At 39.2% G+C, this 144,179-nt stretch overlaps 8 protein-coding genes and 1 pseudogene across 15 annotated transcripts in view; 5 read left to right on the plus strand and 4 right to left on the minus strand.

Annotated features, from left to right (window-relative positions):
* The first annotated feature begins 5,727 nt into the window (after positions 1-5,727).
* Positions 5,728-10,362, plus strand: LOC103721005 (uricase / urate oxidase / nodulin 35). Its single transcript, XM_008811017.4, has 8 exons — positions 5,728-5,978; positions 6,099-6,191; positions 6,301-6,376; positions 7,041-7,150; positions 8,944-9,035; positions 9,537-9,710; positions 9,815-9,908; positions 10,089-10,362. The coding sequence occupies exons 1-8, from the start codon at positions 5,775-5,777 to the stop codon at positions 10,170-10,172; spliced, it is 927 nt and encodes a 308-aa protein (XP_008809239.3). The 5' UTR covers positions 5,728-5,774; the 3' UTR covers positions 10,173-10,362.
* A 931-nt stretch (positions 10,363-11,293) lies between these two features.
* LOC103721004 (nudix hydrolase 26, chloroplastic-like) lies at positions 11,294-18,804 on the minus strand. Of its 5 annotated transcripts, none has more exons than XM_026809986.3 (6): positions 18,575-18,795; positions 18,421-18,471; positions 17,611-17,703; positions 15,067-15,161; positions 11,720-11,834; positions 11,294-11,616 (listed from the first exon to the last, which is right to left on the minus strand). In XM_026809986.3, exons 1-6 carry the CDS (start codon positions 18,761-18,763, stop codon positions 11,530-11,532), a joined length of 630 nt encoding a protein of 209 aa, XP_026665787.3. In that variant the 5' UTR covers positions 18,764-18,795; the 3' UTR covers positions 11,294-11,529. The 5 variants fall into 5 exon arrangements, with proteins under 5 accessions (XP_026665787.3, XP_008809233.4, XP_088571323.1 ...); XM_008811011.5 differs by having other exon boundaries at positions 18,542-18,794; XM_088715197.1 differs by having other exon boundaries at positions 18,421-18,480; positions 18,542-18,679.
* A 3,578-nt stretch (positions 18,805-22,382) lies between these two features.
* LOC148714540 (uncharacterized) lies at positions 22,383-24,640 on the plus strand. Its single transcript, XM_088715198.2, has one exon. The coding sequence runs from the start codon at positions 23,310-23,312 to the stop codon at positions 24,108-24,110; it is 801 nt and encodes a 266-aa protein (XP_088571324.1). The 5' UTR covers positions 22,383-23,309; the 3' UTR covers positions 24,111-24,640.
* Positions 24,641-32,307: 7,667 nt separating this feature from the next.
* LOC103721009 (uncharacterized) lies at positions 32,308-41,365 on the minus strand (annotated as a pseudogene).
* A 4,657-nt stretch (positions 41,366-46,022) lies between these two features.
* On the plus strand, positions 46,023-55,838 carry LOC103721003 (BI1-like protein). Its single transcript, XM_008811010.3, has 4 exons — positions 46,023-46,561; positions 52,746-52,859; positions 52,965-53,122; positions 55,330-55,838. The coding sequence occupies exons 1-4, from the start codon at positions 46,312-46,314 to the stop codon at positions 55,540-55,542; spliced, it is 735 nt and encodes a 244-aa protein (XP_008809232.3). The 5' UTR covers positions 46,023-46,311; the 3' UTR covers positions 55,543-55,838.
* Positions 55,839-78,642: 22,804 nt separating this feature from the next.
* LOC103721002 (RNA demethylase ALKBH10B-like) lies at positions 78,643-86,454 on the plus strand. Its single transcript, XM_008811007.4, has 7 exons — positions 78,643-79,503; positions 81,228-81,358; positions 81,506-81,623; positions 84,282-84,383; positions 84,989-85,104; positions 85,191-85,345; positions 85,595-86,454. The coding sequence occupies exons 1-7, from the start codon at positions 78,999-79,001 to the stop codon at positions 86,049-86,051; spliced, it is 1,584 nt and encodes a 527-aa protein (XP_008809229.3). The 5' UTR covers positions 78,643-78,998; the 3' UTR covers positions 86,052-86,454.
* A 9,114-nt stretch (positions 86,455-95,568) lies between these two features.
* On the minus strand, positions 95,569-97,462 carry LOC103721001 (BSD domain-containing protein). Its single transcript, XM_039132356.2, has one exon. It carries the CDS (start codon positions 97,204-97,206, stop codon positions 95,755-95,757), a length of 1,452 nt encoding a protein of 483 aa, XP_038988284.2. The 5' UTR covers positions 97,207-97,462; the 3' UTR covers positions 95,569-95,754.
* A 4,567-nt stretch (positions 97,463-102,029) lies between these two features.
* Positions 102,030-134,572, plus strand: LOC103721000 (Mitochondrial inner membrane translocase complex, subunit Tim44-related protein). Of its 3 annotated transcripts, XM_039132368.2 has the most exons (12): positions 102,030-102,289; positions 102,381-102,421; positions 102,564-102,658; positions 102,746-102,820; positions 105,996-106,078; positions 109,517-109,568; positions 118,460-118,552; positions 125,721-125,789; positions 125,948-126,049; positions 126,303-126,371; positions 129,308-129,364; positions 134,072-134,572. In XM_039132368.2, the coding sequence occupies exons 1-12, from the start codon at positions 102,219-102,221 to the stop codon at positions 134,156-134,158; spliced, it is 894 nt and encodes a 297-aa protein (XP_038988296.2). In that variant the 5' UTR covers positions 102,030-102,218; the 3' UTR covers positions 134,159-134,572. The 3 variants fall into 3 exon arrangements, with proteins under 3 accessions (XP_038988296.2, XP_038988302.2, XP_088571325.1); XM_039132374.2 differs by lacking the exon at positions 125,721-125,789 and having other exon boundaries at positions 102,074-102,289; XM_088715199.2 differs by lacking the exons at positions 125,721-125,789; positions 125,948-126,049 and having other exon boundaries at positions 102,074-102,289; positions 134,072-134,290.
* Positions 134,573-137,069: 2,497 nt separating this feature from the next.
* LOC103698380 (Mo25 family protein) overlaps positions 137,070-144,179 on the minus strand; it is a 16,666-nt gene continuing 9,556 nt past the window's right edge. The window contains exons 5-11 of one of the 2 annotated variants that reach the window (XM_039132365.2): positions 142,766-142,859; positions 142,621-142,680; positions 142,373-142,438; positions 142,196-142,294; positions 140,960-141,004; positions 139,087-139,189; positions 137,070-137,387 (exon numbers count right to left, since the gene is read on the minus strand). In XM_039132365.2, coding sequence (XP_038988293.1) covers positions 137,302-137,387; positions 139,087-139,189; positions 140,960-141,004; positions 142,196-142,294; positions 142,373-142,438; positions 142,621-142,680; positions 142,766-142,859 — 553 coding nt within the window. In that variant the 3' untranslated portion in view covers positions 137,070-137,301. Of the gene's footprint in view, positions 137,388-139,086; positions 139,190-140,959; positions 141,005-142,195; positions 142,295-142,372; positions 142,454-142,620; positions 142,681-142,765; positions 142,860-144,179 lie in introns of both variants that reach the window. The other variant, XM_039132361.2, reaches the window with a different exon arrangement.

Here is a 144,179-nt window from a genome sequence, read left to right on the forward strand (position 1 = left end):
GGGTGGACTCTTCGGGCGGGGCGGATTCTTAGCTCGTCGCGGAGACGGGCTTCTGGGCCGGCCGCGCTCCTCGCGGCGTCTTTTCTTGGGGTTCTGCTCGGTCCCACCCCGCCTAGCTGCCACGGCCTCTTCTGCCTTGGCATACTTCCGCGCCCGAGCGAACATTTCGGTGAGGTCCGTGGGGAAATTCTTCTCGATCGAGAAGAGGAATCTGTAGGACCGGGCTCCAGTCTTCAATGCCGACATGGCGATTGACTGGTCAAGCTCTCGGACCTCCCATGTTGCGGCGGTGAACCGGTCCAAATACTCCTTGAAGGATTCTCCCTCCGTTTGTTTGATATCAAGGAGGGAGTCGGATGTCCGCCACTGGGGCTGGCTGGCGGCAAAGTTGCCAGCAAATTGTCTGCCGAGCTGCTCAAAGGAAGAAACAGTACTCGGCTTCAGCCCGGTGAACCAAAGCCGGGCTGGTCCTCGGAGTGTCGCCGGGAAAGCTTTGCACATCATGGCCTCCGAGGCTCCTTGTAGGGCCATTAAGGCCCGATAACTCTCCAGGTGGTCAAGGGGATCGGCCTTGCCGTTGTAGGGCTCCACCTGGGGCATCTTGAACCGTAGTGGGACTGGTTCATCTTCGATCTCCGGGGAGAAGGGTGACTTCGTAGTGAACTCGAAGTCGTTATCACGTCCTGATTTTCTCCCATGGAGTGCCTGGATTTGGCGCTCCAGCTTCTCGACCTTCTTGTCGAGTTCATCATTCTGGGGGATCGCTGCAGCGGTTCGTTCGAGCGCAGGTTGCCCTGGAACCGACTCAGCTTCTGAAGGCTGTGGCCAGCCTCCGTAGCCTCTGGCTGGGTGCTCTCTCCAGAGGGAGGCCTGGACTTGGGAGTCCTGACCTCGAAGGGGAAGTCCGCTTGTAGGAGGCTCCGGTTGAGCTGGAGCCGGAGGAGGCGGTGCCGTTGGGATGCCCCTGGGTTGCAAGCTTTGGACAGCGGTAGCCAAGGCTTGCACTTGTTGCACCAGGGCATCAAACTGCTCCGGCCGAACTTGAGGGGTTGACTCGGCCGGAGGTGGTGAGTTCCGGACGGAATGCTCAGGACTGGGTGGAGGACGTCGAGAGGCGTTGGAAGCCCCTTTGCTTCTTAGCTTCATGGCAGCGAACTCGGTCCCTTCCTCTAGCGCCAACTGTTGCTGGAAATTGGACCCGGGGGCTACCGCGAAGCCGGGGAAGGAGGAGCTTCGCTGCAGGAACGGTGGTCGGCGGCGCTCCGACTGGTGACGTCCTCCTGGAGGGGTGTAAGTCCTGCAAAAAGCCGGTGGCCGGGCTCCCCGGCGCCGGCCCTCCGATGCTTAAGTCAGAGGGGGGCAGATATGTGTAGAGAGCAAGGAAGAGAGTATATGGAGAAGACAGCAGGAATATTTGGATAAGATGAAGAAGATGAAGAGGGTGATATCCTCTATTGTGTCTGTGCTGTTTGCTTCTTTTCACCCGGTCCAGGAGGGTTCTGTCCGGGGGGCCACCTCCTTTTCCCCCCAGGTTTCCTTTTATAGAAGGATTTTTGTTACCTGGGAGGTGACAGGAGGTTTGTCCTCTTTTGTAATAATTGGGCACGATTTGGCCCATTAATGGCGTAGTGGAGAACGGGACCGAATCGGACCGGAATCAGGGAGTTGTCACGGTCGATCGGACCTGTTGGAGTGGTTGAACCGCCGGCTGTGGTGGGCCTGGGGTCCGTGGATGGTAAGTGCATTTATTACCGAATGAACCGGCGGTCAGGGAGAGCCATACGCTCTGATGGTTCAGTGATCCGGAGATCGTCTTGGGCCGTGCTCATTAAATGACTGGGTGCATCGGAGACTTGAGGGAGTCTCATGCATTAATGGCAGGTCGTGCCGAATACCTGCAGAGATCTTATGCCTTGATGGCTTGGAGATAGTGGCAGGCTATAGTAGAGTCGCGTGTATAGCCGCCGGACCTTTCGAGAAAGCTTGGCGGGGAGGAGTATTAGTTAAGGCATCGGCTCGGCAAGGGTGCCGAGCCGAGCTGGTCGCCCAGAGGGGCGCCCTGTGGTGGGGTTGCTTCGAGTACTCCTGGTCGGCACCCTTTGGGCGAGCACCTTCTCTGGTCGGCGTTCTTCTGATCGGCTCTTTCTAGCCGAGCATCCCTACTTGGGACGTGTTGGTTGGTCCGAGCACCTCTTGGCGCTCCGGTCGGCACTCTTGGACCGAGCATCTTTTCGGATTGGCGCTCTCTAGCCGAGCACCCCTCTGGTTGGTGTTCTCTGGTCGGCACTCTTTGGTCGAGCACCTTTCCGGTCGGCGCTTTTCGGCCGAGCGCCTCCGTGGTGGTATGACTTGGGGTTTTTCCCCCAACATAACCAACTTACAATATTCATAGATTTATTATCATACTCAAAGTCTATTATAGAATTGTTATCATACTCAAAGTCTGTTATAGTTAAGCTTATATATACATTCTGTACATACTATGGCAAGCAGGTAATTTATATACAAATCAGAGGATTTTATTTTCTTCCTCCCTTGTTTTCCTTCTTCTTTCATCTTCTTCTTTTATCACACTATTATAGAGTTTCTTTTTTAAACCACCTCCAAGTTGAGACTATTTGCATTACATGGAGATAGTGTTCTTGTTGTGTACATAACATGAACCACAAATATATTTCTATAATAGAAAGAAAAGTGTTTTGTTTAACATATGAGATAGACAAGTTGGTCACGCACCGTGTTTTTCCAACAAATAAACGTAGTCTAATGATAAAAGAAGTTTGATCAAGAATTCTCTGCAATGTGTGGTTTGCACTATAAAGTGTTGTGCAACACTGGATGATCATCATCAGAAGATGGACGACTATCAACAACAATATGTCGTATATGGCACAGTACTTTTCAGTGCAAACCACGCACCATAGTAGATCCTTGCTCCAAAGGTTTTGACCACTAATGGTGGTCCCAGTCTGGACATCAGCAAGCCACCAACTCCACTCGTTGTTAGGTCTGTTATTTTTGTCATTTTATGCCATGCTACTTTTGTTTTTTTGAAGGGGGGCATATAGTGACAAACATTTAGACAATAAAGCTAACAAAGATGACATTGCTATCGAAAATAACCTATTCAGTTTCTGTAATTCAAGATAGAGGATGGAAGAGAAGGATTTAGATCCTATTGAGATTTCACCTCCTAATTATACTTTATTAGAGTTTGATAATGAGATGTTGCTTAGACCAATTACTGATATTAAGATTGACAACACTTTGCGATCTATATTAGATGATCGAGCTCCAAGCCCTGATGGTTTCTCTCTGTATTTTTTTAAACATTTTTGGCCAATTATTTACAAAGATGTGTGCCTTGAAGTTGAGCAATATTTGAGTCAAATGTTATGCCTGCCTGAAGAAAACACTCTCTTATTACTCTTGTCTCTAAGAGGTCAAATGCATCGCTACCATCTCATTATCATCCTATCAGTTTATGTACTGCCCTCTGCAAAATTATTGCTAAACTGATGGCTAAAAGAATGCTGCATATATTACATCACTTGATAAGTTTGGAGCAGGATGCTTTTATCAAAGGCATAAGTATTTCTGATAATATTCTTATTGCCCAGAAAATTATGTATGATTTGTATAGAGCTTTGACCAGACGTAGTTATATGACAATCAAAATGGATATGAAGAGGGCGTATGATAGAGTTCGATAGGATTTTCTTTCTATTCTCTCAGCAATTTGGATTCTATGATGTATAGATTTATTGGATTCATCTGTTTCTTTTGCTATTCTAATTAATGGGTCTCCCTGTAATTCTTTTCAATCTACAATTGGTGTGAGATAAGGTTGCCCACTACCACCCTACTTATTTATTATATATGCGAATGCTCTATTGAGATGAGATAAGGTTGCCCACTACCACCCTATTATTTATTCTAATGTTAGATGATGTATTGGTAATAGTATATCTATTGATGTCTTGCATGATCCATGGATTTCATTTGTTTCTATAGCTAGATGGCCTGCTCCTATGCTACTATTGCATTACAAGATGTTTTGGTTAAGGATACGATGATTTCTGTAGAAAAGATAAGGAATTAGCCACTTGTTATGCAAATTTTTTAGAAGAGCTAGCAGCTAAAATATTATCTATTCCCATTTCGGTGGGCAATTGTGATGATTGGGATGGGTTCTATAATTATTTTATACTTACTCCTCAACCAAATTGGCATTGCTTGAGTTTGGAAAATGCATGTTCATCCCAGGATTGCATTGTTTATGTGAAAAATTGCCTGGTATCGTCTACTATGTAAGGGAATTTTGTTTCAACATAGATTTCATATTTCAAGTAATTGTGATTTATGTTATGAGGCACAGGAGTTTATTCAATATGTTGTACTCTAATGTCATATGGCAGTTCAGGGCTAGGGAATGGCCCCAATTTTGGACTCATTGACATTTCCTTCTTTATCTTTGAATGAATTCTTTTAGATTATTAGAGAAAGAGATCTTCTTCTCTTGTGAGATACTCTGAAGCAGTTTTTATTTATTATATTGCTTGTTACATATAGCTTGCAAGGAATAAATGTATATTGTAAGGTTTGAAATAGAATACTTGATTGATTTTGCTAAATGCTTCCTTATAGGCTCATGAATTCCTCCATAATACTTTGTCGGAGGATACTTTGATGGTAGGAGCAACCTATATCTCTTTTCAAGCAGTTTCTGCGTCCTCACAAGTCTCTTATTTTATTTGGGAGCTACCACCCCTCTATTTTCTTCAAAGTAAACTTTGATCCTAGTGTTCAAGAGAGAGGTGTTTATGGTGGAGCATATTTTATTATTAGATGTGTTGGTGATGGCTGTAGGTGGTGCTAGAATCTATCACAAACGTTCCAATGGCAAAATTGCAAGCAACATGGGAAGAGTTGTTTTATGCTGCTCAAATATTGAAGGTGACTAATATTTATTTGGAGTCGAATTCTCAGACAACTATTAGATGACTTTCTGATCTATTATCGGCCAAAATCAAACTTCATCCTATTCTCTTAGATTGCTGGCGATTGCTGCATTCGTTATTTTTATTTAAAATTTTTTATGTATATAAAAAAATAGTACGGCGAATTGGATAGTGTCTTATGTGGCTAATCACATAAGAACAACGCTATAGAATTCTAGGACACATCTTCCTATCTTATGATTAAATATTTTATTTGCGATGTACTTATACTCATTTAGTTTAATTTATCTAATTTACGAAAAATAGCTGACAATTTTCCTTATTTGGAAGGGAAACAATTGTGGTGGGTCCCATTGCCCTTCTCATGGAAAAATAGCAATTACCTGCCACATCTCTCCAAAAATTATTGCTCGTACAGTGTTAAACCATGCACGCATCTGGATGCACTATTATAAAAACCAATGGACCTGATCATGCACTGTAGGTAATAATTTTCTCGTATCCTTCGGCGTTTTATCATTATTTATCCTACGTACAGGGCCAAGCTAATCCACAGGCTAATCCGATGAAATAGCCATTCTGTACGAGTAACCTCATAATTAAATTTATGCGGAGCATCGGATCTGCTGTCCAGTTTCCATCTAAGTTACAGAGTCCGGCAATCACTGACCTACGAGTGAGTAGACGCAAGTTTTATAGTCCGCATATAATTCTCCATGCAGAACCCAGCTCGCTCTATATAAAGCTAGCCCTTGAGATGGTCCTTACAAAAACTTTTTAGAGCAGAGCGAAAGAAGGGAAGAAATTTTGGCCATGGCCGAGGGTTTCAAGCTCGATCAGAAGCACGGTAAGGGAAGGGTTAGGGTTTCTCGGGTTTGGAGGAGGGTCGCCGGCGCCGGCAGTGGCGATGTCATCGTCGAATGGAGCGTCAGCGTCAGCCTCGCCTCCGACTGCCATCCCGCCTACACCGCGGACGACAACTCCGCCATCGTCGCCACCGATACCATGAAGAACACCGTAATCTTCCACCCCTTCTTGTCGATCGATATCTCATCGTCAGGGCTCGATTCGATGAGCATATTTCGGAATTTTCTATGTCTAATCGTGTAAAAATGTTTGGTTGGTGCGGGATGGAAGGTTTATGCCAAGGCGAAGGAGTGCTCCGAGGTCGTCTCGATGGAGAGCTTCGCTGTTCTTCTCGCAAGGCATTTCACGGCGTTCTATCCACAGGTGATTAGCTTTTCTTCTTCTGTTTCCCCTTTGTTTTTTCTTTGGTTGGATGTCGCTTTTACGACGAAATGAGTGATTTTTTTTTCTTCTAATCTGTTGTTGATATTAGGTCACGGCTGCGACCGTCAATATCGTTGAGAAGCCTTGGGAACGTGTGGTGGTGGACGGACAACCCCATTCACATGGTCTCCGCCTAAATAACACTCTTTTGCTAATTTTTGGTTTTGCAATGGCTTCATAATTTTTGGCTTATTAGATCCCTTTTTTCGAGGAAGATCCCTTCCATGTTGGGGAATCAAGTAGAAGATGATGCTTATATAATGGTGATAAACATGAAGCCATAAGTAAATCTGATATGGGTATAATTAAGAGGTTTGATTTTAAGTTGGCAAGAATGCATTTTTGTAGCACAAATGTGAAAATACTAGATCAAATCTGTCCTTCTTTCTTATAATTATATTTGGTCTTTCTCTGCCCATAGCCGAGAAGTAGGGTTTTCTGTCTCCAAATCTGTTTAAGGATCCTCTGTCATTGAATGCACGAGCGGTGGAACAGAGAATGTTATCTAGAAGATTGAGAAGATTGAATCTTGTTCCTACTTTTGCATACTTAATAGCTTGTATTTTATGCCTGGCCAGCTAACGTTAGTTGCTTTCACATGCATGGCAGCTGGCAGAAGTTATATCATCTCGAGTCTTTGTTTAAAAATATTCAGGCTAATATTTTGCTTCCAGATTTCCCTGTTCTCCATTATTTGCAGTGCCAATCCATAGCCGTTTGTTTAATTTTGCTAACACAAAGTGTGGTCAAAGTGCTCTTTCAAATTTATTATTGGTTGCTCACTTACAGGATTTAAACTTGGGTCTGAGAAGCACACGACTGAAGTAACAGTGAGCAAGCTTGGTGCTTTGAGCATAACCTCGGGTGTTCAAGAATTGGCCCTGCTAAAAACAACGAAGGTAGTATGCTACTGATGTACCTTTTTTAAATTTTTTAATGTCGCTATAATATGCGTTGGCCAGTGGATTAGCTTTCTTGTGACGAAAAGAAAAGCTGACAGCTACCATCAATGTCATGCTTCTAGATAATTGAGTTATCTAAGCATCTGAGTAGGCAATGTAATCACTTTACCTAATTATCACATCCTGAAAATTAAATTTCTGAAAGTGTGTGCTAGCTAATTTTCAGAAATAAAGAGATACGACTTTCAGAAATGGAATTAAATTTTAGAAAGGGTAGAAAGAAATTTTTGCTTTCTTGTATCCAACCCAGACCTGGCAGTCTTTTTCTCTTCTTGTTTATTTTGGTGGACACAATTCTGCGTTCTTATCAGTTATCTTGTTCTTTGGTCATTAATATAACTCAACTTTGACACCTCTTTGGATTATCCAGATGTTTTTGTTAATTAACAACAAAGGTTGTATTTGTTGAATGCAATCAAGTAGCATTTTTCTAAAAGCATATGGAGCTTCGATATGATCAAATATGATTGTATTCCAAGTTAGTAGTTTTTTTAAAGGGCTGGGAACTAATCTCAGCTTCCATGCGTATCTTAATTTGGCCTAGGCAGTTTGCCAAATGATTATATTTCTATTTCAGTTAATGCACACTTGTAGGATTTTTTTACCGAGCCTTAACAAGCTGCAACATCAAATTGCTCACACTCAATCAGCACTGAAGGAAAGAAGTGCTAAGCTCAATCTGCTATAAGTTCTTTGTGGTTTCATTATCCAGATAGTTGGTCAGGTCTTGGTTGTATCAAAATTGGTTAGGGCTGGGTCTCAATCAATTCTTGGGTGATCAAATTTATTCAGTCCTCCATCTGTAGAATTTCAATAGGTTTTGGTTAATCTGACTTTGGTCATGTAAAGGAAGTTTGTGTGCATGATTAGTGTTGTATCTACTCTGCATTCCTTGTTTCTATCTATTGGCAATTAACTTCCTTTAACTTTCCTCTGTATACCTATCGCAAGAACGAAAATGGGATCTGTATTTATCCACCATGCAACATGAGAATTAGTGTTTGAGTATGACATGCTTTATAAACAGTCTTATTTTGCTTTATCTAGTTATAGTTATCACCAAGTTTTACACTATCAAGATTCCTTCACTAGTACTCTTCTGAAACCTCTTCTTTTCTCTTTCTTTCTTTCTTTTCCCCTTCTTTGTTGTTTTCTTTCTTTGGTGATCATTTCATGGAAATGGCCCAAGGTTTGGATGTGGAACCTCCTCCCAGAGGAAGAGGCTGTGTAACCATTGGATCATATTCCTTTTTGTCACTCTTTAGAAGCATTCTTGCCCGTTGTCAGTTGCTTCCTAGTGTACAATCACAATAAAATGCTGTGGTTTATTAGTTCATACTTGTAGAAAATATGGGAAATCTTTCCTGGAACGATGTCAAATATGGATTTGCTTCTTGGTACTGGATTCTCTGAAAGAATTGGTGAACATCCACTTCGATACAGAAATTGGCAAGGCAAGACAATATATGTCTTGGAAAGGGGTCTAAAGACCTGCTCAATGTGTGGGCCTTCCCCTTGGAATGGGTCTTACTGGTACTACATACAGATGTTCCCTCGGTACCTTCTTTTTTGTTTTAAAACTTTTCCAATTCAATCTTGTACAAGATACCTCTGAATATTCTGCATGAATATGACACGTCTATAAATGTGTATAGAAATTTATGGGATGTAAACTTTTTCTGAAAACATATCACCAAATTTGTTAATTGTTTTCCTTTATTTACATGCAGTCAGGTTTTGAGGGGTTTGTAAGGGACCGTTACACACTTCTCCCAGAGACAAGGGAAAGAATGGTAGCAACAGAAGTCACTGCTTTTTGGAGGTCTTATCTTAGCCTTTTAAGATGCATCTATCCAAGTTAGAGGTCCTAGTTTTTTCTTGTTGGTCTATTTATTGTCTTGGGGTTGTTAGTTTGGTTGTTTATGTTAGCAAAATGCTCAGCCAAGGATATATTCTTGCTTTTCTGTGCCAGTGTATTGTATGGCTTCTGAAATGGCATTGCAAGATTTTCAATGTCAGAAAAGACAACTTTCTTTTGTGTGCATTAGAAAGAAACGTGTTTCATAGAATTTGCTACCAACACGATAAAAGAGTATTGTTCATGAAATTAATGAGACGAAAGGAGTCAACAAAACCTATCCAGTCATTAGACATATTTTACCAAGAGTCAGCGAAAGCGGGCATGTGAAACCACTAATTGACTCATTAAACCCTGCCTTTAGGTTTTTCTAGTTCCATATTATTTTTATAATTCTTGCTTACTCTGAGAGCTGCTTATCCTAAGGGTGACAAAATTTTGCAATTTTCCTTATTATTCATGCAGGTATCCTTTTGAACATGTTTCTGATATTCCGGCCAAGCCGTTCTGTTTCACAGAGAGATATGAAGGTGTGAAGAAAGTTCTGGTTGATACCTTCTTCGGTCCACCGGATGTGGGAGTTTACAGTCCATCCGTTCAGAACACACTCTTCCTCATGGCAAAAGCTGTTCTGAATAGGTTCATCTCTTATTGTTCCCAACCCCATCAATTGTTACGTTTAATAATGTAGGATTTTAGCCAAATTGTTTCCAGCTTAAGCTTTCGTGTCATAATTTTTTCAGGTTCCTAGATATAGCATCAATTCAACTCAGTATGCCAAACCTCCACTTTTTACCAGTCAATTTATCTAGCAAGGAAAACCCAGACATGGTGAAGGTGAGATATACAGCATCACTTTTTTGACTTCCACAAAACCATGATGTCAAAATTTTAAAACTATAAAAAGCTATGACATTTTGGTGTTCTCTTTCTTTTTCTTTTTTTTTGTGAAAAGGAAAAAATAAAGTAGTGGTGGAAGGATGACAATTTTTAACATTCTTTTCTTATACCCTGCAGTTTGCTGATGATGTCTATATGCCAATTGCTGAGCCACACGGTACCATAGAAGCTACACTGAGCCGCACCATGTCCAAGATGTAGACATTGTTGGGTCTATATAGAACAATAAATTGTTAAATAAGTGCCATTGTATGGCCATCTGCTTCCCTTTGGGGTTATTATCATCTTGGTTGCATCAAGAGAGACGTCTATTTGCTGTAATCTGTACTTTACATCTGCTCATGCATGTACAAGGTAGCATTTGAAATAATATGGCTCAAGTGATTTGATAGGATTAGGTATATAAAATATGTGATGCATTTGATGTAAGATTGCATTGACCAAATAATACTTTATATTGAAGGGTGAGGTCATCCATGTTCTACGAAAGCAATACCAGGGACCAAACCCAGAAAACCATACATAGATTTGGATAAAATAACGTCACTCTAAATGGGCGATGGCCGCTATTTACTCTTAAGTCTATGTGATCCCTAATAAACAATAAGTTTTCTTTTATTTAGATAAGCATTGCAATATTGAACTATATGGTTTTTGTCCAAGTCAATACGATGATGGCATACGGCTCATACTTGTCGTTGGTGCCAGGTCAGCGCTTCACGCACGCCACCATCAAAATTTATGGTTTATTTTCAAAAAATATTAGCCGTGGAAAGCCTGCCATTCCCTTTCCGATGCTGTCATCCTCACCCAGTCATTTGGTCTGCCTCCATTATTATTGTTTTTTTATATAATGGTATTATGATCGTTTTAAAACAGTTATAATATTATTATAACTATTTTAGACAAGAGATTCGCAATCTCTGCCCGTTAGCACGGTCACTAGCACGGTATGATATAGAATTTTTTCGCCATACCGAATATCAGTACATTATTTGTACCAAATATCGGTACCAAATCGATATGGTATGCTATATTTTATACCATCCGATTTTGGTACAGTAAATCATAATTTTAAACAATAGTTTTAAATAATGATATTTAGCAGAGGATAACTGTCATGCTTGGATGCCAGAAACATAACCGAACTGGGCAGCAGAATTTTTATCATACGAGGAAATACAACACAACTGGTAGAGCATAATTAATGAGAGATTTAAAGCTGGTGTTAAAAATTACAAATTAACTTATTATACTTTTGGACTATGAAACCAAAAATACTGGTATCTTAGTAGCATTCCGAGTAACTTCTCAACCCAGAGTTATTAAGTGATGCAATAGTTTATGATGAAAAAATTTAGCTGTGCCAAGCAGTTCGACATAATTCTCGAGATGGAGAATTTAATCCATAAGTAACCACCACATCAAGCGACATCAAAGAGTAAATGATAAGCAATACAGACCATTGGATTCTTGGTTATGGCTGAATTGATGTGCAGGTGCTGGTCTATGTCCACTCAGTTTTCTTAAAGGCAGGCAGTTGAATAAGAGAAATCATCTATACTTGTGCAGCTGAATCTGGCTGTAAATGGGGGCTGAAAAACTTCAGAACATCCTCATAGATGGGCTTCTTAAAATCCACCGCCTGCTCAAAATTTTTGGAGGTGTGATGTATCAGATCATAACTCCTCTATCTTTTCCTTTTCTCAGGAAATGAGAACAGCAATAAAAGGGTCAGGTTTACCCACGAGTTCAATTACTTGTTGCGGTGTCATCCATGACCATTCTGCAAATTCTGGCTTTTCAGATCCATCACCAGATAGATTTATCTCTTCCTCTTTTCCAGTAAATCGAAATAAAAACCTACATATCAATACAGGAATCAGCTAAATCAACAGTGAGGAGTATCACCGAGTCTTGAACAGTCAGTTTGATTATCAGTATCTGTAGTACCTATACTTTCAATATATACCAAACTTAAATATCATGAGATATGAACAGGATGATTGAAGCTTCAAATTTTTTATTCTTGAAGACATTGGTCTGTCAATGTGTATGCTTAAAAACAAACCCAAGAGAGCAGACAAAGCAGTCTGAAGGAAATAGAAACAAATTAAACATTCAGATGCCAGTTGTACATTTTTCAGTAAAAGAGTTCCCGTTTAACATAGATATCCTTCTTAGAAATTTGGTACAATTTACTGGTAAGTATTCCCTTGTATTACCCATGGCCTTATTTCTACTCAAATATGTACAATGGGAGGAACTAATGGTATTCAGATAAATTTGCACTCTGCTTCCCTAACAAGGATTGTCATAAAAACTAGTTGTAGTGACTTAATTTACAGCCTCTACTCTTAAGTAAAAAAATTTCAAAGAGCTTCTTTTTTTTATTTTAATGCTTTGGACAAAGATGACTTTTTCCTTTTTCCCCTTTAATTTGAGTCCAACCTCCATCCTGGTTGAATCCTGACACTCAGGGCACACCAGGAATGTCAATACAGACCGGAACACAATTATCCTCTATTTTTCTTTTCCTCTTGGTTGTTTCAGTATGTTCCGAAACAATGTCAGATCATCCTCAAAGCAAACTAGGATGGGGCCCAGTATCAAGACTTACACCCTTAGGTGATTTATTTATTGTAAGCAAGAACACAAACCTTGTCATGTTTATTGGACTCATATACGTATACCAATACATATTTGGACCTCAAATTATACCACTTGCATCCTGGCACTCGGGACACACCGGGATTGTTGGGATGGACCAGGATGCAAATATCTTTGTTTTTTTTCTTCTTATTGTTGTTAACAGTATGTCCAGAACCAATACCATATCACCCCAGAAGTAAACCAGGATGGGGCCTAGTACCGAGGTTTAAACACTTAGGTGATTTAATTCCTGTAAGCAAGGAGGACAAATTGGGTCCATAGAGTGATCAAAAAAAGTCAGCAGTCGAAGAGTGTTTTTGCTTTATTTGGTTTAAGAATTGTTTGAGTTGGATTAAGTATTTTATTAATTGACGTGTTTTAGGAAGGAACCTAATTGATGTGTTTTACAATTAGCATGATCTCTTAGGAGTCCTAGTAAAAGAGATTTCAAGAGGATTTTTCTTTCTACAATTATTGGAGACTAGATGAATCCAACTAGGAAATTTCTAGATGGTAGAGTCTATAGAATCCATAAGGGCTCTATCTATCTATCTATCTATCTATCTATCTATCTATCTATCTATATGTATATATATATATATGTATGTATGTATATATGTATGTATGTATGTATATATGTTTATATTTATATATTGTACACTAAATTTTATGAAGGAATAGATAAACCCTTTTGGCCAAGATTCGGTTGTCTCCTCTTCTCTTCCCTCCCTCGTATTCTTCTCCCACATCTTTCTTATTACTCTCTCTTCTTCCTCTTCTATTTCTATTTTATTATTCTTTCTTCTATTTATTGTTGACCATCGATGTTGCTTAATTTTATATCTCAACAAATTGAGCATCTCCATATTATGATATTTGATTAGTATATCAATCAGTTTATTCTAAGATCTATATTGATTCCTCTCTTGCTGTTTTATTGCATTCTACAAATTCCTGTACTCAATATTTATTATAATCTGGTTTAAAATCTACAGCAGACCTTTCAATTAAGCTCTTAATTCCTTCTGTTCCTTTTCCTACCAGCTCCTCATTCAAAAACCCTAGACAGAATGTTTTGTAACGTCACTTGCTGATAAATTCAGTGCTATCATTTGTTGTCCTGTTCTTAGGACTTTGGCGACAAGCATTAGAACTGCTTTACACCCTAAACTATCCTATGTCTAGAGTGTTCTTACACAATGCAGGCCAACCCTAAGCGGTCCTGCATCACCATGTCATGTTTATTGGACCTCAAACTATAATCATAAGAAGGAAAAAAAACTTGCCAAGATCAACTGTGAGTATTTACTGATTTAGATGAAAATTTTAAATTTTTGGGTAGATTCAAAAAAAATATACTTTTTATACCTTGATCAAATTCACAACTAGATAATATGACTTTTCTTCGCATCCCTGAAAAGTTTCACTTGATTTGTGAAAACTCTCGTCTATGTTCTCAATTGACATAAATACGGACTTCAAGAAATACAAATGAACTGTACATATTAGATGTATGCCAATTGATCAGAAATCTGCCTTTAAATATTTCTTTTTTCACACAGAAGGCTATACTTGTCTAGACTATGCTCAACTTCACTAGAGACATGCTTGATCGCCTACCTGTAGGACATTGATGTAGTTAGCTATCACTCTTGCAAGCAAAACACTAATAAACAGATATAGATTGAAAATACTACACAAACAGACGTCAAGAGCAATATGACTGTTATAGTTCAACTAAATTGCTGCTAAAATAGTTTGCATGATCAATAGATCTTTACATGAACAAGAAGTACTCTAACTAATTCTTCTTATGTATTATAGAACCCTTCATAAATTCTCCTCAGGAGTTGCATGCTATCACCCAACTCTCCATGACAAGAATGAATTTTACAAATGGATTTGTTTGGATTACCTCTTTGATTTGGCCATCGTGACTACTTAATAGCATTTAACATGATTTGATGGAAAGATTGGAATAGTATTTAACATGGTAATCCCTCTAACCTAGTTTTGAAACACAAGGATGGTCAAGAAAATTCTAAATAAAAATTCTAAACCACCTAAGTGAGCTAATCAAGCAAATTTTGATATAGCAAAGCTTTTAGCAAAAGTTGCTGAGCTTGTGTTATGATATAATGAAAGAAGTAACTTCAAGTTCAAGTTGGCTGGTGGGAGGGGAAAAATCAAGAAGAAAAAGAAGAAGAAAATGGTGCGTGTAACCATAATGCTCATGCAGGAAAGTAACCTATAAGCAGTTAGCCACGATCTTACACATTCATGATAAAAAATTGCCATTGCGAGTATAGGACGATTAGCAATGAACTTATTAAACTAATATAGATTATACAAGGCTTGCTGAGTGTGGTTGCTGTTAATGTTTCCTTCCAACTGAATATTTGATAAGTGCTTATGAACAATGAGGGCAGACCAACATGCTCACCACTTTTGTGCCTGACCTTTCCAATCCGTTCCCCATTGTTTGTTTAGTTTTTCTCTTACTTCCGGAGGGAAATCATAGGTTAACCAATAAGGAACCTGCATCAAAAGTTAAGACAATAAAGTAACCAATTACCACCCATGAGAGAGAAAGTAGTGACTCAAATAATGATAGTTTTTTGGTGTAATTTCATATATTCTAACAATATAAATTTTTAAAACTAAAGCTAATAGGTATTGCGTATTATAAGTCGAACTGAGAAATGAGAAAAACAATTGTAGTGATATATGATGTGATTAAACCTAGCAAAGAGAAGAAACGAATTGATTAACACACATGGGACAACAAGTGGCAATTCATTAACCTTATCTTGCTATAAGTGAAAAAGAGCACAGAAAAGTTTCTTTTGGGGGAAAAGAGGACAAAAAATGTTTCAACAAAAAAAATATATATTTTTTCTAGAGATATTGTTTAACTCACTCTATATTAAGTAAGACTATAACAGGAAAAGGAAAACTTTTACTAGGAATATAATGTATATTTTATGTTGGTAACATGTTTATTATAAGATTTGGCAAATATTATGTTAAATTTTTCAATGTTCTCATGTCTAATTATTATAGATTGTTATGTTAAATGTCCTATAACCCCCTTTCTATTACCTGGACTCTAGTGTCCACCTCGAAAAATATGTCAGATAAGTATCCGCAAATCAGATATGCTTCAGAATCTCACATGCTTATGAAATTCTTTAGTTGCAATTTTTTACATGTCAATTGAGAATTGGTCCTTCGAACTACTAGCCTACCCCACCACGATGATATTTAAAGATTTTGTAATTTCTAAAATTTCATTGTGTTATTCTTGCAATTTGGTTAAGGATGTACGTATTAAAATAACTATAAAAAAATGTCATGTTTCTTGCATCTTTGAGCTAAGATTTTAGATGAAAAATATATACAGTATAACACCTTATCAAGCAATATATAGTATTTTCTACAATGAAATATCTAACAAACATTGATTGCATAAAATTTGGCTTTTTTCTCTTTTTATCAACCTATCTCTGTCTCTCTCTCTTTTTTTCCCTTTTTGCCAGGTCAAACATTCGATACATGTTTGAATCCAATTTTCATGCCTGTGTCCATGCAAATTTGAACTCCTGTCTCCACTTTTGCTCCATGTGCACAGATTACACAGATATTATGCCACAAGAATTCATAGCACACTTCTAATCAGTTGCATAGGAAAAACTAGCCCCCACACTTTCTTCACAGTTGACATTTCTAAGTATAATGTAATTTTTTGTTTTCTAAAAATAGCTCTCCTGTACACATTCATACAGATACCATACATAGGTCTCCTATACACATTCATTACACAAACCACTTGATAAGGCCTATGATTTTACTTAGCTATATACGTTTAACTATCTTCATTCCTCACTAAGTTTTTCACCGAGTTAAGATATACTCGTCAAACCTTAATAACGATTCATAACAAACAATTAATTCCTTTAGACTACCGAATCCTAATATATCCTTTCCGTTATTTACAATACTAATTCTTGAATGGATAAGTGTTTTAGCAAACCTATGCATGCTTGAAACTTCTCTGGACGATTTTTTACATATTAAGTTTTGCTCCTGCCCTTTGAGGAAAACTTATTAGAACATTTGTTAGAACACAGAGAGGCTAACCAAACATAAAATATTCAAATCAACTGTTTGTCAAATATCATATGGAACCTTTTACTGCTCTAGCAGTAGCACTCAGTCATGGACCTCAAACTTTCTTACTATAAAACTAAGTTAAATACGTTGACGACATCATTTTTTTTAACAAGGATGCTAGAAAGTTATCAATGAGTTTGCTACAAATTAAATTTAAATGCATCCGTAGCACCAGATAATTTACATATTTTGTTGCTAATCTTATGCAGCGTCATACAAAGAGCGCGACCAACATACTTGAGTACCACCAAAAGGCTTTTCATTCTCTAAAGCTCAAAAGTTTGATACAGAGGTAAGGACATGAAAAACAATCGGAAAAGCCTAGAAAACGGACATCAATGTTCAGAAAAACACAAGAGAAAGTATTTGTTTAATGTGAATAAGAAATCACCCAAGCATTTGTATTTTGGAACCTATCGTAGTAATAGGTTTACCTTCATGCAAATGAAAGTACATCAAAAAGTTCTTTAGGAGATCAATGCACTTATACATTCCCTCAACTTAGCATAAGAGTTTCTAAGACAATCTGAGCGATCAGAATCATTATTCTCATTAAGCATAAAAAGTTGCATCTTGCAACATGGCGGCTTAATATATTTCGGTTTCACAGACAATTAGATGAAGATAATAAAGGCAAGATTATAGAAGCTTTTCTACAAGCTATTACTATATGCAGAGTATCTAAATATTTTACCCACGAACTCGTGCATCCATGCCTGCCCGCAGAGATGCATGAGCATGTACATAAATCAAACTCAAAACCCCTTTGTGCAAGATACAAGAAAAAAAAGAAAAATCAAACACAAAATCAAACCTCTGCAAGAATCTCTGCTGATGTAACTCCAGTTTCTTCCCTTAGCTCTCTAATAGCAGCAATTCGAGGATCTTCTCCTTGATCCACACCACCCTGCAGCAAACTAGTTAATGTAAATACATCCAATAGATCATAGTATGGCTTCCACAATCAACAACCTATCTTATGCAGTGCCCTAATTGTCACTATCGTCCAAGTTGCATAAGATTTTCCTGGAAAGTAATTATTTTTCAAAGCACATCAAAGGATTCTGCATGATATATTTAATCAGAGATACCATCTTCATTAAGATGGCTGTTTCCTTCAATTATTCAATGAACAATTATCCAGGCCCATAAGCAAGGCATCTGAGGACTTTATGGATTTCTTTGGCTTCATATCACTTCGCGCCAAAGCCAAGCACAACCCAAATTTTGTACTTCAGAAGAATCAACAAGAACAACCACCCCGATAGATCCATACATATAAAGTTACGGCACTCAAACATCTACTAGCCTACAAATTATAAATTAACCCCCAACACATCTCAAGATCCATATTAACCAATTCCTCAGCCAATCACGACGATGATGAATCACCTCCAACCACTCACTATGCAACCATCCAACCACCAAATTATGTTCTTCTCCTATTCGAAAAATCAAATAAAATCCTAAAGCACGACTGATTAAAAAGATATATAGAAATGCATCATTATTATACTGATTCGCATCACCAAAATCAAATGGGGAAGGATAAAATTACTAACATCCCAATAATAACCACACCAAGATAAATATGAGCCATTTGGCATCAAGATCAACGAATTACCTGAGGCATCTGCCATGCGCCCGGGATATCGAGCCTCGAAGCCGAAAAGATCTACCAAAACTAAGCAAATTCCAGATCAGAATTCGCCAAAAAAAAAAAAAAGAAAAAGTAGAAACAAGACCTTATTAGAAGAATTAATGAGGCAGATGCCGACGTTTCTTCGGTAGCCCTGGGGAGGGGCGTCCATGGAGGCGGCGATGAGCTTCGGGGGGCGCGGGAGTGGCAGGTCCGAAAATCTGAGGAAGGAGGAAGGGCAGAAGGGGGAGAGGGCGTGATATTTAGGAAGAACGGAATAAACGTGGGAGACGGAGAGGCGGACGGGTCGGCACAGAGATGAAACCATCCCTTCGCGTCCAGAAAGAAGCCAAGGTTGGAGAGGCATCTGCCAGGGGCGTGGCTCAGGGCAAGCGGGTCGGGTTGTGAACATCGGATTGGGTCAGGTTGGGTAAAACGGATTCGGGCCAATTTTTTTCCCTCTATAGACCTACCAGCGTTCCATCATCTTGGAGTGGGACTCCACTACTGTCATCAGTTGGATCCGAAGGGGCAACCGTTGCATCCACCGCTTGCTCCGAGATATCTAAACAATAATAAGGGATGGAGAGGCTTTTTAGGCCAAGCACATATTTCGTAAAGTTAATGGGGTTGCGGATTGGCTGGCTGCTCATGTAGCCAGTCACTCCGGTAGTACCATGTAGGATGGTGATAGAAAGTTGCCTCTAGCACTTCGAAATATTTCGTTTTTTTATTTTATTGGGTGCATCCATACTCGTCAGATATAATCCACCCATCTTAGTAAAAAATAATAATAAATAATAATAAATAAATAGACCTATGAGCTTATGGTTGCAGGGTATCTTATTTAGTTTTGTTATATTTTAGCTGAATTTTTTCAATTTTAAGATATTATTTATAGCACATCATAATCTATAGCGGAAGTCCAAAAGCAGTAGTAGTGCCAGGAATTGAGTATTAATGAGAAGCTTTTATCTCGGCCTTCAGGTTTGATTTAATAAGATGAGCTCGAAGGCTGGTAATTGGATTTAGTATTGGGTATCACTACTTACATCATTTTTTTTCAGCAAAGACATAAAGATTGGCTAAATAATGCCATGTGATTAAGATTAAGGAAGGGCGAAAGATAGTTAAAGAATAGATTAGGAAAAGACTCTATAGACTGATCAAGTCACCATGTTTCACATAAGACATGCTGAGTGACATTTAAAGGAACTGGTTGAACCAAACTATATGATTACTTGAGGCATAGGCAGAGTCCCAAAAGATGAGTTGAGTATAGGCCGATGATGAATATAGTCGATTTAAGAGATTAGGTGTTGAATGAAAGGCCAGTTATATTCTGTTGTTAGTAAAACTAAGGATGATTACCAAAAACTAGGATGTGAAAAGTTGAGCTTGATGCAGAGACTAAAACTAACTGCAACAACGATCAAAGACAAAATAATCGAAGTGGTGGTAACCAGAAAGAATAGGTACCAGCACTAAAGAAAGATAGCTATCTAATAGTTAAAAGAAGATGTATAAATATTAAATTATAGTTATTAAAATAGACCCTTTGCAAATCAATGGTAAGAATTTCTATTTTATCTTTCAATTATTTTTTGTTATTTTTGTTTTTCTTTTAGTTCTTAATCCTTAGCCCCAATAGTGCAGCACCATAGTTATCGTGCTTTACCAAGAAGGTAGTATCTAGTGGCGAAAGTCCTTCAAGATTAGGGCAGTAGAATCCATTACTATCTATCCTTTCCAGTTCAAACATCAGTAGCAAGCCCATGCATTGATCCAACCCAATCATTGGTGGTTTTTACCTTTCCACAAGGAAAACACCTATGTTTTATGGTATATCCCTTGTTTATTTTCTTATTGGCAAATGGAAGAATAATTAAATAAAGGTTTGCTAAATTTTCAAGTATACTAACTTCTCTCTATTAAACTGAAATTTTGCATGCATATCCCCCGAATCCAATTTTGGTGGAGACGTTGTTGAAGATATGATGGAGGATCATATAAGCAAGGATACGTCAGATGTACCAACTTTTCAGGATCAAGTTTGGACATTTAGTTAGGGTATATATGTTTATAATAACATTGATATTAGCTAGTAATGAACTTCCTACAAAATTAGGATTGATGCGTTTAATCGAACAATTGTTATTTACTTTAGTTGCACTTATAAATTTCTAGAATAAAGCATTGGTTATTACATCAAATCATTGTAATAGGAGATGGTGGATATTTGAAGAAATAATATTTGTTATATATTATTGACCACTGATAGCATCATTTGATTTTCACTGGTCTTGAGATGGACTATTATTTTCCAACTAGCTTAGAGGCTGAATAAAAGAACTGTTTTAACTTGATGAACAATGAGAAAAATAGTATAACAATTGTTACTTTTGTTATATAATAATCATTAGAATATATGATGAAAAAATTGCACAATTATATGCACTGCATGTAACATATAAATAATATAAGAAGGTTCAATCTCTACTGAAAAAACAAGATATTAATTTTCCTTTTGAACCACTAAACAATAACTTATAGTGCTATAAAGCTACAGTTTTCATTTGCAATGACATATAGGGATTGAAAGAGTAAAACTCTGATTCTAAAACAAAAAAAAAAAAGCCAAAAGGTAAAACTTAATATATTAATTTAGATAAAAATAAATATTTTATTTAAAATATATGCATGCAATCTGAGAGGTATATACTAACATAATAACAAACCACCAAATCTATACTATACATTAAAGGAGAGTCCAGAACTTTCCAGCGCAACCAAGTATCAAGCTCAGAAAGCAACAATACTATATTTTTTCTTATTTTTCTCCATTTTTGCTTCAAATTTGTCTATTGAGTGGACCATCCCTATTTTCCTTCCGAGCTTTGCTAGCACCCATCAGAGTGCGCCAAGCATTAGCCCCAGAGCACTCCGAGTTTCAGCCCTCAAAACGCACCAAGTATGGGCCGTCAACCTATCCCAGGACTCTCCGGAGCGTGCCAAGTGTCAATCCTAAAGTATGCCAAATGTCGGTCATCAACGTACCATAGAGCCCTTTCTTCACTTCTTTTGCATGGCGTGCACGGCATGGCGGAGAGGATGGATGTCCCTCCCCACCTAATTGACCTCGGTTGTACTTGTACATCTCTTCCATTCCTTTTCCTCCCTTTGTACTCCTTCCCCATTCATCCCATTTGCCTCTCATCATCCCCACCCCCTCTCCTTCTCCCCATCCCTTGTGGGTTAGGGTTAGGGTTAGTATTACGACCGTAAGGAGAGGAAGGCAATTCTTCTCTCAGCAACAACCCCACACGGCTAGGGTTTCTTTCCACCCTTTTTTGCATGTTTGTGTTTTCTTCTCTCCTCATCCTGGATTTTAGTTGCTTTATCTTTCTTTTTCTCTCCCCCACTGTCGAGTTTCTCTCTCCTCCGATTGGAGATCTTGGTCGCTCACTTGTGTTCCCTCTCTCTTTGGACCAGTGGGGGAAGAAGGCTAGCCTCCCCCTAGCAGCAACCCTCTGAATTAGAGGCAATAGTGGTAGCGAAGAAGATCTTCGTTGGGTTGGGAAGGGGGACCAAAAATGTTTCCTATTCCACCTATTTCGTCGGCCAAGATTTGACTTGGTTTTGGTTTTTTTTTCTAATTTTTTTATTAGGAAAAAGGGGCAAGTGATTCTAGAAGAGGGTGAGGCGGAGGGTGCCTCCATAAGCTTGAGGACGAGGTAGACGCTGTCCTCTGCCACTGCCTATCCTGCTTCACCCTACGATGGTCGTGGTCGGACTATACATCGGCGACCTAAAGCCTCTCTTTTCTTTCTCTGTCTCTTTTCCCTCTCCTCCTCCCTTTGCTTTTCTCGGTCTCACTACAGCACAACAAATCTACCATGCTCAACAAAAGTAAGTGCCTTCTTATCTCATCCTTCCTCCCAATTAATACAAGTTTTCAAATCTTTACCATCATGATATGAAATCTGGATGTTTTATTAACCTTTACAAGCATGATTTTTGGAATATTTATTATGACGATGGGTTGGTGACCCTGTAACAAAAAGTGAAAGGATTCGAGCAAGGATGCATAAAGATTTTGGCACTGAATTATACAGGCTTAATATTAGTTAAGAGTTTGTCATTAACAATCTCTAATTAGATGGTCAATCATATACTAATTTTCTTCAGAACTGTTTTTGTCTCAGTTTTCTGCTCAAAGGTATGAGCTAGTGTCTTTAAAAACTTGTGATTTCATTCTAATAGGGGAGAATCTCCAAGTCTTCGATTCTTCATTATTATTGATGAAGGCGTAATGAGAGATTCTGAGAAGTTTTAAAAATTTCACAAAAGCAGTAAGACATTCAAATTCTCTTGATACCTTAGCAGAGACCATAGAGGATTATAGTACAATGTAATTGATAGAGATGTACTCTTTATGTTGTGAAGATTGTTAAGGAAGGAAACCTGTATGGTGCAAGAAAAATAAGTTGTCATTTGCTTCATGCGATCATTTTTTTCACTCTATTTATTCTGGTTTTACTTGAAATGGCAATTCAAATAAAAAGGGCAAGTTCGGAAACCCGGGACAGAACTAGATTTTCTGGCTGTGACTTATTTCCCAAGCAATCTACCATCCTAAGAAATTATCTAATTATGTACCAAACAAAGAAAATATCCCATCTACCCAAAATATCCCCAACTGCTTCAGGAAAATTACCCAATCCTCCACCGCCAAACCCTCCTTTTTATAAGGCTCTCGGCCCCCTCGATCCCTTTCCCCTCAAAACCCTATCTCGCCTTGGCGATCCAGATGTCCCTTCTCTTCCCTGACGCGCCGGAATCGTGCCGGAGTTCGCTGCCACCTCGCGGGTGAGATGATGGAGCTGCCGGCCGCCGCCGCCTCCTTCCCCGTCGTGTTCTTCGACGGGGAGCGGGAGATCGACATCGGCACCGTCGCGGTCCATCCCGCCCTTGGCTTCAAGAAGTTCCAGGCCGTCATCAGCCAGAAGATCGGGATCGCTCCTCACCAGATCTCCTTCTCCCTCGTCCGCCGCAAGAAGGCCCGCGCCTCGCCGGAGGTCCGCCGCAAGGTCCCCATCGACGAGTCCTCCGACTTCGCTGCCATCGCTCGCGAGCGCGACTGCTTTGTCCTCGCCGTCCTACGCCGCTCGCGCCGCGAGAGGCGGGGCCGCTCCCGCCGGGGCCAGCGGCACGACGCCGCCGCCGCGGCGGGGGAGGCAGAAGCCGGTCAGAGGAAGGCCGTCGCCGCATCTACCGTGCCGGAGAAGACGATCCTGAGGAGGAACCCTGCGGGATCCGGCGGCGGCGTGGATCCGGCGATCGCGGCGCTGATGCCGGAGGCGGTCGGACTGGGGCTGTGGGACTACGAGAGCCAGCTGCGGGACCTCCAGCGGCAGAGGGAGAGGTACCTCCTGTCCACGGCAGCGTACTACCCGTACTCGGCGGCGGATGGGGCATTCGCGTGGGACGCCGCCGCGATGAGGTCGGCGGCGCCAGAGCGGCCGGCCATGTGCGAGGAGTGCGAGAGAGCCAAGGAGGAGGGGCGCCCGCCGGGGTTCCATTGGTGCGTCTACGACGCGGTCACCGTCGGGTTCCGCTCGCCGGTGGGGCCTATCCAGCGGCCGCCAAAGAAGCATGTCGAAGCTTCCGCTTAGATGAAGATGGACGGATGAGATTCGATGGACCTCTTTTTCCTTTTATTTTATTTTATATTAATTAATTATCAAGGTTAAAAAAAAAAAAAAGAAAGAGGGAGGGGAGAAGACTTTGCGTGGGTGGGTTGGTTTCATGCATACGGTGGTACTCATAAAATTTTGGGTGCGGGTATTGAAATCGATACGGCATCTTGGGGTACGATGCCGGAGGAGCCCAACGCCCTTTTGTCGAGCGGTGTGTCTCTTTGGGTTGGCACATTAATTGATGATGATAGCATTTTTTTTTTTTTTTTCAAAGGGTTTGGGTATTGGTGATTACCCAAGGGGTGAAGCAACAAGTGGAGGCGTCCAAAGGATGTTGAGGGGGGAGTGATTGGGGACATTTTGACTTGGTCTTTGCTTTGCAAGGTATGGCAATGGTTTGGCTTGTTTGCACTTAAAGCGTGTAAAAGTGAGCAAATAGGAATGCCATTTTCCCATGAGTTTGTTCGTAAGAAATGCGTCTCATATGTTCTGATTCTTCTCCTTCCTTTTATTTTCTAATAAAAAGGATACAATGAAAAATCTAATTGGGTGATTGCTTCAGTGAAGCAAGAATATGATTCATGTGGATCCAATTGATATGAAATACTTATAATGTATTAATTGGTTTTCATCACATCGTGTCTGATGAATGTGGATGGTAGATTCATTAGTAGCAAGTCTCCGAAGGTTATCCAATATAGATCGATTATTGTGGATGTTCGGAAAGGATATCCTAAAACCCTAACTCTTGCCTCGGCTGTTGTCGTCGTCTGCTCGGCCTTCACCAACATCATCCTGATCATCATGTGACTATCATCTTCTCCTCAACCTCCATTGCTACCACTGTTGTTCAAGGATGTTAGATCAAGAGAAAGCAAAGCAAATAAAAAAAGATAGATAGATAGATAGAGAGAGAGAGAGAACATAGAGATTTCTAGGGTTTGATGTATGGCCAATAAGCACTAACGATAGGAGAAAGCTTGGTTGAGTACAAAAAAGAGAACCCTAATATACAAGGTTCCAATCTCACAATCGCTTGAAAGTCAAGATAAGAAGGTATCATTCCAAATGCCCTAGGATAGGTGAAATCTGTTCATGTATTTTTCCAGAAGCCGTATTACATCTCACAAAATTCTCATGGGGTTTGGACACACTACGTAGGCCTCTGGCTCATGCAATGGGCCTTAGCACTGAGCTAAGGGCCCCAGTGGAGGCCTTTTAGAAGTCTATCCTATATTACAACACACACCATAACAATCACTGCTGCCGCTACCAAACCATATCACCACAATCTTCTCTTAACACGTCCACCACCAGCACCAGCACAACCATCAATACAATCATCACTATGACCGCTACCTTCTCCACCACCACTTGATCAAGGGAACATTTCTCAAAGATGATAGCTTCCCTTTTCTTAAAAGAAAATCTCTTTAATTTCTGGATTTTCTAGCATTGAAATTCTTTTAGACTAATCATTCTTGGAATTCCATACCTATTTGTTTGTAGGAATATATTGAGGATATCTAAATGATTTCTATTTTTGTATGTTGGAATGTATTAAGATATTCTAAAAAAGAGAGAGAGAATCATAATTCAAAGCTCTATTTAAAGCAAGAAGTAAATCATGGTACTCTAAGATATTCAGAAAAAGAGATAAAAAGTATCTTATATTGAGAATCCAAATGATCACGAACGCTCTCTAGTTAACATAAGTGTATGCTCGTTCATACTCATAATACAATGACCTAAATACAAATATGAGAAAATAAGAAAGTCAATTAAGACGTATGAATATTGAATATTTCTAAACAAAAATTATTCAAAAAATAAATACATACTTACTTTCTCACTAGAGCTCCTATAAATGATAAATGGTTCAAATAAGTAGCATAATGCCCATAAGATAAGTAATATAAGAACGAATATGTAAATGTAGAAATAGTATCAAAAACACAACCATCATTCACCATAGTTAATCTCATTCAAAGATAAATTTCAAATACATTCCAACACAAATATTTTTAACGCAGTTTCATAAACTAATAAGTAGAATAGTTCATGTAATGAAATGATATCATGTGCCAATCTTCAATGCTCCAATCATCCTGCAATAAAAATGATGATATTAGTATAATAGTTTTAACATATATAAACAAAAACAATAAACTATTTTTTTAAAACTACGTATCATATTCATTTACCTTATTATAGTATATAAATTGATGTTCATTTGTTTGAATCTTCAACGGAGATAGAATAGCTATCCGACACAGCAGGAGAATCAAGATCATGAACAATAGATGCAATAGTACCTAAAACAAAATAAAAAAAAGCTAGTAAAGTACTATAAATAAGTTAAATTTTATAAAAATATTATATAAAATATAAAAAAATATCTTTTTTCTCATATTTTAGCCAATCTGGAAGATAAATCATAGCTTCAACAATATCAGAATCTAATAAACTTCGGAATGCATCTATCACTTATCCACCTATGCTAAATGCTGATTCAGATGCTATTGTAGATACTAGAATTGCCAATATATCTCTTGCAATCCGAGCTAAGATATGATATTTTGGGCTATTAGATTTTCACCAGCCAAAATATCAAAGATATCACCTTTAACTCATGGCCATACAAGTTCCTCCACACACACACACACACACACACACACACATATATATATATATATATATCAAAATATATTTTAACTTATTGCTGCCATACATTTTCCTTCATAAATTGTACGAACCTTCTTTTTCTTCCTTCCAACTCATCAAACTCATTAGAAATATATCCACTATCTCTTGATAAACCAATATCATGGATAAGTGGAATGAAAGAGGAAGAAAATTTTCTCACTATTAAAGCCTCTGAATGATATTATGAACATCACCGATCTCTTTTTCTCTATTCTAAGGATATATCCATGAGTAATAAAATTCCAACATCTTCATTTTATAGCGAGGATCTAAGAATGAACCCATTGCTAGCACAAGATTAGATTCCTACCAATATTTGTCAAACTTCTTCTTCATAGATAATGCCACAGAGAGAAAAGATTGATCCTTAGGATTTGTGCACTATTCAACAATTTGCTGCTGAATTTCACAAAATTCTTGAAAAAGAAGATTTGCAGTTAGATATGTTGTGCCTGAAAGAAGTTTGGTGATATTATAGAAATTTTTAAAGCTTGACAAAATACTTTTATCTATTTTTATTAATCATTTGTTGGACACCTATCAAATTTATAAGATCAAAGCACTCTAATCTTTTGAAGGCCTCCTTATAGTAACAAACATCTCTAAGCATCCTATACATAGAGTTCCACTATGTAAGGACATCAAGAGACAAAACTTTATATGTCTCCAAATTATATTCTTTAGCCCTTTTCTCAAACTCCTCAAATTGTAGTGGAGAGTTTCAAACGATCTTCACCATTTTTTGGATATTTTCAATTGCTATATTAATTTTTTTAGTCCATCTTGTACAACTAAATTAATAATGTGTGCAACACATCTCACATGAAAGAATTGGCCATTATATACAAGTATTTCTTGAAGCCTTTTTACAATTTCTCTAATACAAACATCATTGGCATGATCATCGTCCAAGGTTAATACAAATAACTTACGATCAATGTTCCAATCAATCATATTTTTGATGAATGTGTTGCACAAATTGACTTCCGTATGTCTTCCTCCCATATACATAAAATTAATTATTTTATTTTTCAAAATTCAATCATCATCAATAAAATGTGTTGTCACACATAAATATGACTTATGTTGTCTAGAAGTGAATGGTTGCACTTATCCATCAAGATAATGGACCAAACATATCATAGACGTTTTTTTCTCCTCTAAATATGCCTCCACAATCCCCTTTCTAAGAGTCATGTGACTCTTTAATTCAAAAGATGGCCACAAAGATTTAATAAAATCCATAAATCCTTTATGCTCAACCATAGAAAATGGATATTCATGCATAACAAACATATGTACAAGCTTCTTTCGGCAAACCTCTTCATCATTTTTATATGTGTCCAAAGAACAACTATCGTCCTCTTTTTAATAATGATATTTGCAATATTTGTTGGCCTTTAGCATTAACATTCTTCAAAAATCGATGATAACTAGCAAGATAATTTTTCAAATGTGTTGTTCCTAAAGTACTTGCTCCATTAAATGTTCTTTTATAATAATCACATCTTGCTTCTTCTCTTTTAATAGTTTTTCCATCTACTTCCTTTTCTACTTCATACTTTGTAAAATCATCCCAAATTTTAGATGTTAGCTTTTTCTTTTTTGTTCTTCCCCTATGTTTGATTTGTAGGCTCAACTGATTTGCTATTTGCATCTTCAACCGCCCCACTAGAAGACATGATTAATAACAACTGCATTCAAATTAAAAGAAATAAAATATATGATAACCAAAAATATATTTACTGATATACAAAATAGTATAATGATGCAAGAACTTTTAACAAACATAATTGTTCCATAGGACAAAAATAATGAAAACTCAACCATCATTGTTGCGATCTAATTTACATTTTCGGAAATATATGCTAAGTTATCTTCTTTTTTTTTTTAATCAGCGGAATACTAGATCTTGTTTTCTTAGAGCATATTATCCATATTTAGATGACATGGCAGAATTGCATGCAGATGCGAATATAAGCTAGAATGGAGAAATTCTGAGGCCAAAGGCATGTCAAAGGGAGCAAAATGGACGGAACAAAAAGAAACTATTGAGCTTCAAGATGCTATCAGTAATTGAATCATAGGAATGGAGAAAGGGAACGTATTGGGAAGTAGATATGGCCAAGATTTAAAGCACTTGATATAAATTGATGTAAAAAGTTGAAATTTTATCTACTTGACTCTTTAAATAGAATCAGAAACATGAACTTAGATGATAGTTTCCCTGTTGGTTAGAGGCATGGAGATTGAGAGAGCACCCAGCCAGAATCTTGGATGGTAGGCAGGAAACAGAGATTACACTCTACATTTAACCTCAACCTTTTCTGTAAGATTGAGCAACCTGATGATTTACAAATTCTCCCTGGTCCTTAAAAACATAAAAACCAAGAACAAATTAGAACAAAATTAAAAGAAACTAGGCATACTTATGGATGCTTTAGCATGCGAGATAAACTAACATCTAAAGGTGCTCATCATATTAAATCTTAGTTTCCTTGCAATCAATAAATCATATTCCATTAATACATACATCAAGGCAAAACATGCAAGAAAACCCAGGATCATCTGCCCTCTAGCACATCCATAACAACAGGATGATTACTAATACTATTTCTCATTAGAAAGAGGTTGAAAATGTGACTTCTAAAGAATAAGCAGTGAAATGTGCAACCATTTGCTAAGAAATTGGTCCCATGAATTTAAAACATAGACAACCTTGTGAATCAAAACAATTGCCAATTTACTCCAACAGGGTGTATACATAAAGTTCTGTATCACCAAGTCAATTCAAGTGCCTAAAACATGAAAACCAGATGATTAAAAATTGAGCTCAGTTCAGTTGATTAGAGAAAACTCAGATGCGAAAACCGTGACAAATTAAAGCCAAACTAATGACCAAAATCTGGTTCCATGGCACCTCCATTGAAATCTGACGGTTGTTGTTGGCGGCCAGTTGCAATTGCCAGGCTTCATTGAGTCCTTCCGAACCCTAGTTGCTCGAAGACTAAGATTTGAAGATAACGAAGAGGTAAAAGGTGAAGGGGGATCAGTTGAGTCAAAGATTTAAAGCACTTGATGTAAATTGTTGTAAAAGGTTGGATATTTATCTACCTGACTATTTAAATAGACTCAGAAATATGAACTTAGATGATAGTTTCCCTGTTGGTTAGAGGCATGGACATTGAGAGAGCACCCAATCAGAACCTTGGATGGTAGGCAAGAAACAGAGATTACACTCTACCTTTAACTTCAACCTTTTCTATAAGATCGGGCAACATGATGATTTACAAAATCTCCCTAGCCCTTGAAAACACAAAAACCAAGATCAAATTAGAACAAAATCAAAAGATTTGGGCGAATAATTTCTCTACTTAGTTTGTAAATAGTTTCTCGAAATTAATAAGATTTGGGTGAATCACTACTAATGATGACACCCCCCTCTTCCATCAAAAAAAATCCAAGTATATCTTAAAATGGATACAAATTTGAGCATTAGATTAATATCCTTATTTGTCAAAAAAAATTGATATAGATATGGATGGTTAACTATGCTATCCGTGTCCAAAAGACTGTTTCCATTAATAATATTGTTTAGTTTGATATAGTATTCATGATTTTTTAAGAAAAATAAATGATCATATTGTCATATTATTGACTTAATTTACCTTCTATTCAGTAATATATCTGATTTTATGGTTGCAAGAATTTAACTATACAACTTATATCATTTTCATATCCATATTTTTAATATCCGATATTCATGTTTAAAATAAATATAGATAGAAATTTTTGCATTCGATTAACATCCATAACTATATATGTATTTTTCGAATATAAATGGATACAGATATTAATATCCATAGTTGATCTATTTGTAGCACTACAGTACGTCCCTAACATAATTTTATTAGAGAGAGAGATTACAAAGAGAAATCCCTCTCAAGCCATATTTGGCAACATCTGTTGCCACTAGCAGATCCCACCCCTTCTCCCATGGCTTCAAATCACCTAGTCACTGCCTACAGATACAAGCACCAAGTTGGAGTAATTGCTGCAGTTCAGCTGCTTCCTCCTACCCCAGATAAAGAGTTGTCCTCTCTCCTCTGTTATATAGTCTGAAACCAGACTATTTTGTTGTTCAGCTAGTTAAAATAGCTTAGGAAACAATTGACATAAGGGCTACTTCCCCAGCCAACAGCCCTACGAGAACAAAGTATTTTGTGGCACCTCCTACCATGATTTTTATACTTCTGAAAAAGGACACTTCAGCTTTCAAAACACTCCTCGATTGGATTTTTTATGCCATTGGATTAGGCACTACAATGGATGAGATTAGGCAAGACATTTATTCCCCATAGGAGTCCTGCAGCTACTATAATGTAAAAGATTAATGGCATAACATTCTCCTTCATGTGATCTAAACCATTACATCAGACTACTCAATTTATTGCTGAACTTGCTTAAGAGGCTTGTTCTTCTAGTGATATATATGGAACGTTCTTCTTATGTAACAAGTTTGCAAGTGACCATTTGGTGGGCTTGGAACCTAGGATCCTATGCGAACTTGTGTTTTTGTGAAAACCATGAATATCTGATCCGATGCTCCAATTCGACCTGAAGGTTTTTGGGATGCCTAAATTTTGAATCAACTGACTGTTCTCGCATGCTGAAATCATGACTGCTTTCTGAAAGTTCTAGTTCTATTGGAAGTGTTTTTTTTGTGTGGAAGTAATGGTATAGTTCTTTTTCTATATCGCTCGTCTAGTGACAAAATTAGAGCATATAGAATTCATTTCATTCTACTTTGTAATGCTTCAGTAAATTTATCTTTGCTTTGTTTATCCTTTCTCCATACTGCTCCTGGATACTCATCAACGTAATTCAAATTCAGAATTATTTCTTCTTCCTAATGAAAGTATCAGGCTAATGAGTTTTGGCCATCTCTCTCTCTCTCTCTCTCTCTCTCTCTCTCTCTCTCTCTCTCTCTCTCTCTCTCTCTCTCTCTCTCTCTCTCTCTCTCTCTCTCTCTCTCTCTCTCTCTCCGTGATTCCATTCTTTCACTCTCTTTTACTATAACCGGCCTGCAGTGAACTAATAGTCGTGCTACCAATTCCACATAATAATTGTATCCTTCGGGGCAAAAACTAATATGATAATTGTTTAGCCACATTAGAACATTACAGTCTAGCTAGCTAATGGAACTCAGGGTTGATGTTAAAATGCAAACATTTGATAAAAAAATTCGCTTAGAGTGAAACTTCCATTTATATGGAAAAACAATATATGCGGAGATTTATTACTAATACTTTGTAGCCACAATTAGAACATAAACAACAAACTCGCAGCTCAAGTCTTAAAGAAGTTCAACACTAGGAAATAGGTTTACAACATCAAACGCTGCAACTTGACAATCATTAGAGGCAAGATGCCTTTACCTTCCACTTGAGCTTCACCAGATCTTCTTCTAATGAGCTCGAGTCCCAAGGTAGGCATCCCTAATTACATGCATGGTGGTGGCAACATCACTCATGTTCAATCTTTCTCTCACTGACTCATTTGAGCAAGAATGGCCAATTTTGGCCACGGATACCAAGCATTCACGAGCTTTACTCTCATCCTCTGCGAGCACCATTAGCGATCCACAATCGCCATGATTCTTTCAGGAAAGCTATCTCGACAAACTTTCGAAGGCTTAGGCCATCTTTGAACATATCATCAACAGGTCTCTTTTCAGTAAGCGTTTCCAAGAGAAGGATTCCATAGCTATATGTTGTCGGCGCCCCGCACCGGAACCCACTCACACCAGCGCCGCCACCGACGTCGGACAAGCAAGAGAGATACAAACGGATAAGCACTCTCTCGCTCCCTCGACTCCGGACTCAAGGATCACCTCTTCGCTCCGCCTACGAAGGGCAAAAGATTACCCCGTGGTATCAGTAGGATAAAACACTTGAGCACCGCAACGGATTATCAAAGATCAAAGGAAGAAGAAGGAAGAAAATAGCAAAGCAAACACAAAAATGTAACGAGGTTCGGCTACAAATAGCCTACGTCCTCCACCGCTCCAAATCTCAATAAGAATGAACTGATTACAGAGATAGCACACACCCGAACGATCACAAGCGATCGATCTACAAGAGATTCACACAGAATTCCCTTTGCACAAGAAGTAGGATCCCAATCCTCTTCTTCTCTAGAACCCTAGCCTCACAAACAAGAGTCTCTCTCAAATATACGGCCAATAATCTTACCCTAGGGCTCTCATGAGTCCTATATATAGTCTCAAGACCTTCAGATGATCATAGCCGTCGAAACGCCACCAAAAACACCAAAAGAAAATCGTCCGTACGATTTTTCGCGAGCCCGAGTCGACTCGGCTGAAGTCCGAGTCGACTCTGGCACGTCTGAACAACTTCCAGTTTAACTGGCACGATCTCGAGTCGACTCCACTGTATCTCGAGTCGACTCGACGATGCTCCGAGTCGACTCGACTGTAGTTCGAGTCGACTCTGACAGTCCAGACAGAAACATGGTTTTTTTTTGCGGCTTTCTCCTCTCGGGTCGACTCGACAGACCTCGAGTCGACTCGACTGTTCCCGAGTCGACTCGACTGAAGCTCGAGTCGACTCCGACAGTCCGCCAGACAGAAAACTATGCAGAATTGATTTTCCTTCAATTCTCTTCATCACCAAAGGTCTCCACATACCCCAACAATCTCCCACTTGGAGACCTTGGGTATATCCTCTTGTTACTTGGCTCTCCTCTGTGCTCCCACTGAAACTAAATCATCCTAGTGAAATAGGTACGATGCCTCCTCAACGTCTTCAAGCATGAAGACCAGCAGAAGCTGAACAACTCCTCAGCTTCTCCACCGTGACGACCTTCGTCAACATATCTGCAGGATTCTGACTTGTATGAATCTTCTCCAACTTGACGAGTCCCTGCTCGAGCAATGACCTCACGAAGTGGTACCGTATGTCAATATGCTTCGTCCTTGAATGGAAAGCTGAATTCTTTGCCAGATGAATTGCACTTTGACTATCTGAATATAACATGCAATCCTTCTGTTCCTTCCCAAGCTCCTTCATCAAGACTTGAAGCCATATTAGTTCCTTGCACGCCTCTGTGGCTGCCACATACTCCGCCTCCGTAGTCGACAATGCAACAACTGGTTGCAACCTGGAAATCCAACTGACGGCTCCACTGCCCAAGGTGAACAAGTACTCTGTCGTGCTTCTCCTGCCGTCCAAGTCCCCTGCCATGTCTGAGTCCACATAGCCCTGTAACCGGATCTCAGAACCTTCATAGCACAATGACATGTGCTCAGTGCCTTTCAGATACCTCAGTATCCATTTGACTGCGCGCCAATGCTCCAAGCCTGGGCAGCTCATGAAGCGACTCACAACTCCCACTGCTTGAGCAATGTCTGGTCTCGTACACACCATAGCGTACATCAAGCTCCCCACTGCCGATGCATACGGGATTTTTGACATATTGAGCTCCTCCACCCGCGTCTTCGGACTTTGCCCTTTTGAGAGCTTAAAATGGGCACCCAGCGGTGTGCCAACAGGTTTGGCACCCTCCATGCAGAATCTCCTGAGTACTCGGCTGATGTACTCCGCCTGAGATAGTCTGAGGATATGTTTAGACCTATCTCTACTGATCCGCATCCCAAGGATCTGTTTTGCTGCTCCTAGATCCTTCATTGCAAATTTTCTTGACAGCTTCAGCTTCAATTTTGCAATCTCATGCATGCTAGCTCCTGCAACTGACATGTCATCAACATACAATAGCAAGATAATGTAAGATGTACCGAAGTCCCGGAAGTAGCAACAGTGATCCTCCTGACATCTCCTGTATCCTATCTCAAGCATGTAACTATCGAACTTGAGATACCATTGTCTGGGTGCCTGTTTCAAACCATAGAGGCTTTTCTTTAGTTTGCAGACTAAGTCACCCGTGCCAGCTGCAATGTATCCCTCCGGCTGCTGCATATATAACTCCTCATCGAGATCTCCGTGGAGAAAGGCCGTTTTCACATCAAGCTGCTCTAAGTGAAGATCCTCTACTGCCACCATGCTCAGCACCGCTCGAATAGTACTCATCTTGATTACAGGAGAAAAAATATCTGTGAAGTCGATACCTGCTCTCTGCTGAAATCCTTTTACAACCAGCCTGGCCTTGTATCGCTTCTTCCCGCCTTGCTCTTCCTTCAGCCTGTAAACCCATTTGTTTGACAGTGCTTTCTTCCCCTTGGGCAGATCCACCAAATCCCATGTTTGATTCTGCTCCAATGACTTCATCTCATCATCCATGGCCAACTCCCACTCCTTCCTGGTATCAACCTCCAATGCCTCCGTGAAGCATTCAGGTTCGCCATTATCTGTGAGCAGCAAATAACTAAGAGTCCCATCATACCTTTGAGGAGGCTTCCCATGAGTACTACGAGTGGACCTTCTTAGTTGTGGAGGGGGTGCCAATGCTTCAGGTTCTTGCTCTGACTGAGTCTTCTGACCAGAATTTGTAGACTCCTCTTCAGGATCCACAAAACACGGCTCAACAGGTTTTGTTTCTGATTCAGTGCTCTGCTGCATTTTCTCATTGAATACCACATCATTACTACGAATGATCTTCTTGTGTTCGGGATCCCAAAGCCGGTACCCAAACTGTTGACCTCCGTATCCAACGAAAATACACTTCTTTGATTTGGCGTCTAGTTTGCTTCTTTGACTGGAATCAACATGGACATAACTGGTACAACCGAATACTCGTAAGTGCGCCAAATCAATCTTCTTCGCTGTCCATGCTTCCTCAGGAATCCCAAATTCAAGTTTCTTTGATGGCCCTCTGTTGATCAAGTAGGCAGCAGTGTTAACTGCTTCCGCCCAAAACTGCTGTGGCAATCCAGCATGTATCCTCATACTCCTGGCACGCTCATTAATTGTTCTGTTCATCCTTTCAGCAACTCCATTTTGTTGTGGTGTTCCTGGAACTGTCCTTTGCCTGACGATCCCAGCATCTGCACAGTAGTCCTCAAACTCCCTGCTACAATACTCACCACCGTTGTCCGATCTCAGGCATTTCAACCTCTTTCCTGTCTCGAGTTCTACCATCACCTGCCATCTCCTGAAGACCCCAAATACCTCTGACTTGTGCTTCAAGAAGAACACCCAAAGCTTCCTGGTAGCATCATCAATAAAAGTAACATAGTACTGAGATCCACCAATGGAAGAAACTGGTGCAGGCCCCCACACGTCCGTGTGCACGAGATCTAGCTTTTCTTGCTTCCGAGGTTTACCTTCTTTGTTGAATGAAACACGCTTCTGCTTTCCGAGAACACAATCCTCACAGAAGTCCATCTCAACACTCCTGAGACCCTGCAGCTTTTCCAACTGGTGCATCACCTCCAGTCCCTGATAACTCATGTGCCCAAGTCTACAATGCCATAACTTGGTGTCCACATCTGCTGCAACAACTCCAATAGAGTTCTCCGTGCCGTTGGTGACATAAAGTGTCCCAACCTTCTTGCCACTAGCCACCGTCAACGAACCTCTGGATATCTTCCACTGATCAGCTGTGAAAGTAGCCTTGTACCCCTGGCTCGCCAACTGTCCAACAGAAATCAGATTCCTCTGCAGTTGAGGTACGTGCCGTACGTCCTCAAGCTCAAGTGAAGATCCAGAAACCAACTTCACTTCCGCGCTTCCCCTTCCTTGTATGGTGCAAGGCTCTCCATCCCCTAGGTAGACTTTGCCAAAGTCTCCCTTCTCATATCCTTCAAGAAGCTTCCGTTGGGATGTAGCATGGAAAGACGCGCCCGAGTCTATCACCCAAGACTCGTCACAGGTAGACAAAGATAGAACGAGGGCATCCATATCACCGTCTTCAGCAAGATTTGCCAGATCCTTGCTGACTCCTTCGGTGTGGTCGCCTTGCTTCCTTTTAGGAGATTTGCAATCCCTCCTAAAGTGCCCCGTCTTCCCGCAGTTCCAGCACTTCGCTCCCTTGTTCTGAGGTGCTCGAGACCTGCTGGATCTCGACTTCGAGTCGCTTCGAAATCGACCGTCCTTCTTTTGTCTTCCCCGGTCAGAGGTGTTTAGTGCACTTCCAGACGACTCCGTAGCTCCAGAAGATTTCCTTCTTGCTTCTTCACTCAGAAGCACTCCCACAACGTCATCAAAAATCAACTTCCCCGTTACCGAAGAGTTGCTCACCGCCATCACCAGGCCCTCCCAGCTATCAGGCAATCCGGAGAGGATTAGCAATGCCCGAATCTCATCGTCAAAACTAATCTCCACTGACTCCAACTGGGCCGTGAGTCCATTGAACTCGTTGAGGTATTCTGCTATGCTGCCGCCATTTTTCATACGAAGATTAAACAACCTCTTCATGAGAAATACCTTGTTTGATGCTGAGGGTTTCTCGTACATCCGCGACAATGTTGCCATCAACTCCATCGTCGTCTTCTCGTTTTTGATGTTGAATGCCACTTGGGATGCAAGTGACAATCTGATGGTGCCGAGCGTCTTCCGATCGAGGACCTCCCAGTCTTCATCGGACATCTTCTCTGGTTTCTTTGCTCTACCTCCAAGAGGTCAATAGAGATCCTTCTGGTAAAGGTAATCTTCTATTTGCATCTTCCAAAACCCGAAATTCGTGCCATTGAACTTCTCAATTCGCAACTTCCCTTCATCCGCCATTGCAGAATAACCAATAGCTCTGATAGCAATTGTTGTCGGCGCCCCGCACCGGAACCCACTCACACCAGCGCCGCCACCGACGTCGGACAAGCAAGAGAGATACAAACGGATAAGCACTCTCTCGCTCCCTCGACTCCGGACTCAAGGATCACCTCTTCGCTCCGCCTACGAAGGGCAAAAGATTACCCCGTGGTATCAGTAGGATAAAACACTTGAGCACCGCAACGGATTATCAAAGATCAAAGAAAGAAGAAGGAAGAAAATAGCAAAGCAAACACAAAAATGTAACGAGGTTCGGCTACAAATAGCCTACGTCCTCCACCGCTCCAAATCTCAATAAGGATGAACTGATTACAGAGATAGCACACACCCGAACGATCACAAGCGATCGATCTACAAGAGATTCACACAGAATTCCCTTTGCACAAGAAGTAGGATCCCAATCCTCTTCTTCTCTAGAACCCTAGCCTCACAAACAAGAGTCTCTCTCAAATATACGGCCAATAATCTTACCCTAGGGCTCTCATGAGTCCTATATATAGTCTCAAGACCTTCAGATGATCATAGCCGTCGAAACGCCACCAAAAACACCAAAAGAAAATCGTCCGTACGATTTTTCGCGAGCCCGAGTCGACTCGGCTGAAGTCCGAGTCGACTCTGGCACGTCTGAACAACTTCCAGTTTAACTGGCACGATCTCGAGTCGACTCCACTGTATCTCGAGTCGACTCGACGATGCTCCGAGTCGACTCGACTGTAGTTCGAGTCGACTCTGACAGTCCAGACAGAAACATGGTTTTTTTTTGCGGCTTTCTCCTCTCGGGTCGACTCGACAGACCTCGAGTCGACTCGACTGTTCCCGAGTCGACTCGACTGAAGCTCGAGTCGACTCCGACAGTCCGCCAGACAGAAAACTATGCAGAATTGATTTTCCTTCAATTCTCTTCATCACCAAAGGTCTCCACATACCCCAACACTATAAACATCGCCAGAAGTAGACACCTGACCAGTTGCACCATATTCCGCAATACATACATTTAAATGCTTGAGCAAAATGTATTTATTCAACAATTATCTTTAACATCATAAAAAAGGAACAAGAAAAGAAGGTTTAGCATGGACATCTTAAATCGAACAACTATTGAGTCAAGAAGAAGACCTAGGCGAAAACAGAAAGTACCTGGAGCTATATATCCAAGGGATCCTCTTATCCAGATTGAGCTACTCTTGTCTGCTAAGGAGTTTGCTGCAGCTTTAGACATGAACCTCGCCAGACCAAAGTCCCCCAGATGAGCAATCATCTCATTATCAAGCAGTACATTACTAGGCTTTAAATCACAATGAACAATAGGCGGCTGGCAATTGTTGTGAAGGTAGTCTATTGCATCAGCCACACCAATCGCTATGTTTAACCTTTGAAGCAGGCTTAGACTTTTCGAATGATGATGCCCATCTAATTCTGGATGTAACCATTTATCTAGGCTTCCATTAGGGATGAACTCAAAAACCAGAGCTTTGAAGTCATGGCCTCTGACATCGATCATCGAGCAGGAAGTCATGACCTTGACGAGATTTCAATGCCGAGCACTTCTCAGCACCTCACATTCGGCTAGAAAGCTCTTCGAAGCTTAGCTTGGTGAGGACCCAGGATGCCTTTATAGACAGAACCATACCCTCCATTGGTTGCTCTAACCAGTTCAGTGTAGGAAACTCTGGGGAAATGGTCTTCCAATGGATGTACAATGGGAGCATTATCTTTCAGCTTTCGTTTCTGTCGAAGGATGAAAAAGGAAAATAGAAGGATCATACACGAGGCTGCACCAGCTACTGGAATCACTGTTTTCAGCAGTAGAGGCCTCTTTCTCGTTTTGTATGATCTTCCTTGGCATGCAGGCATGTGCAATTCTGGAGCACCCCCACAAAGTCGATTATTTCCTTCAACAGAAACCTGAGTAGCATTTTTGAAGACCCCCTTCACTGGCACTTCACCTTCGAGATGATTGAAAGACAAATCCAACATTTCCAATTGATTCAAGTCCTCTAGAAACGCTGGAATAGACCCTGTTAAATCATTATGTGAGAGATCTAGTTCTCGAAGGCCTCTTATGTTGCTCAAGAACTGGGGAATTGTCCCTTGGAACAAGTTGTTGCTCAGATATAAGTTCTCCAAGATCTCACAGTCACCAAGTTCGCTGGAAATATTACCAGATAGCATGTTCCTAGAAATATCTAGAGTTTGTAGATTCTCTAATCTCCCAACCTCCAGAGGAAGAGATCCAACCAATGAATTGTCAGATAAATTTAGATCAAGGGACAAGGTGGGAAGGCTGAAAATCTCTTTGGGTATGGTTCCAGTAAGATGATTGGTAGAGAGGTCCAAGCGAGATAGGTATCGCAGGTTTCCAAGACTCGGAGGTATGGGGCCTTGCAGGTTACTCTGGCCCAAATAGAGGTCCGTCAATAACGTGAGATTGCCTAGAGAGAATGGAATCTGCCCTGCAAAACTGTTCAAAAACAAGCACAGAATCTGTAGCCTCGCAAGCTTGCCGATGCTTTCTGGAATAGCACCAGTGAAAAGGTTATCGGAGAAAGAAAGCTTGATGAGGTTGGCCAGGTTTTCAATTCGATGAAGGATTCTCCCTGACATATAGTGGTTGTATCCAAGATTCAATACTCGGAGCTGTGAAGAGAGGTTGACTATTGAGTTGGGCAACATGCCTCCTAGCATATTGTGAGACAGTGACAGCACCTTTAACTGGCAACAGTTTGTGAGAGAGTCGAGAAATTCCCACCCCTTGGCATCTCCTGCTTCTAGCTGATTCCATTTTACATTAAGAAGGTAAAGGACCGGTAGCCTTCCCAGCTCAGATGGCACCCTTCCGCTAAAATGGTTATCTGGAATGACAATGCGTTCAAGTCCCGAGGCATTTGCCAACGTAGTTGGAATGGGTCCATGAAACTGGTTACTATACAATGCGAGGTGTTGAAGCCTTGGAAGCGTGATGCCTATATCAGATGGAATGCTTCCTTGCAGCTTATTATCCGGCACAGAGAACACTTGCAGTGATGAGATGTTGTAAAGCTTGCTAGGGATTTTACCTGTAAGATTGTTGCCAGCCGCTTGAAAATGTTCCAAAATCGCGAGGCGGCCGATATCATCCGGAATGCTTCCGCCCAGAAGATTGAATTCGAGGAAGAGTCGTGCGAGTGATGATAGGTTACCGATGGAAGGTGGAATACCCCCGGTCAATGTGTTACTCCTGAGACGTAGCACACCAAGCTTCATGAGGGAGGCCATATCCGCTGGAATCTTGCCCATGAGCTGGTTGCAAGCCAAGTTGAGAAATATTTTAAGCTCGGAGCAGTAGGTCAAGTTGGAGGGGATGCCTCCTTGGAATGAATTGAAACGAAGGTCGAGATATTTCAGCCGGCGCAAGTGGCCCAACTCCGGTGAGATCTCACCGAAGAAAATATTGCTTCCGAGGTTGAGCCAGTGAAGAAAGGTGAGGTTTCCAATGGAGGGGGAGAGAGAGCCCGCCAATACCCGAGAGCCGAGGTCCAAGGTGACGACCCTCCGCTGGTGCTTCCTGCTGCATGTAACACCCTTCTAGTTGCAGAATTGGATGGTGTTGTTCCATGAGCTTAGAGCGTTCGAGGGATCGTGAGTTATTTGATCTTTGAAAGCAAGCAGTGATAGATAGTCAGTGTGGTTTCCGAGCCGAATCGCTCCCGTGGCATCAACCATGGATGGCACCAGTAAGCATGAGGAGGACCAGAAGAAGAACAAGATCGACCCTGTCTTCAGTATCTGTTCGAGTTCCATGCTTTCCCGTGGAAGAGAAACCGTGCAGCCTCCTACTCTGCAAATATCGCCAAGAGGTTGCAGAAGGCGCGTTGGGTCTCAAGTTTGGGACATATCTCGCTCCCTATCGTTGAGTTCACGTTATCCATCCGAGAGATGAGTTATTGTTATTCATCTCTCAAGTCAACGCAAATAGCGTAGCAAATGAGACGGTCGAGACCTGGGCAACGCCGGTCCATCTCTTACATTTATGAGTTGTTCCATTTTCTGTGCAAAAACGCGTACCCTTGGGGCTTGAACATAACATGGACTGACCTTTCAACAAGAGCCCCCCTCCCTCCTTCCTTCCTTTCAATGGCCTCCTTCCTTGAATTCACTCAATCACTGTAGCAAAGCATCCTTTAAGGTAGATACCATCCGCACCCATACTAGCCTTGCATAAGTGATGCCCTCCGATACAGCTCTCAGCTCTACTCCGATGACAAAGACGTCGAATATGCGTCGTCTTCCGGTTGCAACTAGTATAGAGTGATGACCTCTAATCACAAAGCCCACTCCTCTGCCTTCATCTTTGGACACATTACCATCAACGTTCACCTTAAGAAAGCTAGAAAATAAGGGCTCTCAAGAGACAGACAATCCTAGTTGCTGCAAAAGCTGAGTGGAGTCTAGGTATCCCTAGTTGTCCCAGATGATTTGCCATAGTAGTCCTAGTAATCTCAGCAGTACGAAGTAATGCTTTATCCATCACTGTCCTTGGGTGTACCCTTCAGCCCTCAAAGATCCGGCTATTTCTATCAAGCTAGATGTGATAGGCTATGTAGGCACATTTGATGCCCTCATCTGCAGTGCTGGATCTCCGTATGGACTCTTTCATATGGCCTATGAAGTTCTTTATCGATGACACAACCTACGGCATGCTTAATGAAGCCAGAGCGCACCTCTAAACCTAGGCCACCTGTGGGTATCCAAAAAGAACATGACTGATGGACTCCTTCATGTTAGGGCATCCCTCGCATGTTGTAGTGATCCTCACTCCCCTTCTGGCCAGCACACACCTAGTCGGCAAACATCCTCATACCACCTTTCAAATGAACAAGGCAACACGGGAGTAGATGCTCATCCTCCAGATCTTGCCTTCATCAATTTGTTGAGTCATTTCTGGGCTAACCATATCTTGCAGATCTCGAGCGCTAACCTTCGACTTCCCTGTCTCTCTCCAGACCCTTCTATTTGCGGTCTCTCCTCTGTAGGGATTGGTAATGTCAAGACTTTTTCAGCCAACTGCTGCCGAAAGGCATACCAAATAAAGCCCTCATTCCATCTTCTCGCCTCTAGGATGATCAAATCACAGACTCTGCACTCAGCCAAACACAGAGGAGCGATCATGTTAGGGCACTGCCCGAGCGGCTGCTCTATCAGTCATCTGTCCTCTAGCACATCAATAGTTTGCCCATCCTCAATCACCCATCTGATCGAAAGGAGCACCATCGGGGCGCCAGCAAAGATCTCCTCCAAATAAAGGAACTGTGGCGCGCTATGTAGAAATCGAGCACAACAGCCGGAGTCTCGTATTTGGCCCTCATCAAAGTGTACCAAAGACTCTCAAGTTCCAAGATTTACATGGCCGCATGTCTGCCCGTAAGGATCTCTCAACTCACAGTCATGGAGTGAACACCTAGCCCACTAAACATGGTCGGTTCTCAGACTACATCCTATGCCAGCAGGTGAATAGCACTTCTGCCCCCCCACCTTCTCCAGATAAAGCTCCTGAACATCTGCTCCAGGGTCCTCAGATGTGCCAGAGGCATGATGGTATTAGATAATAGATAAATCGGGATCGAACTGAGTATTGACTGAACCAGAGTGACTCTACCTATCATAGATAAAGCGCTCGACTGCCAACCATTAAGCCTCTGCTTAATGCTCTGCTCAATGGTGGAACAATCCACACTACGAAGCAATGTCTAGTGATGGGTAAGATATCTCATGGTGCCCACCTGCTCACCTACTCCCAGAATCTCCTTGATGGAGGCCTTTCAATTATGGCTTGATCCTTGGGCTGAAGCAAATAACTGACTTGACCAAATTGACTTGTTGCCCAAAAGCCGCACAATACTTCTCTAAGATCCTCTAGATCGCCTATGCTAATTGCCTCATCGCTTGGGCCAAAAGCTTGCAGTCATCGACAAACAAAAGATGTGAGATCTGAATGAAATCTGCCATCAACCTATAGGCCTCCATAGCATGAGTCTCAGAAGCATATCGGAGCGCTTTGGATAATGTGTTCGTATAGATGATAAAGAGGAGGGGCAAAAGCAGGCAACGCTACTATAGTCCGACAGAAAACTTGAAAAATTGTGAGGTATACCTTCACTAAAATGGGAAAGGAAGGAGCCCATATGCATCCCGAAATCCATCTGATCCAAGTTTGATGAAACCCAAAACTTTTCGGAGAGTAAGTCACAAAGCTCCAGCTCATTCTGTCATAGGCTCTTTCCATGTTAAACTTGACACCCATCAGGCTCCTCCGATCGGGAGCTCTTTAGAGGTCAAACATAAACTCTTGGGCTGTAAGAACATTGTCGATGATGCTCCATCCACCAACAAAAACTCCTTGCTTAGGACTGATGAGCCTAGGCAAGATGCTTCTTAGCCTGTTCACTAGGATCTTCGCAGTAGCCTTGTACAGGGTAGTGCAAAAACTAATCGGTTGATAATGGTTCGGCTCCATAGCAACTTGCTTCTTTAAAATCAGGGTGATGAAAGTCTGCTTTCAGTCTCAAGGCGTCATGGCTATTCTAAAAAACTACTAGATAGCCACGGTCACATTCTGCCTGATGATATGCCAATACCTCCTAAAAAAGACTGAAGAGAATCCATCCAACCCTAGGGCCTTATCCTCGGCCAAGGACCAAAGAGCCTCTTGGACCTCCATGGCTGAGATCGGGCTAACCAGCACTGCATTCACCCTCTCCCATGGAGCCGGCTTGATAGGCAACCCCCTACACCCGAACTGATCTGTCTACCTGAATCTGAAGAACTGCTCCAACATTCTCCTGACAGTATCAGTGTCGCCTTCCATCTACTCACTGCTATCCCTGATGTTGTTGATTCTATTTGTCTATCTCCAGATGATCGTCGACTGGTGGAAGAAACTGATGTTCCAATCTCCATCCATAATCTACTATATTCTCGATTTGTACCTCCACAGGATCTTTTGCTGTCGAAGGAGCGAGTGATGCAAGGATAACTACGCCTTGAGCTCCCCCTATTCTCCTTCCGTAAAACCCCCTTTTGCTCTTCTTGAGACTGGAGATCGGCAAATCCCTCTATCCTCTAACATGCACTCGAGTATGAAGAGAGATATAGAGAGAAACAGAGGGAGAGGGAAAGCCTTTCCTTCTCTTTCTTTTCTTTTTTTTTTCCTTCTTAGTTTGGTTGGAGTGAGAGAATCTAAGAGGGAGAGGAAGAGAAGAAGAAAAATAAGAGGAAGAAGAGAAGAAGGAGAGGAAGAAGGAGAGGAAAGGAGGGAGAGTATGGAAGAGAGCGTGAGAGGGAGATGGCGGAGGAGGAGGAGGAGGAGGTGGACCGGCAAGGAGGTTGGGGGGGGGGGGCATGGAAAGTGGAAGAGAGGGAGAGCATGATGGCCGTAGAAGCTTTGGTATAGAAAAAAGGAGGAGAATATGAAATTTTCTTTGCAGTAATTAATTTTCGATCCCTTTGATGACCGCGCTATAACAAAATATCCCTATCGACCAGAAAAAAAGCAGATGACAGTAGATTGATCGATTAACCTATCCGACGAGAGGAGGAAGTTGAGACAGACTGTAGATATGACTCATGTCGGAGACACAACGACAGACACCCACGCACGCGGAAGAGAGGGTGACACGGTGAGCGAAGAGAAAAATATGAAGGGGTGCAGAATTTGGGAAGCCAAAAATTAGTGTGCCAACGCCATAGAGATAAGGTTTTAAAGAATTTTGGCCAGACAGAGGAGTGGAAGTCGAGAGGGTTTGGGAAGAAAGGTTCTGACCAACCGTAGGGAAGTGATTCTTAATCGGAAAATCGGATAAGCGAGGACGCAGAGTGAGGAGTCAGAAAATCGGAAAGGAGTTTTGGACAGAATAGGAGTCGACCGAAGTCGGGAGTGTTTAGGAAGAATGATTAGAGCCGACCAGCTATATAAAAGTGAGTCGAAATCGAAAAAGTTGAATGGGAGAGTCGCAAGTTGGACGAGCAAGAAAGCAGAGTGAGAGAGAGTCGAAAAATCGAGGAGGCTTCAACAGAATATCAGTCGGAAAATCGGAAAGAGACTTTGACAAAATGGAGTTGGAAACTCAAGGAGTATTTAGGGATGATGAAAAATGAAGGATTTTTTTTATCCTAAAAAATGTATGGTTAAATATCAAATTGCCTCTGGACCGCTTGTTCTAAAACCAGTCCATAAGCAACGGTCCAAGGACAGACCGGCCATTAAGTTTTCTATTTTCTTTCCCATGTGTTCTCGGTTGAAGATATTCACAGGACGGGCCCTACGGATTTGGGCCTGGGCCACCGCGTGGGTTTGGGGTCCAGCGCCTGACCCGAGGCGGGGAAGAAAAGAAGACATGCCAAATTTGCACGTTGTTGTCCGTGCAAACTTAATATATTTTTCAGAACAATATGCAAGTTTAGGGGCAGGGTTCTTGGCGAGAAATTTCTTTGTAGACGCCAGAGAATATCGTCGTCACCACCGACACCATGCGAGCGACAAGCACCCGGCAACTTCTCAACTTTCAATCACATCCGCCCGTCCACCATCCATCGGTTCTGGCAATATCTCCAATGTCCTCCCAGCACGCTACAGCCTACATATCGACCCCATTGACCCCGCTACCTCTCTGTCCGTTCGCAGAAGAAGGGAAGAAACCGAGCAGATAGATAGAGGGGAGAAGAAGCAGGAGGGAAGAGGGTAAGGAGAGATGTACGGCTACACGAGCGTGGAGAAGGCAGCAGGAGGGGACTTGGAGGCCGGGTCGCTGTACCCGGGCCTCTCCCGCGGCGAGAACGATCTCCGGTGGGGCTTCGTCCGCAAGGTGTACGGCATTCTCGCCGCTCAGCTCCTCCTCACCACCGTCGTCTCTGCTGCTACCGTCCTCAATGCGTCCATTAATGAACTCCTCACCGGCAGCTCCGGTCTCGCCCTCGGCTTGGCCCTCCTCCCGCTCTTCTGTACGACTCTCCCTGTCTTCTCTTTCTTTCCGCAATTCTTTTTCCCCCTTGATCCGATCTTTGTCCTCTTGTCTTCTTTTTTTGGTGGATTTGTTTGATTTCTTTTATTTTTGATATTGGCGTATTGATCTTCTATTCTTGATTTGTAACGTAGGGTTCGGGTGCATCTCGGGTTTGTCCTAATTGTAGTTGAATTTTTCTTTAATTTTTCTGTTGTCCGATTAGTATTTTTGTATTTTTAGTTTGATGTAGATAGATCGGATGCGAATAGATGTTTGGATGGGGTTCTTGATTTTCAAAATGAATGGCTGCCATCTAAGATCTGGGGTTTGTTGCAGATCACACGATGAGTCAAGCTTTGTTGCATTAAATGCTGTTGAATTGGGGCTAGGGCTGGGGTTGTGTCCAGGAGGCGCCTTTGACTTTTCAGGGTGGGATTATACCTTATGTATAATATTAGGGCTCGTTTGGTTCGCGGGAAGCATTTTCCTTCCTAGGAATATGATTTCTGGGAAACAAATTCCTAGGAAGAGGATGCCTAGGAAAATACTTTTGGCATGTTTGGTTGACCATGGAAAAGTGACAAATTTCCAAGGTGCTTATGTTTGGTTGGCCATCCACTTTCCTAGGAAAGTTATATATAATTCCTATTATGCCCTTAATAAAAATTAGGTTTTTAATGCCTCTTTAATGATTCTTTAATGCTGAAAGGACTTTTTGGGAAAAAGTAAAAATGGAGTGATTCCCGCCTCATGGGAAAGTTACTTTTCCATGTTTCTCATGGGAAAGACTTTCCCATGAAATGTGAGAATCACATTCCCATGGGAATATAACTTTCCCTTCTCTCTCCTTTGAAAACTCCAACCAAACAAGAGGCATCTCATTACTTTCCCGTTGACCACACTTTCCCCCCTTCTTTTCCCGCGAACCAAACGAGCCCTTAGGGTTCTGATGGGCCCATTTTCTCATGGTTCCATTAAAATGTGGTTGGTTCCGCTTTTTTGTATAATGATATCTTCCTTATTCCTTGTGATCTTTGATTTTCCTTGAAATTGGCTGACTGTCTGGATTCTTTGGTTTTATGTACCCATAGTCTGCGTCTAATTCCTGGTTTGTTACAGTATCAGGAACCTACTGGAGACCCAATCTTTGTTTCTGTTGCAGGCTTCACATTGGCTTCCTTCAATTCAGCTTCCACTTTCTGTGCCTTGATACATGACGTAGAAATTGTGATGCTCTGTTATTTAACTTTTAGTTATCTTCTCTTTTCATTATCCCTTTAACCAATGTCGCACTTTATGCTTGAGAATTCTGTATTTCTGACATACTATTGGATGATCTTGGTCTTGTCATTTTTTATGGCTGCCTTTTGGGTTTCTCATTATTTTGCTCCTCATCTAACTCCTTCCTTGAACTTGGTTCATGGACTTGGTGGCATTATTTTGGTTGGCTATGTCTAGCATGCTAAACAAGTCTCTTTATACCAAGAAGGACTAGGGATTTCCTTATTCTATCCACATCAAGTGTTTGCTCTTTTAAATTAGTAGCCCTTGTCCAAAATGCTCTTTTTAGCTCTAAGACTTGCCAGTGTTTGTGCATCAGCCTTTTGTGTTCTGTGCTTTCAACATTCTTGTCATAAGTCCTGACTATATTTCTTACTATATATGGTATTATATTATGGCTTGCCTTTTCTTCATAATATCATGTTGGTACATTGCTTGGGTTGTTTGTTTGCAACATTTCATTGTTTTTTGATACCTTATCGTTTTGCCTATGCGATATTGGAGTACTTGAGATGGAAAGGATGCAACATTGTGCTCAATTGAAGCGATTAGTTAAGTTTCTTGTATGGGTATATGACTTGATAAATGGGTTATTGTGGTCATAGGGCATAAGCATCTAGGAAAGGAACTAAAGCATTTAAGTAACTTTGAGAGAAGGAAAGTGTTAGCTATATTGGTTCAATGTAAGGTTAGAAATTGCTTGAAAGGGGGTCTTTGTTTGATATACAGCATATAGTATCGTATTTATTGGTATTGGATAAAGTTAATGGATTATATTTTTTCATATGTAAAAAATAGCTACATAAAAGGGGAAAGAGGATTTGAAAAGGTAAAGTGCTTGTTAAGAGGTTCAACATTGGTTTTTTCATGGTTACTACTACCTAGACATGGATAATGGGTGTCAACGAACAAGTGTCTTGAGGAATTCATTAAGGCAATGCAAAATAACTTAAACATGTGGTCATGATGATAATGATAGGGGGAGAGTTGGATTCCATGCTCTAAGTCAAATATTTGGTAAAATGTTTAATGATCAAAAGTCAATGATGGGAACATCTAAACCAAAAATCCATACAGTTGATTTTTGTCTATAATTTGAGAAATGCCTATAAATAAAATATTATGCCTTTTGGAAACATCTAAAATATACGTTAAGAGAGTACAAAAATAGATGATATCTATTAAACTAATATACTAAAATCAAGGTTCGCCGTCTCGGTACAGAATTCTATATTGGTACCATCCTGGTACAGTGTTGATATGCCTTTTACAGAAGTCGGTTCAGGGTACTGACACTCGATATGCGGGGCATACCGTGTATTGATTTGGTATTAGTACGGTACAATATTGTCATTATGCATCGGTACCGTCTAATTGTGAGAGGTTATTCTAATTGAAAGCCTACACTGTTGATTATTATTGATTCATCTTAAAACATGTAAAGATATAATATCAATACTTTTTGATGCTAGATCATTGCAAAATACTATATCATGTCAATGCTTTTCTTTTGTGCACTCGATGAATAGGTTGGAGACTACCAAAAAAAATGATTGTTACTTTATAGGCATCTGTAGTGGTGTAAAAAAATTGATAGTGTGGGCTTTAAAGTTAGAGTGTTCATGGAAAAAGGGCACTTTTGACGGAGGTATTAGTACGGTACAATATTGTCATTATGCATCGGTACCGACTAATTGTGAGAGGTTATTCTAATTGAAAGTCTACACTGTTGATTATTATTGACTCATCTTAAAACATGTAAAGATATAATATCAATACTTTTTGATGCTAGATCATCGCAAAATACTATATCATGTCAATGCTTTTCTTTTGTGCACTAGATGAATAGGTTGGAGACTACCAAAAAAAAATGATTGTTACTTTATAGGCATCTGTAGTGGTGTAAAAAAATTGATAGTGTGGGCCTTAAAGTTAGTGTTCATGGAAAAAGGGCACTTTTGACGGAGCAGCCTTTGTCATTTGACATCAGATTGTTAAGGCATTGGCAGTTGGGGAAGAGGGCTTTTGTGCAATAATGTTCCTATGGTGGAGCTTATAGCTACCTGGGAAGGGCTATTGTATGCTACCACCTAGCTTCATGCCACATGTATCGGGGACTCAGACAATTGTAGGCTGGGTCAATAAGCTGCATCAATTATACTCAAATGTTCATCCTCTGCTTATTGACTTGGTGCATGGCTCAAGTTATTTTAAAGCATCACATATTTTCAGGAAGGGCAACAAGTCTGCAGATTGGGTGGCTTCTTTTATGGCTCACCATTCTCCTGCTTGCTTATGGACAACTCTTGGTGACTATCCCCAAGATCTTAGAGAGAGACTATATTCTAAGGTTGTTGGATGTGTTTATACTTGCCATGTATGAATAGTAAGCCGTTTGTGCCCCAAAAAAATTTAAAGAGTGTTCATGATTGATTTTGAATCCCTAAACTCTTTTCTCAATGGTGCTTAGATATGCAGCCCAAGAGGGGGGTGAATTGGGTTCTTTTCGAATTCTTAAATACGATATGCAACTGAAACAAGAATGTGTTGTGTTTAAGTGAAGTGCAGCAAATTACTATCACAAATATACTTAAGCAAGATTGAAATAAATATAAATGAAAGCAAATAGTTGCTAGAGGATGAATAGATAACGAAGATAAACACACCCATACAACAAACACAATAATGTAGTTTTTGCCTTGTTTGGTTAGTCTATTGACTTTCTATGATTTTTTGTAATTAAGGGTAATAGAAGGCTCATTCATTTATCTGCATAGAGAATAGAAAGATGTCTTGATGGCAATTTAATTTTGTAATGTGTAACAGCCATGTAGACTATGGACATTGATCCCAATATCGTTGGAACCGGTACCGGGTACCGTACTGATTTTCCGACAGCATGAGTCGGTACGGGCCATGCTAGGCCAATACCGGGCCCGTACCGATAGAGAAAAACGCCGGAGCCGGAGAAGGAGAAGAGAAAAAGAGAGATAACGAGGCAGGGAGGGAGAACGAGCGACGGCGGATGCCGGCGGAGGGCCAGCAGAGGCTGCGGGGGGAGGCGGTGATTTGCTGACTTCACTTAAAACAGTGGCCACGGCCTCGGCCTCGGCCTCCGCCGCCCTCCTGCTGCCGCCGCTGCCCGTCGTTCACCCTCCCTACCCCGCTCTCTCTCTTTCTCTTCTTCTCCAGCTCCGACAGCGAGCCGTTTTCAATAGCTGAACCATACTGGTAAGCCATCGGTACGGCTCGGAACGGGCGGAACCGACCGGTTTGGCTTGGTTCCACATTCCTTGATTGATCCTAATCATGCAACAAGGGAATATATTGGTTAATCACGATTTTTTTAAATTTTGTTGATAATGATAGGGCTGAGATGGAAACTTTTAGGGCTATAGCTGATTAAAGGAGTAATTAAGTTCCTTGTGTCGGTGTACAGGTTAATAAATGAATAATTCTGGAAAAAAGTCGTATGATTCTAGCAGGATTCTTTAGGTGGCAAAGTACCAAAGCATGTAGGTATTTGAAAATAAAAAGTTTGTTTGTGGTTGTGAAATTGCATTGTATGTGTGTCATGTTGAACATCATCTAGGGGAAATGTTTGACACAGAAGGTAAGATATTATGTTAGTTAATATGAATAGAGTTGGAAAAAGAAGATTTTCATACCTAAAACTAGGTTATTCTGTTTCACTAAAAATATATTTGATGGTTTTACCAACCTAATTTCATCTGAAAATTAAAAATGGAAAGAGTATAGAAGAAAATGGAAGGACAAAAACATAATTGCGATGCAAGTGAAAAGCAGGATTCAGGGAGATTACATGAATTATTATCAACAACACTTGTCACTAGCGAAGAGGTGTTGTGATGCGACTGCGTTCCATCAGGTTTTCCTAAATTAAGAGAAATCATTTTCTAGTGCAAACTGAGATCGTTGAGCTATGTCATGGAGTGGACTCAGTTTGTCGGGAAGTCAATCGTCTTTGGCGGAATCTGTTAATCCATTGTATGTTTTACATCAATTTCTGAGAGAATGTAAATAAAGGTTTTTTGATTTTCAATATTGTGATAGCTATATGATACCAGGCTTTCTTGGGTGGACACTCCTATTACAATAGTGAAAAGCATATTTAAGATATGATGCATGATGTCGTGAACTGTATTGACAGTGGCAGGAGAGGCTGCTGGTCTGTGGGAGATGAAAAATCCAGGCAGCATGTGATCTCTAGTCTCTGATTTCCTTGCTTCTTTTGGTTAGCATGAATTTGGAACCTTAATCAGAAACAGATATTTATTTTCCAGTTATTTTCATGTTAATGTTGCTCTATATATGGTCTACAATGTACAAGTAATTGACAAGTGCCGTTTTTGGAGAAAGACAAACTTTCCAAATTGTTTAATCATGTTTCATGCATTTTATTCATTATGATATAAACATAAAGGCTTGCATTTCCAGGCGTGCATGCTTCTGTTTTTCCCTAATCAAGTAATTGGGGCAACCAGTTTGCTTGGTAGAGCAGGGTGGGTTGGAGTCCCTTCCGGATCATGCCTGATTGTTAATTGGACAATAGAATTCAACATTACATTGTACTGGAGATTAGATAATCTTCTTTTTGCTGTTCCTATATCTCTTAGTGCTTTATTATTGTGCAGCTTTCAGCAACGATTTGTAATGCATAAAATCCGTTGCTAATTTTGTTTTAAACATTTTTTTTCTGCTCTCTTAGCAGCTTCGATTGTAGTCTTGTTTTCATTTTCTGCTGTTGGAAGGAGGAAATTATATGATAAATGAGTCTTCTGAACATTCTTTTGCAGTTTTCATGCTAAAGAAATGTAACTTAAGGTTTCTTTTTTTATACCAGCAATAGTGACACACTAACAAAAGTCTCTATTTTGCAGTAATGTTCCCACTGTATCTTTATCAACAAAAGCACCCACTGAATTTCATATTTCTTGGGCTGTTCACTTTGTGCCTAAGCCTGAGTGTGGGTGTAGCTTGTGCAAATACCCAAGGTGAAAATTACTTGCTTTTTAGACATATTTGTTATTATTCTGGTCTAGTGCTTGTAGAGATCTGTATTCTACTCAATTCTTTTTTCTTACAATTTTTCTTTTCAGGTAGAATTGTGCTTGAGGCATTGATTTTGACTTCTGCTGTTGTTTCATCCTTAACTGGATATACTTTCTGGGCTTCAAAGAAGGGCAAAGACTTTAGCTATCTTGGACCAATTTTATTTGCTAGTCTTCTTGTTCTCCTTCTTACAAGTTTTATTCAGGTATGTTGTGATCAGCATCAGCAATTTTATTTGGTGATCAGAAATTGTTCGATCTGTTTTTTAAAAATTGTTTAATATTCTACATTTTTTGTCTTTTTGAAACTTTTAGTCTGCCAAAATTATGCATTTTTTATACAAAGTTATACAAAGATTCAAAACAGTGATCTGCAATATCTTCGGTCTACTTGACTTGATTTACTTTTTATTATTATGAATTTCTCTTTCTTATCATTTTCTGGTTGAGACTCTAAAACATCAGTTGGAACCATCAAAATTGATGACATTAAAAAAAAGTTTTCATTGGCCAAAGCTTTCAATCCCTTAGTAGCTGGTATTTTCTACCTAGGGAACATCCATGCTTCAGATCTTTCTGGTCTCTCAAACATGCACCCGCTTCCTAAATTCTTCCTTACCTAAGTTGTTTTTAAGATATCCACTTTCCTGCGCCAGCACTTGCTCCCAGTTTTGGCAACTGTCTTCAAATCTCAGGGTGCTTCAACTCTTCCTCCTGAAACCAACATAATCCTGAATAGAACTGTGAAACATTAAGTATGATGTAATGTAGAAAATGCTTATATAAGTGAGTAAATTTGTAAGAGCACCTAGTAATTATATTCTTGGTGGTCAACTATGTTGGGTAAAATCTAGTAATCTAGTTATCTGCAAATAAATATAGAAGGTAGGTGTGAAGTAGATGATTTGAGTTTTGGTTTGCATTATGATTCCTTGTTACAAAACTGCAACTCTTCCTCAGAAAAACATGCAAGGAATTGAGGCTTAACAAGTATGGAGTACCGGCCCGGCTGTTAATACATGTTTGACAACAATGCATTGGTTGGTTAGTAGAATCTAGCTAGTTTAGGGCCCGAGTCCTTAGAGGTCCTTCATACTTTTTATTCAATAGTGAATTAGAATTTTGGTTCCATTGCTTTATGGATTCTTTGGATCCTTGCTTTGAAGTTTATGCCATCCATCAGATTAATCAAAATTGGTGGCTGGAGGGGTAGTACCTGAATCTCAAAGCAGACTACACCTGGGTATAATGAGTGAAATTTCATGAGTACAATTTTTTTCCAATGCATTCATAGGAGTAAAACACTCTTGACTTTAGGAGAAGGTGAACGCACTCTAAAAAAGTTAAATATAAGCATGATTACGATCATGAGAAAATTACAACAATTTTACATGGCTTAGTATAGAAACTAGATGCTCAATATAAATAAGTAAATACATTCTTATGAGTTCTTGACTGGTTGATCTTGCATTCAGGACATGCTTACAATAACCATAATGTTCATATAACACTTTTAATGAATGTATCCTTCTCATGATTGGCACGAGGACCCAACACAACTTTCCATGTAAGATCTTGTTTATCATTATTAATGCTCTTCCTTGTAGTGGGATATGTTCAGTTCAAAAAAATTAAGAGTGAAGACGATGAAGACTAGAAGGAATGGGTGAAAATATTGTGAAGGAAAAGAAAAATCAAGGCTCCTAAGTAGGGACCTTTCAGACAAGACATAATACGATTATCTTGTATTTAGTTACTAATAAAAAGGACAATCATATAGCCACAAGCCATCCTTTCGTGCTGGCTTTTACTCACAGATGTGGCCAGTACTGAATGGCAGCATTTCTCAGTAAATTCTAGCTGCCTGTGAGCTGCAGGCAGCTGCATCCATGCATGGCACGTCAGCATGTAAGCCCGCCCATATAAATGCGGTCTATGATTAGTAGTCATATTTTAGGGCGTTTGTTAGGCAGCAGTGTGGAAAACTGAAATGGGGAATTGTTTTCGTCTTTTAAGAAATGGAGGGGTAATAGTTATTATAATGCTTTCGAGGTAATATATAAAATTAACTATATTACATTTTTATAAATCTTGTTTCATGATTTACACAAAACTCAAAAGGCATGTGGAAAATATTATAGACAACCTTAGCTGCTCTTTGATTATCCAAAATTTGCGAAGTATTGATTAGGTGTATACTTAGGCAAAAAAAATGCCCCTGCAAGTTCACTAGCAAATCATTGTTGTACTTGTCAATAGTGGATAGAGTTCTAAATGCGGTACTCTGTTATCTTTCCCAGTGAGTGACCTCTTGCTTTGAAGCTATGTATTTACCTTACTCTGGCTTGAACCTGGTGGTGGCTGGATTTTGACTTATTTCAACCACCATGGTTGTGAATGTTCATTACTGCAGATATTCTTTCCACTTGGGTCTACATCGGTTGCTATCTTTGGTGGGCTCGGAGCTATGATCTTCTCAGCTTTTCTTGTCTACGACACAGACAACTTGATAAAGCGCTACACCTATGATGAGTACATATGGGCATCGGTTGTTCTCTACCTGGACATCCTCAACCTGTTCCTTTCCCTTCTGAACTTGCTGAGAGGCATGCAGTCCGATGGCTAGGAAGGAGTAACTGGTTACATTAATTATAAAACAACGGTTCCACTTGAATGAAGTTCATCTGAAAACAACTTCGCCTGTTTCTATTTTCTCTCGATTTTTTGATGTCTGTCGTATCTTGTTTGTCAAGTTTTCACAGCGTTTTATATTATTATGTTGTACACAGAGGATTTCTGCAAATAACAGAGCTACTCAAGGGCTCTTTTGTTAAGTAATTTCTTTTTTCTGTTGTCAGTTGTAACCCTATATGCTAGCGGATCATGTTTTCCCAATATCATAGTGAATACCATTCTGGGCAAGGTTTTTTTCTTGTATTATTATTTTTTTATTTTTTATTTTTTTAATAAGTGTAATCTAGCGACCATGTTGAAACTATTCTTCTTTGGAGGAAATCTACCTAGAGACCCGGCATGTCTTTATTTGAGCTCATTTTTCTCTTATAGGTGGTGCTTTGTGTGCTATTTGTATTGCACATGTATTCACATGTATTTTCAAAGTTATATCCAATGCACTGCCTCAGTTTTTGGGGATCGCAAATATCTATCCCTTGGTTGTTATAGGTGGAAAAATCAGACTTTGCCATAAAAAAAAAAAAACAGCAAGCCCGTTGAATTTTTGAAAGAGTTCGGAAATTAGGATAACCAGAATTGGAAAGAAAATAATGGAACCTAAAAATGCCGGAAATATTTGTATATGAATTAGTACAGATGATATCAATAGGGATACCACCACCAGCAAAAATAAGTACAGATGATGGTTTGTAAGATTTCTTGATTTCGTGGTCGCGAACTCATGAATAAATTGTACAATCCAAAATGAGAATAAATAGGATCTTTTCATTACTCGGGGAGAATTATTTTATGCTCAGGGCAGTTTGTCCGGCAGCCTGATGCGTTCTTACATTCGCTTTTCCCCTTCTTTTTAGCTGCGTTCGGGGCTAAGATTCGTTGAAATGGCTCAGAGATGTCAATGGCAACGGTTTCAGCCGCTTATCGATTGGCAACCAGTATCTTCGAATGCAGGTTCTGAACAGTCTTGCTCCTCTAGCATGAGAAAAGCAAGCTGTTTACTAGTCGCACGCCAGGTTTAGGCTGTTAATGATGCCTTTAATCAGAAAATGATGCCTTAAATCATGTTAACAGATTGACAGGATCCATCCTTGTACCCGTTTGTGATCTCTGAACAGACTGCCATCTAGCAGTTCTCCCAAGGGGCTACTATACCATCTACCAAAAAAAAGGGCTGTTAAAAGATAGAGCGTTAAAAGATATAATCTGCAATTATCTATTATCCTGCTGGGTCACAGGTTTTGGTAGGTCCTCATGCTCCTAAAAGATCCATACTTCAACTCAGCGCTGGCCACCCGGTGGCAAAAACGTTTACATAGTTGTTTTGGTGGTTTTTATTTTTTTTGAGATCAAGTTCTTGGGCTGAATGGCTCATCACTCCATATGTTGTGGCAGGAACTCCTTTCTTGCAGGGTTTACTCTAACATTTGATGGACTTGGTTATCAAGATTACTTTTAAGTTGATTTAGTGAATATACTCCTGTTCATTCTCACATATTTTTATTTTTCATTTTCTGTTTATTTTAAACTGGATGTAGGGGGATGCATATACTCTAAAGAAGGTAGAAAAATATAAAATAAAGAAAGAAATAAGTGGATGTCCAGGAATCCATACTAGAAACCCTCCTAGAGATAAACGCTTGTCATTGGAAATGTGAAAGGCACGAATTTAGATGCACGTACCCCACATATTAGAGTTCACATTTTAGTAAGGAAAATGCCATGAGACATCCATTGTGTCTATATATATACACACACACACATCACATTAAACTATTGATCTCCTGTATCATACTAATTTCCAGAATATACACCAATCCTCTCATGCCATGTGGTAGAAGAACTTTAATTTTGGTGTGCATGAAACAGGATCACTGTAGCATCACTCTCATAATAATAGAAATTGTTTGGTAGATACTCAAGTTTCAAGGGCTTCCATGCCATCCTGGGCTCAAGGCCTGCAATCGGCGGTCAGGCCCATCATATATGAGTCTCAATGCAACAGAGAATTCCAGCCCAGCACACCTCAAAGGGAATTTGGTATGCATGACTTAGTACCTAGAATGTTATACATTTCTTGACATTATGACTTAGTATGCATGCTTCATTTTTTGACAATTCCATTCCTTGACATTATGATTTTGTTACGCATAGAATGATCGTGACATTTCGGATGGCGGTCAAGGATGAAAGCTAAAGATGGAGGATCGAATCGGTGTAACAAATTCGATACTCCGGGCCCAACAAGCAACATGTGATGGTGACCTATCTAGATGGAAGATCATCTCATCCACATTAAGTCTATAAAGTTTCATTGTCTTGTCTCCTTCTCCATTTCTCATTGATTAATTAACATTCTAAATAGAACCTTTTAGTGTTCTTATTTGTTACGGTAGAATATCATACAAGGACTTATTCTATGGACATTGTTCTAGGATCAATTTGGACAGCAAATAGGCTGCTCAATTGACGTTTTGAGCAATAATGACTAGCCTAGCCAAACCAAAACGTAAGGTTGAAATAGATAGGTTCCATTTGAAATAACTTGTGGATTGACATTAACAAAAAGATAATCATGCAGCATGTATCAACTAGCTAGCAGCGAAGGCGATCAAAGACAAAACATGCTGCGTAGACAAATTCAACTTGTTATTCCATGATAGAGATGGAGACAAAAGGAGACACAAAAATCACTGATCTAAATGACGGAATTAGCATGCGTGCATGCGCAAGCACGGGCCCACAGAGAGATTATATAAAAAATCATTGATTTTGTAATAATTTTTTTAATGATTCATTTTATTGACATAAAAATAAAAATGATGAACACCATATCTCTTAAAATTAGTACAGTATAAAATGAAGAATTTTTAGATGCATTCAAATTATAGGAGCTAGCAACCCCACATGTGCTTATACCTGCAGCATCACTCTCTGTAGTCAAATGAACTTTTTTTTTTTGTGGAGCTTGAGTAACTGCAATGTAATGTTTTGACATTATAGGTGCTGGTGGGTCCCGGATGTGCTATAATTGGTGCTAATTATTACCGTTGTTATTGCTACAATTGAAAAGCAATAATAATTGCGCTCGGCTCGTATTGCATGCTAGAGCAGCTGAAGGATGATTCGGCTACTGTTATTGGCTGGATTCAGAAAAGTGCTGGCAGTGTAGGCGGGTGCCACCCTTTTCTTCGAGACATCCAGGCTATAGTTAGTAACGGTGTAGTATTCCAGGCCAAACATGTCTACAGAGAGACCAATGAAGCTACATATTGGATGACCTCGTACCTGGCCAACTACTTCGATCGGAGAGAGAAAGTTATCTAGCGCATTCTAAAATTTATTCTTTTTTAAAAAAAATTTGGATATATTTTCATAGAAATCATATGAATCATCTGTTTTAGAAAAAAAACAAAAATCCAATAATGACCCATGTGGGCCCAGTAGCCACCCAAACTTTACCACGGGTAGCCTCATCTTAGGTACACCGTACGCCTCGGAGGGCCCACCCAACGGATGGCAGGCATTTGCCGGAGACCAAACTTCTGGTGGGTTGCGTTGTTCCCCCACTGCTTGCACCAAAAGGAGGCCGTTCCCTCGTGCATGCAACCACTTTTAAGCAATTTGCCGTGGAGCAAACTAGTGGGGCTCTCTTTTATGATTGATGGGGGGATATATGGGATCCGATTCCGATGCCTTTCGAAAGTAAAAAGCTACACTCATGGCTGGATTTGGATTTCTAATGTACCTATCATTCTCAGGACCTTTCGGAGCAACTCTACGCCACCCAATGCTCTTAAAAAAAACAGGGTCAAAAAGATCAAAGAAAAAAAAAGAAGAAAGAACATGAAAAAGAAAGCTTTTTAAGTACAAATATTGTTATAATATGATAGAATGGAATTGATTCTTGCATGGAAGTTTAGTATTCATCTATGTGTCCGTTATATAATAATATTATTTATAAGAAAAAGGAAAAAAAATTATAAAGATGCACGAAAAATGGGGAATCAACTCTTATTCAAAAAATTTTATATCATTTATCCATCTGTTATGTTGGTAAAGCAATGATATTTATGATGAAAAGAAAAAGAGGAGTACCAAATATGCGAGAAGAATAGAAGGCACAGATTCTCAGTTTGGATATTTAGACTACGTGAGATGATCATCTGTTAATGACCAGATTACAGCACCGAAATCATGGCTCATTTTTCAGTGTTACTTTCGTTCCGTTGACGTATTTAAAATCTTGATTTGTCGGCCCTGTTGACATTATGGAGAGAAAATTGTAGTGCTAGATTAGCTATTGGAAATATTTTTGTCATGAACTTGTTTCTCTTGTAACACTCTGTAGTTATTGATCCATGTTGGTATGCATTAATGATATTTAGCAATAAAGTGTTGAGTAATCATTTGATATCAAAAGTTTATGCATTTAGGAAAAAGGATCCTAGTATCATATTGAGTAGGCAATTGATCCCAAAAATTCATACTTTTTTTAGAAAAAAGGGTCATTAAATATATTAAGTTTAATAGTAATTGACTAAACTGGGAAGGATCAATAATATATGACAGGCTTAACACCCCCTTCCCTCATATATAACCGGGACTACATGTATGGAGGACAAAAAATTGGGATGATTAAATAAATAATTAGTAGGAAGGGCACCTGAATTCATGCATGATCTTATATAAACCTAAGCTCTGATACCATGTTGAGTAATAATTGCCAATAAAATCTTAAGCTTATAGGCAAAGAATAAACAACATATATTATGATCAACATAAACCAACCTTACCTTTTCTCTCACTATTTTTTTTTCAAAAAGCTCTATTTTGTTAGTCTCAAACATTATAGGACAAATGTGTGTGATTATATATTTGAAATGGACATCCACATAATAGCCACATTGATAGGTTCTATGTTAGCATAGGTTAAACTCAGGTGTGGGCTAGGGCTTGCTCCTTTCCTACATGCATAGTATAAAGAAGTATATCACTTGCATGTAAACCCTTAATCGGATCATTGCTTATGAAATTCGTAGGTTCCTTTTCTAAAGCTTACCTATCAAGTTGATAGTCCGAAGCAGCACATAATACAACTAGTAGGTATTATATTCAACTAGATTATGCCGAACTTTGTAAGAGCTACCAAATTCGGGGTTACTTGATTTTATTTCCATCTTATGAGCGAGCATGCAGGCAAACAAAATTTAAAAGTTTTTTTGGAATTTTTTTATAAATTTTTATTAGAGATAATATTAAATTTTAGCCAAGTTTTTATATTTGTATTAGAATAATTCTAGTATATTTTTTTATTATTGTGTGTTGATCTTTGAAATTTCATCCTAGAGATCAAATTTTCCTTCACTCTTCTCGTTGTGTTATAATTTCTTTGGAGGTTTTATCTTAGAGAGAGAGAGAGACTTGGCTTCGCCTCAAATCTCAAACATATGGATGGGGTACGGATTAACTCTTGGAATTATATTGTTGTGCCAATCTAGGTTCCTAGGTCACCATAGCATCATCACTATAGAAAAAGAATTCAGTATTTCAATGATTATGAAGCAATACCCCATGAAGAAAGACAAAAGGTTCTCACTTTTCCATTTTTATATAGTACTAGTGATATGAGACATCAATCCAATACCCATATCGATACTATTGATCTAGGCATTTAGACCCAATCTAGACGAACAAAGGCAAAGGTGTAATACCTTGCCTCATTCTAAAACTCAACACCGACTCACCCTGACTCAATCAAGCAGGCTAAGTCGACCCAACAACAACTCACCAGCTGAGGGTTTTGGATGCCCAACCAGCCTCTTAGCTAGGCTAGGAAGGCCAAAGCCTCAACTCATACGTAATGACTGCATGACCTCCGAGAAGATTTCGGGTTAGTTGCAGTCATGAAATAGCCTCCATTTTTCTCCCTTAATTCCTCTCATCACCACCATTATCCATCGATTCAAGCCCCTCCCCTACTCTTCTAGTGCTCCTGAGGGTGCACCAAAGCCCTCTTGCTATCGATTTTCGCCAAATCAATAGCAAACAGATGATCCTATATTTCAAGGACCGAACCTCTTTGACCAGGCAATCTCTCTTACCTTTTCTTCTCCTCCTTATCAAATTTTTTCTCGAACTAGTCATCATCCAACTCATCATCAGATTTCCTCAACTCATTAAGAAAAATAGAGGCATTACCATCACTATCTGTGCAATCGTTGCCTCCTACCTCCTCCTCATTAGTGTCCACATCTCTTTGCTCCCTCTTACCATCAACTCCTTCACCTTGTTAGCAGTTTCCTACCTCTTATCAATAGTTTCTTCTCCTCCTTATCAGAATCTTCCTTCCCTCCAACTACAACCTTTTTCACAACAACTTTTCTAACCTTCTCTTGCTTGGTCTAGCTTGCCTGCATTGCTTCCCTATCAGTAGACAACTCAATCTTCACATATACCACTAGCTCTAGCTTATTTCTACTACCTCCTTGATGAGTGAGCTATTCACCAGCTACCTTGGCACCAACATAAGTAGTTGCTTGTAAGGATTGAGTGCCATATTTCCTCTCCTCAATAATTACATCAACTTGTAAGCATAAATAGTCAACTTCATCCTAAGTTAGGTCTTCATTGGAATGGCATCCCTTGTGTCATCAACCTCAACATCAATGAATGTTGGCTGAGTGGATTGTAGTAGGGGAACTACCTCCTAGCTTATACATGCTTCATCTATCTTGTATTCAATATAAACTTCTATAGTATTCTTTCCTCTGACTATCTCCAACATTTCCAATACATCTAAGCCAATATTGAAGCTTTGTCTAGGTACTAAGTAGTAGAATTGGGTACGGTTCTTGTACCCTCATTGCTCTATCATGTCTTTTATCTCTGTTATATTCATTCTAACAAGATTATAGTTATCAAAGCAGCTCATAGATACCCCACTGTAGTGCATGTGGAAACAAACTTTATGGACATCATGGTGGGTATCTATAATGAAGAGATCACTCTCCATCCTTCTAAGAAGTAATAAGGCAAACCAAGTTAGAGGACCCTTAGTGTATGAGGTCCAAGACAAGTTTATAACATAAGACCAAAACTTCAAATTAAAAAAACAACTTTCTCTATTATAGTCAAACTATACAAAATAACAACTAAACGACTACAAGAATATATTGCTAAATAACTAATGGACTTAAATAGAGAATAACATAATTCTAAATAACAATATGGCAATATCCTAGTGCTTTACATAGGCCTAAGAGGCTTTATACTGATTCCTCTAAGCATGCTAGCAGGCATGGTCATTGACGATATTTGCTCAAGTCAACTGACTTTTTGTCAGTTAGGTTGGTAGATAAAATCAAAATACTTTCTCTTATACCCTAAAAAATATAGTGCTTTCAACCAGTGAACAACTATGTGCAAGGTGACTACAAAATCCTAGCTACTAGAATTAGAGGTATCAACAAACAAGATATAAAAAAATATCTTAAAGCAACCATAGGAGAGCATATATACAAAGAAAAAAATTATTTTGAAGTAGTTCGGCAGTAAACATGAGAGATTTTCATCCATATTACAACCAAATATCGGAAGAGGGACCATAAAACCCTAAATCCCAATGATCTATCCATTAAGAAATTATATTAAAGCATAAAAGGGTGAGGGCATATGATAATAAATGAGCACATGCATATTAACTATAAACCCTAGGTTATGGTTCACATAAACTAATAGAGCCGAAAAATCTTAAAAATAGAAATATAACATAGGATGATATCTAAATTTAGTATTTTTAAGGAGAATTAGAGATAGAAAGGCTTATCTTGAAGAAGGGAGACATGCTCTTCACGGCTCAAACACAAAGGTTGGATGGCAATGCTCGATATTGAATGGTATAATATAGGTGCTCGATGGAATTTCGGTGTAGTAGCCAAAGAGTCAATGCTAAGAGGAAGTGTTAGAGGATATCATCGACTCCAACACAGACATTAGATGAAACAAGCCGATGAAGAAGTTATTGTTCAAGCTAGTAAAAGAGCTATATTATTTAATTGTTAGTTCAATAAGTCATTACATGTTGCTATTACCGAGGTAATAATGACAATTGCTACTGCTGTATTTCATGGCATCCATAAGCACAACATGGCTAGCATGGAGTTTGCAGCAAGAAAGAGTGTTGAAGGTCATCACAAACTTTAATGACCTTAACTATTAATTATTTTTTTGACTAATAGTTAGTGCTAGTCGAAGTTAGCTAGAGCGAGCCTTGGTCTCAGTATAACTAAGTTTTGTCTTTTAGCCCTCTATTAAAATTCATATGAAGACTGAGGTATACTATTTCTTTTCTTGGTGTGGCATCTGATACAAGAGATTTTGGAGCCTCTATGAGATCGAGGTTTGCAAATCCTTGTGTATCCTCCTGGGTCGTAGAGAGAAATTAGGTTAGTTTTTAGCTAGAGATTTTAGGCTAGCCGATATTGTTCCGCAAGTTGTCATGTTGTTCTATATACTAGCAGCCAACATCAGTCTTGATGTTTTCATCTGTAAGTTTTCAAGTGTTAGAAAAAAAAAATGTAATAGCACTTTCAATCTTCCATATAGAAAAAGGTAGTCAGTGCATGAGGCTCCTGCTATTATAGGATCTAGAGAGGATCGGATGTAGGTAGCCTTATCATGCTTGCAGAGAGCCTATTTTTGTAGTTCAACCCCGTGACCTCTAAATCATAATAGAGCAACTTTACCATTACACCAAGACTCAACCTCTTGTTTTCAATCTTTCATGTAATGAGCCAAATTATAGCAACCTACCACGTGGCTTTGCTTGGCTCAGATCACTCATGACCTGAAGCTTGACTGGTAAATGTTTCAACCATCTTGCCTTCTAGGTTAATTTTCTTCAATATCTTTACTTTTAATTGGAAAGATGGATAATGTCAAATAACCTAGGTTGTTGATGCAGCAACATGAGCTATTTTAATTTAAACATAAGCATTCGTTAGTAGCTCAAAACTTGGCATAAATGAAATATGTGGAGATTTGAGATCTCAAATTAGACAAGACAATAACAAGTTCAGCTCCTCTCAAGTTCAAGGGTCGAACTTGACGGTTCGATTCCACAATCACAGTCATCCATGTAATGCTGGATGACAGGTGATGCATCTGGCCCATGCTGTACATGAGAAAGTAGCTCCTGCAACACATGAAGCCCGAGGCATCATGACCATCGAGCAATACAAGGACAGCGATGATTGATCGAACTGGATTGTCAATTCCGGTATCTGACGATACAAATTACTCATTCTGTAAGCACTTGATGTAAACGAGCTCCTCTATCTTGTGTTCTTGGCCAGTGCATCAATGTTGTGCCAAATTTGAGATTCCAATGGACCATCATTCATTTGGACACTGTAGCACAGCATGATTAGTTATGTTAGTTAATGTCATAGAGCTATCAAAATTGCCTTTGTACATGTGAATGTGTGACCACTCAAATGGAAAGCACTGTGGAGATATCCAGGGGCAGCTACCATTCACATGGAATGCCTTGATGCCCCCAACTCTTTTAACCTCCACCATTCATAAGCTCTTTCGGCCTTAGCCTGTGCACCATATATACCATGCTCCAAAAGGGCAGAACAGAGGAACCACGGGCATCATGCTTTCCTCTGGTGGGACCCCTCACCCCACTAATGGCATCTGGGACTTGGGATAGGGCTCGGTTCCACTGGTTGAGCTTCCTTCCCTGCAGGCTTTTCTCCTATTCTGTTGTCACCTTTTTATCTTGTCCCAAAGCAAATGTGCCAAGATATCAGGGAGCCAATGACAATTATTTTCTTTTTCATAAAAAAGATTGGGTAGCTTCAGCTCCTTCCTGGAAAGTGAACAAAAGTAGGAGTCAGAGAGGTGCTTGTAAATGAAGCTTGCACTTGTTCTGAATTTGTGCTCTTTTTGTATTATATTCACCAATTGTCAGTCTTACTTAGCTCAGCTGAAGTGACTTCTGTTTCTATTGTTATGCTCTATTTACATCAACATGGGAGACCTTTTGTAATTACATATGGGTGGGACTCCCCCATTTCCTAAACTAAAAAAGAAAATTTAAAATTATAGAAAATATTCACCAAGATATATTTTTTGATTAATTAGCAAATTGTTTAGGAAGTTGAAGCCACATATTCCTAGATCTAAGGGGTTTTTTTTTTGAATGTGCCAAATAGTATGATACAGTGTAAAACAACTCGGATTTTGAGTGTCCAATGAAATGATCGAACGAAGAATTCCCCCAAAAGTGGACAATGTTATGAGATGCCAATTTGAAAGTATTTGATAATATATGCTTGTTTGACACAAAGAGCATATCTGATTTCTGCTGCATGTCTCATTCCATCTAGTATCGAAATTTATTGATGAGGATGTATGAGAGCCATGTTTCTGGTTTTCTTTATGTTTTTCAATGTGAATCCACATAGCTACCTTTGCTCTTTTAAACAATTATAAAATTGTTTGGTCCAATTATAGTAGGAGTCATTAGCAGAACATGGCTCTTGCTCATTGAAAATAGGAAACAAATAAAAAGAATCTTAGAACATGAATGCCAGATGCTAGCATCTGTTAAAGTTGACCTTGTCTCCCTTTTTTTGGGGAAAGAGAGAAGGACTCCTTTATCTCAACTCACATTTTCAAGGAATCAAGTCATATAAACGCTTGTTAATTAAAGACCAAGGAAAAGTCAGAAAGATAAAGGTAAAGGAAGAACAAGCATTGGGTGTTAGCTACTCTTCAACTCCATTTTAGAGAGCCTTTCGACCTCAAATGAAAAATAAAACTAAAATAAAATTCCAACCTTCATACATTGCAGACTATAATTATCTGAAACATGGAGAGTTCGATGGCGAGCTAATACATTACAAGCTGGCAGAGATCATTTGCGAACCCTACGAGCAGTGTTCCAGGAGGAACCTTTTGACATATTGATGCAAAAACAATTTTTATTGCTGCATTAACACAATATACAATATTAAGGAATACGATAAACTTAAGTAAAAATAAGCATGATTGTCCGAATTTAAGTTCGAATAATCATTGTGTCATAACTCAAAATAGAGATGTGGCTCGGTCTACTTTGATATTTTGGAATATGGATGCGGGTTCGGCCCCTTGGATCCCTATCAAGATCGATGAAAGTCACTGATCATGTCTGATGTATGCAATGATGCATCGAAAGCTGTCTTTTACAAAGATCTCAATGTCAATCAAGGACTGATGGTGCATTAGACCATCAAATGATCCAATGATCAAATGGGGGAACTAACCACAGCCAATATGGTTAACTACAATATCAATTAAAAAAAAACGTAAAGCTGTATATTTATTATTATTTACATTGGTCTTGGGTTGAAATAGAATAGGATGTGAACACTGACAACAAGACCTGGCCTGGTCCTAGTCATGTTTCTTTCGCTGTCTTCAAAGGTGCCATTGGAATGGTCGGCCGAGGAGAAAAGCTCTCTGCGTCCAAAGTATTGAACTTTGACTGCACCAACCGGCTGGCCCCCACAAAATAAGAGAGGTGGTCAGCTATCGCCATCCAACGTATACAAAGTTTGAACTCATTTCTTCTCCCTTTTGTGTCTTTCTCCAACCAATGCCGTCAAGGAACGGGTAGAAATCTCATGTGACCATATGGTTGTAGTGATGCTCTCGGGAAAGTCACAAAAATATAAACCCCCGATGACCCCAAACAAAGTTGTCACAAATGTTTCTCACAGAAAGGAAAAAAACCACCAGACCCACGAGTATGGATTTAGTGGGTACAATCATATATCTAACTAGTGGGGAGACCTGGCAAGGAAAAAAAAAAGGGGGGGGGCTTAGAACATGACATGGTTTGTAAAAGCTGATTTTTTTATTTTTTTTTGGTGAATCGGCTGCTCACACTATCCTAGCATGAGCACAACCAGCTACATCAGAATCAAGTAAGCAACGCAGAGCAAAAGAAACGGAAAACTGCTGAGTCCAAAAAAACTCTCTGGAGTGATGTGCAGTGAAAAAGGCGGCCCAGTCGGCCGCCTGGTTCGCCTCCCGAAGAACATACCAAAACTGGAGGATCCGGCACTCCCGTAGCATCCGACAGTATCGCCCAGAAGTGGGTGCTCGACCTCCTCCCGCCCCTCATCCCTAAGGCGCACCATCAAGGAACCTGAGTCGCCCTCCAAAATGATGCAATCAGCCTACAAAACATGTCTCGCATAAGAAAACCTCCTGCTGCAATCAGCCTACCGCCATGGTTTCTGATAACAAAAGCCACTCCTGCCCGATCGGCACTACCGGACATACTCCCATCGAAGTTCACCTTTAGATGACCAGAGGGTGGGGGCTCCCAAGAAACAAGAACAAACCTAGGCGTTGTGGTAGCGAAGAGGGGGTCCCAGATGTTCCTAGACATCGCAGATAAATCCAACTCACCAACCTCCATGATCTCCACTACCTGACGGAGAGCCCGCTCTACAATAGACCTCAGGAAAGCCCTCCTCCCCTCAAAGACTTTGACGTTTCTGTCCAGCCAAATATGATACGCCAGGTAGACAACAGTCAAACCCCACCCCGCAGTGCTCGGCAATCGTAGAGCAATCCTCACGTGCCGTAGAAAATCCTCCACGCCAAAAGTAGGCCCCGGTAAGAAAAAAGATGCCCTCCTCCAGACCTGAGCCGCCCGTGGGCACTCAAATAGCATATGGCAAACAGTCTCCATCGACTTCGGGCAGTCCACATACATCAGATAAACCCTCATCCCCCTCCTAGCTAGCAAACTCCTAGTTGGTAGGTAGTCCCAAACCACCTTCCAGATAAACAGTGCCATCCGCGGGTGAGCCCGCATTCTCTAAATCCACCTACCATCGCAATGCCTGGCCGGCTCACCCCCTATCAATGCCTGTATATCAGTTGCCCTCACCCTGGCTGACCCAGACGCTGCCCACACCTGCCTATCCATCCCATCCTGAGGAATCGGAGTGGCAAGTACCCACTTCGCTAGTTGTGTCCCAAAAACCTCCCTGATCACGGCCTCATCCCACCGGCCCCCGCCATGGATCATCAGATCACTGACTCTACGACCGGCGAGCCTCATAGAGTCGACCATTGTCGGCAATCTGTAGAGTGGTATCTCCGCCAGCCACCGATACTCCAAAATGTCGATGGACTGCCCATCCCCAACCATCCACCGGATGGCTGGAAGCACCAAGTGCACGAAAGAGCAGAGTGTAAAGCACTGAGTGCACGGAAGAGCACCAAGTGCACCGAGTGTAAAAGCTGATTACGTGAGGGTTTGCTCAGGCATGCATTTAGTTCTTTATTAGTTGTGCACTACAAAAACCATGAATAGTTATATAGGGACAATAAACCTAAAAATGACATTAGTGTCATTTTTAGCATCGGTGACATACCCGCACACCTATCTATAGTGCCATTTGACTTGTGTCAATAGGATTTTTAGCATGCTCGTCTCCTTAGTGCGAGAGGAACTTCGAGCAAATAAGTTTTGTGGCATTCTCGGTGGGATACTGCATAGTTGCCATCAATACTAATAGGAAGAAAGTCAAGGAAGCAGTTGTAGAGAAAATATCTACTTTGCTAAGGCCATTCTTCGAGCAATATGCAATATCTTCGGCTTCGCTACTAGAACGAGTTGAAACACTTGTTTCTGTGATTGAATGCTGATACGCCTGGTACGCTACATTTTAGCAAAGTTTGTAATAAAGATAGCCAAGCCCATTCTTGTGATGAATGAATCGGCTTATCGGCTAGCGAGCAGAGGTGCTAGGTTCTATGAAGAACTCGAGTTAGAAACTTCAACTCATCAAGAGGTAATGTCAAATACTTTTCAATAAAGCCCTCAAAATCCACTGACTAAGGTAGCACAACAATTATACTAGCAAGGTTACGACAGACCGAGCTATTGATAAATACTTCAATCAATACCTGGCCAATATTTAATATTGTCGATCATGGTGAATTGCAAAAGATTGCTGCTAAAATTGTTAAATCCATGCTGATAGTACTTTCCAATCATTTTCTAGGAGTGAAGGAAAAACTTATAACAGCTTACAACATTAATTATAATCATCATGAGGGCTGGCAGGCAACCTCCCTAAAGGGTTCTTTCAGAGTTTTTCTATATAACATGCACTCCAAGTTTATATGCTGGGGTAGCATAACGACAGAATAATGATTCTGATCCAGTACTTGATAGTAAGTATAATTAAAGACCCTTTTATGGATTATGAGTAGTATAGATCTTAGTGCTATCAAAAAAAAACAATTGGAAGATTGAAGAGTGATGAATTCGGTCTGAAGGTGGAATATATAAATAGTATTTTATATTATCCAATGAGAAGGAAGTCCACTAAAGTTTCGCCCAAGAGACTGATACAAACAATATAGCCCATGGATTTCTATTCTACAAGTCTTTTGCGACCTTTTTAATTCTTTCCCACTCCTCTTAGAGAGTTTTGGCCATCAGTTCGAAAGCTATTCTCATTCTCTCTCTAGAAGTTGTACTTTTTAGCGAGCTTGATTAGTTATACTTCGAGAGACTCAATCTAGTTCTTCTAGGTTGGCCAATAGATGATGAATGCCAAAATGTAGGCCAGCTTGTGCTGAAGAGCATCGGCTTGATCTGCCAAAGGGTAGATTGAACATTGAAGAATATTGATGCTAGAGCCATTAATGAAAAGTATCTAAAGAAAATATTATCTTATATTATGAGAAGCACACAAGAAATACACAAAGTTGAAGGGACATGATATTTTATACTTTTAGCTAATATAGTTACATAAGAATGAATACAAGATTGATTGGACTGATGCTCTCAAGATGCTCACTTCACTACTGACTAAGACTAAGAAATCCTATACTATCATTGGCTTGCTGGAGCTTCATGATGATCCAATATTCTATCCATCACACTACATTATCAATTGCAGTGGAGGTGGAATGAGTGAAGCAAGCTCAGGGCTTAGGGATGGATGTAGTTGATAAGAGTGGAAATATGCAAGGATCCACTTCAACTGGCCCAAAAAAGGTGAGGGCACCTTATTGGCCAAAGGTTGGTCGAAAAGATATGGGCTTGCCGATTTGGAAACCCTCAACCAAACAATAAGCTGATGGTGATGGTATCCTAATTCAGTAATAAAATTAATTTATAATGATACCTTAATTTATGATGGTACTCTAATTTTGTAAACTAGTTGGAAGTCAATTAATCAAACAAATAGATTGTTCTGACCAACACTCAGTCTTAGTCACCACAATAAGTGAAAGCAAATCAGGAAGAGGCATGAGGATAGTCAGGAGGAGGAAGAAGAATTAATTCCAAAGAGAAAAAGTGAGGACAAGCCAAATGGCAAGGGTTGGGGCATATGGATGAACCACTAGCATGAGTTTAGCTAGAAAGTGATCAAAAGAAAGATAGAAAATAGTATCGGTCTAGGTGCCTTGACATTCAAGAACTTTTATCACTGTCACACAACAATTTGAAGGAGATAAATTGGGAGTGTATTATTGGGCTACAGTAGAGAAATGTAGAACTGGGCTATGATAGTAAAAACTAAGCTACTCCCACTCTGAAAGTAGAAGCAACGGTAGACTAATATAAGATAAAATACATTGGATTGATTGTCAAAGAATACCCAAAAAATACACATTCCACTTTTTATACTAAATATTATAACTGCCTACTCTAATAGTTACTACCCACATCTAACATTTACTACTTGCTGTTCTACTAACTAATGCCAGTTATCTTCCACTACAGCACAATCATTAAGATGACTAATTTGCATCAACAGTCAGACCGATACTCATAGTCTATCAATCTTGACTCATCATAAAACCTCTTTTGGCCTACCTCACCATAACTTTGGCTATCTCTTCTTAATTGTTCTATAGCATGGCCTTTTGTCTTGAAGACATCGGTAAGACCAATTTGGTTAGTCCATATAATACTCATTCATCTCGATCTCTTTCTTTTATCGGTCATTTAGATGATTATATTCACATGAGGCCTGGGCTTTATGCTTGGAAGTCTCATTTACCTTAAAGCTATCATGTGTATGATGATTCTTGGATGTCAAGATGTGGTGTAAACAATGCTTCCTATATCCTATTAATCATCGATCAAGTAGGTAATGAATTACTTCCATATCTATTGTCACATGTATAATGTTTAGAAATTTGAAGGACTTATGCCTTTTGAAGTTTTCGTTCTTCCATCATAACCCATGTTGATATGTATCTTCTTTTTTAAGGTTGGTCTACATGGCTTAACAAGATAGCTTACATTTTGGAATAAATCACTTTCCAAGGCACCGCAGCTAATTAGAATCCTTTTAGAACATGATGTTATGCAGCACCATAACCATTTTAAAGAGCCCAAGGGTTCGCCTCCATCGCTGCTTCCAATAGTTCTTGCTCCCTTTACTTTTTTCAAGCTCTTTTGATCTTGATGACAAGATGAGCCAAGATCCTACCTCATGCTCTCTCACACTCATGGAAGACGAAAGGAATTAGAGTGCTCAGGGTTCTACAATTGATAGATCCGCAGGTATTGATCCAAAAACCTTTTGGGCATTATCTATTAGGTCCCATCTTTAGATTTTCGATCCCTCGGTCCACTTCTTCTATTTTCCCACACCATCCTTAGGAGGCTTTTTTTTTATGAGAGGTTAGAGTTTAGAACTTCAATCTAGAAAAATCCTAATAAGCATCATCCATGGACTATCCTATGTCCTTTGGAACCAAGGGCTTGATCATGTCTCCTAGCAAAACTCGTTTGTTTGGGAGAAAAACAGTCCCTTTTCTCCCTAGAGCCAACCGACCATTACTTTTTGCCACTTTGTATTTTTGGTCTTCTGCAACCAACACCTTTCATCTCAATTACAATATGACCAAACTAAATCTTTTGGACCTAGGTATTCTTTTCAACCTTAGACCATCTGGCAAATCTTTTAATGTCAATACTCCTACCCACGGTCTGCTGTGCCGGTATCAGGCACCGTACCGGTTGCCCGGTGGCAAGAGTCGGTACAGGCCCATGCTATGTTGTGCTGGGCCGGGCTTATACTGACATAGTAGAGGAGGTGGGGGAGAGAGGAATGGGAGGGAGAAAAAGAGAGAGAAGGGGGAGAGAGGGAGGGAGAGAGATGGAGAATGGCGGAGGCCGGCAAATAGGGAAGGAGGAAGAGGCCATGATCGAATCTCTATTTCAAAATAGGATTCCGTCCGCAAGAAAATTTGTAATTTTTAAGTAAAGTCAGCAAAATTTCACTTAAATATCATGAAATTAAAAAAAGATAGTGTTTGATGAGAGGTTGGCAATGAGGCAAGGTGAGCTGGTGGTGTTTGGTGTTGCATAGCCAAGCGATGGTGGATGGAGGCCCAATGCAGGGCAAGGTTAAGGTAGATGTCATTGTGGGGAGGGAGGAGGAAAAATCTAGTTGAAGGCACGAAGCAATAACTCAACTAGGGATATCAGGATTGGTGTAGGTGGGGCCAAGGGGAAGGAGCTTGAGATTAGGCGAGCGAAGGGGTATAGACTGGTGGTGGTGGACAACAATCCAGAGGAGATTAAGATGGGTGCGCAGGATGGAGGATATTGAGGGATAGGGCTTACTTGAGTTCGAGGCTGCGGATGAAGTTGGCAAGTGTAGCTAGTGCACTAGTGAAGGTGGATGTCACGACAGATGTGAGGAAGAAGGATGGAGAAGAGAAAACTAGCGTGAGGGCAAAGGGAACAGAGAAAGGATAAAGAAATATTTTGGAGTCTTTTCTATATAATCGAGTTTATTGTACATCGATAATATATATCAAAATTTTTTATCAACTCTTGTAAGCTATTATTTTAAAAGAAAATAGATAAGATTTGTTGACCTCTATGCCTCATCTTAAAAAGTTGGAAGACAACTATCCACCAACAATCAAATTCAAAAATATAATAGGATATATAGAAGAACATCCAAAAATTTTAACATCTATTCGATTTTTCTACAGCATATAAGAGATATTATCTAATTTATTTCTTTTAGCTATTTAGGAAAACTAGACAGCTAAAGTGACAATAAAACTTAAAATTAGTTGAGCCATATTTACAATTTTCAAAAGGATAGGGGCATAGGAATACACGTGCTCATTTCGAGGGGTATAAATAGATGCCAAATTAGCAATGAGCCTTTTAAATAAAAAATCCACATCATTGAACATAATCTATAATATATAAAATTTTATCCATCATTTCTTCATTTTGTTATCTTTGTCTTTTCACTAATAAAATTCTATCCCTTATGGAGAAAGAAAGCATATAACTAATGGTTAAGTTTTTTTTTATTGAACCTTCAGTGATATCTTTAAGAACCAAGAATCCGCTTCTTCTCAAATTATTAACCTGTGAACCATATACAACCATGTATCATCACTTTTACCCAATTCAAGTACTAATTAATTTATTTAATAAAAGTGGTTATGATGAAAATGATTTCGAAAGTATAGGTGGTAGGGATATATATTTGGAAAAAAAATGTTACTATTAAGAAAGTGAAGTGCGAGAAAGATATTACATAAATTGGGAAATTCATATCAAAGAGATTAGATTGCTATAGGTTTATATATAAATGCCTTATCAAGGATTTTATTAGTAAACACTATGAGCACACTTAACATTAAAAGAGACCATAATGGCTTCTCTTAACAAGAATTAATAATAGAAAGGATGGAAAGACATTTACATTCTTGGCTTCATCTTCTCCTATTCTTTTCATCATCTATTTTTCTCTTCACTTCTGTTTTCACTGCTCAAAGTTCTTATGAAATTTTCCATTTTTAGCTTTTAATAAGTTCTACTTAAAAAGTAGCATATCGTCACATGATACTATTGAATGGTTATTTTCAACTTCTATGACAAGCATTCTTATTTTTATATTCTAATATCCAACTTGCGTATAACTATGCTCTATTTTACACTAAACCATGTCATTTATTCATAGATAAATAGGAGCATCCCATCCAATAGTGAAAAAACATAAACTTAAAATTGATATAAAATAAATTAGCATATAGAGGTACATAAAATTAATGTGATGGGGTCTTAATACCAATATAAAGGTAAAACTTCTGTTAAAAGTGTCTCTTACCATATGATACTTTGAAATCTATTTACATTGATTTAAATTTGTACTAGTAAAATGATTTTGCGCTCTTGCTTTCTTAAATTGTTTATATAGATAAGTACCTGTTTTTAACAGAAATGTTTTTTCTTTGATGTAGTTTGATTGACCTTCTTTATTTATTCAACCTTTTCAATGCTTCATCTAACCACGTAGATTTATTTTGACTACTCAAAAGCTCTCAAAATTTAAACAAAACCAAGCACTTTGACAACCATGATGGAATCATAGTTTATATTATAATCAACATAAAAAAGTATGTGCAACACTATGAATATCCCATACCTTGTTAATCATGGAAATTCTTACAACTAGACACATGGCATAATTCTATTAGATGTGCAACATTTTAACTCATCCCTTTCTTGGTTTTACTATTTTTAAATAGAAATTAGATAAACAAACCTCACTTTGGCTCATGCTTAGCATGCTAATTAAGATAAAAGTTTGTTGAGTAAAAAATTTATTTCCAGGATCTCTTGTTTTAATTAGCACTTAATTTTTAGTCCTTACTTGTATATATACTCAAATACTTCTTAATGGTAGGGACTCTAAAATGCCTATCTTTAACATAAACATATAGTCGAAAGACATTTTTATCATATTGCATATTTGGCATCACCTTCTTTCTTTAGAAAAAAAATTATGGCTCAACCCCTTCTAGTTGGTTTGTTGGGAAGGAGTGGCTCCAAATGTAAACAAATAAAAAATTTCATGTTAGGTTATGTATCTACAGAAGTGTACCCAATCTGAATTTTAATATAGTTGGATATGCAGTAAATTTTGATGGGATTGATTTAAATATGATAATTTGCTTGGTATTTAGTATATGATGATTTTACTATTGTATCCTTCACATTTTTTCTAAAATTTATCCACTATACTTAGAAAGGATAACCTAGCTAGCAAAATATTTTAGAGGGATGAAAGTAATTGAGCTTGACAAATATTGGTGAGGAGGCCTAAATTCAAAGCTTGTCCAAGCCTGATGGATATGTGTGTCCAGCATCTACTGAATTTTTGGACAAATAGATTCGAGATCAAAGTAATTTTCTGAACCACTATTATTTTTGACTCCAAATAGGGAGATATCCAAAAGCTCGATAGCCCCTCCTAAAAAAAAGTTAAAATGAAATACGGTAAGATTGCCATCAATCTTTTTTTCGATTTTTTTTTTTTTAACAAAAGGAAGAAAAGAAGACCTACATCACTACATGCACTATAATAATCTAGGTTCAAATTTTCTAGAAATTCATAGTCCAGAGATTGAACCTAGAACATCAGTCAGCGAGGAATGCGACACAAACCTTGAATCATTTCAGGTTGAAATCATTAAATGGCTTCCAAGTAAAATTTTATCTAGAGGTCAAGAGTCTCTTAAAACCTGCAATCTACTACCCAAATTATAGAAAATGTACTAGAAGAAAACTTTTATTGCACCAGGGCCGGGAGGCTTGAATCCAGACCTCAAACCGGTCATTTAGAAACTTCCTCGTTAGCACGGGGTTGCCAACAAAGCACGCACAATTCAATACCGGCCGCCGGCCGGCGGCACGCACAATTCAATACCTGGCCGCCGGCCGAGCTGTCGCACCTTTAATACTACCTCAGTCGCCCTCCGCCACCGCTCGTTTGTTCCTCCTACCGAAGTTTCCAAACCCCAATAATAACGGACTGAAGATATCCGTTTTCGTTCCGTCATCGGTGACCAGAACCCTCGGGTGGCGATGATCACATAACGTTAATACACGCGCATACATACGCTTTTATGCGTACGACCTGCACGCGCGGGGCCCATCGTCGGGTACTGTGGGGCTCACCCCGTTGATCTACACCTCAATGCGTTACTGTTACTGTCGCTGTCGCATGGGCGGTTGCGGATCCCACCAGAGATTTAACTCGATAGCAGTCGTCCGATGGCGATCTCGCGCTCAGTAGTGGTGGGTCCCTAGATCCAGTCTCACTTTGTGTTGCGGATTTGACTGTTCGCATAAGTAATACAAAGATTTGATCGCCTTCAGGTGAAGAGACGGGAAAGGGTGAAGCACCTGTTTCTATACGATATGCGATGGATGCTACGGAAGTGCCGGACCACCAATGTCAGGCACGTCCTTCGGAGGGCAAACCAAGCTGCTCATTGAGTCGCCTCCTTCGCTGCTCAGTATTTCGGAGAGTTTCTGTGGACTCAGCAGTTCTTAATTTCTGTTGCTTTCTATAGTCTTTTTGATAGTGATGCAATTGGCTCTGCTTAAATGAAAGCAATTTGAGCAGCCGACCCACCAAAAAAAAAAATAAACATAGCCAATACAAAGATTGCAAGGTCCACTTGATTCCAAAGAATGTGACTGTGACGTGGCAATACTTTTCTTCTTGTGGGCTCCAAGCAACCCCAACTAGGTACGACAATGTAGCAAAGCTAGTACTGATTCAAAATTATTTTGTATGCTTATGAGTTATAAGAGAAGATTCGTGAGGAAATAAATCAAGGAAGATGGAGAATAGCTACTTAGCCAGGAGCAGAAATGACAAAAGAAACATAGAGTGCTTCCACGTAGAGCTCAAATTATATTATTTTAAACCGTTGATGTTGATAGTGCCGGATATAGTTGTCGCAATTTTTACATGAGTGTTGCTTGCAATGCCTCTAAATTGATTGTGATACATACATATATAGATATATATTATGCATGATATTGATATTGCTCATTCCAAAAAAAATTATGTACCTAAAAAACTGTAATATATATATATATATATATATATATATATATATATATAGAGAGAGAGAGAGAGAGAGAGAGAGAGAGAGAGAGAGAGAGAGGGTAGGTTCGCAAGGATTAGGGTAGGTTATACAGTATATAGTCCATCGACATGCTTGCAGTATATGCTCTACAATTTTGTATCATGATGAAACTTTAGGAGTTAGAATTTAGACCAGGGCAATCTTAAAATAAGTTAGAGGTTGACCGTGATCAAACAAACCAAGCTAATTTATTTCTATACAAGAAGACCCAACTCTAGCCGTTATGGTATGCCAAAAAATATGCGACCCTTGTACACCATGTGACAATTAAACCATATGGTTGAACCGACCAAGTTCATTTTTATTTCACAAATAACAAGCCAGCTACAAATGCGATCCAAATCAGGCTGCCAACCGGTCTGGCACGGCATGATGCGTGCATTGAGGGGATGGCAAGGTGGGACCCATACATCCACCTCCCAGAACAGTGGGCCCTACTCAACAGCCAAATGCTCCCGTAGGATAAGAGGATCAGGTCCTGATATCCTACAGTGGACGGTGGATAAGAGCCAACCCTCATTTGATCTTGATTTGCTCAGGTAACATGGTGCGTGACTATTGGACGGGTCCATTGGAGCTGGTCCATCGAATAATTAGACGCTGCGGTATGACATACAGCTACGAAATGGTCGTATAATGCACCCCTTTGGACGTGCTAGCGAACGTCACCACCACGCCACCTTCCACGGGAACACCAGAACGGACGCAGCGCCACCCCGCTCCCATGACGTACATATTCCCCCGCTCGAAGCCTAAGAGCCTTTAATAATTTCCACGAATCAGCACCATTCGATCTCATGACGAGATTCTGTAACCGTTCATATTCCGTTGATCATGGGGCCACCTACCGGACGGCCAGGATTTACGAATTAGGAACAACAGCGGCGAGGGAAGGCACGTATATGGGGAACGTTTGGGTTGAGGTCGCAAAGCGAACCACGTATACCGGAAAGGGAAATGCCGTAACTCCCCTGCCATCTGAAGAGAGATCCGCTCACCCCGGTGAGCCGGTGAGCCATGACGGGATCTCTTCTCGCTGGGGCTATAAATGAGCTCCAAAGGAACGGAACGGCATTTTCGTCAGATCCGGGTTACTACACACCGAACTCCGGTCAAATCCCCCCATCTTCCCATCCGTCTGCGTTCCGTCCTCCACCCTACGTCATTCGCCAGGTCATCCCCCGTCCCGTGTATTTATAGAGCCCCGCGTCCCATTGCCCCCGTCTTCCTCCTTGCTTGTTTGCTCTCTGAAAGGACTTCTAGTACTTCTTGCTTTCTCTCTCTCTCTCTCTTCCGTGAAAGGCGGGGGGGAATTTTTCCAAGAGGTTTTTTGCGGTGGGTTTGAGGGGTGGGAGCAGGATTGCGGCGATGACGACGGCGGTGGCGGGGGTAGCGGCGGCGGGAGCGGTGCCGGAGATGTTTGCCCGGGACGCGATCATAGCGTGGTTCCGGGGGGAATTCGCGGCGGCGAACGCGATCATCGATGCGCTGTGCGGGCACCTGGTGCAGATCGAAGGAGGAGCAGAGTACGAGGCGTTGTTCGCCGCCATCCACCGGCGGCGGATGAACTGGATCCCCGTGCTCCACATGCAGAAGTACTTCTCCATCGCCGACGTCACCGGAGAGCTCCGCCGCGTCGCTGCCCGTCGCTACGCCGCCGCCACGGAGGAGGTGGTGGAGATCAAGGAGGGCAAGGAGGAGGAGGAGGCCCTGGCGATGGAGGGGAAGGACAGCAAAGGTTCTCCTAAGGAGGAGGAGGTGGTGGTGGAGATGGAGCAAGAGAGATCGATATATGACGGCGGCGTTAGGGACGGAGATTCTACCGGAGATTCCTCAGATCGGAAGGTCTCCGAAGAAGGCGGAGGCGATGGAGGTGAGTAATCTTTTGACTTAGTTCCCATTTTTTCCCTAAATTTTCTCCTTTTTGTGTTTAATCTAATCTAATTATTTCGTATAGCTTAATTAAGAGAAGTTTTAGATCTCGTTTCTGTTAATAGTTCGGCCGGCGGGATCCCGGTTAGCCTGGAACAACCTCGTACCGAGAAGGGTCCCGTCACCTTCCGGTTCCTCTAACCTCTCACTAATCGCGACGATGGAGCTCCGAGATCGGACGGCCGTGGTTGCTTCCATGGTCTCCACCGTCTTGTTTTTAGTCTTCCAGAAGAGCCGAGTGAACGGAGTTTCCAACCCGTGAACGGAGTCACGGACAGCTAACATCTGGAAGTCCTCTTTCCTGTTATTTTCTCCGGCCCGCCGAATAATTCACGCCTGCACTCCTACTTCTCTTTCTAAAATTCTAGAGAGACAAAGAGACACAATTAGAGGGTAATAATTAATAAATTGGGGGGACTATATCAAGGAAAATAAGTAGTTAATATTTTTTGCGATGTAAAACGTGCCTGACGGACGGGACTAGGGGTGGCGTCTCTGAAAAGCAGACCGGAAATGCCGAATTTAGTTTTGTCGTCTCCATGAGGGATGCGCCACTTGCTGTTGAGGATTTCGAGGGGGTTCGGATGCGTTATTTCTCGACACGTGGCCTTTTGTAATGAGGTACGGCTTAGTGGGGCCGGAAATCTGTAATAGGTTTGTTCTGGGGGGGCCTCGGGGTGCGTAGAGTTCCGGGCGGCTACGTGATGTGGACCGTCGGATTGGGATCGGACGGTTCAAGGAGACGTGCCCGGGTCTGGTGGGAAGAGGGCTAGGTCCGGGCACGTGTCGAGCAACCTGGGGGTCAACCGCCGGAGATTCTCGCGGCGTTGTTAGCTGCTCCGTTTGGAACAGCAATCTCGGTGGCCCAAGATGGCGCCCTGACAAGGCTGAGGTTTTGTGTCATCATTGAGGTAAATGGGCACGTGTATGTAGTATATGTCTTCATTAATCGATGCATTTTAAAATAATTAATGTTTATGTTCTTTCCAATTTAGATGAATAAATATGATGCCAAAATTTCCACTTTCCAAATAGCATTAGGAGCCAGGTCATATATGACACTTAAGGTAAATCTGGACCTTTTCACAACATAGTCAACATCAGCCCAAGCTTGGTCTGTGGGAGGGCCAATATGGAGTATGGCAAGAGTGTTTGCTGAGTTAGTACATGTTAAAATATGTCAAATATGGTCATAATTATTTGTGAGTGGAATAACTAGTTAAACATGCATGTTATGATTGACCTCATGGTTATACGCTTTTTAGGACAATAGTGCAATGCAAGTTCATAGCATTCTTATCTTCACTTAGCTATGTGAAGAGGACAGTTGCTCTCTGATGCTAAATATTTGCTTTGCTATGTTAATATCAATTGTCAATCCAAAACTATGTTATTATTTATATAAAGTACGTGACTCCTTGCTTCAAGTTTGTATAATTTTGAACTGATTTTTTATGCTTCCTGCACTGATTCTTTTTTTCTTTTTGGAGAAAAGGAGTCAAGAACTCCTCCAATGTTCATGGATTTTGATATAAAGTTGAATGTGTTTTGCTTTTATTGTTTTTTTTCACTTGTTTGTTTCTTGAATTGGTGCATGATTTAACAAATTTAATAAGAAAATGCTGAAATATTTTCTTTGAATATCTGATTGTTGTCTGCTTGTAGGATCTCGAGGGGAAGAAACTTCTGTGGAGAATGTCCAGATATGTGCTGATCACGAGGATTGTGTGGCACGCCCTGACCGGATCAAGATCTTCAAAGGTTTTGTAGCCAAAGAGGCAGTGAAAGGGCATATGGCGAGTTCCATCTTTCCATCATTCGGGAAAATTTCTGTGTAGAGATGAAATAGAAGATGCCGTAGGAATTAGTAGTTGTTCAGTTATTGGTTTTGAGTTTTTCCATAAAATCAGAACTTACTAAGGGCTTCTATAATGCACGATCAGGTTAATGTTGTGAAAGGTCTGAAGCTGTATGAGGACATCTTCACAGACTCAGAGCTTCTGAGGCTTGCGGAATTTATAAATGAACTCCGTCTTGCAGGTAGAAGGGGTGAACTCTCAGGTCAGTTCATCTTTTCAATTGCATTTGTTCGTCATATGCTGTTGTTAAGAATAAGCTAGCAGGATTGTAACGTTAAAAGAGTTTGTTGACAGCTATTAAAAGTCATAGGCATCATTGTTTTAATTCAAATGGTGGTTTGGTAACAGCAGGATGCTAGTTATCTTAAAATTGGGATGCTATTTGAGGTTACTGCTAACTATTGAGGCCATGGGAGAAAATTTCAATTTGACTCTTTGGCTTAATACTTGTATTTCAGAGATGAATGTAGTTAATCGTAGCAATTCTTGCCATGTCTCTTGTTTAGCTAGGCTCTTTCCTAGTTGGTTAGGGTTTCGAAGGGTTGATCCTTGCGTCAAGCTTAATCCACAACCAAAACTTTCCAATTTCGGTTCTTTTCTTCATAATAGAGCCTAGTCTTCCCTAAAGTTGCCTTGTCTAGAAACTTGGCACCAATGGAGCATGCTCGATCCTTTCCAGTTTCCATGGAGCATTCTCGATAGCCAACTCCAAATTGATGGAAACTAGCTTGCATGGATGTTGCCGTTTTCATATTTGAGGTTTTTGTAACATGGTTGATGGGTATGTAATTGCTTCTTTTTGTACTTGGTTTTTGCATGTTGAGATATGTAATATTATATGCATGATTGTGATTCTTACTTAGGAAGCATTAAATGATCTAGGAAATTTGTCCTCAAATTGTTTTCCATCTTCACTTGGCAGATACTAACTCAAGTCAGTTATCTTAGATAATCTGAATAGATTACAATGCACGATCTCAAGAGCATCCTCCTTTCTGGTTATTGCCATCAATTATAGCCTATTCCACACATGGATAATGATGCACCACCTGAAATCTCAAGACAGTGCCCTTATAAGTTGACTGAGAATGCAATATAATCTATTCAAAGTAAACTGTAGTGTCTGTGCTGCAATAGGATACATTAGGGGTACAAGACTGGCCTACTTGCCATAAATGCTGGAGGAACATCATTCGGTTAAAGAGAACATACGATCAGGCCTGCACCATGCCAGGCCAGTATTAGCACCAGAACAAGGTTGGCATTGACGCATTTAATCACTTCTTGATATAATTATATGAGACCGTTTTAATTTTCAATCATTTTTATTTTTTTTTTTTGCTGTACGGTTGGCAAACACATTGGCATGGCATGTGCTGACAGGTGACTGCCACTCCCACCAGCATTGGTACTTGAAACCTGGGGAGGTACATATATAGCATATCATCATGTTTTTGTGCTATTGTAATTATAAGGATTTTGTCGTATCAAAATAAGAAAAACATGATAAGTGAGTTAATGCATAATGTTTTTATAGCGGTACAGTTAATCTTGACGATTTTGAATTTGCTAATGGTGATTAGCTAAATAATGCTTGGAAACTTTATTGTGCGAGACCGTAGGAAATTTCAATTTCTTATGTTGGCAAGCATTTGGCTTCTTGGCAATGAACTGGTCCTTTATTTCTTAATTGATGTACTTTAGTCATGATTCGGTAAGAGCATTTAGTATAGCACAAGAAGCCATGTTTTTTGGGTGATGAATGATAGAGGCATATACCGAGGAAATGCAGTAACTACTCATGCAGTAACCAGGAAATGACTACTGGCTATAGGCCTTCACCATCAGTCATGTCTAATTTTGTCCTAGTTTACCCTATTTTTTTTAAGTTTCCATAACTAATGACAACAATGGGAAGTGCCATTGAACCTTGGTTTCTGCAAATTCTATTGTGTTGTTTGATGAGATTAGCAGAGGGAGAACTTTATATATGGGCAGAAAAGGTAAAATTTAATGATTTCAAATATTTGTGGGAGTCTCTAAATGCATGTAATGGAAATACTTGTGGTGTCATGCTGCATATAGAATTAAGAGAAGATCACCCTAAAGGGAAAGAAAGCCTTGTGTGCTCTAAATCGGTTGAGAGTATGCATGGTAGAACAGTTCATGAACATAAAGTAAGGAGTACCAGGACTTCAACCATGAAATGACTTGTTACACGGTTGAGAAATTAATGACCTTAAAGCAATAGAAGAAATCTGATTGTACGAAGTTTTAAATCAGAGGCAAGTTACTGGACTGATAGGAAACTAAAATTCCAATTCAAGAAAAAGTTTCAGAAATGCAAAAGGGAACTCGTAGGGGGGTAAGAAAAGTCATGACAACACCACGCTCTAAGATAGACCATGTATGGTAACACAATTGATGAACCTGAAATAAGGAGCACCATGACTTAAACCATAACGTGATTTGCCACATTGTGGGGAATTAATGACCTTACCTTTGGCACATCTTGCATGGGAAATCTAGTCATGATTTACATGTTTTAATTAATTATATTATTAGAAACTTCCTCTTGATACTAAATTGATAATGCATGTTCTGATAATTCTGGTAATTTCCAAAAATTCTCTTAGTTCAAGACAATTGGAAACTTTTTTCTCCGTGATACTTGGTCCTTTTTATTTTGTGATAAAAGTATCAAATATATAGGAGTTAGCAATTTATATGAGGTTGTTTCCATATACTATGTATATAAATAAAACCAAATATATATGATATTATGGGTGCCACGTAACATCTATTTATCTGACCATGAGACACTGTCATTGCTCGCCAATGATTTTGTATTTCTACACAGGTGAAACATTCATTTTCTTCAACAAACAGATGAAAGGGAACAAGAGAGAGATCCTTCAGCTTGGTGTTCCATTGTTTCAACCAACTAATGAGGCAGCATCAAGTAAATTCTATGTTTATAAGTTTGATCCCTATCTTTCTAGTTTTATCATGTTTCTTACAAGATTGAATCCATCTTAATTATCGCCTAACTTTTTTTACATCAACACTTCAATTCCTTGATACGTGGGACCCATGTTACTTTCATGCTGTGACAGTAGTGCATTTTGACTGTGATTATTGTTTTTCTTAGAATTTATGTTATATCTCAGTCATTACATGATGTAGCAACTTCAATAATTTTCCAAACTATGCAATAGTATTCTTGAAATGACCCATCTTGTAAGATAAATGATCCTCTGTACTCTGATTTAGCATTATGCAGGAATGCATGCCTGTGTTTTATGTTCTGGTATTAATTTTGCTTTTTCTACCATGTCCTAAGTTTAGTCAATCATTTTGATAAAATAGGTTGGATTTTAGGCTAAATTGATCATCTCTGCAGCCATGTACCTAGTGAATTAGTTGGGTGTTGGAACAGTAGTGAAGTATGTTTTGGATATTGCCTGAGATTTATTTATGATAATTTCAGTAATATGGCAACAGCTTACCCAATGCTGCTGTTCTCAATCGCGTGCTTTAAGTAACAATGTCATCTTTGTTATGTAGGTAATATAGAACCAATTCCCCCAGTTTTGCAGACTGCCATCGATCACCTAGTTCAATGGCGTTTAATACCAGAAAGCAGAAAACCAAACAGTTGCATTGTCAACTTCTTTGATGAGGTAATCTCTGTCTGAACATGTCTGGCATTTTGAATCATCCGTCCCCAAAACTGAGTTCTTGTGGGCCTCTACAACTCATTCCGCAGGGTGAGCACTCGCAGCCATATTTCAAACCTCCGCACCTGGACAATCCAATCTCCACACTTCTCCTTTCTGAGACAACAATGGCTTTCGGACGGGTGCTTGTCAGCGACAACAATGGAAACTACAAGGGTTCCCTCACACTTCCACTGAAGGAAGGGTATGTTGTGTTAAATCGAACCTCTTACTGATACCATTTACATTTTTGTTCTTCCTCTCTATTATGTCATGATCTTATAAGATCTAAATTTATGCAGGCTTATTATAATAGTTTCAATATTAGGCTATAAGATTCATTGACTATTTGATTCTGATATACAACATAGTGGCTTGCCATAAGAATCAGCAATGCCGATCGGTTTACAACTTGCACTTAACATGACTAATAATGCAACTAACTAATTTGCAGGTCTCTATTAGTCATGCGTGGGAACAGCGCAGATATGGCCAGGCATGTCATTTGCCAATCCCCAGGCAGAAGGGTGAGCATCACTTTTGTGAAGGTTCGACCTGCCGACAGCCAAACCGATTCCTCTACCATGGCTCCGCTAACTAAAGCTCTCACCCTCTGGCAACCTGGAACTCCACCGGCACAAAAGGTGCAGGGTGGTGGTGGTGAAGTCATTACCTATGGGCCTCACAGTGTGATTCCAGCCACATGGGGAGTGACCCTCCGTGCTCCTGTCGTCATGCTGGCGCCGCCCCGTCCCATGGTCATGAGTCCTGGTAGGAGAGTGTCACGCAGCGGCACCGGTGTATTCTTACCATGGACAGTGGGACCCAAGAAATACACCAAGCATCTCCCACCTCGTATTCAGAAGAGAAGGCTCCCCTCGTTGCCGCCCCCGCTAGAGGCACAAGTGTAGTTGAGGCCCCTAGTTTCTGATGTCGGTGTCACTCCTGTGTGTCGAGCTAGAGTAGAGTGATGAAGGTCTTGTCTCTCCCATTCTCGAAGTATTTTCCTTACTCAGGGCATCATAACAAAAAGATTACAGGGATCAACATTTTCCAAGTGTCTTCACGGGAACTTCTTTGTCATGGGAGTTTGTTAAGTTATGGCTATCAGCAACTTATGAAGACGGCGTTGTTGTTACAGCAGTTCTTTAGCGTAGGTGGCTTCTTTTAGATGGATGGTTGACTGCCATGGTAGGTAGAGTTTAGGAAAAATCAGCTGGGGGACTTGAGATCCCTCCAGTGAAGGACAAAATTTTGTAATATTTCCGTCTAGTTTTATTCAGCATATACCACATATCTATCTCACTTCTCTCAGTTCATTGATTCAGGAGCTCTTAATGTCAAACGCAGTGTGGTGGATTTTTAGTTTGAATTGAGATTTTACGAAGAAAAATATCAGTTTTTATGCACGGAATACCTGAAAAGATGCTGTAGTTACAAATTAGTCTCATGCACCGGGCTGAATCAGACTAGACTAAAAGAGCACTAGAAACTATGAACTTATAGTGAAGATTTCTACCACAGATCAGTTTTTGTAAAAGATAATGCAAGTGGGGGTTTATTTACCTTCTTCCGTTTCTAGGCTAGACTTTTTCTTACCTATATTATAGCAGTGAATGAATGAAGAATTTTGACTTCACAATTTCAACTACATCTTGCCATCGGTTGTCAACTAAGCAAGGAGCTCTCCAGCTTTAGCATCCTGGCCTATGGCTAGCACTGAGTGGCTGCCTGAAAAACATTTGTAACACAAAAACCAAGAAGCTGCAACAAGGCTTGATGGTTATGTTTATGGAAAAGAACAGCCAATTTGGGGCTGGTAGGGTGCCGTAAAGAATTTTGACCTCGCATGGTTTTCTTTGCCTTCGGAAAGAGTATGTTCTATTTTACAATCCTATAAAACCCACCCTCTTAAAAAGGAGAAGGGAAGCATAAAAAATGACCTTGGTGGTGTAGTCCTTTGCTCGTCAGAAATTGAACTGTAAATCAGATAACCTTAGTCTCGACTAAATGTTGGTTTGCCATGAAAATTTATCATCTCTGGAGCTGAATTTCTTCAGTTATCATGTTTAGGACTGAAATGAAAAGCCTTTGCTTCATGTTTGACCCTTTGTAATTTTGTGGGCTTGTCGTACAGAGCAAAGCGATAATGTCATTATCTAAACCAAGCACTTCCAACCAGAACAAATCCATCTAATTTTTTATTTTTTTTATATATCCCAAAATTTCTTTCAGATTTTCCACGTACAAAATTCTATTACAATCAAGTAGATTATAGCTTCTTTATCATATTAGTGGCATAATGTGATGAAAAATAGAATTACAACCAATGTAGACTTATAGCTGCTTTACAAAATTATAGGGATAGAATTTTTATCAAATTCATTTTCTTCAACTTTGCGGCCGTAGCATCCGCAATAATTTTAATTTGAGAAAGTCCTATATAAAACCAGAGAAAGAATTCAGAATTTCGTAATCTCGAGATTCTTTATAGCCAACAAAACCCAAGAACACACTTTGCCACCATGCTTCAAACAAGTTAGAGACATCCCTAGCTCCAAGATAATTCCACCAAGCCGGAATTGAATAAGCAAATGGGCAATTCCTGCGAGTCTGCCCCAGATTTTCTGGGTTAGACTCCTACGAAGCACACTGTAAAACTTTAACGTGCTACTCTTGGTGCTACGGGCATTTAAGATGTCAATTCTAGCCATACCAACCGCAGCCGCTAGCTCTCTCGGATTCAAGGCAAAGGAGCTTTTTTATGTCCGGAGCACTCAGTCTGATATGTGGAGGGCGGGGGAAGGGAGCACAAGCAATTGAAATTGTAATCATAGAGCTATGATTGATTGACTGTTAGAAAGAGATTCCAACAAATATTATTTCCTCCAGTAGGGTAAGTTTTGTGCTTCGCATAATCACATGTTTGCAGAAGCAAATAACCCTGCAGATTAACTGGCAAAACTAGCTACCTGAACATAAGCAACTGAATTTTTAAGCGGGTATTCCAGTGGAAAATAATAAGAGATGCAAATCTGAGCTACTGTTGGGTCAAGAAGTTTATGAGTAACAAGCCTCTCTAGTTTTCACCAACTATTTATAGTCTTTCATGTACACAAATTGCAACTCCTTCTGAAACAAAAATAAATTTGACAACCATGGCATCTAATATAATTACCATGAAGTGACAAATTTTTTTCCATTGCCAATAATTCATTGTAAATATACAAGTCACTAGTTTATGTCAGATGAGAACCGTGTTATAGAGCACAAACTGCTGCACTATAAAACAGGCTGTGCCTTAAGCAGGTGGTTATTGAATGAAAGCATCAAAGATTCTCTCTTCTTCTACAAACTCCATCTGTATAACAGATATAATACCTGCATATCAACAAATCTAGGGCCTGTCTTTATGTTTTGTCGCTGTTAAAATTATTTTTATTTATAACATATGCTATTTCATTTCATGCTACACAGCTTTCTGTTGAAATCACTGCTTTAGCAATTACTCTGATCGTCCCATTCACTAGCATTTTATCATTTGCAAATACAGGACATTGCAATACCTCATTTTGAATATGAGCAATCATTCATTTCGTTACTCCATCACATACAAAGATAAAAACCTAGACCAACACATGGTGTAAACCATAATTAAAAACGCATATAGGTGCTCCTAATACTCATCAACTTTCATCTATATATGTCGTTATTCTCGAAACCAGTAGTACACTTTGTAGCCCTCATCTCAGAAGACAAGCACGCAAGTATTTTGGTTCCATAAAAGAAAAAGGAAGCAGCATTTAGTGAGATGAGTACTTTTTCCCCTTTTGGAATTGAACTGAAAGTGGAGATCAAAAGATGCAAGTTTAATGTGTTCTGATTTTTTGACCGAAAGTCCTCATCCACTAGATGCATTTTATTTTACTTTATTTTATCTTATTTTATTTTGAGAGAAATGAAGGATGATCCGCCTGCACTAGAATTATCCAAGTGCCAATGCTTGAGGATGCACCAACCAAGATTCGACCTAGGACCTGTAGGACCACTGGGACGAACCTTGGTTCATTAAGGTAAATTTTAATTGATTCAAACAGAACCAGGGAACTGTGACTAATATTCATGATAATTATTGGGGGTTCTTAGTTCTTGCACATAATGTCATCCATAACTCATCTCTATTCTATTAGCTATTAAATTTATTTTCTCTATCTGGTAAATATTGTTTGCATTGGACCATATCTACTACATTAATATACACCAATTTGCCAACATAAAGCATTCATGTTGATCAAAAATATAAAATTACCATGATCCTTTAAGTCATAGCTAGAAATTTCCACAAACTCCCCTCCATAACCCTCGTGCTCAAATAATGCGCCTGTGTTTTTATTTTTTTAATCTTTTTTAAGGTTGGGGTGGGGGAGATCAGGGGTGGGCCAGATTGTCTGGGCACAGCAAATTTGAGCATAGATGCAGCTCTATGCTTAAAATCAGCATAAATTTATTCTCTTGCATAGACTACAAGCATAATAATTCAAATCTTAAAGATCAAAAGGAGAGCACTACAAGTTCTGCTGATTTGTCCAATCAGTGCTGTTTATGTCCTCTATTGGGCCATACCTAGTAGACTTTGAGATTCTTACATCCCTTGTGTGCACTGAAAGCATGGATGATATAACACATCAACAGGATCTTGAAGTTCACCGTGTATGGTAGCTGAGCCAAAGTGAAAATTAAGTTTCCACTTCATAAAGGATCTAAACTGCATCTTTATCTGATATGCAATGTCCATCAAAATTTTGCTATTATCCATGCAAAGTTAATATGCCAATCTTGACTACAACAACACACCCACTATAAAACAATTCTGAAGAAGTTTAAGATGTTACTAGTTTGAACCTCGAGAACTAGATCAGAAGCAAAAAAACAAAAAAAACAAAAAAACCTTTAGATGAGATCAAACCATTCTGTCCAAGGTCCACCGAACCAATACTGAGACCCATACCAGTCGGCAGTCGATTTGGTACCGTACCAAAACACGGTACATAGAGCGCATATGCCAGTTCGGTTTAGATAAGATCAAACCATTCTATCCAAGGCCTGCCGAGCCGGTACCGGGACCTGTACCAGTCGATGGCTGATTTGGTACGGTACCGAAAATATGGTACGCAGAGGCGTGCTAGTTCAGCCAATTTTTTTTTAAAGCTTTTTAGTTTTCATTTATTGGTAATCAATTTCTTTTCAACTTTTTCAATGATTTTAAGTATAATTTGATATTTCTTGATGTTTTTTGATATTTCTATGATTCCGACATAACCTAAATGATGCATCTTGTCGTTTTAAAGTGATACAAAATATACAATAATTAGTAAAATACTGCATGCTACAAGAAGCAATATGAAATATCCTAAAATCAATTAGCAAGATACAAAATATAAAATGATACAATCATACAATCAATTACATATATTTAAAGTACAACATACATACTAATATACAATCATACAATCAATTAAATATATTTAAAGTACAACATACATACTGATATCTAAAATCTCGTCGAGTGGCGATGTCTCTCGTAGATATCTGCATCATTAGCATCATCAAAAGCACATCAGCCCACCCTTCTAACCAAACAACATTTAAGTCCTATACACTCATCCCATAAGGAACGCACTTCGAGTTGTAACTATTCTCATATCTCGCTGAAGCTCTGGTTCTGAGAGGTGTCCACTGATAACATGGCTATAGTGAGGCCCATCCAAATATACGAGCAGCAAAATCCGACTCATAAAATTCATCAGGCTACGTAGGCAGTAGCCACCGGAAGACGATGCCTCAGATCCACCATATCCATATCCATATTTGTATGGGTCATAGGTCGCCTATGGCCGTGGGTAATAGAATCCAGTATACGACTCGAAAACTGATACATCTAAAAATTCTACTCCACGAGTGAGATCATCTGCAACTGCATCATGTCCTAAATGACCTCGAGGAGTTCATCACCTATATGCAATTGTATCCTTGTGAACTCTATCAGATCGTGTACTCCTATCCTATATAGTATGCGTAAACTAAAACTCACTAATGAATCGAAGACCGTCCTGCGGCTGTCTCATAAACGATGGTTTCATATCCTCCACTTTCTCTGGCCAATAGATGCATGACCACCAGAATGTTCTGGCTCTTCCTAATCTCTGTATCTGAGTGAACCGACTCCTATACACTCCCTATTGGGGCTGCAAGTGTCTTTTTTTTCTTTTTTGTTGCGCTGGGCAGCTGCCTACTTACCCTTAGGGCTGCAAATGGGTCGAATCGGGTCGGATCCTGAGTGATCCCGATCTGACCCAGTTTCTTGTTCGGGTCCTAATTTTGGACCCAGACCGACCCGGTTGAAAACCAAGTCGGGTCCATGCCTACAAATTTTGACCCGACAGGTCATTCAGGTCGGGTCGGATCCGGATCGAGTCCGGGTCTGGGTCTATGTATTTTTATATTCAAAGTTTCACTATATAATAGTAAATAACATCAAGCAAAAAAAATAGGTCGGATCGGGTCGGGTTTAGGTCCGGGTCCAGGTCGAGATTGGGTGGACCCGACCCAACCCGACCCGAAAAATAGAACGGGTCCAAATTTAGGACCCAGCCCGTCCCCGCGGGTCCTAAAATTCAGGTCGGGTCAACTTACCCTTTGTGCCCTTCTCTGCCTTATTAAGTTGAGAGAATGGATATCGCCCTCAATCGATCGAATAGCATGGTGGCCTCACCTAAACAACTCTCGATCATATCTCTAAGATGATGACTCGGATAAGGAGTCATGTGATGACCGGCTCCCCAATGACCCCTATGGCTATTGCCCTGCATCCATCCTAGCCTCATTGGCTACGAATTGGTCGGTCATGGAGGTGATCTCGACTCATCAAGCTCCAGCTTCTGCTACTTGCCCACAAGCCATCATAGGATCATCCTCATCGTCAACGAAAGCATTGTGGATTAGCTCCATGTAGTTTAGCTTCACTGCCTTCTGAATGCACTTCTGCTTCAACCTCAGATTGTAATGAACGCATATACAAGTCGTTGAGGTGCTCTTGTGTCAGACGATTTTTCTGCTTGCTATGGATGAGAGCGAATGTGGATTAGTTGCGTTCACAGCCACTGGAAGAGATTATTTAAGAGAGGATCCAGATAGCTAGCTGCTTAAGATTTCTCGCGGACAAACTTAAGTGAATCTACCATTCAGCTGCAAAAATATTGAAAAAAAAATACATATAAGATAGTATCATATTAGTAGTAATCTAATGTCAAGTAATAGTTATCATTGATATGTAATATACCTGGATTCATACTTTTCTAACTTACAACAGCCACCGAGACTCCAAAGCTGTCAGTGCCCTCCCTAAAAATTTTCATCTATAAAAAAGAACCATGTTGTAAGATGCTAATCATTGAAGATACAAGTTAACTGACACATGTCGCTTAAGTTAACTTATATCTTCTAGACAAGGCTGCTACTTCTGGATTAGACTCCATTTTGTAAATCACATCACGCAGAGCGGTCAAAAATTCGTCATCCATATTGATTCCAGATATGGTGTGCTGAAAATTCAAGTTCAGATAGTAACCTGCAGATGGAGTTCGTAATTGTTTTAGTGAAATTGGACAAGTATAGGCGCAGTCTAATTGTCAATATTTTTGCTTACCTATTAGATGCAAGTCCCAACCTATCTGGTAAATCCACCGCCGCTCAATGATGTTGATGTACTCTTGAGCATGCATCAAAACTACCTCCTAGATCTAATTTTTCGCCCTCTTCATCATATGCTACAAGAAGCACATTTGGGGTACCTCTTACTGTCCATGGCCCGAAATACTTCGTACAATGACTTGATAGCCTTCACTATCTTCTCAGCCCGCTATTAGAATGTCTGCCTCGTCACCAAGTTCTCCTCAATGCTCCCCCTCAGTGCCGGCCCTTGCAAATCTACTTTTCTGCCTCTCGACATTGACAAACATCTGACGTAAAATTGCTTTCCTCTCAAGGAGGCTATCTAATGCAACGTAGTTAGTAACAAACTGTATCACACCTGATCTCAAGATCTCTTCCCCTGCATACCTTCGCATTAGTGATAGAATCCATGTATAGTTATAAATATATCTGATGATAGTTTGGGTTGTCTCCATTGTCTACTGCATCCCATAAATCTTTACAATATCCATCTACATGAAGTTGATACAATGCGCAGCACATGAGATCCAAAAAATAAATGGCCACCGCTCTATCAAGATCTCCCTGGTAGCCTTCCTTTGTGGTCTATTATCACTGATGACCTGTATAACATTCTCCTCTCCTACCTGATCAATCACCTCCTCCATCAATTTGAGAATATACATGGCATCTTGCATCTGATCGAAAGCATCAACCGACTTCTAGAATAAAATCTTTGTATCATAGTATATCAAGAAGTTGATGTGCTCCATCTGATAGGACTGGTTCAACCATCACACATCACCGTTAGAGTCTATATGTAAGCCACTTGCTCTTGAATGAGGCAATCCACTTCTCTAACTCCTCCTTGTTGTCAAGAAGCTCACCATGGATGTGCTTCAGTCTTGGAGGATCTACACCAAGATCGGCAGCCTGTATTGAGAAAATGACAAACCTATAGTACGTGTTGTTTACCACATTTGAAGGAACATGGCTGAAGTAAAACCAAGATCCAATAGCTCGCCACATATATCCTTCTTTAGCATGATGTCAATCTTCTGCTGTTTCGAATTCTTGTTGGGAAAGATATGTGGATCTAAATCATGGATGGTTGCTCTTTATGAAATCTTCCGGAAGGATTTCTTTCTGCTACTAAAAGCTCCTAGCATAAATGCAATACGACCACCGTCTCTATCGACAACCTCTCTAACTAAGGGATATTTCTGAACTTTGGATCTACCCTACTTGTCATAGATTAGAGCCCAACTTGCAGCATAAGAGTCCAAAGCGAGTCATATGCCTCGCCACCTTATCCGCGCGGAACCTGTCGATTCAAGACCAATTCAAGTTCGGTTTCAAACCCCACAGACGAACCAACCCAGTCACACGTCAAGTTGGCTCGGTACAGGCCGAACTGGGCGGCTCAGCCTAGTTCGGCAGGCATTGCCCTCCGCAATCTTCACCAAATTGCAAGTGGGATTTTGCTACCTCAAACTTCCCTAGATGGGGTAGCTATCCGGGAGGCTCAAATTGTAAAAAGCAAGGTGGGTAGATTATCTGAGTTGGAGTCAGATACTAGGCCCATACTATAACCAGGATCCTGACATCTACAAGTAACATAGATACCACGAGAAACTAGATGTTGCTACATTTTTTGTACTTCAAATCCATTTGATATATTTATATTCAATTATATGTATTCATGCATTTAATTATATTACAATTACATTCACTAATCGATCATATCGTATACGAGACCAATATGACATAAACGATCAAAATAGAATCATAATCGTAATTCAAACAACTACAATCATTGGAGCAATCCATCAAGACTAAAAAAATAAAAAAACAAATTAACCAAAAAAAAAAGATTTTGTATTGGTATGGAACTGATGCCATAGCATTCCAAGTGTTGATACACTATCGAATTGGTGATCAATATGGCACCCAGTACCGATTTATGAACCTTGACCTATACTTTCTTTAACTTCTATAATGCAATCAAACTAATTGTTACTAGCATATAGCCACGACAACTGGCATAGGTTACTCTATCTTTCAATATTTTGTATGCCCAGTTAGGCAGTGACAAAAATGTTGCTGCTGCTATAGTACGGTCTGCGTCAATTTCATTTGTTAAAAGCAACTTCTCGGATAGGAAAACTAGATTAAGGCTCAGTGACATATGAATGTCAAAACACAGTTGTATGTCAAATTGGAAAAGGCAGGCATTTTTTATCTTGGAGTAATTATTCAATCAAAAACTTCGTTGAACAGAAGATCATTAATATCTTTTTGTAGCCAATATCAAATGATGTGCATTACCAATGCTTTGATGCATACCAAAATAGCTTGGTTACTCTTATGGTATTTAAACATGTGCATGAAATGTTCTTTGGTGGGATCCAGTATAACCTATAACAAATAAGAAAGAATGAGGTCACAAAATTCAAGGGTACAAGAATATTAACAGGAAATTCACTTGCAATAGACATCACATGTCAACATTGGACAGATAAAGGAAAGATAGGCTTGAAGTTCATCCAATAATTTTAGCAGTAGGAATCTAAGAAGCATCATAACTAAAGAAAGTAAATATAGAATTTTCTTTTCAACAGACTCATCCCACAAGTTATAGTTAAGTTGCAAGAAAACACCCACTAATAGATAATGCTTATCTAAACATCATCATAAAAAAGTACACCACGAGAAGAGTGAACAAAGAACAACAAACTACCTTGGAACTTGAAAGTATCAACATATAGAAATAAATATTCACACTAAAATGAACAGCATGATCAATGCAATCTTTATTGGCAGTGCAGCTGCACATTTGCGCTAGAAACCCAAAAGCATAAAGGAATATAATAAATTTGAGACCAACATTATTGTACCCGTAAATCAAGGCCTGGCAGGCTCAACATCATCTTCTATATCCCAACTCAGGTCCTCATCATCTTCAGCAGCACTCAGTCTCTTGCGTAGATCCACCTTAAGAGGACTCCCACTCGAATTACTAATTTTCTTATCATCGTGCTCCCCGAGATCTTCGATCTCATCCCACCCAAGATCATCTTCTTCTGGCATAGAAGGCCTTGACACCACTGACACATCGCTATCTTTGCATGAACCTCCACTCTCTGTCTTCGCTTCAGCCACTGTGTTATCATCTGCCTTGGATGCCAATCCCTCACTGTTCAATCCCACAATTTCTTCCTTCTCTGCAGTTGATGGCACCTCCTTCTCAGCCATCGCCACTGATACTCCCAAGATCTCATCGTGATGATTCTTCTCCTCTAGCGATTGAGAGGTGGCGGTAGTGTCTTCTTTCTTTGTTACTTTTTCTTCTTCATCTTTGTTTCTTTCTACCTTAACAACTTTTTCTTCAGGCTCTCCTATTTTTTCCTCTTTCTTTTCTTCCTTCTTTTCTTCTTTATTTGCTTCCTTCTTTTCTTCTTCTTCCTCATCATCATCGACCTCCCAGCTCAAATCCTCCTCATCCTCTTCTCTTGAAATCACCCTCTTGACGAGTTTCGCCCTGGCATCCTCTGCCTGCTTGAGCTTACGAACCCTATAGTAGTACCGACTCCAGAAGGTATCATAATCCATAACAGAAGGCACGAACTTTTCAAGAAATCCCTCCAGAGCCCCATTTTCATAGCACAAATTCTCGATCTCCTCCTCCTTTTCCGCCAATTGGAACCCTGATCTCCACTTCTTGAAATCCTCAGCATCCTCCGGCTCCTCCGAGAACGTGCTCGGATCGGACTGGATGGCGAGGACCTGCGCATCAAACCGGCTATACCTCCTCGAAGAACCGGCCAGATTCTGCGTCCCGGCGTCAATGGAGGAGGGATCGGGGGAATTGGGGTCGGATTCCATGGCGAGGATGGCTTCTTTGCTGTGGGTGATGATCTCGGCGGTGCCTCGCCAGACGGAGCCGCCGAAGTCGTCGATGGCCTGGCCGACGGACTCGAGGGACTCCTGGGCGACGGAGGCTCCAGTCTCCAGGGATCCCGGGAGGTTCTGCACGGCGCGGGTAGCGGCCTCCCGGATCGCCACCGTCTCCTTCTTGAGGCCGGTGCCGAACTCCTCCAGGTCCCGGCGGTAGGTCTCGATCAAGGAGCCAAACTCCTTCTTCGAGGCGATTGTCTTAATCAGACCCCCGAAGCTCCACGCTCCGCCGCCGCCGCCGCCGCCGCCAGCGGTTTGCGCTTCTTCTCCCCGTTCTTCCTCGTCGTCCGGCGGGGATTGCTGCTGCCGGGGGGAGTCGGCGAGAGAGGGATTGGGATCCGGATCGGGATCGGGATCGGGATCGGAATCAGCGGCGAAGACGGATTTGAAGAAATCCATGGCGAGAATTAGGGCTAGGGTTAGGCCTCCAAGAGGAGGAAGAGCGATAGGGAAGTGAGGAAGAGAGAGATCGATGGTCGGTAGTTGCGATAGGATGCTTCTGTTCGGTCTTCGGCGACTTCAAAGGGACGGCTATAGAGACTATTTTTGTGACCTCAACCTGGTATGCAAGTGTGGGGCGTGGGATTTGGAGAGAGAGAGCGCGCCTCTGGGTGTTTTTTTTTTCCCCCACCGACGCGGATTGCGGGCTCGATAGTATCGTGCTTGATATGGCCCAAATCCAGTCTGTTATTGCAAGTTGGAACTCGGGGGCGTGGCACGCTAATGGATTGATTCAAGCAGGATCCTACGTGAATATCCACGCAGATCTTAAAGACGTTGGATAATCCCGCTAGATCCGTGAGATTGGAATAGAATTTTCAGTATTAAAAAATAGCAGGCTCGTTAATTCGATCTCTCCCAGCCCATTCCAACATTAACTAGATAATCAAACTAAAATCCTTAGACTCCACGTAGAATTGAATTTTTTTTAAGAGCCTATTTGGATATTTTTATTAGATTATACTAAAAGTGCTGTAGAAATTAAGCATATTGACCCATCCATCTTATACTTTTCAAGTGTTTTAAAAAAAAAATATCCCATGAAATTTAGGTTAGATGATATTTGGATGATATGGGGTCATGTTTAAATAGATAGCCCAATTTACGAATTTTATAAGATTTTCGGCTCAATGTAGCATGAATATCCAAACAGGCTTTTAGGGTTGCTACATTATGGAGACGGGCTTATTTTGAAATTGATAACTAGCTAATTGGTTGGGACTGAATTTCAAAAAGTAAGTTTTTCCAACAGGCACATCCAAACACATGCATCATAATTTGGTTTCTTTTTAATAGCCATTTCAAAAGATGATTTGTGGTTTAAAATTTTGGTTAGAAGTCTATTGATAATATAGGTTGCAGTAAGAAAAGTTTCTTTCCAAAATGAATTTGGAAGATTGGAATGCGTAAGGAAAGCAAAGCTCATTTCAACAATTTGGCGATGACGCCTTTCTACTGAACCCACCTCTTCTATATTAAAATAGACTCAACTTTATATTTTTGTTTCATGGGAAATAACCAAATAAACTTCGTATAATCATCTAGAAAACATACGTAATATTTTGATCCATATGTAGATAAAACGACTGAAGGCCCCTAGACATCTGAGTAGGGCAATTCGAGAGGCCTGAAAAGGTAAATTGTGGTTTTTTGCCATTTGATAGTCTGGACAAACAACTTGTCCTTTATTCGCAGCAACTAGAGTTTTATTAGCAGACAAAACATATTGTACTACAGGAAAAGAAGCATGGCCAAGTCTGCGATGCTAATCTGAAGTGGATATACAAGCATCAATAAAAGATGATGGTGAAAACTGCTTGAAAGGTTGGGAAAAGCAATACAGACTGACTTTGAGGTGGCCTCTATACTGGATGCTCCCCAAGTAATCCTTTATTAGGAAGTAGGTATCATGAAATTCGAAAAAGACATTGTTATCTTTAGTAATTTTTTTAACAGAAAGCAATTTTTTTTGAATGTTAGGGACAAGTAAGATTTGGTTAAGGAGAAATGAGCGAGATGGATTGTTTAATGTAGCTGAGCCTGTAGGCATAATTGATTCAATTGTATTCATCATTCCTCAGGTTGAGGTTGTTCAGATCAGAGGTCAAGTGGTGTGTGGCTTCCAAGTCAGGATGCCAATCCGTGTCACTGAACTACGGAGTTGTAGCCACCATTACCTGCAGATACGAGAAGAGGAAAATTGAAGATAAGTATATCAAATCTGTGGAAGCATTTTGTGGACTGTATGGCCTGGTTTTTCACATAATTGGCACCAGAGTGATGATCCAGTGCCGCCTTGATTGTTGCTGCGATTGGCATTGTTCTGGTAGTTTTTGTGGCCTTTTCCATAATTATTGTGCCCCCGTCCTCAATAGTTGTTGTTGCCATTGGCCTTGTCCACTATTGTAGTGTTGCTGCTGCTTTGTTGCAACATTAGTAGTAGCTCCAGGGATTGAGATTAGTTAATTGTTGTGCAAAATTCTTGCTTCAGTAGTGAAGAGAAGAGAATAGACCTCCTCAAGTGTGATATACTCACGTGGAGTCACCATAGCCACCAGTGAATCATACTCAGGCCGGAGCCCAGCAAGAACATAGGTGATGATATCATCATTGTTCAAGGCTTGACTAGCAACAGCTAAATCGTCTGTTAGTCTTTTGATAAACATGAAATACTCAGTGGTAGTCATGTTACCTTTCCTGGTTGTGGTGAGTTGTGAGCGAACTTGGACTGTTTTTGCACAAGATTGAGATGCAAAACAGCTTTCAAAGTGCAAGCCAGACTTGTTGAGAGGTGGTGGCTTGATAGACTTGGGCTAAGACCTCATCTGAGAGGGAGGAGTTGATTGTATTCAAGATCAAATTGTCCTGTTTGGACCATACCGCATGCTGAGGGTTTGGAGAGGTAGTACCGTCAACTGAAGCAATTCTGCAAGAGGTTGCTTCATAGTTCCATCAACATATCCAAAGAGAAGCATCTTGGCCTTTGAGATAGGGAAGCATCTAAGCCTTCCATATGGGATAATTGTTTCAGGTGACTTTGGTTATGTTAACTAAGGAGGATGGGTTGAAGACAAGAAAGGTAGTGTTTGTTGTATGTGAGGTGGAAGAAAGAGAAGAAGACATTTTTTTTTTTTGATGCTGGTCAGATGGCTAATCTGATACCATGTGAAAATTTGAGATTGAGAAGAATGGATTTGAATCTCAATTCTTCGTTAAATTGCTTACACAACATGTACAGATACATAGACTTTGTATCTCACTAAACTACTACATTTAAGTAGGAAGTTACAATAAGAATTTGAACTATTCTAAATAGCCCTAGGATCATGCGAATTCTCCTCCTTTGCTGATGACTTGGTAAGTTTGAAAAGGTCTTCTTCAACACCTCTCCTTTTATCATTTAACCCTATTAAACAACATGAGTCCCATTCTATAATAGGGATATCTACATTGTTGATCCTGATTAACTTTTTAATCGGATCACATCTTTTCAACAACCAACCAAAAGGATTCAATGGAGATTGATCACTTGCATATGTAATATGCAACCAAATCCTATCTCTTCTATCGCATCTGTTTGTGCACTATTAAGATTATCAATCACATTGGCCAATCGTCTCGGGGAGCACCTTGTATCTATTGCTAAATCAATATCTTGCATGGAACCCATTATCTTACATGGAACTTGTTAGAAAATATAAAATATATAAATAAATCTACCTCATCCTATTAGCTTAAGCTTTTAGGAAAAGTGGTGATTTCAACTTGGTATCAGAGCAGAGGTTCTGAGTTCGAACCCTGTCTCCATACTCTTTAACCCTATTATTAAAAAATTTTATATGTTGGGCTTGCCCATTAAGAAAAGTCCGGCCCACTATGAGGGGGAGTGTCAGAAAATATAAAATATATAAATAAATCTACCTCATCTTATTAGCTTAAGTTTTTAGGATAAGTGATAATTTCAACAGAACTCATCTCCTGCATAGGTCGCAAACAAAGATTAATTTATTTTATAACATAGTGCTCTCGTGCAACTTTGTAGATATAGAACTTGAAAATGTGGCATTTGAAACACATAACATTGCTTTGATTATCTTACTGTTTCGTGTTCCTGAGTTCAATAAGAAAAGCTTGCAAATGTAACACACACACACACACACATACATATCCACTAGCATACTATGAAGATGGTTCAACTAGATTGGGTATCACAGTTTCACTTAATTAATACTAGCCATTGACATGGAATATCATATTGCATGTAACCAACTGCTACTAATCCATAAATGACCTACTTCTCTGAGATTTGGAGTTTAACAAATACTACTAATGTGGAAGAGATTTGCTCCACTCCAACAATGCGTGGTAGTACCAAGAACATAATTAGAACGTATTCTACTTTCCTAATTGAGCAATCATCATATTAAATAACCAATTTAAGGATCCACTGTTATGACTTATGAGACATTCTCACAGATTTCTACTGTCAATTGGGCATTATAGAGAAGGGACATTGAGAGCTTGAGCAAGCATCACTAGATGGCATAGGTATATAATGGCCTTTACATTTATTTTCTTTTACATTTTTTTTAAGAAATGGTTAGATATTTCTGATGGCCCACTTGGGCCTGAAGCCCAAAAAATCACCTTTTTAATGAATGTCAAAAAAGTTGCTTCGCAAGAATCTTATCCAAAATAACTAGTCAAAAAATATTTTTAAAATTTTTTAATTTTATATAAGTATATAAGATTTATTGAGCAAATAATCAATATAAAACTAAACACACGTCTGAATGAATTTTCATAAATACCACCAATCAAAACAATTCTTCGCATGAACTTGACCTCCATCGGAGCATGATGGGAGGACGGAGGGGGGAGACGAGTTGCCTCCATGGATCAACCTTACCGTACCAGCCACTTCTATTAGTATGAAAACCGTCCTGCAGTTCTTGAAAATTACCGTGCTAACCATGTACATGATTGGCTATGATTCTGATGAACAGATCATGACCACCCATGTTGAATCGGACAGCCAGAGTTTTTGAGTAAATGACGATTTTACCCTTGAGAGCACCACAGCAAAAATTATTAAACATGCCAAACATATTTAAATTTTTTAAATAAAAAATAAAATGAAAATTATTCTTTTATTTTTGAAAATAGAAAAAATGAAAATGTTTTGGATTTGGATTTTGGAATCGGAAAATTTGGAAAATTGCATGGGCGTTTCCATAAATCTAATCGTCGTCTATAGAGACTGGCTGCGAGCCTGCGCCTCCCTCCGCTTAAACCCTTCTCCGTATCAGGAACCCTAGGGTTTTAGTACGCCTATCAGGAACCCTAAAACCCCCTCTCATCTCTACCAGTTGAAGGATCGCCCCTTCTTCGTTGCAGCAAGCAGTGGCCCAATGGCTCTCGCCCGATTCAGTTTGATCCGGCGCTTCAATGGGGCGTCGCAACGCCTGCTGCTTCCCTCCATGTAATCAAATTTGTCTTTTACCACTCTTTTTCGTCTCAATCTATTGCTTAAACATGACAACTTGTTTCTAATTTTCCTTTAAATTCTTCAGTTCTCGGTGCTCTCCGAGTTACATGAATTCGGGCACGGAAGGTTAGTTTAAAATCAATGTTTCGACCATCATATGTTTTTCTTTCTTCTGTAATTCTGGATATTTAGCAAATAGATTAAAATATTATCAGTTATTTTGTTCATTTCTGGTTATTTTATTTCAAAAATGCAATTTTTTTTCAAGAATTTGGTCGTCGAAGCATCATGACTAGCTCTTGCGACATTAGCGGCATTCTTGGTTGGAATTCTAGAGATTCCATAATGCTATGTTCTATGAAGGTAAAGGTGCTTGTGTGTTCAGTATTATATTGCAATGTTGAAGGGAGAAACTTGCTTTTCTTTGCTGATTGTCTTCTCGCTTTCCAGGTCTCTGAATTAACAGTCTATTCGAATGGGACTAGGCCGATGTCGACTATGAAAGCTCCAGCTGGAGCACGACAGGTGGGTATTGGATTCCCATGTTTGTTTCTTCACCATTGCATTGTGTTGGCTTGAGCACCAGAGTTTAGAAGAAGGGATGTTTGGTTTGGAGTGTGGATTGCTTACTCCCCAAAAGACTCCTTTCAAAAAATATTAGCAGTCGACAAGTATGGCGTCTAAATCATAGTCAACTAATGGAAAGTAATGTAGTTAACTTGACCTTCACATTAACATGGAACATATACCAGAAAAGCCAGTAGGATGGCCCCCTTATTGTGATCTCCACCTTAACTGGGGTCTTTGTTGTATAGCCTCCTTTGAGATTACATTGGGTACTCCTTGACTTTATGCATATTTATGTCACTCTCTTTTTGTTATTATCTAGATCTATCTTTCAACCTCATCTGAAAGGAAGGTTGCGTTAGGTCTTGAAACTTATATAACCAAATCTATGCTATCCTTTTGTAATTTAGAATTAACAGTAGTTACAGTACACAGTACATGAATCTTCACCCATTAATTGTTGACAATGGGCATGGACTAATCTTAGTTGTTGGCTCACCCTCCTTGGAGTAACCTTGTACAGGAACTCCTGAATTTTTGATGCACCTGATGTTGCACAGAAATCACACTATTTTATCCACATATCATTGCTTTTGCTTTGTATATGTCAATCCTCACTGGAGCTATCTTTTGTGATAAAAGCCAATCATATTATTGCTTTTTCACCCTATTATTTCAAATTTCGCGTAGCATCATATATCTGTGGTCCATGAATGCATTGTTACTTATTATAGTCCTTGTCATGGTTGTCTGCTTCAAACAATAGGCTTTCTTGTCATTACATCGTAACATTTCATTGTGAGCTATTAGATTATAAATTTAAATTGGTGACAAAGTTGCTACTGTTTGATGATGGAACTTATCCTTCATTATGGTAGAGCGAGCTTCTTTTTCTTCTTATTAGACTTCTGGCTTATACCTAACAATCTAACAATAAGGAAGTTAATGATACTATTATTAATCCTTCTATCCTAATTGCAGTGGCTTTGATGCAAAAATCTAACAAAACATCCATGTTATTACAAGAGAGTGGGAATTTTGGTTTTATGCTATGTTTATGTAAACATTTTTTTTTCTGGTTCTAGAAGCAATTTGAATATTTAACCTCCATGAAGGGTCTCTCTTTTAAATTCCCCTCTGGGTATTCAAGACCAATTCATAATGAGTTGAAATAAGTTTGAGAGCTACTTGTCAAAAGTTCTCAAACTTCCCAGTTAACTTAAATGGCACAATAAGTTCTTGTAATCAGGGTTTCAAAATCCTGGTAGGACTCCATAGGATGCTAGGATGGGGTATTATCCTAGGTGTCGGGATAGGACTGTCTTGCAAATCGTCCCAACATCCCAATCAGTGCATCCTTGGACATCGCACATCACAAGTATCAGGATGGGGTGTGATAGTGGCATATCCCATTCCACGGAAAATTTGGGATGACCTTGTCCTACAGGATTTATGGCCTTGCTTGTAATGTAGTTTAGTTTGTTCAGTTTGATCCAAGGACTGATTGAATTATTATAGTTTTTTACATACTAATCTTTTGGATGGAAGAGTTTTCTTGTTACGAGGAAAGTTTACCTTTTATTAATACTTGGACAAACTAAATGGCCAAAAATTTCTACATAGGGGGCTGTACTAGGTTTTGAATTATATATCCACATCCAGACCTGCTTCCTGATACTTTGACTCCTTTCTAAAGTAAAGTCCTTTTATCACTGCCAATTCATATCAGATTTAATCAATTTAGCGATAACTACAAATTTCTTGTTTATTATTTTTTGGATCCCTATGTCATAACCTTTCTTATATGTAAAACCAAGTGGGTAAACAAAATTGTTTTATGACATTCCATTGTCTTTGTTTAAGGGAAAGAAACAAGGGAGGTGGACCAGCGAAAAGTAGGGGCATAGTTGTCAAGTTGGATAAATAATGGAGGTCTTTATACAAATAGGGATTCACACCACACTTGTTTCCTCCCACATGCATCGTGTGTTCTTGATATTAGTGTGTGTGTTCTTATTTCCTTCTCCATCTCTCTCTCTCTCTCTCTCTCTCTCTCTCTCTCTATCTGAGGGAGGAGGGTACTTGACTATTCATATTTCAAATTGGATGTGATTTAAATATCATGATTTTTTGATTTTATCTATTCAAAGACATCTAAGACTATACCAAAATTAAGCAATTTAAATTGTTGATGTCGATGCCCTTTTTCTTGGAAGAAAAAATGGAAACTTTCATCAAAAAGAAGAAAAATGGAAACTTTCTGAGTAAGAAAAATTTTCTCTATGAAGTTTCATCGATCTGTTTTAAGATTGTTCTCAGGTAATTAGATTTTAATCAGCAATAATTACATGTATAACTGAACTCAATGCAGCTTAACTCAACTAGGCCTTAACCAAACTAGCTGGCTATGTATAGACATGTAATTATTTCACAGGATCATATGAGCATGAATCCTGGGAACTAATTACACGTTCAGACATAATATTTTTATATATTTATTAAAAGAAATATTAGTAGATGCTCATGGTGTGTATATAATGTATATAATATGCCTTTGTGGCTGTCTATTCCTTCCTGGTTTTTGTCGCGGTTGGCCTCTTAATGTAAACATCGACACATTCTTTCATGAATTATTTTATTTCATCACCTGCCACTTACCTGGAAACTCCCACTTACATCCAATTTGTCTGTTTGTGTCTTTTTTCTTGAACATCTAAAGATCACCCTTGTCTGTAATGACTAGTTTGCTATTATTTATCTGCGTTACTTGGATAATTCCTAATTCTGTGAAGATTGTGAATAATTGTTATTCTATATCTTGCCTTATGACAAGCTTCAGATAGATAAAAAATATCTTAGCAATGCATGACAATAAATTGTGAAATTATCTATCTGCAGGTATAGGTATTGCACCTATCATTTTCTAAGTCAGCTAATATACATTACTTATCTCTATGAAGGGAATACATATCTATCCTGCTGTCCTATCCTTTATTTGCCATTTTATCTTTTATGATATGTTAATTGATTAATTTATTTTATTGGAAAATGCTGAAAAGGCTGAAATCCTTATGACTTTTCTAGAAACAAGCAATTAAGCTAGTTACTGAACCTTATGATTCCATATATGTAGGTGGCTTTGAAAGTGACCATGCTGAGCCCAGGATTCGTCTATGAGCCATATAAGCTTCGTGAACCTATTCCATTTTGGAAAAGGTAGATCACTGTCTTTATGTTCCTTCAATTTAAACACTTCAAATTCCAGTCATAGGAGTGCTAGGTCTGCCGCTTCATAACCATTTTAAGCAGACATTTTGCACATCTGATACTGTTCTAACTTCTAATAGAAGAAAGAAAGATTATGAATAACTGTTTTATTGTGTTTTCAAGGCATATTCATGAAACATAATCAAAAGTTAAATTTTTTGAGTTCTTTAATTTTTTGGGGTATAGTCTGTTAGCTATATAAGGCAACTAGGTAATATGGGCCTGATCTTCAAGCTTCGTAGTAGGCCTCTTTATCCTAAGGTTGCATTGGCACAAAATTCAGCACCTAGTGCTTGTATGGTTACAACTTACAAGTATTTACACCTTGACCCACACCAAGGGGTATAATTGCACAAAACATGGGCTAGCTTTTCAAGTACTGACATCTTGAGCAAAAAATCACACTAGACTTTGTGTTTACGTATAAACTCAACAAATGCAACCCCTTATAAACTATAAAGGCCTTGTTAAGGAATGAAATAAAAGTCTAGGAGAATCTTGTCAAGAACATATATGCTGCATTATGGATACAACCAAGATATGTTGTATCGGTACTAGGTTCCGTACTGATGCCATCTTATTACTGTGTCGGTACATCCAGTATGGAGGCCGGTTTGGCATACCGAGTGTTGGTACAAATCCCGTACCACATAGTGGTACCGAACTAGTATGGTACAATGCGCCCTGTACTGCCCAATTTGGTACGGTATAGTATAGCTTGGATACAACTAAGTTACTTTGCTATCATTTTCTAACTAAATCAAGCAAACGAATATAACTAGGGTGGCAAGTCAGCTGGTGCCTTCGGTGCTTGTACAATTGTGCAAGAGTAATTCTGCAATTTGTACTGTTGCTCAAGTGCCCATGAGGTTTGCACAGTGTGTAAAAAAGGCTTATATAACTGTGACAGATCCTTAAATAGTTGTTTAATAACCCTTTGGGCTTGCAGAAGTGCCTATTAGGTTTCATTTAGAGCCTTGTAGGCTTTCAAAACTACACAGGAGGCTTGAATTAATGCCTGTATTTGTGACATCTTGTCCAAGTGCTTTAGGCCTAACGATTTTCGCAAGGACTGCGCAACTGTCATAGAGCTACTACAGGTACCTGTGAGGCTTGTGCTAATCCTATGTCTTCCTCCATTGTTGTTCAAGTGCCAATGACCATGTACTGTCTCATCAGTGTCTAAATCTATACTTGCAATTGCAAGTAATTGCTGACACCACATTGAGGCTGTGTATGGAAGTGGAATAAGAGGGAGTAAAAGTCATTTAACCCAGTTATTCCACCCTTCTGCAGCCAAGCACTTAGAGCACTTGGGTTAAACCACTTTTTTGAAGGGCAAAACAAGTTTTTCTTAAAAGTTGGTATGCAACTTTTTTTCCTAACCCTTATACCCTGGTAAAGAGTAGGAGTGAGTAGGAGTAAATTAACCCATTTACTCTGGCTTAACTTATTCTGCTTCCGAACACAGGCTAAGGTGGGTATGAACATGCGAACCAAGCATTTATATACCACCATGTCTATGTTGCAGAATTGGCTTCTTTTCCAAGAATTTCAAACACATGAGAACAACTTTACATTATCAGACTTGATCCTTCCGGATGAAATTCTTTGACCAAGGAGCTATGCACCTGAAAAACTTTCTAATATCAACAATTTCAGTTAGTACATGAATTGTCGTGTGCTTGTACGATGCATTCAAGAGTTAAACCGTACATAAAATTACTAGTGTCACTGTGCTTCCCCTATTTGACCCCTCCGATTAGCATAGAGTTTAGAGCCACCAAAGTAGAAAAAGTAATATCAAAATGGGAGTGAGAGCTGGAGTTGTAGGCCAATTAGTTTTCTCAATTCATTGAATCAGTGGGTTAAACTATTGAGAGTATTGAGGCCCATCACAAAGCTAGAAGGATTTTGAACCAATGTGACGACAGTAATTGGATTCATCTTTTGTTCCTCATGAAAATGATGGGTGAAATTATTGCTTGGATCCATTAATGTATTTTGTTGCTTCTTTTCCAATCCTCATTTATAGTCACTTAAATTGTTTTTAAAAAGTGACAAATGACTCAGATACGGATTCTCTTTCACCTCGCAGATACCAATTCTAGTAAAAATACTATTTTAAATCCATAAATATGGAATCTTTTCTACAAGGGGCAAGATTCTCTCTCTCTCTCTCTCTAGGTTGGTGAATGGGTTATGTGGGAAGATTTCTTATCAGGTTCTCAAGTTCTTGCCATACCCCTTTCCAGTGAATCCAATCACATAAGATCCTTCTAAACATGAAAGTTTTTTCTCCTTCACAGTGTTTCAATCTTGACAAAGGAAAGCATGTAAAAAAGCATCATGCTTATATCCTTGTGAAGAAAGTTTTGCACGATTTTAGGACTGCAAAAGTCCACCCCCAGGCTCCTCACTCCTTTAATCACATCTTTACCTTTAGAAAGAACCAACAGAGTTAAGAAGCGGGAAATGAAGGTAATAATGCTCTCTTTTGAAACCATTAATTTACAAAGATGATGTCTCTTGGCTCCTCTTCTTACCCTATAACTTGTTAGCTCTCATGCTATCACAAGATGTCCCATCGTCCCAAGTGTTGGCATGGGGCATGTCCTAGATGGCAAGACAGGGCACCATCCCAAGTGTCGGGACAACATAAGACTGGATGAAGACTAGGACGGGATGGTACATCCATCATCTTGAGTATGTAATTTGAATCATCGTGCTATCAGAATATCCTAATGCTTGAAATGTGTCTAACTGCCTTCTTGATGCACTCCACTATCTAATTGTTCTACATATACATAGGGAAATGCCCATACATGCAATATAGGCATACAAACATGCATGCTTACTGATATACAAACTTAAGGCACAAATATGCCTGTGAAATTGTACATAAAAAGACAAATGGAAAAATAAACATAATCATAGATATCTTAGAACTTCGAAGCCCTTGCTCTCTCATAACATCCTATGTAATTGGAACCTATCTATCAGCATTCCAAATGCACTATCCTATCTGTCTGTAACTCCTAATTTTTCAACCATCTTTTGCAATCTCATCCCTTGACATGCATATACATATACGAATGGAAATGCCCATGCAGGCAGAGACATAGGCATACATGCAGACACACGTAAAGCACGAGTTTGCCTCAAAAAAAAAATTATGTAGCTAGAGACAGAATCATACATATAGACCCAGTAACACATATGTGCATAAGACATAGATGAACAGATGCAGACACATCCACATTTACATATATAAGTTAGTAACTAGCATTCCTTTTTTCTTAGTTCAGTCTAGTTTCTTGAATATTAGCAAAATGTGCCTTCTGCGCTTCTTTAATGTTCTAGTAATTTTGATATATTGTAAATCAGATGGTTCACACCAAGTGGTTGGAGAAGAACTAAGGAGGATATCATTCTTGAGGTATTTCTTGTTTGCTTGCTGATTCAAGATTAGTCCTCCCAATGTGCAGGTTCTTTTTTGCACTTTCTTAACTTAGATTAAGTTATCTTTCAACTGTAATTTTTTTACAGCAATTGCAGGAACTATTCTTAATTATTTTGAGAGGTCATACTTGCTCCATAAATTGTGAAATGAATTTCTCCTTCCTATGTTAAGCTTCTCTCCTGAAATGTGGTGGTTTTATCCATATGGGGCTTGCTGGCTCATATCTTATTGTGAAGACCTATATGCAAAAGCTGCACATTTTCATTCCTGGGCTCATTGTTCGTATGTAATTAAATTAGGTTTCTTATCCTTCTTACATCGTATAATATCCTGTATTATTCTTTCCATTTTGATGCTTTTTTTTTAAAATGTGACTTTAATCCATGCAACTTTATCCATATAACACATTAAACTTATCTTCTTGCATGTTGGATTCAGAGATTAGATGATTCTTCCCTTGCCAACAAAAAGAAAAGTTAGTTAAATGCCCTGTCAACAAGTGGAAACAGCCCAGTGCAGTCTGTAAGTTGGTTCTGCAACATGGTTGTAGTGAACTTGAGAAAGGCATCACTACATATCAGATCATCTAGAGTTGTACAAAGAAATGATATGGAATTATGGATAAACTGGACATTCCATTGTTTAACTAGAAGCATTCTACAGAACTAGAGTTTGTTGGTCTTATCATGAATTATATACTCCTACTTGGATCATCATAAGGTGCCTGACATAGCTCAGCAACATCATCTGACTCCTATTCACAACTTTAATGGTATATCCCAAGGTCCTCCAAACCGGTATCGGGACTCGTACTGGTCGGCGAGCGAGTCTGTACGGTACCGTACTGACACACGGTATGCTTGGACGTGCCGGTTCCGAAATGGCATGCTCTTTTTTTTTAAAGTTTTTCAAGTTTGATTAATTGGTAATCAATTTTTTTCAACCTTTTCAAGGATTTTAAGTATAATTTGATGTTTTTTGATGTTTTTATGATCTCAGTATTATGTAAATGATACATCTTGTTGTTTAAAGTGATACAAAATATAAAATGATTAGTGAGATATTGCATGCTATAAGAATTCACATAAAATATCCTAAAATCAACTAGTAAGGTGAAAAATATAAAATAATACATTCAATTACATATATTTAAAGTACAATATATATATACTGAGATCTAAACTCTCGTCAAGTGGCGATGCTTTTCATAAATATCCGGATCATTAGTATAGTCAGGAGGCACATCAACCCTTCCTTCTAACCAAGTAGCATTATAGTCTTATATGTTCATCCCATAAGAAACACGCTCTAAATTATAAGCACTCTCGGATCTTTCGCTGAAGCTCTGGTTCTGAGAGGTGTCCTTTAGCTGATTATATGACTATGGAGGGGCCCATCCGAATATGCCGATAGCAAAATCAGACCTGTAAGATGCTCTGGGATGCTAAGATAGTAGCCACCGGAAGACGATGCCTCAGATGCACCACCATATCTGTATCTATATAGATCATAGGCTGCCTGGGCTGCAGATAATAGGATCTAACATATGACTCAAAATATGATACATCTATAAATCCTACTCCACGTGCGATATCATTTGCAGCCACATCATATTCTGTTGAATGACCTCGAGGAGCCCGTCTATGCAGATCGTGCACCGTGCCCTTTATTCTGTGTAGCATGCGTAAACTAGACAGATCCATGACCACTAGAACTGCCGTTGCTACTACTTTTAGTCTGAATCTGAGTGAACTAGGTCCTCCACATTCTCCATGGAGGCTGTAGGTGCCTTTTTTTTTTCTTTTTTGGTATGCTGAGCAGCTGTTTGTTTATCCTTTGTGCCCCTTTCTGCTTGCTTACCCTTCGTGCTCCTCTCTACTTGGCTATGTTGGAAAGATGGATGTCGCCCTCCTGATCGAATCGATCGGATAGTGTGGTGGCCTTGTCTAGATATCTCTTGATCATATTTCTAAGAGGATGTCTCGGACAAGGAGTCATGTGATGATCGGCTCCCCAGTGACCCTTATGGTTATGGCTGATCAACTGGAAGGATGTGTGGAATATTGTGATCTGCTCATTGCTCTACATCAATCCTAGCCTCCTTAGCTATGAACCTGGCCGGTCGTGGAGGCGATGCTCGCTCATCAAGCTCCGGCTCCTCCTATTAACTCACAAGCCATCCGATCATAGGGATTATCTCATCCTCAACTAAAGCATTATGGATCAGATCTGTGTACTTTAGCTCTACTTTCTCTTGAATGCATTCCAGCCTCAATCTTAGACTGTAGTGAACATACATACAAGGTCGTTGAGGTGCTTTTGTGTCAGACGATTCCTCTGCTTGTTGTGGATGAGGGCAAAGGTGGACCAATTGTGCTCACAGCCACTCGAGGAGACTGTTTGGAAGAGAATCCGAATAGCTAGCTGCTTAAGATTTTTCTCGGACAAAGAAAATGAATCCACCATTCAACTGCAAAAATATTGAAGCAAATTACATATAAGATAGTATCATATTAGTAACAGTCTAATGCAGATAATAGTTATTGTTGACGTGTAATATATCTGGATTCATACTTTTCTTACTTATGATAGCTGTTAAGACTCCAAAGCTATTAGTGCCCTTTTTAAATATTTTGGTTTGTTAAAAAAAACGTATTATAGTATGTTAATAATTGAAGATATTAGTTAACTTACATATGTCACTTAAGTTAGCTTACCTCTTCTAGATATAAGGCCATGACTTCTGGATCAGACTCCATCTTGTAAATCACACTACGCAGTACAGCCAGAAGTTCGTCATCTATATCAATTTCAGGCACATCGTACTAAAATCTCAAGTTCGGATAGTATGCTGTAGATAGAGTTCGTAATTGTCTTAGTATAATTGTACAAGTACAGGAGCAGTCTAATTTTTAATGTTCTTGCTTTTCTGCTATATACAAGTTTCTACCCATCTAGTAGTCCCACTACTACTCTGATGTTGATGTACTTCTGGGCATATGTCGGATCTGTCTTCTTGATCTGAATTTTTGCCCTCTCCATCATTTGATACAAGAAGCCCATCTAGGGATACCTCTCGCTTTCCACGGCCCAAAGCACTTCGTTCAATGGTTTGATAGCCTTCACTATCTTCTTGGCCTATTGCCAGAATGTCTGCCTTGGTCATCAAGTCCTCGACAATGCTTCTTTCAGTGTCGACCCCCGCAAATGTATTTTTTGCCACTTGGGATTGACAAACATCTAACATAGGGCCGCTTTCCTCTCAAGAAGGCTATCAAGTATATTGTAGTTGGTAGCAAACTGTGCCACACTTGGTCTCAAGATTTCTTCTCTGCATACCTCTTCATAAGTAATAGAACCTATATATGGTTATAAACTTATAAACATATCTAGTAATGGTTTGGGTTGTCTTCACTGTCTACTGCACCCTATAAATCTTTGCAATGTCCATTAACATGAGGTCAATACAATATGCATCACATAGGGTCCAGAAAATATATGGCCTCCACTCCATCAAAATCACCCCAACGATCTTATATTGTGGCCCATTATCAGTGATGATCTGCATGACATTTTTCTCTCCTACCTGATTAATCATCTCCTCCATTAATCTGAGGATTTACATGGCATTGTGCACCTGATCAGAAGCATCAACCGATTTATGGAAGAAAGTCTTTGTATCACAATATGTCAAGAAGTTGATAATGCTCCACCTGGTAGGACCGGTTCAACCATCACATATCACTGTCAATTCATATGTGGGCCATTTGCTCTTGTATGAGGCAATCCACTTCTATTGCTCCTTTTTATTGTCAAGAAGTTCAACTTCGATTTTCTTCGGTCCTCGAGGATCTACATCGAGACTGGTTGCCCGTATGGAGAAAATGGCAAACCTCTAGTACGTATTGTCTGCCACATTTGTTAATATGTGGCTGAAGTGGAATCAAGATCCAATAGCTCACCACATATCCTTATTCTTTTTTAGCATTGTGTCAATCTTCTGCTGCTTCGAATCTTTGTTGGGGAAGGCATGTGGATCTAAATCATAGATGGTGGCTTTTGATGGAATCTCCATGTAGGACTTTAATCTGCTATTAAAAGTCTCCAACATAAATGCAATACGGCCACTGCCTCTGCTGATGGCCTCCCTAATTGGAGAGGTTCTTCTGAACTTTGAATTTGCCTTGCTGCTCGCAGAATCGGAGCCCGACTCGTAGTATGAGGGCCCACATCGAGCCGTATGCTTGGCTACATCAGCATGCTGTCACTGATCATCTAGGCTCGCTTGCATGGCAGCTTGAATTTGTGCCTCCTTGTCATCTAGAGCGGACGTCTCCTCTGACTCTCTAAAGTGATAGGATGGTGGCTTTGCCGCTTGGCGGTCCACCTCCACCTTTTTCTTAGAAACTTTCTTCTTCACTACTTTGAAATTAGCGAAGTGCTTCTTCATTAGTTGCCAAACCTCTTGTGGGCATTTTCGGCACATAGACACATCGGGGTAACACCAACTAAGTGCTGCTTCAATCTGGCTACCTCTCCTTCATTGAACTCTGTGTTGCAGCAGTTGCACTTCTAATGGTGCCAACTCGAGAGCATTTTTCCACGATTACAACTAATGTCATGCTCTGGCTCCTTTTTTTCTTGGTTGTTCCATTCCTGCAGATTTATCAAGTACGTCAGTTTATCAATTATTTAAAAATAGCAAAATTTTATTATGATTAAAATTATATTTTTTTACTTCAGAAAATATATCATATTTATCTAATGCATAATACTAATTTTTCATTTTTTTAATTTCTTTATATATTTTTAATAATTTTTAAATTAAAAATATATTTAAACACCATGAATTCAGAAAAATATATTTTTTACTTCAGAAAATACTTTTGAGATATATTTTACGTACTACTAATTTTTATATTTTTGATATTTAATTATATATTTTTAATTATTTTTAAATTAAAAATAATTTTTAAATATAAATATTTTAAAAAATTAATTTGAGCTCATATTCATGTAGAATCTTACGATGAATGTTATATATATTTTTGTAGGCTCGTGGACATGCATCAAAGGCTATTTATTTCTCATTTTTTTTAAATTTAGGCCTAGGCCACTATGCGCATGATCGTATCAAAAATTGAATAAATAGATATCAAATTTAGCTGGAGAGTAGCTTGCATGCCCCTATCGCTTTTGATTTTATAAATATTTTTTATATTTTTAAAAATATATTTTTAATTTTTAAAAATTATATATAATTTAAAAATTAAACTTTTTTATGTCATCGTGTAGATCATCCATAGATCTACAACATATTTTAAAATCAAGCCAGCATCAAAAATTTTGGCATGATCTTTTATTTTGCAAATTTTAAGATATTTTTTGGCATCTAAAAAAAGAAGAGAAAATGAGATAGGAGATAGGAAGCATACCTTATTTAGGGTTGCATCCCCCAATCATGCTAAATCAGCGTATTTTTTGCTGCGGGGAAGACGAGAAGTATTCAAATAGGTTGGGAAGGCCTGAGAAACTTCTCAAGCCTTCCCAATCATCCTTTAAAACAAAAGAAAGAGGGGGAAGGGGGCCGGTTTGGAACTGGTTCAACTCGGTGCGAAGTGGATGGTTCGCACGGAACTGCCCGATTCAGATCTAGTTCAGGAGGTTTGCAATCGGTTCCGGCCTCCCGTTCCGGTTTGCTCCTATCGGTTCAGGACCTGTTCCGGCCGGTTTGGAGTCGATTTTGAAAAAAGAGGCGAACCGATCTGATCCCCCGCTAGGTCAGCTCAATACAGGCCGAACCGGCTGGTTTGGCCCCATGGTCTGCCGTATCGGTATGTACCGGCTGGTACGGGCCGATACGTACCGGTCCGGCCTGGGACCGATACCAGATCAGCGTGGAATCCGGTACCGGTAGTTTATTGTTGAAGAACCGGTACGGGACCGGTTCGGACTGGTACGCCATCGGTTTGGACCGGTACGCCATCGGTACGCCATCGGTACGGACCGGTTTCGTACCGGTCCGGGCCGCCACTGGTACGCCGACCGGTACCGGTACGGCGAACCTTGTTTGGCCCACTTCGGCAGACTTTGGTATATCCATAAGTCCACTGTTGGTCTCCTCTCTCTTCAGCACTCGCCACAAGCGACTGGCCTGTTGAAGTTCAATAGACACCTGTAGTATATTCTAATGTTGAGAATTGGGATTCTAATGTTGGGATAATGTGTTTAATGAATCTTGGAGCAAAAGTGAAATCTGAAACTCAAATTTGATTTGAATGTCTCTTATCGTACTAGTATTGGTTATACAAACATCATCTATCCTTGAGTTATAGAACTATTATAGAAAATTGAAAAGAACGCAGAATGCCACAGCTACCAAAACTACTAACTTGATTCAAGTTATGAAGGATCCACAAGACCTTTACTAACGCCTTAAGCTTTGTCTTGCCAACCACTTCCTTCCTAAATAATATTCCAACTCATCATATTCCATGAAAACATGCCTCATTACAATTTATCTCCAATTGTCCAACATCTTTGTTCCTTGCTTAGCCCAGATCTTGAAGATACTCCTTTTCTGTAGCCTTCTTGTTGGTGGAATTGGGATCTCGCTTTGTTTTAGTTCTAGAATTTGCATCAAGATATTTTTGAACACCTCATCAGTGCTTTCTTATAATAGATGCATCCCCTTGTTTGGGAATTGTCATGCTTTTTCTTCCCAAAATTTACCATGTGCTATTCTGTGAAGCACAATGATAGTAGAATTCTGAAAATTGCATGTCACACCAGATTAGAGCTTTTAGTTACCCAATCAGTTATACAATCTTCTTGGGCATGTATATGTGATTTTATGGATGTTCCTTAGTTTTCGTTCGTTTATTATTAGATTCATTAGATATATTTATCAACTCAAGGGTGGTTACTGGTTGGTTTTGTACAAATGTAAAATGATCTTATGCACTCTGGATTGGAATGTTCGGTCATATCTTGGTCCATTGCACCGAAAAAGCACGTGAAACAGGAACAAAGGAGAAGCTAAATGTCTGAGAGAAGGTCTTAAGGACCTTAATTATATTTAAAAAAAATATACTCCTGTTTCATTATCAAGTTCACATTATAATGACCAAAAAAATACTCAATGAAGGGCCAATTTCTATACTTTGTATTGGTAAACAGATCAATATCGTGGAAGAGATCAGAAAAGAGTGGGACACGACTTGCAAATTGGCTTAGCATCCTTGTTTACACAGCATCTCTGAACATTTGGCAACAAGCTTAATCCCATTTACATGGGTCGAGTTTCTTGGTTATCTTCATTTTAAGGATATCTTACGACTAGTTTTGAACTTGATGTCAACCCTCTAAAAATTAGCTACATGATGAAGTAAACCTGAAGCAAGAGAGTTATTGATATAAAACCCAAAAGACTAGTTGCCTGGAAGGAAGACCAACCTTAACTTTTTTAAGCTCATGAATCAGGAAACAGACATTTGGATCAATATTTAATCTCAGGAAAAATTTACAGAAGTGTTTCTATGTGCCCACTTTGCCATTCCATGTTTCCCTTGCTAGGAAATCTGCCTAGTTTTTGATTTTCTTCTAGCTTGTCTAAAGCAAGCACAAAGGTGCATTGTGTGTAATGGTTGCGATTATGAATCTCTCAGTACCAAACTTGGGAAGAGCTGGTTCAAAGACATGCTTGCTGAAATTTGGAAGTGGTTTTGGAGCATGGCAAGTTTGAATTGCAGTTGAGGGTGGGTCATGGGCAGAAACAACAATGAAGGTGCTACCATACAGAGGCAGCAAAGAGAACATGTGCGAGTTTTGGGACATCTGGTATTGGAATTTAACCCGACGGTCCAAGTAAGAAAGGTGAACAAGAAATATGAAAGCATAATTTTGTCTTTTGCATGTTATATCTAGAGTTAAACCATTGCAGTTGGGGCATTGTGCTATAATGGATGGGAAGGGGGTGACTGATGGTGGTCAAAGGACAAATTCTTGCAGAGTTCTAATAAATATTAATAATAAAGGTGTTTCGTAAGATTTTGTCTCTACACCTTAATAGCTTTACCTGTTTATTGGTTTTTTGCGAGACCCAGAGATGTTCACCATGTTGAGAAAATGGTTCTAAGTCACAATTGCTAGCTTACATTCAATAAAGATTTGGCAGTTGATTGCTGTCTCTTTTCGGCTCCTGCACAAGAGTTAGGAACTTTGGTTAAACACTTATTTTGAAACTATAATTTTACTCACAATCAATAATCAATCTTATTGGCTGCCACAAGCCAAAAGACTAAATCACACTTGTATGTTGGCTCTTAGGAGTTGAAAAGTTCTATCCTAGTTAGTATCTTCCCAAAAACTTGCTTCTCTTGCACTGGCTTCCTCAGGGATTTGCAAAACTATATATTTAATATTTTTTGACACATCTACTTCCCTAGATATGAATCCATATCTGATCCTGCAACCACTCTTGATTCAGGTAGACTAGGTTTGGTCATAATAGGCTAAAATATGACATATCATAGAAGCAAACCTCATCGTCTTTTCTGGTACTAGATCTGATGTAAATTAGGAATGAAGACTGTAGTTGCTATTTATTTCAAACCTAAGGTAATTTAGTTCAATCCAATTATTTTTTGATTAATTTAATCAAAATTTTGGAGTTGATGTTATTGCATATATTCTTCTTTAGTTATTTGTTTTTTAAAGGTTGATTTGTGTACAAATTTTCGATGTGAGTGAAAGTTACAACCAATATGGATGAAGGGATACATGTACCCAATTTAGAAAGTTTGTCTACTTCATTGGTTGCTTTCAGATAAATGGTGATTGACATGTCGGTTTTGTGACTCTTGCAGATGAAGAATGCATATGCTATTTCCAGACTAAGGAAAGTAACTGGATATTCAAAAAAACTTTTCTATCAACATGCTATAAGGTTGTACAAGGAGGTGCGTTGTCATATTATTTGAGTTCTTATTATCAAAGTATAAGAGTATATTTATTTTATCTCATGTTTGGGTCATATCTCATTTTATGCGATGTTTATCTTGTTCACTTGAACTCTCTTTATTGTTTAATGTTTACAGCATTGATAGCTACCCATTTTTCCTTTAACTTTCACACTAGGTTGCCAAGGACTGCATTGGTTACATAACACTGCACAAAGGGAATTCCTGACATAAAAAAGGTAGCCAAGTGCATGAGGCTCTCGCCATTGCAGAGTCTAGGGAGGGTTAGATATCCATGGCCTTACCCTAGCATGCGGAGAGGCCGTTTTCTGTTTCAAACCCTTGACACCTATACCATAGAGCAACCTTTTCCATTGCGCCAAGGCTCACCTTTTACAAAAGAATTCCTGACATCATCTACTTAAATTCAATTCAAATAGATCTTCTTCAATTCTCCTGTATAATAGATATAAGGGAAACAAAATTGATATGCTGTCAGTCAAATTGGCCTTGTTTTCATTCCTATTTACATTGGCAATGTGTTCCATCTACTCTATTTCCATGCTGTGATTTTGTCTTTGTTCTCTAAATAATCACGATTTGGCTTTCAGCCTTTCAAGCTTGTCATCTTCTCATATGTCGGCATAATATCATCTACAATTGCCATGGAGTACGCCATCTTGTCATCTTATATGTCAGTATAGTGTCATCAACAATTGCCATGGATTATGCCATTATGGGATATATTCTTGAGTTTTTCTGTGAACAGATCTATTATAGATGGAGATATGGGTCTAGTACCGACTCTTGGTAACTTTGACAGGAAATTCACTTGTGTCACCACAACTACTACTAATATGTGACATTATCCAATATACATGTTCTTAATGAATTTATGTACCATTTATGCACATCAAGGTCTGTTGAACCGGCCCGTACCGGCCGATTCAGCACATACTGTACCGGTACCGACCCCCACCGGTACGGTACAGCCACATAAAACGGTTCAGGGCCGGAACCGAGCGGGGAAGAAGAAAGAAGAGGAAGAAGAAGAGGAAGAGGAGGAAGAAGAAGAGAAAGAGGAGAAGAAGAAGAAGACGGTTCGACATACCTCGGGCCAACCCCCTCCCGAGCATCCCGACGCGCACGCGGCCCTCCTAACGGTTCCTTCCTTGCTCACGGGAGAAGGGGGGAAAGAGAGGAGAAGAGAGGAGGAGAGAGGGGAAGAAAGAAGAGGAGGAGAGGGTTCGGGAAGGAGGAAGAAGGAAAGGAAAAAAAAAAATTTCCATGCGTGGCGCCCGCGCGCCCGCGAGCGGAGAATCACTCGTCCCGCGCGCGATTCCACGCGCAGGAATCTCGATCCCACGCGATTCCCCGCGCTCGCACGGTTTTCCCGCGGAGACTCGCACAAGGCAGCGAGCCCATACGGCACCGCGCGCGAGCGCTAACCCACACGGGGCTGCGTGGGGCATTTAATGCCACAGAGTCTCATTTAATACCACTCTGTGGCTAAAACGCGGTCCGCGCGTGCGTCACCTTTTTTTTTCCGGTTCCGCACCGGTTCCAACCGGTACGGGAGCCCACCGGTACACCAGTTCGGTCAGCTCGGCGGACACTGATGCACATACTAGCAAGGATCGCGGAACCGGTACCGGTTAGCCACCGGACCCATTCGGTATCGGTTCAGACCAGTTCAAATTGGTATCAAACCGGTACCACTGGTTCGGCCTCCAAAAGTCCAAAAAGATTTGGCCTAGCAGGTACGGGCCGGTTCGGACCGGTTCGGACTGGTATGGGTCGTACTGTTTTTTAACGCCGACTGACCGGACCGGTTTGGTACATGCTGAACCAGCCGGTACGGGCCGATTCAGCATTCTTTGCATCCTAGCAACCAGGCATGTGCAATGCATATTTGAGAGAAGAGAGGAAGAAAGAGTTATATTCCAATCTATTCTGCAGTTGAATTTGAGAATCCAATCTATTTCAAAGTCAAATTAGAGAAAGTGTCCAATTTGTTTGGGAGTTTATGAGAGAGGTATGATCTGATTGGAAAAGAGGAGAGTGCGGGGGAGTGAGAAAGTTAGTGGGGTAAGTAATGTATTTTTAGGATAGATAGGAGGGTATTCTCAGCATAAAAATTGATAGACAATTAAAAATGGAATATTCCCTGATTTCCAAACTGTCATTTTTATATATAGTATAGAGTTCTTCCTTAATGTCCACTAAGTTGCCTCTATTGGTACCTTGTGATATGATTTCTCTAGGTCAATAAGGCCAAGGGTTTTCTCTCTGATTGCCTAAGCAAGAAGATGGCCTCTACAAAAAACCAAATTGATTCTTAGAGACCTGTCATTATTCTTAATCATTGTTTTATCACCCTCTGCATAACTTCATAGGATGGATCACAAATTTAATTCCACGATATGTAATTTTGGATATTATTTTATTCTTATAAATGGGCACCACAATACATCTGTAGTTGCTTTTTTTCTAGTTCTTCAGAGTCCAATTGAATAAGCTATTTATCCAAATTAGCTCCATTCCTTCATGATTTTGCAGCCAGCTATTTCATCTTGTCCTTAACTTTCAGCATGCTTTTGAATTTTTATTCATCAATTCTGGCTTTTTGTTGAGGAAGTAGTTACCTGACAACAGCACCCATGGAACAAACATTCAGAATATCTTTTCCATCTTTTTTTTTCCAATTCTTTCATGTTTTCTAAAACTCTATCATCCTTGCTCTTGATGCGTCAAATTTCATCTATACCTCTGCTTTTCTTCCCCCATCGTAACTAACATGCATTTTTTTTCTCATCTTCTAAACTCAACTTGTCAAAAAAATTATCTTTAAGTCACTCTTTTCACCTTTCTTAATTTTTTGCATCCTCCTAAGTCTTTCTAATCTTTTAAAATCATTGTTCTTTTTTGGTGGTTGTTTAAAACAAGCCCTTTTTGCTCGATTCTTCTCATTCATCACTTTTATAAATCATGTTTCTTTGGATGTATTTTTTTTACCTTGACTTTCTTAGGATTCTTCTAGGAACTTTCTTAATAGAGTTAGCTACATAATCCCACTTTGTCTCGGTTCAATGCTTAAATTCCAATTTTCTTTAAATAATGCATGAATAATGCCACATTTTCCCTGATTAAATTTTATCACTTTTTCCTTGGGCATATAGTTTCATATATCTCTCTTTCTCTTGTAGTCACAATAGGTATGCTAAGAGTCCTTTCTTGAGTAGAATATTTTCTAGTTGTTTTTGGTGCATACAAGTAAAGGTCCATATAGAGTGACGTAAAGGTCCATATAGAGTAACGAATTTTAGTGTTTTATTAGAATTAATTTGTTTGAAGAAACGTTTCGGTCATGTTTGACCTCATTTCTTCTCTCCCTCACCCCCGGGGCATTCCCTCCCCTGGCCTCTTTCTATCATCCTCTTCAGCTCTAGCTCTCATCTTCTCCATTGTTCATTACCTAATCTAATGATGATCTTTTTTTCTTTAGCACTAATGTAATATTTCTAGCATATTTACCATGTGGAACATATTGTATGCCTATTTTACTCTCATTTTAATCTGAATATTTTAATATTATTTGATCCTTTTTGATTATAACTATCCTGCTTTGTCGTAGTTTTGGAAGTTGGGTAACGAGCAAAGTTTTTGACCTTAACACTTGTATTAAACTCATCCATATGCCCATCCATGCATCGTAGACCATCCCTAATTGGTGCCATATCAATTTGGTAACAAAGCTAAAGGAGCCCGTTTGTTTATCCTCAATTTTTCATTGGTGTCTTTTTCTGTTCTTCCTTATTGTTCCTTTATGTCATGTTAACAAGCGAAGAGTTGAATTTCAAACTTGAGATACTTTATCAACATGCTAGAAAGAGCTTTAGGATCGTGCATTGTTTTTTTATATCAATCAACACAGGATTAAAATCTATCATCAACAATGTTTTGGTGTCAATTAATTCTACATTCAAGCAATTGCAGCAACACTATTTGGTGAAAAGCTCCTTGAGGCAAAACCATACATCAAGAGTCATATTATTGAAGAAGCATCGCTAATGGATAGGTCAATGTTTAAGCTTTATCACGTGAAGAGCTTGCTTTGTGGGAATCTGTCATGCAAAGCTGCTACCATAAAAAAGATTTGTTGATCAAGAACCTTGTAGATGATGATCTACAAGATTACTTGGAGGTAGAATGTCACATCCAAGGTCCGCCGTACCGGTACCGGTCGGCGTACCGGTGGCCGGCCGGACCGGTACGGTACCGGTCCGATTCGGTACGTACCGGTTGGTACCGGTCCCGTACCGGTTGGTACCGGTCCCGTACCGGCCGGTACGCGGTGGTTTCAAAAACCACAGCGCGCGGCGCTGTGGTTCTAAAAAAAAAAAAAAAAATCGTACCGGTGCGAACCGGCCGGTTCGCACCGGTACGAGGCCGGAACCGGCTGGTACGGGCTCCGAACCGGCCGGTTCGGATAAAAAACCGGAAAATACCGATTTTTTATCCGTTCCGGTACCGGTCCACGGCCGGACCGGTACGTACCGGCCCGTACCGGCCGGTACGGGCCGGTACGGCATTCCATGGTCACATCAATGACGAATTTGAGACCTTCTATAGTAGGTCATGAAACCTGCATCACTCTTATCATCTACAAGTGATCTGTGACCTTAGTCTCTAATGATCTTGACATCTTAGCTGAATTATCCCCTTCCAACTGCCATCCCCTGTTTTTGCGGACCACATCCACCATTAGCCAAGGACCGTACAAATGCCAATTGCCCACTAATGATGTTTTCCCAACATTTGACTCTGGCAACAAACCTTGTCTGCAGTTTAGACTCGGACCCACCCTTATACACCAAGATTTTTGCAAGTTTATCACAATGCTCCATGGAGGTTCAATTTTCCACCATCATTGGATCTTCTTTTGCTTTCATGGTTGTTCCATGATCTTTGTCTTCTCATACTTGCACTCATCCTCAAGATAACCCACTTCACCATAGGTATAGCAGCAAAATGGGACATTCTTGTAGCAGGATGCTAGCCAAGTTAGTGGGTCATCCTCAATGTTGACTTCGAGTACTAGTAGTGCAGATAGATACACTTGATCTAGATTCTAGACGCTCATATAACTCCTTTCATTACTTGATTCCATCCAATTATTGAGCCATAGCGGCTTACCAGCAATGTTGACTATCTTGAGAATTGTGTTTGTCTCCAACTTCCAAAAGGCCCTATGAGCACCTATAGAGCTTTGAAATTAGGTTTCCATGGCTATAGTGCTAGCACCTAATTAGCCATCACCCAAGGCCCTATGGTAGTTTTTCAAAATGTAATGAGTAATGATCTCTAGCCATTGGAATAGTTTCAAAATCCCACCCAAGTTTCCACCTCTCTTTCATGGTCTTAGCTCGGCTTAGAAGCATCCTTAACAACCTTACTACTAGACATAGCCACTATTCTTAGTGGGATTCCTCAAGCTCCTCCTTTATGAAGGTAACAATCTTTGGCTGTTGGAACAATCTCTCCTAGCTTTAGCCAAGAGCTCTTACCTAAGCTTCCACCTATTCTGGCCTTAGCTAGGAACTTTTTTGGCTTAGAGGTGTCCCTAGCAGCATCCCCCAACTAAAGACAACCTCATGTCTCAACAAGATTCCTCTAGCTCCTCCTTAGGGATGGTAACCACCATCTTGAATTTTGACCTAAGCTTCTTGATTTCCTTATTAGAATATTTTGCATCTCCTGTCTAGGATGCTTCCCACAAATGATATTGGCCCAAGACTTTCAGTATGTTCTCCCCTCCTCCATCACAACAAAAAAATATTGGCCCAAGACCAACTACCAAAGGGCCTTACCTGACCACCACCTTCAACCTCCTCCTCTTCCAAATGGTTATCCGGCATCCCACTCTCTCCCATGGCAAGTTCAACTCCATCTTTTGAGGAGTCTTGACTTGCTGAACTCTGTTTACTTAAGGAGGCTTGGCCGCCAACTAGTCTTCTCCCTTCAAAAGTGGTACTTCAACAACAAATCTCTCCATTCCCTTCTTCAGCTAAAATAATCTTTCCTTTTGAAATGGGCTTTGGATTTGGAGCCGTGGTGTTAACTCTCCGAAAATTTTTCTGCAAATACATATCACCAATACTTAATGTCTAGCATGATTTACTCATAGGACACTCTTCATTGGTGTTGATTTTGTATTCTATATGGCTTACGACACACTTTCTGGAACATCGTTCTTGAAGTATTGCCATAGAAATTCATATCAAATTTTTTTAGTAACTTGGATGTGCATATTAAGTTTTGGATCCTACTCTATTATATATATCTAAAATGGAGGCTCAACTTGTGTCGAACTTTTCATTCACCATGTGGCTAATATTAATATGCTCGGTCATGATTAAAGTTCATTGCTTAATATGCAATAGAAATTTGGCTATTGAAGCCTTATATTTATTATAATTTGTTAATTATTGAAGTGGATTTCAAAAACATTTGGAAAAAAGAGAAAAAAATCGTAGCCCATGCATTGTGGGGTTGATGTTAATGATGCCGGTATTAATAACGGGAGTTTCTGCATAAAGGCTTAGCTTGTGCAGAGTTCTTTGTCTGCCATATGAACATCAGTATTAATTACGGGAGTTTTTGCTCGGCAATCATTAAAGTTCATTGCTTAATGTGCAAAAATTTGACTATTGAAACCTTCTATTTATTATAATCTGTTACATTGCTAAATTGTATTTCAAGAATAGTTGGAAAAAAAAAGAAAAAATGTACCCTACACATCGCATAGGCTATATGCTAGTTTATAATATATTTTTGAGACTATATTCTAGCATTTTCCTTTTTTTGGTTTTATATTGCTAAATAAAATACTATCACATCCTATATATCAAGGTTGCCTTTTCGGTACCGGACCCCCTACCGGTGCGACACTAGCACATGTCGGTACGGAATGGTATGGTACGGAATTTTTTCGGAATATCGAGTGTTGGTACGCCATCCGTATCGGGTACCAATAGCGAACCGGTATGGTACGGTACGCTCCGTACCACCCGGTTCGGGCCGGTATAGTGAACCATGCTATATAAGCTTCTATGCTCAGAACACATTTATACTTTATGATTCTATCTCATTTTCCACCTCATTGCAGATTAATACTCTAATATCAGATGGAGATACCTCATCTCTAAGAAAGGTTGTTACAGAGAAAATGTATTCTGTAAGATTCTCTCCCATAATCAAGCTCTTTATTTTAGCATATTATGGAAGATTCTGGTTTGCACCCTGTATATTATAAGCAGTATTTCATTGTAGGAAAATTATAATCATGTTTCTGATTGTATATGTAACATCTTGCTATTGCTATTTTGGTTAAAGACACTCAAGAATGAACTAAAGCGGAGAGAATCTATATGGAGTTTTGTATACTGGGAATTAGTTGAACCTGTGGTCAGTATTCGGACATTGCGGGCTCGAATGGTAAGATGGAGTTTTAGCTTTTAAAATCCACATTATGATCAATTGGTTCCTTGCCTATGGCCTAGCGGCCAACAAGTATATTGGAATTGCTGACATGATTGAACTTAAATTTTACAAAGTTAGATAAAACCATGATTATCCAGTAAATGCTACCTGTTGAAGTGCTTATGGCACGTTAAAGAAAATGTTGTAAATATTGGGATTGACTTGATGCCAATTCATCTCAATAACTTGAATCATGTTTCCTCTGCAGATTGCTTTAGACAAAAATGATCTTGATAAAGCTTTCATACAGCTTACAATTGAATTTGTTACTAAGCAGGTTTGATCTCCTTGAGCTCTGAACATTGTTTACCATACAGAATAGTCATGCTAGTGTGTTTTTACCCTCATCATGATTGAAGTTTATAGTATTTTCTTTGACTTTATTCTTGTAATTGAATTGTATATTTTAACTTAATACTCTTTAATTATTTTATGGGGCAAGAATTTAGATCACTTCCTTGTGGTTAATATTGAAAAATTTGGTTACTCTTGCCATGCTAATTGCAAATTGTTTTATAGAATTTTCTATCTTTCCATTCCAGCGTATGTAAGGTGTTGGCATGGTATGTGATGCTGAACATATTTTAGGTGTCATGTAAGTATTCAATCTATGAGAAATACCTGTGAAACTCATCCACTAGTAGTACTATGGGAATCAAGGATTTAATTACCAATGAGAACTAGACCATAGTGGCCATATCTTACTAAACCAGCAAGGTACTAGTGCCAGATGCCCCTAAGGACCGAGCCATGTCAGGAAAAAAATACTATATCACCTCATTAGCATTGTTCCAATACCAAGAGACATACCATATATCAAGGTTTGCCGAATCGGGCCAAACCGCTTGGTTCAGGCAGTACCGGTTCGTTAATAGGAAACGGTTACGGGCCGAAACTGCAATGGGACCGGCCGAAACCGGTCCTTTTCGGGCCAGAATCGGTTGAAACCAGCCAGAACCTGCCAGAACCGATCGGTTCGCCCTGAGTCAAGTAGCATTGTGGCATTATTAGACTTAAATTCAAAAAAACATCAAAAAACATCAAGAAACATAAAAAAAATAAATTAGACTTAAATTCATAGAAAAAGTTTGAAAAGAGTGATTACCAATTAAATTTTTTGAGAACTGCAAAAGAACAATCTCGCTCAACAGAATGCGAGTATCCAGAACCTGAAAAGGCCACACTGGTAGTTGTAGAGGACTTTTCCTTCCTGTCTAAAAACAATGAGAATCAAGCCATGAATGTTCTATGGTCATACTATGATGAAAGAAGATGCTATTTGTTGTGGAATGAAGTCATGGTGAATGAATGAGAGAGCTTGAAAAAAGCAAAGCATCGGAGCTAGGCTGATGATGTCTATCTGGCGTACCTAATAAAGTTTGTATAGGGCGCGTGCTACTAAAAAAAAATTAGGAGGTGCCGATCCGTGAACTGACACATCCTACCGGTTTGGTTTGGCACCGAATCGATACTGAACCGTACCGGACGCCGACCGGCATGGGTCCCGATACCGGTTCAGCGGACCTTGCCATATATTGTTATGGCACCATATTGCATTGGTCCATACTCCATACCATATTAGTATGCCACAATATGGGTATAGGTACGGGTATTTCAACCCTTGATGGGAATCTCATAAGTTGTAGGTTGCCTCAATTTCTAGCGTTTGGTTTGATATGAGATGATAGTTTTGTCCGATTTTAGGATTAATTTAAAGCTTGGAACTGAAATATGATTGTTTAGAATGTTTTGGCACATGGTTAAAATGAGAAAGAAGGGTAGAAGCCCATAATGCTATATATCAGGCCATACTGTTTCTGTTGAAGGAATACACACTAGTAGGCCATTATGCAGTATATTTGATCATCATAGATGGTACAGAGGCGTGCACTGGCCTATAAGCTGCCAGAGAAATTGTCGTAGGATACAATATCATGTGAATTGACACTTAGTCCTTAATTATTGACTAAGCTTGACAAATGAAACCTCTATAGCATTGTCCCCAATTTCCCAAGTCCTGACTGTTGTGGTAATTGTTGACTAGTAAGAAAATAACTAACTAAGCAAGGTATTCATTTCTTTTTCTCTTGTATTAACATAGCGTGTCAAAACTATCATGATCTTCTTTTAATCCTTCCTTACTAGTAGCAACTAGGAAGCACTTGCGCCATTGCAGTGCCACAATTGTAGACTTGTCTTTTGTAAAACTCTTTGACCTAGGTAAGGTTCCTTTTCTAAAAACATACAGACACCAATATCAACATCAGTTCTTGTAGGATTCTTCTAAGTCTTGAGGAGGAATCCTTCACCTGCTGTGGGGTATGTGGTAGGCCCTTATTTGCTACTAGACTGAATCTTGCACCTAACTTTTGAATTTTAACCATTTTTCCAAGTTTGGAGGATGGAACCCTAACCTTTATTTGAATCAGAATTTTTGATCCTACAGATCAAATATCAAAAAATCTATTGGTTGTTCTCTTGCTACCCATATTCTACCTTCTACTTAGCATATGTACAAAAGCATATGCTATGTGTAAATACTAGGGAATTATTAATAAAAATTGGATCACATTCATACAGGGTCCATATTGCTTTGCATCTTGATGGATCAAATGTGTATACGACAGTGTGTTCTCTCTTGCAGATCAAGTGTCACGTTTTAGTTTTGGGCATGATCAATGCTTTATTGATTAATGTAACTCTTGGGGTCATTTTTGTCGAAAACATAACAATCTCTTTGCAGTATACTCATAAGTATGCATAATATACATAATTGCCTCCAATGCTTTTCTTTTCTTTTCTTCTTATTCTTTCTTTCTTTTTTTCCCTTAAATCACTCTATTGGAGTTCAGAGAATTCCAGACTATATAATACAGAATCTGCCCCTCAAAACCATACCTGTATATCAAGCAGCACAATTTTTTATTATACAAAACCTTCGGTGTACTAAGGTGTTGTCTTTGTAGGTAAAGGATCCCCTTCGAACAATAGTTGAACTATTATTTGTTTAACCTCTCCATGTCCGAGTTCATAAGTCATGACATTTTACATTTTCTGTTTCTTCATCTTGGATTTTATTGTTGGGTATCTTCTCTCTCTCTCTCTGTCTGTCTCTTCTCTCTGTTCCTAGGAGGTTTAGTCCTTCTTCATGCGATATATGATATGTTGTGTATTTCAGTTTTGTTGACCTTTTCGTTCTCCTTTTCCTTTTAGAAATTTGAAGCCTATGATTCAAAGGGTGCTGTTGTGTCTGGAGATAAGACAAAAGAGGTATATTAATTTCACCATGCCGACTTATTTGATGATCAGTATGATTCTTAGTATTTTATGCTTGTTAGTGAGATTGCTGAAATTGTAGTATACTTTGTTTTTGTTCCTTTTCTCTTAATATAGTAAGTTACTCTTTTGCTAAATTGGAAGAAGACTTCGTTATTAATTAAAGTTGATTATTTCCTTACCTATTAGAAGTTCAGATCATCAATGTAGTTATCTTGTTATCCTTTTGTACTTTCCTATTACATATGACATATGTTATTCTTAGGTTGGTGAAATAACAACTTAGTTTTCCATCTTTTCATTTATTATGGTATTCTATGCCTTTTAAGTGAGAATTCTCAGAAACGATATTTTCTGCTTATATGCATGATATGTAGAGAAAGTAATAAAATGTTTAATTGGTACATCTCCTTAAGCCATTGTTCAACAAAAATGATGAATTAGTTATGTACCAAGCAAAGTTTGCCAAACTGGTACTGGAGGTCATATCGGCCGGTGATTGGTTTGGTACGGTATTGGTCCATACATGCTACTTCAAGGTGCACCGTAAATAGGGGAAGAGGGCGAGAGGGAGAAAAGGAGAGAGGAAGAGAGAGAGAGAGAAAGGAAAGGAGAGGGAGGGAGAGGGAGAGGGAAGGTTGAGGTCTAAACCCTAACCCTAACCCTAGCGGAGGGAGGGAGGGGGAGGGCCGAGGCCTAGACCCTAACCCTAACCCTAACCCTAGCGGAGCAAGTGAGTGAGAGGGAAGGAGGGAGAAAGAGGATAGGTTGAGTACTGGTGATGGCCGAGAGGGAGCGAGTAGTGTCCAATGCCATTGAAACCCTCGAATCAGGGGGAGGGGGGCTTAAAACCAAACTGAGGGTGGGGGAGGTGTTTTATAGTCGAACCAACCTGACTTGCTAAACAGTTCTGACTTGGTGTTTGTTCGATTCGGTGCAGGCTAAATCACCCCGTTCGAATTGGTTTGGCAATCACTGTTCTAAAGTAATAGAATTGTTGTTGTCTAGGAATTCCTAAGAAAGTTTATCGGTCTTTCATGACATGCTCCCTTTTGACCTATTCTTATAACGTGTCAACCTTTCATCTCGACCAAAGTGCGCTTGCTTAGGGAGAAAAACAATTGCTAAAAATAAACAAAATAACTTTGACTACATATAATAATAACAATCAAGTTCTGCACAACTATTTGGGTTTGGCCTGATCCTCTATCTACATTCTTGATCATGGTTATGATTGAAAGCTAATGGGGAACATTAACAACCCTTTGAATGTAAGTGGTTAGAATTGATAATGGTGAGCTGCTGAAACCTATAGCTCAAAGGGAGTTTGCTTGGGAATAAGTATTTGGTTCAAGGATTGAAATACTGGGTATAAATACCTATCCTGGTATTTCATTGGGTTGGTAGGGCATTGGGATGGTATCATCCTGATTCTTAGGATGGTCCTGCATCCTAGCATCATACTAGGATAATTTTTCTGTTTTGTTTGTTTTCTCAAATTTTTAAAGTTTTTTTTATCATAACTGAATTTCGAATGAATACTTTTTTCCATGTTTAAGGGGTTTTGAAAATGTTTTGGTGGGTGTGTGGCGCTGGCATTGGTAATGGCACCCGTGGTTTCAATAATATTGAAAGAATACCAATAATATGTCAATGAGAAATCACTTTGATCATATATCATATTATGTATGATAGAATCATGAGTTTGAATAAAATGAATTCAATTCTAGTCCCAAATTGAGTGTCTGTGGCTCTTGTGTATCAGTGTATGTCACATGAAAAAGTCAACTTGAATGGAAGTATTCTTGTTGGTTATTTTAAATTTATTTAGTTTTGGACCTAGTCTTGGGTAGACTTTGAGCACACCTAAATTGAACCCATTGTTTGTGGGTAGTAATGTTCATATCACAAGTACAAACATGGTATCAATTTTTTTCCATATTTTATATTTATTTTAAAATATTGTTTTTACCAAAGTTAATTTTAAAAATAAATAGTAGACGAAAAGATAATCCATTAGGGTTGTAGAGTAAACCATTAACTACATCATATCCAAAAGTCAACCCGAGCTAACACCATTTGATCGACCAATTTTTGAACTCAACAAATTTCTGAGAGTAAGTTTTGAGATTATTCCCCAAACCCTAAAATGCATATATTAGAGTTGAGATTCATGCTCTAGATCATGATCCAAGCATTGCATTATGTTTTCACAAATTTTTGTGTAATCTCCCCTAGGTTTAGCAAATTATATAGGGATTTTGGACCGCTTTTTTGAAAAAGGTAAAAGAAGGGGGGAGAGAAGAAGCCACATACATGGAGTCGTTTGATTTTGCGATCCCAAAATCATTTATTTGTAGTGGAAAAGATCTAGATCGCAAACCTAACCTCTCAACTTGCGCCCCCCCCCCCCCCCCCCCCCCCCCCCCTCTCTTGTTTCCTGCCAAAGAGGAGAAAAAGTCTCAAAAGGTGGTCCTGAGCAGTACCGCTTGGTATTGCCCTTGAACCAGCTAGTTCGGGCCGAATTGAAGCCAGTATGCCTGAATTGCTTAATCCTAGAGTGGTTGGGTCATTTCCACATGCAGTTTGCTTGTTTTTCCCTCAAACCGAGTTTACACGAATTCTGACTCCTTTTGTTCAGCATGAACCGCTTGGTTCTTGAGCCCATATTGCCTACAAGCCTCTTTCTACCGAAAAGAAGAAGTTACATATCCTACTTAGCACTTTTAACGACTATCTGCAATTCTGCATGCTTACCACACTATAAGATGTCTTGGTACCTTTTAATTAGCCCACATATTGAACCAGGACATTTCAAGTCCTAGTGGGACTCCAACCATTACCCACCTTCCTTTATGTGCATTCACCAAAGCCATGTATGCCAAGTGCAACCCAAGTTATGTAGCATGCATTTTTAGACTTCCCTAAAAGCAATTTGCATTTCAACTATTTGTTTTTGTATCCTCAAGTGATCTAGATCCATGCCCCCATATATTCCTATGTTTGCCAAATCACAAGTTTACCAATCAAATGTGAAACTAAATTTTTGTAATACTTAATGAGTCAGTTATTTTAATTGCTAGTGTATAATCAGACATCAAAAGTAGAATCTATTTTCTAATTTTTCTAACTTTCTCCTTAAATATAAGTATTTCATAGCATATATTTTGCCTAGAAATCAAGCACATTTAGATGGTGGCAATTTTCCTATTTTGAATATTTTTAATGCTAACAATGCTTCCTTCTTTTTTATTTTAGAGGTATAGAAAGTTTTTTTGATGCTAGAAAATAAGTTTAGTTTATCATACAAATATCAGGATCCATTTAACCTATTTACATGTTCTTGTATATAAAATTCTAATAGTTCTAAAAGGATTTAAAGAATTCAATTTTTTCCTTAACTGGGTTGAATCTTTTGCTTGGTTTGTTGTATGTGTGTTTGAAAGAATTCTGTATTTTTTATTATTGAAGCCTATTTTTCTGATAAACAAGAAAACAAAGTACTCCTAGCAAATATAAAAGAATGTAAAAGCCTCTTAAAAAGGGTCTTGCTTCATAATTTGAATTCTACTTGATTTTCAGATCTCTAGTCACATGGCAAACTCTCTTTTGATGCAAAGAAAATTGGGAAGGCTTTGAAAATATTATTTATTTCAAATCAATAACCAAGTTCATATAGTTCATGGCACTCGGAAGTTTAAGCAAGTTGTGCTGACCATGTATCAAGTGCAATATATGTGTCAACTTGGTAGGCTTACAATGAAATTCTTATTAACTTTGCAATGCTGCCAGTACATTATGTATCATTTAGTATTCCTCTTAGGAAAGATTTTTATTTTTATACTACCCAATTGCTGTTAAAATCTCAGTCGGTCTCCATTTCTGAGATGCTATGTCTTAAATTTGATCCCCTATTTACTAGGATTTTCTTAGCCTTCTGTGCACTTGAGGGAATAATCTTATTCACAATTGTCACTCTTTCCTAATTAATGCCTTTCCTGAGCTCTTCCATAACGATCTGGAGAGTACCATTTCAATTTTGCCATATGCCCACTACAGACTCCATGGTTGCTTTGCAACTATTCCATCTTAATGTATGTTAACCAAAATTTTCCGTGTTGTACGCCAAGGCTGTGTTTGGATTCTTGTTAAATGGTGGATAGGGGGGATTTATTCCAGCCGAGATCTACTCAAAAAGTGGTGGATAACATTATTCTATCGTAGGTTCACAAAGATGGTTGACCTGGGTAACTTTATTTCACGAGGAGGGTGAAATAAAGTTAATCACCCAGAGATTTCTCTCTTTACTTTTCACTTTTGGTGCAATTATAATCCACTAAGCATGGGGGCACCAACCAAAAAGTGAATAACTTTATTTTCTAGTTAGCTAGTTAGGGGATCGATATACATGGTTAACATGCAAACACAGCCTAAGTAGCTTCAAATGATTTTTGCATCCACATTATCAAGAACATTTTTCCATGTTCCAAGTTAGCAGGCATTCTTTCTCTGTTATTATCGAACAAAATCTATAGGAAAATCTATTGTTATATAGGCATTGTGAAGATAAGGGCTCTAACCTATTCATACTTGTCTCCGCATCATATTTCTAAAATAGATGTGTTTCTTCTGGAAGCACCATAATGACACTAATATTTGGACTAATTGATTTTTGTTCTTTTCACATATGTTGTCTTTTAGGTACTTGTAAAAGATATCTGGGTTTTTGAGAGATCACTCTTTCACCCTGGGGCAGACTGGCGTCTTTGTGCCCGGCTTTCAGTATAGGCTGTCTGAAGGACTTTCGGAAGATACTTGTCCTAAGCCGTGGTCTTAGTGTCATGAAAAAGTTGCTCCTATACATGCATGCTGGAGGGGAGTAACTTTTGTTCTCTCACCTTTTTTTTTCTTCGAATTCATCTTTCGTTTCCAACAGGGCAGAAATTATGGCAGGCTTTTGAGTCTTTTTTGGAGACCAGCTCTTATTTAATGCGCATACTACCCCCCTGTCCCATGTTCATGGACTTGGAGGATCAGGATTTATCTTGTAAAGTTGTTTGAGCACATAATTTTCTTAGTGCTTCAATCAATACAGATGAGAGTATTGTCATTTTGGCTTGAACCATCAGAGGTCTCTGTTGGCACATAATTTTCTTAATGCTTCAATCAATACAGATGAGAGTATTGTCATTTTGTCTTGAACCATCAGAGGTCTCTGTTGGTTGTTCAGAATACACATGAACGGTGAATGACTGAAGTTATTGGTCTGAAATCAGCATTTCAGGATGCCTTTGCTGATTTTTTCTTATATATTTACCTATGCTTTGTCTAGCAATCAAGAGATGCATCTGATATTATGTTGGTTCAAGGATACAGTGTTTAAGTTTTTTGTTATTTCCTGAGAGGGTGATCCACTGGATAATACAACAACGAAAGATGAAGTCATTGGCAATGCACCACCACAGGCTTGAATCCAGAACCTCTGCTTGTTAAGCAAAGGTGTGAGACCACTGGGCAATACCTTGTGCGTTGTGTTTGTCTGTAATAAAGCACAAGAGATTCTCCATTTCTCCCTATCAAAACAAGCTTGATCCAGGCAAAACCTTGAAGAGCAAACCCTTCTCTAGCAAACCATACTGGTTCAGTGATTTGGGACAGCGTCATCGCCTCACCCGATGCATGATATTGTACTTTGTGATGCTAGTGGTTGTATATGTGTAAGGGAGAAAGAAACCCTGCACAAAATCTTGCAAAGTGAAGTAACTTTCTGCTGTACGTTCTTCCAAGTCTTGGATATGAATGACCTAATGAATAAATTATAAACTTTCCCATGTACTTTGGTTGATGATTAGTTTTATTCCTCGTGTTAGCTTGGATTGATTGCTTGGCAGATCCCTTTATCACTTGATTCTTTTTGCTCCCTAAGGGTATTTGGAGTTCTCCATCATCCAAATTGGTTTTATTGAGAAGATCTCTTTAAAGTTTTATGGTAATAGTTCATGCAAAATGTTTTGAGGAATAGATGCTCTGTTGTAGCTAATCTCGCTATGGGCAATGTAACAAGCGTATGTGGTTCTTTAAAAGTCTTAAAATATTATGATAGTTTCCATTACCCTTAAAGAAATAAATTGTGCTGATCATATGATAAATATTTCATACGATGGTCATCCAACTCTATTATAATTTGATATATAGCTCTATATGTTTTAGCGTTCGAAGGTTTCATTCACAAGTTCCAGGTTAGAGATAGTTTAGGGCCATGAATGTAGGCAAATTAAACACGCTGGTTGTTCTACTGATCATTTCACAGGCAACTGTAGAGCTGAGCCATACCATCCAAATGGCTCCAAACTCAGAGTCGTAATATTCTAAAAATCTTGAAGCACCTCAATAGGATTCTACCAACTGCTTAGGCTAAGCCATATCCTATGTTTGGAATTTTAAAGATTTTTCCATTTTTTTCCGATGGCTTTCTAATTTATAGTAGGCAGTCTAAGTTGAAAGGAAATCATATTAAAAATATCTTTGTTTGAAAAAAATATGTCAAGAATATGAGCTTCATTTTTTATCTTTTGTCTTTCTTTTTCTTTTTTTTTTTGTTCTTTTCTTCAAGCAGCCGACAAAAATCTTTAACAATATTTCCTTTCATGTCGTTGGGCACATAATTCACAAGCCCCATCCCTGTGACAGGTGACATGAAGGCCTGCTTGTGTTAGTGGGGCTCGTGTGCAGAGTTGTGGACAAAGGTGATATCCCAAGCTGTGTGTAAACTCACAGAAAATGAATACAATCTCTCTTCTGTATAGCATATTCCTGTGCCAACAAATATACAGAGAGACCTGAATAAGATGTCCAGAATCCATGCTATCATCTACCTACACACAAATCTTTTAGGAAATAAGAATTTCTTCTTCTTACAGCCACAGGCGTTGGAAGCAAAGTGTTCATACTCCAAGAGTTTTCTTTATGCAATATGATAGGTACATACAAAAGGTCCTGGCTAGCTTGCTGGTAGCATCCATCCATTTATTGCAAATCCTGCCTCCATCAAAGTTTTGGAATGTAGAGGTATGGGAGGGCTGCCCAGTTGCAGAGACTAAAATTACCTAAAGGCCCCACATCCCATAATTAAATAAACAACAAACAAATATAAATCTAAAACAAAAATCATGCTGCATTTTGCAAATAGAAATTTCATAGGGCAACCTTGTTGGCTTATTTCATTATAGATGGCATATACAAGTCAGTTGATCTAGTCCTAATGCAGAAACTAGTGGGGATCTAGAAAAGAAGCATACCATGTAGACCATCAGAAAAGCAACAAAAAGGTACTTCGAACATTAGAAGCATTTACTGAGACAAATGATAGGAGAAAGTTCAATTCTAATCAGGGCATAGGGGAGGGAAGCAAGACGGAGACATTATTTATGGATAGCTTAGTTACGACCAGGGAGAGAACTGGTGATGTTTCCAACCATACTGTCCCAAAGCCAAAATTAATTGCTGAGTATACCATTCCCAAATAAGATAAGGCTTTATACTTTCTGATGATATCTGCCAATACAACATGATCCATAGGGTTCTGGTTCTTGAATTACATTTGGCTCAACGCTGCCAATAAGATGAAGCAGCAAACTTGCATTTTATAACGTAGCATCTAATGTTGCATGCCACTATAGCACTACTGAGGCCTCAATCATAAATATTTATATTCTCTTTTTCCTTTTTTTTTTTCCAAAGACGACCCACTGTTAATCCCACCGAGAAACTGATGGTTATCACACTCGGATTACAAATCCCCTATCAGCAGACCATTTTTCTTAGAGGAAGCTTAATTTAACATAAATGTTTTCACGAAAAAGTATCATAATGACAATCATGAACATTTGAGAAACAAACAAGGAAAACATCTAAACACAAAAAACATTTTACTAAATGGCTGCTTGCGACGGATGTGAAAGACTTTCAATCTCCTTGATTACTAAATCTCTCTCCTCTTCAAGTTGCTCATCTTCACCTATAGAAACAAAGGAAAATCTGATGTAAGTAATTAAAAAACAAGAGAAAAAAAGCAGGAAGCACCCTCTGACAGCTCACTATTTGGCAAATCAGATTAATCTCCACACCTCCATTTACTGCCCATAGTGAAAACAACTGCATGGAAATGATTACCTTCATTACATATGCGGATTATTTATGGGTGGTCTAAGATGGGATTTTCTCAAGTTCGGGGCTGTCATTTCATTTCTTTGAAGTGTAAAGCTGAAAGTTTACCATAGAGCATGCGTGCATTGCTGACTAAAAAGTACCCATTGATGGTTGTGATCCCCCAACCCATAAAATATCCAAGATTAGAATCATTATACTAAATTCTTTTTACATCTGTAGATTGTTTATTACATATTCCACTTAAATTATTGTACTCCAATTTTTCTCTTGTAAGTGATATTTAGGTGGAGAGAAACATGATGAATGTATTTACTGAAGAAGAGATTATATTCTTGTTGAGGTGAACTCATAACTTCATGGAAAGACACCAAGTATGATGACAAAACGGGAATTCAAAGAGACTTTATGTTATCACTCCATCGTTTATAAGAAAGTATTTTAAACAAGGTATGCCATCTCGATACCAGGCTCTGTACTGGTGCCAACGTATTACTGTGTCGGTACGTCTAGTACGGAGGCTGGTTTGGCGTACCGAGTATTGGCACACCCCCCCATACTACATACCAATATCAAACCGGTATGGTATTGCCTCGTACCGTCTGGTTCGATATGGTATTACCTCGTACCGTCTAGTTCGATATGGTATGGCGTACTTTGGTTTTAAATGCTAATTTTTAGGTATAATTCAGCACAAAGTTTTATATTCTTTTAATATCAGTTGGCACTAACATACTAGTGTAGCAGTCAATGTGCTACACAACAATGTGCAGGACATATCAATGCATTTGACACTTATGACACTCAAACCTAGAGGAAATATAGCTCTAAGCATTGTTTCCTCATTTAAGTTTTAGTAAAGCTACACATTCCTTTTCATCAACAAAAGGTCTATGTTACATTGGCTTTTACACATGGGTGCAGGTGGGTGTCTTGATATTGGGTTCTTGCAGTATCAGTGAGCTATAACAATACCAATGTTGAAGTGTCCGATGTTGTTACTCAAAGGGAAAAACATCTGGAAAATTTTCTTGGGAACAAAAAGATAAAAAAAAAAGAAGAGGATGTTGTTAAAGGAAAAAACAAAGGATCTGAGCAGTATAGCATCAAAATTTTAAAAGTTTTTAAAATAGATTTCACTATTTTAAAACATCCACTGACAGTTAGATGTCAGTCAGCGTTGTATAACAAGTATAGACCAAATTGGGCACAGCAAACATGACTCACTACCATGGAGGAGGAAAGAGAGAGAGAGGAAGATCTGAACTAGAAACTATATGTTTAATAAGACCATGTGGATCTATAACCAACCGTTTTTTTTTTTCTTTTTTTCTTTGCTAAGTTGATAAATAGCCACTTAATTGCTTCCTTTTCAGCTGTCAACCTAGCTAATCCAGATATTTTCCAGTTATATGATCACTGAACTATTATTAATTCACATAATCATATTTTCCATCAGTTGAATTTAATTTTTTTGAACTCAAGATGTAGTCATATGTGTGCCTGCCTGAATGTCTTGGACAGATAACATGATCAAAAGAAAAACTTACTTCTGCTTGTAGGAAGACAGTGAAGTAGCATCAGCAATTCTGCATGATTGTTTGCCAAGACTTCAATGATCTCACGTGGCTTATTTGGATTAGCAACAAATACCTAACTCGACATAAAAGAAGCGTATAAGAAACACATGTTGTAGGTTAAGATCCCATGAACAACTGAGACTTTCATCTAAAATATTATCAACTTTGCTGACTGACCAGAAAGTACTGTCTTCCTAGGTCTTAGTTTCATATTTTTTCGGTAGCAAAGAAGGTTATAACTTTTAAGTACCTTAGGTGAAGGGTGATCTAGATAAATAAACTAAATAACTAGAAGGCATAGCTAGGAGTAATAAGATATGCAAAAGTGATAAGTATGCAACATGATGATAATTGAAATACACAATTGTCAGGGAAATTACACACAGCTCTATGCAAAATTTTACAGTCCAGCTAAACATCAAACTAGAATTTGGTACATGTAATGGGGAAAGCCTGGATGGTTGTGCGCCATCAAGCAGGCCAAGCTGGAGTGGTAAAAGCAGCTAGGCAGTCCATCTTTCAAATGGCAAAAAAAATACCAAAAAGGCCAACAATATCACAATCAACCTCATTTTTCTTTCAAATCATACATGTAAAAGACCAACTTCACCATTATAGAACCACAGTTGTTAAAATCAATCAAACCAATGGCATCATTTCATCACATATTAATCAACCAAGTCAAATATAGGAGTGCTAGGTGACAACAAAACCACATAGTAAAAGTAAATTTGCAAAGTGGGGGTGTAAAAGAGCCAAGCAAAGAAGAGTATGAGGCTGCTCGGCTCGGCTTGGTATATTTGAACAGCTGCTCGAGCTTTAGACAAGCTCAAGCCGAGCTTTACTCAAGCTCAAGCCGAGCTTTAGATAAAGTGCTCAAGCTCGACCCAAAGCTTTGAGCTGAGCTTTAATCAAAGCCAAGGTGAGCTTTTTCACTGCTTTCAAACAGAGCCTATGTTCAGGCTAGGGTCATTTTTGGAGCCAATCTCTAAACAATGTTTGAGCTCGGCTTATTTTCTAGTTGAGCTGAGCTTGAATGAGTAATTAATGAGCCAAGCCTAAGCTACTCATGAGCAGCTTGATTCATTTGCAGTCCTACTGAAAAGTAAAAATATGACAACTCAAGAAGAAAATTCTAAAGCTTACAAGTCATAATTGAAATTCCATATTTGCATTCAAAAAAAATTGCAACTAGGAGAAAAAATAGAAAGAGACAAAAATAGGGAGGAAAAGGAAGAGAAAAGGGGAGGAAGAAGAGAAAAAATGATCTTCCAAATAAGAAGGGAGAAGGAAGAGTAACATAAGAAGAAAATAGGAAAAGGAAAGTAAAAGAGTAAGTACAAGAAAAAGCTTTTAGGGGCCTTTAGACTATGGACTATTGGTGACAGCCTATTGGAGGGCTGCTGCACTCCACAAAAGCCTCCAGTCAATGGTGTAAAGGCAAGTGGGTCGATGACAGCAGGTAGAGGGTTACTTAGTTGCCCTAGCATCAAGAGATGAGGAATTTCCAAATTTATATTAAAAAATAAAGCATTACTGAAACAACACATTATGAGACAACAGGATTCCTTGTGAAACTAGAACCATGCTCTACATGGGGCCTATGATGCATTCCCATCTTATTATTGCTTATACTAAAATAAGCCTCACGTGGAAGCCTCAGATTACAGCATGGTGTTCCTTCTGAGGCTTTTGCATTACATCCAGTAGTAGTCTAGAAGATGAAAATTCCTTGTTCATTCACAATGAAGAAGACACTATCAAGGTTTTGTGGAATATATGGGAATACAAACCTTAGTAAAATTTTATAATAAGTATAAATAGCACTGCTCGATAAAAGTACCTTAAAAATATGGAATGCACAAATCTGGATATTTTTGCTTGAATCCTGCATCAATATAGCTCCATTAGAATACAAACCAAGAACAATAATAGTACTGATTTGTAAAACTCAAGATAAGTATCTTAACAGAAAAATAGATGAAATTTGGTAAAAAGTTATGCCAGTCACATTGCTACACTTGGAAGGGTATAGTATGCATTCACTATTCTATTATTATCAGTCATTACAATCTAATTGGGACTTCATAGTTTTGGAGAGCTTCACATCCCCACTAACATTTTATGACTATAGCAATTTGTAAGCACGACATGTAAAAAGACTGGACTTTGCTCTTACTCCACCCCACCTCCTTTCTCTCCCCCCACACTGTGCTGAATCTCCCTCCTAATTATATTAGGAGAGGCACATGTAGAAAACCACTTGGAGCCCATCCCATGAAAAGGGAGGCAGTGATCAAGGATTTAAGTCCCGGTGGGATGGTGAGGCATCCCACCATCCTGGGTGTTAGGATGCAGCACATCCTAGCATGTCCCATTCCACAGAAAAAAGTGGGACAACCCCATCATACAGGATTTGAATCCTTGGGGCTGATCCCTTCCATGCCTTTTTCTCTCAAACACAATCTCTCCCTCGTATTATCATCTTTTTCCTTCCTTTATTTTCTAGCAGCTTTTAGTGCGCAGGGTTTGGAGAAACCCTCAAAGGCTATCTGGTGAGTGAAGCAAGACCAAGCAGCAAACTAGAATGGGTTTAAATAGTGGACATTGAGCCACAACACTTGGCACTCAATTGTGAGAAACACTTGCCAGATCATATGTACCAGGAGTACATGATTAGGTAAAAGCCCTACACTATTTTTATGGGCATGTTTGTTTAATTTTTTGCATGACTGTACAGAATCCCCTTAATTTAAATTTTTGGAAATGAAAAATACAAAAGCATGCAAAGAAATAAGTGGATTTCATATTTTTCACTCAAAGAAGGCTAATGCCAACTTTGTATATTCTCTTGGGTACCCATCTGCCATTCTCAAAATAAGGTGAATATGTTTTGTGAAAGCATATACATCTTCTATGCTTTGCTCTTTGCACCAAAGTTTGATGCATTGACATCTCAAATACAATAAAATATAAAAATATAACATGAAAGTATTCCTACATACAATTAACTTGATTAATATATATTAGCTTAAGCATTAAAAGAAAATACAAGGATGTTGGGGGAAGACATTAGTACCTTCAAAAGTGCCATCATAATTTTCAAGTATCGAACTTCTATAATGTAGCGCTTCATTATCTGTGAATTTGGAGTCTCCAAAAGAAATTCCGAAAGAAACTAACAGATAACAAACTACAATCAATCGCTTTTCAAAAAGATAATAAAAGCAAAGTGTAGATCAGTTGTATGCCTAACCTTCAAGGATTGTCTTCTTGTCACATAGTTTGTAGATGTCAACAACTTTTCATAGAGCTCAAAGAACTGGAATAACATTCTCTAATCAGATTATTTGCATGAAATACATTTACAAACATTAGTTTCATGCTGGGACTACTAAACTAGAAGTATAAGACTTCCGTTAGATCAACCTAATCAGCATCTAGAAAAAAAAATTGAGCGTGCATAAACTAGAATATAGTAGAAAGAAAATAATATTGGCCAACCTGTTCATAGTGGGAACTCAAAAACTGGGAAACTGCAGTTTCATGTTTTGTAAGCAAGTCCTGCCACACATTTCTTTCAGAACACGTGAATGGGAGATTTTATATCTAAAAAATTGTACAAAGCAAACAAAGGTACAAAACTGACCTTGAAGGTGGCAAGAGCATCAGAAGCAATATCAAAGTTTGGCAGTTCGACATACTTGAAGAACAGTTCGAAGCTAGTTGATTCCAATAGATATCTGAAAGAGCACTACAAAATCAAAATGCATGAAAAATCAAAACCTATGTGTCATAGGATGATAAAGGATGATGAGAACTAAGCATGAAATCAAATAAACACATTTCTTCGTATATGTTATCTGTTGATGGACTCCATTATCAAGAAGTAAAACCCAGATATTAAATATCAAATAAGGAAATACGCTTAATGCAGGCAGATGAAAATTGTTTGGCAATGGAAATCTCCAGGAAAATTTTTGCAATCGGAAAATATGTGCACCAAGATTCCTAGTCATCATCCTAATGGCATGGTAGTAATGAGATTCTACATCTAAGATTTTGTGCTGCAGAACAGCCAAATAAGCACAACAAATCTTCAACACAGGATCCATATCAATGAAACAAAAAGGTCCTATAGCATATCAAGGTCTATCTGTTTCAGCAATTAGATGCATAGGTGCATCCAGATAGTTTTTACAGTAACTAATATCAATCATGTCTTAAGTAATAGTCTAACATTCCTTTTTCAATTGAACTGTGTCATTTACTATATTAGATAATACTAAAACAAGGTAAGGCAAGAACTTCAAAATCATTCATGAGAGACATGACATAAATTATACAATTCGTATAATGATCTGTAAGCTAACAAAACATAGACAGGAAAAAGGAAATGTGCTAACATACACATGCACAAATCAGCATTCAACACAAACTAACTAAGACTATTTAAATGAGTTGGTATTTACAATTGGAAAAATGGCAAATAACATCAATACTAAGAAACAAGGTAGCTAGGATTTTCAGTGATATATATGCACAAAACACGAGGCCTTAATTTTCTGATAGCATTTGATGCATCAGGGAAAGTGACAATAAAATATCCTCCATTACTGTGGCCTTGAAGGTAAAAATTAAATGATAAGTTTTTCCATTTTATGTTGTTTTAGTCTGAAATAAATGTGAACATCTAAAATATTTTTTGATTATGGTTCAAAAACTAAATTCCTACAGGAATTATGATTGTGAAATTTTCTAGGCTAATTGTTTCAATCAGTATACAAATGAATGAACATCATATGAGTTTTTTTTTTTTTTTTGCTAGGAAACATCACGTGTTAGTCTCAAATCAATGGAATGAATTAGAGGTGTCAATATAATGTATTTACACTAGTTTTGCAAAGAACTGCATTTAACTGCTAAACAAGCATAAATCATGATTAGGGCATCTAATTGTTGCCTTATATGAAGATGCTTCAACAGAAAGGTTCAGTCATACAAAGAAAGATCAAACCATGCATAGAAAAAAAGAAGAAAGATTGTTATAAAAAAAACAATAA

Source organism: Phoenix dactylifera, chromosome 2 (assembly GCF_051530095.1).
Source record: "Phoenix dactylifera cultivar Ajwa chromosome 2, Ajwa_hap1_PhDact_Kaust_v1.1, whole genome shotgun sequence".
NCBI lineage: Eukaryota > Viridiplantae > Streptophyta > Magnoliopsida > Arecales > Arecaceae > Phoenix > Phoenix dactylifera.

Bases quoted from the DNA above. Each gene is read 5' to 3' on its own strand.
- LOC103721004 (XM_008811011.5), bottom strand. From the start codon at position 18,763: ATGGTTTCATCTCTGTGCCGACCCGTCCGCCTCTCCGTCTCCCACGTT. The intron at 11,835-15,066 runs GTGAGCATGTTG...ATTGATATGTAG, and splicing joins AAAGGTCAGGCACAAAAGTG to GTTTTTATTTCGATTTACTG. The intron at 11,617-11,719 runs GTGGGTAAACCT...AATTTTGAGCAG, and splicing joins CGCAACAAGTAATTGAACTC to GCGGTGGATTTTAAGAAGCC.
- LOC103721002 (XM_008811007.4), top strand. From the start codon at position 78,999: ATGACGACGGCGGTGGCGGGGGTAGCGGCGGCGGGAGCGGTGCCGGAG. The intron at 81,359-81,505 runs GCGAGTTCCATC...ATGCACGATCAG, and splicing joins AGGCAGTGAAAGGGCATATG to GTTAATGTTGTGAAAGGTCT. The intron at 84,384-84,988 runs GTAAATTCTATG...TTTGTTATGTAG, and splicing joins AACTAATGAGGCAGCATCAA to GTAATATAGAACCAATTCCC.
- LOC148714540 (XM_088715198.2), top strand. From the start codon at position 23,310: ATGATGGAGCTGCCGGCCGCCGCCGCCTCCTTCCCCGTCGTGTTCTTC.
- LOC103721000 (XM_039132368.2), top strand. From the start codon at position 102,219: ATGGCTCTCGCCCGATTCAGTTTGATCCGGCGCTTCAATGGGGCGTCG. The intron at 102,422-102,563 runs GTTAGTTTAAAA...TTTTTTTTCAAG, and splicing joins CATGAATTCGGGCACGGAAG to AATTTGGTCGTCGAAGCATC. The intron at 126,372-129,307 runs GTTTGATCTCCT...TTTTCCTTTTAG, and splicing joins TTGAATTTGTTACTAAGCAG to AAATTTGAAGCCTATGATTC.
- LOC103721001 (XM_039132356.2), bottom strand. From the start codon at position 97,206: ATGGATTTCTTCAAATCCGTCTTCGCCGCTGATTCCGATCCCGATCCC.
- LOC103721003 (XM_008811010.3), top strand. From the start codon at position 46,312: ATGTACGGCTACACGAGCGTGGAGAAGGCAGCAGGAGGGGACTTGGAG. The intron at 46,562-52,745 runs GTACGACTCTCC...TCTATTTTGCAG, and splicing joins GGCCCTCCTCCCGCTCTTCT to TAATGTTCCCACTGTATCTT. The intron at 53,123-55,329 runs GTATGTTGTGAT...TCATTACTGCAG, and splicing joins TTCTTACAAGTTTTATTCAG to ATATTCTTTCCACTTGGGTC.
- LOC103721005 (XM_008811017.4), top strand. From the start codon at position 5,775: ATGGCCGAGGGTTTCAAGCTCGATCAGAAGCACGGTAAGGGAAGGGTT. The intron at 7,151-8,943 runs GTAGTATGCTAC...ATTTACATGCAG, and splicing joins CCCTGCTAAAAACAACGAAG to TCAGGTTTTGAGGGGTTTGT. The intron at 9,036-9,536 runs GTCTTATCTTAG...TTATTCATGCAG, and splicing joins GAAGTCACTGCTTTTTGGAG to GTATCCTTTTGAACATGTTT.